General features: G+C 44.6%; 7 protein-coding genes across 13 annotated transcripts; 3 read left to right on the top strand and 4 right to left on the bottom strand.

The window, feature by feature from the left end:
* Nucleotides 1–9,960: 9,960 nt before the first annotated feature.
* On the bottom strand, nucleotides 9,961–20,896 carry LOC117735343 (probable G-protein coupled receptor 139). The gene is given in 7 exon segments (XM_034539896.1): nucleotides 9,961–10,472; nucleotides 10,475–10,521; nucleotides 10,565–10,674; nucleotides 10,676–10,800; nucleotides 10,803–10,830; nucleotides 10,833–10,945; nucleotides 20,749–20,896. Coding segments are annotated over 7 exon segments (1,083 nt in total).
* A 7,031-nt stretch (nucleotides 20,897–27,927) lies between these two features.
* On the top strand, nucleotides 27,928–32,998 carry proza (protein Z, vitamin K-dependent plasma glycoprotein a). Of its 2 annotated transcripts, none has more exons than XM_034539379.1 (9): nucleotides 27,928–28,058; nucleotides 29,177–29,310; nucleotides 29,969–30,129; nucleotides 30,271–30,295; nucleotides 30,386–30,499; nucleotides 30,623–30,757; nucleotides 31,147–31,262; nucleotides 31,353–31,470; nucleotides 32,089–32,998. In XM_034539379.1, the coding sequence occupies exons 2-9, from the start codon at nucleotides 29,232–29,234 to the stop codon at nucleotides 32,619–32,621; spliced, it is 1,281 nt and encodes a 426-aa protein (XP_034395270.1). In that variant the 5' UTR covers nucleotides 27,928–28,058; nucleotides 29,177–29,231; the 3' UTR covers nucleotides 32,622–32,998. The 2 variants fall into 2 exon arrangements, with proteins under 2 accessions (XP_034395270.1, XP_034395271.1); XM_034539380.1 differs by having other exon boundaries at nucleotides 27,949–28,062.
* Nucleotides 32,999–39,697: 6,699 nt separating this feature from the next.
* Nucleotides 39,698–55,904, top strand: gprc5ba (G protein-coupled receptor, class C, group 5, member Ba). Its single transcript, XM_034539087.1, has 4 exons — nucleotides 39,698–40,562; nucleotides 51,311–52,342; nucleotides 52,563–52,684; nucleotides 53,921–55,904. Exons 2-4 carry the CDS (start codon nucleotides 51,313–51,315, stop codon nucleotides 53,963–53,965), a joined length of 1,197 nt encoding a protein of 398 aa, XP_034394978.1. The 5' UTR covers nucleotides 39,698–40,562; nucleotides 51,311–51,312; the 3' UTR covers nucleotides 53,966–55,904.
* A 1,280-nt stretch (nucleotides 55,905–57,184) lies between these two features.
* On the bottom strand, nucleotides 57,185–69,177 carry iqck (IQ motif containing K). The gene is made up of 9 exons (XM_034539086.1): nucleotides 68,887–69,177; nucleotides 68,683–68,804; nucleotides 68,064–68,604; nucleotides 67,873–67,970; nucleotides 67,414–67,466; nucleotides 67,212–67,289; nucleotides 66,963–67,047; nucleotides 61,794–61,905; nucleotides 57,185–58,948 (listed from the first exon to the last, which is right to left on the bottom strand). The coding sequence occupies exons 1-9, from the start codon at nucleotides 68,927–68,929 to the stop codon at nucleotides 58,779–58,781; spliced, it is 1,302 nt and encodes a 433-aa protein (XP_034394977.1). The 5' UTR covers nucleotides 68,930–69,177; the 3' UTR covers nucleotides 57,185–58,778.
* Nucleotides 69,178–70,431: 1,254 nt separating this feature from the next.
* Nucleotides 70,432–95,406, bottom strand: sun1 (Sad1 and UNC84 domain containing 1). 5 transcript variants are annotated; one of them, XM_034538500.1, is made up of 24 exons: nucleotides 95,219–95,406; nucleotides 90,404–93,000; nucleotides 89,729–89,826; nucleotides 80,468–80,662; nucleotides 79,447–79,706; nucleotides 78,442–78,702; nucleotides 78,216–78,350; nucleotides 77,870–77,998; nucleotides 77,197–77,280; nucleotides 76,299–76,409; nucleotides 76,079–76,198; nucleotides 75,872–75,965; nucleotides 75,485–75,543; nucleotides 75,055–75,257; nucleotides 74,481–74,744; nucleotides 74,298–74,390; nucleotides 73,880–73,959; nucleotides 73,648–73,789; nucleotides 73,226–73,540; nucleotides 73,010–73,094; nucleotides 72,264–72,379; nucleotides 71,905–72,072; nucleotides 71,732–71,824; nucleotides 70,432–71,639 (listed from the first exon to the last, which is right to left on the bottom strand). In XM_034538500.1, exons 2-24 carry the CDS (start codon nucleotides 90,413–90,415, stop codon nucleotides 71,523–71,525), a joined length of 3,234 nt encoding a protein of 1,077 aa, XP_034394391.1. In that variant the 5' UTR covers nucleotides 90,416–93,000; nucleotides 95,219–95,406; the 3' UTR covers nucleotides 70,432–71,522. The 5 variants fall into 5 exon arrangements, with proteins under 5 accessions (XP_034394391.1, XP_034394392.1, XP_034394393.1 ...); XM_034538501.1 differs by having other exon boundaries at nucleotides 92,252–93,000; XM_034538502.1 differs by lacking the exon at nucleotides 90,404–93,000.
* Nucleotides 95,407–98,541: 3,135 nt separating this feature from the next.
* Nucleotides 98,542–104,527, top strand: LOC117735376 (centriolar coiled-coil protein of 110 kDa-like). Its single transcript, XM_034539944.1, has 13 exons — nucleotides 98,542–98,706; nucleotides 99,082–99,210; nucleotides 100,008–101,202; nucleotides 101,327–101,448; nucleotides 101,633–101,810; nucleotides 102,085–102,188; nucleotides 102,663–102,779; nucleotides 102,929–103,030; nucleotides 103,111–103,227; nucleotides 103,563–103,636; nucleotides 103,741–103,806; nucleotides 103,913–103,972; nucleotides 104,424–104,527. The coding sequence occupies exons 1-13, from the start codon at nucleotides 98,542–98,544 to the stop codon at nucleotides 104,497–104,499; spliced, it is 2,505 nt and encodes an 834-aa protein (XP_034395835.1). The 3' UTR covers nucleotides 104,500–104,527.
* Nucleotides 104,528–107,389: 2,862 nt separating this feature from the next.
* On the bottom strand, nucleotides 107,390–116,543 carry LOC117735328 (nuclear GTPase SLIP-GC-like). 2 transcript variants are annotated; one of them, XM_034539872.1, is made up of 22 exons: nucleotides 116,256–116,543; nucleotides 115,838–115,916; nucleotides 114,718–114,830; nucleotides 113,997–114,044; nucleotides 113,822–113,855; nucleotides 113,582–113,674; nucleotides 113,097–113,187; nucleotides 112,647–112,863; nucleotides 112,294–112,521; nucleotides 111,146–111,334; nucleotides 110,847–111,025; nucleotides 110,551–110,644; nucleotides 110,379–110,466; nucleotides 110,122–110,243; nucleotides 109,717–109,890; nucleotides 109,469–109,623; nucleotides 109,184–109,307; nucleotides 108,988–109,096; nucleotides 108,734–108,867; nucleotides 108,400–108,481; nucleotides 108,197–108,275; nucleotides 107,390–108,105 (listed from the first exon to the last, which is right to left on the bottom strand). In XM_034539872.1, coding segments are annotated over exons 2-22 (2,421 nt in total). In that variant the 5' UTR covers nucleotides 115,905–115,916; nucleotides 116,256–116,543; the 3' UTR covers nucleotides 107,390–108,104. The 2 variants fall into 2 exon arrangements, with proteins under 2 accessions (XP_034395763.1, XP_034395762.1); XM_034539871.1 differs by having other exon boundaries at nucleotides 107,390–108,275.
* Nucleotides 116,544–128,058: the final 11,515 nt, after the last annotated feature.

The raw sequence follows: 128,058 nt of genomic DNA, 5'->3' as shown, positions 1-128,058 counted from the left end.
GATCGATAAAGGAAAGTCTATAACTTTAAACAGCAATTCATAAGTGAACCCATTGATAGCTTTAACAGCAGCATAACTGTGCGTGACTCCGACTCCATTGCGTTCGTATCTAAGTGAAAATTAATAATACGAGAACATTTGTGAATGTGGCAAAATCACTTGTACAAGCCACTGACGTCCAAAGAATGTAAATACAAGTTGTGCTTGTTTACCAGAAAGCTCCACAAGGCTCCTTTAATTATTATGAAGTGTTATTTTAACTTAAATCTAATCTTGCTAACTACTTCCGGTGGATGTGGTGTGAATGAGGTTAAAACTGCTGGTTGCCTTCATCACATTCACATCAACTTAAAATACGTCCAGTTTGGTGCACCAGGGTAAATAACCAAAAATATCTGCTCTAAACCTGTATGTTCATTTTGGGTATCTGATGCTTGCATTGATTTAAATATCAAATGATCAGACTAATTCATAAAATATATATATTTGGGATATTTTGAGAGCCCCATCAGAAATGAATAGTGTTAAACTGCACAGCACGAGTGGTTTAATGAGGATTTGACCACCTAGCACAATGCTGCGCTCTCTGTCCCTGAACATAAAGCTGCAGTTAAAGAACCACTTTGAAGCTCCATCATGCCAGAGTACAATTTTGTCCGGGAGTAATTTTCCACCAGCTGCAGTCAGTTAGAAAAAGGCTCATGTGTGACACACTTGTAATCCTGCAGAAATAAATCGTTACTGACGTCTCTTAGCGTGTCAGTCGATTATCTGTGCACGGTGAGACTTGTTTGGAAATCAATTGTTGGTAATTCTTCTGTGTGAAGAACATGAACCTCGTCTGCCGTCTCCTCGCTTCTGTTGTTTTATTTTGACTAGACAAAAGATGATAGCGATTATTGGTCAGTGAAGAAGATGAGTTGAGTATTTTAGAGAGAGCCCGAGGCTGTCAGAGACACGGAGGGGAAGCAATAACAATATAATGCAATCCAATAAAACATCTGGGCCATGAATTCAACACTTGTGAAGAAAATATCAGGAACTACTAATCGGACATTTTGGTCTCAGTCGACTAAGATTTTCTTAGTCCGTTCATCTTTATTTATGCTTTTGTTTTCATGCTGAATTACTTATTTCCAAGAAACTCGTGAGCACATCTCTAATAAATACAAATATAAAGACTTAAAGTTGTGTTTTTTATGTGATTTCCTTGTGTAGAAACTCAGTAGTACAGATCTGTAGCTCTTGTCTGTGTGCTTAGAAATACATTGCAGTACAGTACTATTTGTTTGCAGGGTAATTTTATTGGATTGCTGTTTCTTGTCCACCCTCCTTAATACATTTTATATGAGCAGTTTATGATTTAAACACGTAAAAGCTCCGTATGGTGCCTCTCCAAGGTTAAGTGGATGTGCATGCTCCATTAAAAGCCCCAGCTGAAGTCATAAAGCACAAATGGTGTCATCTTGAAGGATATTGTGAGGACTGCAAGAAAAAAAGATTTTGTCTGGCATAATAATGATAATCATAATACTCCGAGAACTTTATTTGAATCCATAAATCATCTGAGAAACCTGATGCCTTCTGCTCAGACTCTGAGCTTTTAAAATGTCTGCGTTACAGCGCCATTAAGCAAATTAATGGAACTGCAGAAGCATCAAATCCAATGACTCACTATGGGAGGGTTGCTTGTGATCACACGAAGAACCAAGACCCAGCTCTTCAGGTCTTTATGGGCCAGGTGAGCAGCTCCAAGAGGGTAGATGTCCAGCCACAGAGGAACCAAACCAACAAGAGCATCACAAGTCAAATGTTACCAGCTGTCTGCCACCGGGCAGCGCTCCAATCGGGTCCCCCTGGATCTCATTCAAAGTCTAAATACGTCACACACACACACACACACACACACACAGACACACACACACACACACACACACACACACACACGCACACACACACACACATTTGCTGTCAACATTCGAAGCTCTTAATCTAATTACCACAAAAGTAATCCAGAACCAGATCATTTAACAACATAGTGGAAGAAAACTATTGTTCCTCCTGTTAAAATGTAGCTATTTCAAAAATACATCATAATTTCCTTTAAAAAAAACAATCTCTTATTCATTGCAGGACATGTTGGGGTGATGATGGGTGTCGGACAGTTTACATGATAAACACCAAGACCCCGAAACTGAAGCCAGCTTGATGGAAAACAGCCGTTGTCAGTTTTATTCTTAAAGTTTCACAACCCCAAAGTAAGACTCTAGCAGCTTGTATTTCAAAGACATTAACAACATTGTATCCCTTTGCATTATTTCACATGATCATATTATGAATATAATAATATAAGGGAGAGATTGACGAGGATATGTTTAAAAATATGATACAATGCGCTGCTATATTTCACTTAATTTCTTGTCCCTTCCTGATTGAATGTCGCTGGATACATTTAAAAGCATCCTTATACCGTATAAAGCAGGATCTGTGTAACAGTTTATGTGAATACAAATATATAAACCACCAAAAGAGAGTCTTGGTTGGAGTAAAAGTCTGCAGACTCTTGTCAATATGAATTCATAGTTGATGATTCATAGTTTCCGCTTTGGCAGATGTAACAAACGGCTTTGACAGAGTTAGAAATGTCCTTCTCTCTCTTTAATGTCTTCTTTCAGCCTGAGGTCCAAATAAATAAATAAATATTTGCATGTGCACATTCACTATCAGCAGCAGCCCAATCAAAGCAGCAGCAGACAGACTCATCCATCTTTATCACTGCAGCAACACACTCGTGAGACTTGGCAGTGAGCACACACACACACACACACACACACACACACACACACACACACTCACGCACACACACACACACACACACACACACGAACACACACACTCACGCACACACACACACACACACACACACACTCACGCACACACACACACACACACACACGCACACACGTACACACGCACACACGTACACACACACACACACGTACACACACACACACTCACGCACACACACACACGCACACACTTACACACACACACGTACAGACACACACACACGTACACACACGCACACACACGCACACACTCACGCACACACTAACGCACACACACACACGCACACACACACAAACGTACACACACACACGTACACACACACGTACACACACGTACAGACACACACACACACAAACACACACGTACAGACACACACACACGTACACACACACACGTACACACGCACACACACGTACACACACACGCACACACACAGGTACACACACACACACAGGTACACACACACGTACAGACACACACCTTCCATCTTTCTATCTTCATCCTCTCATTCTCTCTCTCTCACCTCGTCTATTGCATAACGGGTCACATGAAAGACAGTTCAGGGCTAACCAGCTCACCTTTTTCTATTTTATTTTAGGGTATGGATGAAAAGTGCAGTGACCTCACGATGTGCTGCTTTATTGAACGAGGCCAGCTGCAGGTTGTGTAACTGGTTCTTTTTGTTGCAGCTGCTGGTTTGATTGCATCCGTCAGTCAGCAGCGAGCCGCACGAGGACTGTTCGGGTGTCCATTGTCCCGTCGGGAGCTCTGTGTTTTGACGACGGCGGCCTGTGAATATGAGCGGTGATTGGCGGAATGGGTTTGAAAGTTGACACACTCGTGTTGCTTTAACTTCAACCAGAGGTGATTATAGGCTGATGCAATCTTTGTGTGTGTTTGATCTCATGTACACTATGCTCTGTTATCTTGACACGGACAAAGTGTCGACTGAGTCAGCGCCGCTGTCAAGACTTTAATTGGTCTCTCACATGTACACACACACACACACACACACACACACTGAATCCCTCCTTTCTCTGTGAGCTTCTGATTAACACCTGGATTGTTAAAGTTGAGCCGGTGCTGTGGATCAACACAGCTCTGTTTGTCACTGCATTGCACATGAATCATATCAAAACTGATATCACACTAACAAAATACACAAAGTGGTGGATGTAGAACTGCTGTACGTGCTCTGCGGCGTGTTTAGCGTGTTTAAAAGTCGTGTTGATTCTCAGCGTCACCGTCTTCAAACACCCTTTCGTAAAGTTGGATTTGGATCAGATTTTAAAATGTCAATGAGTATGACTGCAATGATGTCCAAGGCATTAGGTCACATGAATATTTAGTTCAGCTGTGGTTGGAATGGGTTACTATAATCAATATAAAAGGGCCCTTTTCCCTATGATGGTACTTAATTATACCATTCTTTCCTGTAAACGTGTCAGAAATCCAAATAGACTACTGGGTAATTGTTCAGAAATTATATTGTGATTTGACATTAGTGTTTAATATAACATGTAAACTATCCAGAAAGCAAAAGTATTTCAAAATGTAACATTAATAGATTGTTTAGTTTCATCCAATAAACAGTGGCACTATATCTCAATCTTTAGAGATACTCTTTATTTCTTCAATCAAAACTGTAATACATACTCTTTATACAGTCAATACATTCATTAGGAGGAACAAAACGGAATTATGCAAGCCTATAGTTACTCCAGTACGATCAAAAAACACAGTTCTGAAACACTGCCATGGAGAAAGGTAAAATACTTAAAAATGGTCATTGTGTAGAAAATCACTATCAGAAAAATACCAACAAAAATGACAGAAGCGTCAGTTTTACATTCATGGTTATATATCGTTATAATACTGTGCTGTATGTAATTATATTCATCATGATTGAGTAAAAATACATATTTGATGTCATACATTACAGGTCTATGGCACACACATTTTTTTTAAAGCTTCTTTCTGTCTAAGACGGACATTTTGTACACACACTCGCACGCACACACACATTGTAGAGCTAAGCAGGTAGAGAGAGAGAGACGGAGAGGAGGTGTGAGAGAGAAAATACAATTTCACCCTCTGATTGATTTATGTTTTGTTATCTTTTTAATATCTGGCTGAAGAAAATATAGATCTTATCATAATGGGGGAGAATTTCTTTGCATCAACCCCCAGCCCTTCCCCCTCCCCATCTTCCACTCTCACACACATACACACACACACACACCCTCCCACCTGCTCCCTCCTGCCTCACGTGGGAGACAAAGAGACACCTGCATGTGACACTCTTTCAACACCCCCCACTCATCCATTCGCTTTGGTTTCCTAAAGCTGCTTTGCCTGCCTCGCTCCCAGGAGGCCGCGGGACTGAAGGCGCCGGCCCTCCCACAAATGTCACATTAACATCGCCTGGAACACTGGAGAGGGTTAACACGTGAGATGAATGTCATGGCAACATTGATCCGGCGTGAGCTATTCGGGTTGAGGCCTTAATCATTTATTTGTGTTCTTACTTTCTTAATGATCATCGTAGGACCATTAGGCATTATTGATTGAGGATTAAAGCACATATTTTGGTGCCTTTACACTAAACGTCCTGCTGAGGATGTGTGATGGACTCGCTGAGTGGTTACCGGGTATCGACCCTTTTGGGTGTTCATTTACATCAAATAACTCTTGACATCCACCGGTTTCTCCTCGAGGTCCCGAACCGCATGGATCCATTTTCTAAAGAGAAATGACGGAGCCGTATGCTCAGTTTGCACATGCAGCCGCACGACTTCAAGGCAATCAGTTAACGAGTAGAAAAAGGACACGAGAAATTAACTTTGAGCGAGTGCATTTGACATAAAGTGGGAGGAAAGAGGAGTGGGAGGAAAGAGGGAGCAGAAAGAGGGAGCAGTGGGAGGAAAGAGGAGTGGGAGGAAAGAGGGAGCAGAAAGAGGGAGCAGTGGGAGGAAAGAGGAGTGGGAGGAAAGAGGAGTGGGAGAAAAGAGGGAGCAGAAAGAGGGAGCAGTGGGAGGAAAGAGGGGAGTGAGGAAAAGAGGGAGCAGTGGGAGGAAAGAGGGAGAGTGGGAGGAAAGAGGGAGCAGTGGGAGGAAAGAGAGTGGGAGGAGAGGGAGGAAAGAGGGAGCAGTGGGAGGAAAGAGGAGTGGGAGGAAAGAGGGAGCAGAGGAAAGAGCAGTGGGAGGAAAGAGGAGTGGGAGGAAAGAGGGAGCAGAAAGAGGGAGCGAGGAAAGAGGAGTGGGAGGAAAGAGAGGGAGGAGAGTGGGAGGAAAGAGAGGAGTGGGAGGAAAGAGGGAGCAGTGGAGGAAAGAGAGGGAGCAGTGGGAGGAAGAGAGAGAGGAGTGGGAGGAAAGAGGGAGCAGTGGGAGGAAAGAGAGGGAGGAGTGGGAGGAAAGAGAGGGAGCAGTGGGAGGAAAGAGAGGGAGCAGTGGGAGGAAAGAGAGGGAGCAGTGGGAGGAAAGAGGGAGCAGTGGGAGAAAGAGAGGGAGCAGGGGGAGGAAAGAGAGGGAGCCAGTGGGAGGAGAGAGAGCAGAGGGGAAGAGAGTGAGGAGGAGAAGCAGGAGAGGAGCAGTGGGAGAGAAGAGGGAGCAGTGGGAGAAAGAGGGGAGGAGTGGGAGGAAAGAGAGGGAGCAGTGGGAGGAAAGAGGGAGCAGTGGGAGGAAAGAGAGGGAGCAGTGGGAGGAAAGAGGGAGCAGTGGGAGGAAAGAGAGGGAGCAGTGGGAGGAAAGAGAGGGAGCAGTGGGAGAAAAGAGGGGAGGAGTGGGAGGAAAGAGAGGGAGCAGTGGGAGGAAAGAGAGGGAGCAGTGGGAGGAAAGAGAGGGAGCAGTGGGAGGAAAGAGGGAGCAGTGGGAGAAAAGAGGGGGAGGAGTGGGAGGAAAGAGAGGGAGCAGTGGGAGGAAAGAGGGAGCAGTGGGAGGAAAGAGAGGGAGCAGTGGGAGGAAAGAGGAGTGGGAGGAAAGAGAGGGAGCAGTGGGAGGAAAGAGGAGTGGGAGGAAAGAGGAGTGGGAGGAAAGAGAGGGAGCAGTGGGAGGACTGCAGTGGAGTGAGGTGAGTAGAAAGTGGCGATCGGTGCTCTTTCATTAACATTTCATTTTGAAGAAAATCTATTTGTGAGGAACAAAGAAATGTTGGTCTGAGGTCACAACTGAAGTGGGAATGTAATGTAATGTTAATGTAATTCTGACTGATTAGAAATAATTACACTTTTTTCACAGTAACAATTTGGGTCTTTGTTGTTTTGGTCATAATTCCTATTCGATCAAAGTCATTCACCAACTATATTCTTTATATCTAAATTACACGACATTGCAACACAGCGTAAAAGCTTAAGGGCAGACACCCTGGGTTAACAATAAAGAACTCATAAATATTGCTTTTAAACTTACACAGTTAATCATTTGCATTAAGATTGTTTATTGGATTACACGTATTTCTCCAGAACAGAAATCTGAACATTAGATTCTTGTTTTACAGATGTTTTTACAGAAGGAATTTGGAGGACACTACAGGTAAATAGGGTAAATAGGGTTTTTTGTATTACACATTTTCTGAAATTGTATGTTTGGATTAGCATTATAACTGCTTCTAAATGCAATCTTTTCATTAGACTTAAAGAAGACATACTATGGAAATAAAACCCCCAAAATGTTTTAATTGACCAGTGCATGACAGCCCAGTGGTATAGTGTTGTTTTAAAAGCTCTTAAATATATAAATATTTGAAAATCTATCGTTTGTGTGCTTTTTAAAAAACTTTTATTGCTTGTTGTCTTTTTATCGCTTACTTTATTTTTCTTGATTGTTTTTGTAAAGCATTTTCAGTACGGTACAATTACAGCATATTTACCTTCTTGCGACAAATTACTTTTCCCTTTTATGGAAAAATATTGTATCAGCTATACATGCATCACAAGACAGTCCTTGTCTCTCGAACAGTTATGTAATTAGATTGGTCGAAGACCGTATCGTGTACAATTGTCATATTCAAATGATTGGTAGGTAGCGATTTGAGAAATGTGAAACATAGTACGTAAATCTGTGTTTAATTACCTTGAATTGCAGACTTTGGCTGACGTGAAGCTAAGTAGAATATGGCTTTATTCAGGCCCTGACCAGCTGTGCACAACACAAACAGGTTAAACCAGGCTCAAGTTATACCGCATTGCAACGTGACATCATCTGGCAAGCCGACGTGTCAGCCAATCACATACGAGCACTCAGTCCTTGTGAGGATAAGGATAAAAATAGTTCCCGTCACGATGAATCCCAATTTAACCCAGAAAACAGGGACAAACAAGCCAAACGCCTATAATAATCATCTCATATATTTACTGGTTTAGAAAACACACTGTTAAGTTGTTTAAAAAGTCTGATGAAGCTGTTGAGTCACATGTTATATAACTGACTTAGACATAAGGAAACATTTGCCCTGATTTTCATCTGCAGACAGTTTGTTGTTCAACGTGTTGCGATGGTGGACGATGGCCACAGCTGCCCCCAAAGTGTCGAAGCAGAGTTTGGAGGGCATGAGACCAGTTATGACAGAAGAACCGAACATCCATCACATTTAAAGCCTCATCCAATAAAACGAGACCTGCCGCGTCTGATACCTCAAGGCAGGTATTAGCAGAAATATATACCCTTTGGCACGGCTCCATTCTTGCTAGATAGATGAAGACTGCTAATGCCGCAAGGTGTCTGGATGTGCATTGATCTCAATGTGCTGTTTCGGTGGGCAATACAGAGTACATGTGTGTGTGTGTGTGTGTGTGTGTGTGTGTGTGTGCGCGTTAACATTTGTTACCGGGCAGGACTCAGGCAGCACTGAGGCACTGTTGATGTATGCGAGTGTGTTTTGCGTTGTATTTTTTTACTGTATTTCCATCAGCCAGCAGCAGAATGAGCGCAGCTAAAATGTGTCACTGTGGCCCTGAGACCAAATTCACTGCTGCATCATGGGACATAAAACCTTGGACGAGGGAAAACAAACCGTCCTCTCTGTCTCTCTCTTTTTCTCTCAGTCGCTCAGAAAGCTAAAGGGGTTAAGAGACGTTACATTCATTATATTCATCCAGATAATGGCTAACAGTAAGTCATCAAGTACCATTAATAGTTAATAGAGGACTATCTACTAATAGCAGAAATTTCCTCTACCTAATATTGGAAATGTGATCACTAGATTAACGACAGCTTGGAGCCGTCATATTTTTTGTCTTGTATTTTTGTGAAGCTATACAATAACAGTCAAGTCTACCGTTAATAAATATTTAACCAACAATAAGCAGAGATAGACTACTCATCCTACGACAATCTGTGGGTTGACTTTCATGGCGTGCGCCGACTTTCATGGCGTGACAGCGAGGATGAACTCGGCACACACACGAGGAAAGTCAGACCGGGCTGTTCATTTTTAGGAAAGCCCAAGTCGAAATGCCTTTGAGATGTTTCTGCATATTGAACTGGAAATGACGGCGCTGTTTTAGCATTGCTTGAGAGACAGCCAGAACCGTCGGTGGCTCTGCCTGAGTGAATCACCCCTCGAGGTGAGCTGTTCAGTGCCCAGACTGACTGGATGTCTCTGCTTTCTGGAAATGACTCCCAACGGACAAAGAAAATCCTCACCGTTCGTGGCAGTGAGCAACAGAGAGCCTCAATAAAGAAATCAATGTCAGGCGTTTGAAGCTTCACCGAGGATTCATGTAGTTGCCAGTTTAGTCTGTAGCGCTGTGGCTCGTAAAAGTCATTGATAGATGGTGGCGATGTCCTGCGAGCCAGCAGTCAGTCTCTTACGGTAGCTGTATTTTTTTGCATGAGGGAAACAATCAACATCTGTTTGATGCTGGTCGCTGCATTGTGAATACTTTATTGAACATATGAAGCCATTTTTTGTCAAGCACGCATCTGCTGTTTGCTTTTTCCACCTTGCTAGCCAACCACTTTGTTAGCGCTCACAGCTAGCTAAACTGTCCCCTGTGTGCTCTCCAGGCGTGTTGACATTTTCAAGCCTCAAAGAGTTCCAAAGCTGGTCACCAAGGAGACAATGTGTTCCCCAACAACTGAAGGGTGGGGGCGGCTGCTGGTGGCTGAGTACTCAAGAGGAAATACAGATGGGTTTCCCATTTTTGTCATACTGGTACACCAACATCTTGATGCAGTGGGAGTTGGCTGGTGAGATCCAAGGGCTGCTTGTGATGGAAAAGTTGTGGCTGGCATAGAACGGCGGGGGCTGCTTCCGGCAGTGGAGCAGGGCTCGCAGGACGTTGGCCGCCATGCCTCGGAAGCGCTTGCTGATGAAGCAGTAGAGGAAGAAGTTGACCCCCGTGTTGAGCAACGCTAGCATGTTCGCCAGATCAGTGAGCACGTGGAGCAGTCGGCCGGCGGCTTGTGAGACTGGAGGAGGGGAGTAGAAGTGGTAGAGGATCATGAGGGTGCGTGGCGCCCACAAAACGGCGAAAATGGAGGTGATGGCGAGGAGAATGGCGGTGGTCTTGCCAGTCGAGTAGCCGCGCAGACGGAAGCAGCTGCGGCGTCTGCGCAGCTTACGGACGATGACGGCGTTGAGGGAGAAGAAGACAGTGCAGGGGAGGATGTAGACGGTGGCGCGTGGGCCCACACCAGGACATGCTGGGCCACGTTCTCCTGTTGCCCTCCCCTCCTCCTCCGACACTGCCCAACCCCAGCAGGCTGTGGCCAACAGCTCGGGCCACCAGTAATAAGGAGCTGCAGAGATCAGGCACCCAATATACACAGCAAATATCACCCTTCGTGTGCGGGCCGGGAAGGAGACTGTATGGTAGCGAAGCGGGGTGGCACACAAGCGATGTAACGGTCAATGGTGAGAGCACGGTGATCCAGATGGAGGTGTGGATGGAGGAGAACTCCAGAACCTGTACTGCGTTGTTTAGTGACGGAGGCAGAGCCGTGCCCAAATAAAGTCCTCTAATATGAAGTCGACAAAAAACGAATGAGGAGCAGAACCAGGATGTCGGCGGCTGCCAGAGCTAGGAGATAGTTGTAGGAGGACTTCTGACGACGCAGCACCAGCTGGGACAGGATGACCACTGTTAGGATGTTAGCTGGGAGGAGGAAGGAGGGGACGAAGGAGGTGATTAGAAGCAGAAATTGGGAAATGAACAGGAAAAAGGAAAAAAGATTGACGAGGTTGGAAAATGAATGGGCACAGGTTGGGGCAGGGAAGGAAACAGAAAGATTGAGTGTTAATGGGCAGGCAGTCAAGAAGACACAACAACATACACATGCTTTGTACAACAGGTGCAGCCAACACAAAAGAGTGACTGCTCTTACACAAGCACACAACACACAAAGAGTAAAACGGAACAATATTTGCAATATGTGGAAGATTTTCAGCACCACCGCCAGCAACGAGCACACATTATGGAATCTGTTATCGCCTCCAGTCAGTGTGCACCACGTTCAACCAGCCCTCCCCCTGTGTAATCCTCCCTCTGTTTATTGCTCCCTCCGCTTTCCCTCTTCATCTACACCTGCTGTGTGATTCCAGCAGCATGTGCCTCTCTTCCTTTGGCCAAACTGTTATCTTTAATAAAGAGTAAAGCCGCAACAGAAACCGGAGGGCAACGTGCAGCAGCCGAGGCAGTCTGCCGACTTCACTCCTGCAGCCACTCTGCCGGCTGCCCCATCTCTCCCTGTTCTCTTTTCACTCTTTACTCCAAATTCCCGACATATATCGGCATACCTTCCCTCCCGTGTTGCCTAAATAATGTTTCCCTCGCCACCTTCTTGTTCATTTATTCCAACTCTATCAATTTCTTTCACAAGCAGCAAAGCTGACTCGCCGAGGATTGGGGGGGACCAATTTTTCACTGAAAAGAACGTGGACACAAAGGCCTGGATGTGATTTATTCCACGGCCACGTCTACCTAAGCATGACCTCTGTGCGCCTGCTCCAGACGGGAGGAACACGGCTCTCTGCCTCTCAGGGGGAACTGCAGTTTGGTGATTGCATTGAACAGGCTCATTAACATGTCTTTTGTCCTTCAATAGGAATATTCTGGTATATTACTGCATATTATTCTCAGGTGATTCCCATCACTACACGGTGGCTGTGCTCACACTGTAGTGTTGTTAGAATGTGAAACGAATAAAATCAGTGAAGTTAATTATTGTCATCATTGGTACAGAGGAATTTCCAACATGCCGTGTCATCTTTGCCTCGGCATGTCACTGTTTCCAACTTTGCACCAGTGGAATAGCACGAAACTATTCGCAAGACTATCGTCAGACTATTTTCATATAGCAGCAGCATGCAAGAGATAATGTGAACCTTCTATTGGAAACATTACTGCATCGTGCTATTAGGGGTCGGAAACTGCACCTTTAATGGATCTTATGTACGATTATTTTGAATGAACTTCCATGTGCAAAATCCTTTAAACCTCTTATATAGCATTTGGACATAAACATTTCTTCAAAGCGACATTAGTGTGTTAGCTCATTGCACATTGAGAACATTCATTACATGTGTGACTATAGGCAAAAATCAATACTTTTCCAATGTCTCCAAAGATTCCTATTTCATTAGTTCAATTACCTGAAATAGCAATCAGATACACACCTTTACCGTTGCCAACCAACCCCATTTAGTGTAACTTGCTGGTGAGCCATGAAGAGTTGTCCGATCTGTTTCCTCAGACGAAGATGCCTCTAACATTGATTTACATCGCAGCATCACTGCGACATCAATGCACTTAGCGGCTGTCCCTGCCCATACAGTGTGTGTGTGTGTGTGTGTGTGTGTGTGTGTGTGTGTGTGTGCGCGTGCATGTTTTTTCTGTGGTCCTGTCCCACTCTGCAGTAATAGATCTTGGATTGGATTAAGTATGGCAGCTAGGAGTCTGGTACATCACACTTCACAGCCTCAAACACTGTCAGCTGGTTACAAATTTCAAAGCCGGCTCCAGATAATGACTAAAGATGTCCTTCCCAGACTGGAGGATGTGCAGCAGAACAGACACACACACTCACACACACACACGCACATTAACACATGCACACAAACAGCATTAGGGATGCACCAATACATTAACGTACAATCTATCAATAACATAAACGAGATGTCAAAGCCGTTTACAAGACTCGACAAGCCGATATCTGTGTTCCTGCCGGGCTGCTGGATTGCACCACACGCCCCTCCATTACGGAGCCCCTCCCTCGTGCACCACACCGGCCTCTGCACAGGCAAGTTAAATTGCTTTCATGTCGAATCTTGGTCGTCTGCGTTATTGATCTTTTTTTTTTTCAGCTACACTTTCTGTCTGTTTCTTCGTCTGCTCGGCAAATTAAATCCACAATATATTTAAATTTAGGTTGACCTTGGACTGATTTGGTGCATGAAATATTCGTTCAGCTTGGCCTTGTGCACAGACTCTATGGTAAGAATCTTAACTTAAGCGTTAAGTTAGAAAGAAGTGAGTTAGCCAGCTCCTCATCTCATTATGAGATACATTAGCCGCTACTAGCATAACACACCCGACCCTCCGACACACTTGGTGGTGGTCTAGTTGCATTATAGGACATATGGTGAAAGGAAAGGAGCACAAATCCATCATGATTCTGACCATGCTATAGCGGTGCAATACTAAATCGTAACTGAGCTAGTTTTGATGTCGCTTGTTTCAGTTGTTTTAATCAGACTCTTTGTACGTGCTTCATACACACACCTCTCACAGCTGTCAGCGTGTACCGTATACACACCTGCAGACTCTAATCTGGTTCTTATCAGTGTTTGTGTTCTTTCTACCACGACAAGTTTGTTGCTAAGATCTGAGCTGCTCATAAACTTGGTGGTGGAGGCGCGTTACAAACGATGCACAATGTACACCGCCTTTAAATCCACAGCCTCACTCTCTTTTGTACCTTTTTGTACCATCAATTCTCTCACTTTCTCTATCCTCTGACCGCTAAACAGGGAGCGGTGACACGAAATGGAAACAGGAAAGCTTCGACTGTCACTGGGTATTATTGTGTGTGGGCTCCCCGGTGAGATGGGGCCTTCTACAGACAAACAAAAGGGATCCGTAGCGAGCTTGACATTTCCATTTAGCTTGAGCCAGCTTGTTGTTCATTCATTTCATCCGACTCCTGCTCTTTACGTTGTCTCTGGACGCAGGGAGGGGGGAAAGCTGCACATCCGTGCACACACAGAACAGAGACTTGAGGACAACACATACAAAGAGGCTTCCGTACTCACATAGAGAAATGTGCGTCTCATGCCTGGACACTTCAGCCAGAAGCACATACAATGTGTCACCATCTTCTTCTTTTTTTTTGCGGTGTCTCCAGCTGAGAGGGGATTAGAATCACCTGTAGGACGGATAATGGGCTGCGGTTTGTTTGTGTGTGTGTGTCTGTGTGTGTGTGTGTGTTTGCATGGGCGACCCTCTCTGTGTGTTTGTGTGGGAGTGCTTTGTGTCTGCACTCCCCCTGCTGCACCCATAATATGGCGAGGGACAGGGCCATTGACGTTGTTTAGTGGGAAAAGAGAAGGCACACCGTGCTCCTCGAGGTGTAACGAGGCTGACTCATCCCACCACTAAAGGGACGCGCTCAGACGGGCTGTCGACAGATGACACTGTGCACCCCTCAAAACCGGTGGCAAGGCATGAGATGCTGCACCCGAAGTCGTTAGGCTTTCTCGTGGGCCTCGTATTACATAAACCATTATAAAAATGAATTTATTCTACAAAAAAGACAATGAAAGTAAGCATTGCAATTATCTTTTTGCTTTTTTCGTGCTTTTCTTTTGTCATTTGGAGAAAATTGAGGTTTGGCTTTGGTGGCTTATCCGGAGGCTAATAAGACAAGACGAGTGGAGAAGAGAGGGATGAGGAAATAGATGGAAGGTGAAGTAAAGTGTGGTCTGAGGAAGGTCACAGATAGTTAAAAAAAAACGAGAGCGCGAACGGAGGGGAGGATTAGATGGAAACACAGAATGAGACTGAGAGAGGTAGAGAGGGGGAGGAATGGAAGAGGCTGGAGACAGAGAGGGGGTGAATATCAAAGCTTGCTTCAAAGGTCACAAGCACTTTGTTCCTGATGACAACCATTTCCCTTTTGTCGGTCTCAGTGTCAGACCGGACATAAAGCAGGGCGATTCCTTAATTCTACCAAACCAAAGCCAGGACCACATCCCTGCTGCAAAGCCACTAAATAAAATTATGATTTTGGGGACGCGTTTTAAAAACTGTTTCAAACCCACAGATATTCTTCATGAATTGAAATCCTTGGCTTGTAATGTTATGAAAATGTCATCAATCCAACACATTTTATTGCGAGCATCATCTTGATGTGTGTGATCTGAGAGTTAATAAGGAAGGGTAGAGGGAGCTCATGAGAAAAAGAGAGATGCAATAAAGAATATAGGCCTATTAAGAGAGCGAGGCCCTGGTTGCTACTAATGATATTGATGCTGCTGCAGTGCTCTGCCTCTGCTCACCTCTTACAGACATTCATTTTAAAGACAGGCCAGCGAGTCCAAGTTTGGTGGAGATGACTGTCCTTACATAACGGATAACCGTGCTGCCAGTAATGAGACGCTGCAGACTGACAAACTCAGGGTGTTGTGTTTAAAGTGTTCATAAATAATGTTAACAGTTCTAGTGTGTTTTTGGAACTTCTCCAAAGGTTTTTTATTGCCTTGAATGGTGAAAGTGTGTTTAAAATTGAGGGTAGAGGAGAGAATTAAATGCAGAGAAGAGACGGGAAGAAGGGTTAAATGGATGGAAGATGAAACACAGAGATGACGCCCAGATCACAGCGCAATGATTATCCTCAGAATGACATATTACTGTTGTCCAAAACATGCCAATCAACACAGGGATTTGTTTTCTTCAGCCGTGGTGACAGCATTTGGTTGTCAGCTGGTCAAACAAAGTCAACTCACTGCACCAACACCGTCTCTGATTTACTGCCTCTGTCCTCCTCTGGCCTCCTCTGTCCTCCTCTGGCCTCCTCTGTCCTCCTCTGTCCTTCTCTGTCCTCCTCTGGCCTCCTCTGTCCTCCTCTGGCCTCCTCTGGCCTCCTCTGGCCTCCTCTGTCCTCCTCTGGCCTCCTCTGTCCTCCTCTGTCCTCCTCTGGCCTCCTCTGTCCTCCTCTGGCCTCCTCTGTCCTCCTCTGGCCTCCTCTGTCCTTCTCTGTCCTCCTCTGTCCTCCTCTGTCCTCCTCTGGCCTCCTCTGGCCTCCTCTGGACTCCTCTGTCCTCCTCTGGCCTCCTCTGTCCTCCTCTGGCCTCCTCTGTCCTCCTCTGGCCTCCTCTGTCCTCCTATGTCCTCCTCTGGCCTCCTCTGTCCTCCTCTGTCCTCCTCTGTCCTCCTATGTCCTCCTCTGGCCTCCTCTGTCCTCCTATGTCCTCCTCTGGCCTCCTATGTCCTCCTCTGTCCTCCTCTGGCCTCCTCTGTCCTCCTCTGTCCTCCTCTGTCCTCCTCTGTCCTCCTCTGGCCTCCTCTGTCCTCCTCTGGCCTCCTCTGTCCTCCTCTGGCCTCCTCTGTCCTCCTATGTCCTCCTCTGGCCTCCTCTGTCCTCCTCTGTCCTCCTATGTCCTCCTCTGGCCTCCTCTGTCCTCCTATGTCCTCCTCTGTCCTCCTCTGGCCTCCTCTGTCCTCCTCTGGCCTCCTCTGGCCTCCTCTGGCCTCCTCTGTCCTCCTCTGGCCTCCTCTGTCCTCCTCTGTCCTCCTCTGGCCTCCTCTGTCCTCCTCTGGCCTCCTCTGTCCTCCTCTGGCCTCCTCTGTCCTTCTCTGTCCTCCTCTGTCCTCCTCTGTCCTCCTCTGGCCTCCTCTGGCCTCCTCTGGACTCCTCTGTCCTCCTCTGGCCTCCTCTGTCCTCCTCTGGCCTCCTCTGTCCTCCTCTGGCCTCCTCTGTCCTCCTATGTCCTCCTCTGGCCTCCTCTGTCCTCCTCTGTCCTCCTCTGTCCTCCTATGTCCTCCTCTGGCCTCCTCTGTCCTCCTATGTCCTCCTCTGGCCTCCTATGTCCTCCTCTGTCCTCCTCTGGCCTCCTCTGTCCTCCTCTGTCCTCCTCTGTCCTCCTCTGTCCTCCTCTGGCCTCCTCTGTCCTCCTCTGTCCTCCTCTGTCCTCCTCTGGCCTCCTCTGTCCTCCTCTGGCCTCCTCTGTCCTCCTATGTCCTCCTCTGGCCTCCTCTGTCCTCCTCTGTCCTCCTATGTCCTCCTCTGGCCTCCTCTGTCCTCCTATGTCCTCCTATGTCCTCCTCTGGCCTCCTCTGTCCTCCTATGTCCTCCTCTGGCCTCCTCTGTCCTCCTCTGTCCTCCTATGTCCTCCTCTGGCCTCCTCTGTCCTCCTCTGTCCTCCTATGTCCTCCTCTGGCCTCCTCTGTCCTCCTATGTCCTCCTCTGGCCTCCTCTGTCCTCCTCTGTCCTCCTCTGGCCTCCTCTGTCCTCCTCTGTCCTCCTATGTCCTCCTCTGGCCTCCTCTGTCCTCCTATGTCCTCCTCTGGCCTCCTCTGTCCTCCTCTGGCCTCCTCTGTCCTCCTATGTCCTCCTCTGGCCTCCTCTGTCCTCCTCTGTCCTCCTCTGTCCTCCTATGTCCTCCTCTGGCCTCCTCTGTCCTCCTATGTCCTCCTCTGGCCTCCTCTGTCCTCCTCTGTCCTCCTATGTCCTCCTCTGGCCTCCTCTGTCCTCCTCTGTCCTCCTCTGGCCTCCTCTGTCCTCCCGCGGCCTCGCTGGCTCGTCTCCCCTCGACGAGCTGACACACTCTTTTTGTTCTGGAGACAAACCAGAGCTTGGAAATCTCTTACATTTGATGTACCTAATGTTTGCTCTGTTCTCCCCCACTGTCCATGCTTCAACTCCTCTTCGTTCAGTTAGCAGTTAACAGCTCACCTTAAACTCCCCTTTTGGAGTGATAGCATCCGTTAACAAGCCCCCATTCCACCACAGGTGCCCTATCGCTGTTGCAGATTGACAGATCAATAGTGCAAACTGCAAATCACTCGGGCCCGACTCTTCATTAAGTCGCGTCTCACACCTGGTCCACGCTGGAACAGAAGGTTGTTAGTGCGTAACCTCCCCAACCTTTTCACCGTCGTGAGGGTGGATACGTGGGAGTGGGAGATGTTTTTCAAGTCTCACGTGTGCCACTCACGCAGCTGACGGTTGAGTTTTCAAGGAAGAGGCAACGCACCAACACACTGTGGAGAATGTTCAAGGTGAAGGAGGGACACACACACACACACACACACACACACACACAGTGTTCACACATCTCTACTCCACACAACCACTTGTCACATATTCAACCTTGAGGGGATCATGAGACGATGGGCCCCTGAGCACAGACATGCAGAGCAACACTCAGACTTTATATTGTTTATGTGTGTGTCCTTGTGTAGCTATTTAGATTATTGTTGTCGCCTTTTTATGTCTCTTTGTATTCATCATTGCTCTTGTTCTTCTTGTTACGACAGTCTCGCTGTCTCCAAGGTTAAAGATGTCCTTGCTCGAATACTTGAACTTTAGTGTTTACGTTTACTTTCTACCGCTGCAGAGGCAAATGTTGTTATATCGACCCCCATACTTAATAATGTCAAGCATAGGTTACTGGTTACTTTGCGGTTTATGACTTTGCACAAAAAACATTTATATAAAGTAAATAATCATACCACGGTACCTTGAATGGCCATCTTAAATAAATCCCTCAAATCTACATTAATAAATGATTTAAATGCAGTCCAGGTAGGATTTAAAATGTATGTGTGCAGGTGAAAAGTCTCTAAACGCCATCGAAAAGAACTGATTGTGCAGAGAAATATTCAACTCAAACAAATATGCATGCAAGCAGCTGTCTCGGCCCGGATAATCAGAGCAGCTTCACTTCAACATCCGGTTATTTCACACAGACTCATTGATCATCTTCAACATGCTGTACGGTGTCTTAGCTTTGACTGTTTGGAGATTTGCACTGTTTAAAGAGCAGGCCTCACTTCTGTACTCCAGGCATGTCACAGCCCCAAACCTGCATTGTGCTGTTTGCTATGCCAGCACACATCTGTTCTGTCTCAGCGTGGCGTGGTGAGCAGAGAGAGAAAGAGAGAGTTAGCGATTAATTAAAAACGTGGCAATTCGTTTCAGCTCCGTCATCTGTAGCTGCCCCCACTCCGGGCTCAGAGGTGCTGCTTCACTGGCTCTGTGTTATTAATCTCTTTCTCTTAATTCTGCTCTTCTTCTTCTTCTTCTTCTGGGTGTCATGGTCTGCCTTATCCTCCATACTGTTCATCTGGAGATTGGAGTTCATCATTTCCCTAGGGCCATGCAGAAGTCATTCCCTACGGCTTGATGTGTGTAATCCCTTTTCTTATCACCTTCCATCATCTCGCTTCTCATCCTCAAATCTGGGTTTTTGATGTGACCCCTCTCTGGCTGCTGCTTAAAGGTCAAGAAATGTCCGGACGACGTCTCCCTGAAGCCCTGCTGCTGTTATAACGGAAGCAATGGCTGACAATCAAGGTAGAAACCTCACATCCATTCAGAGTGTTCTGTAGGTCATGCCGCTACTACTCACAGATGCCGCGTTCATGAAAGATTCAGGATATAGACCGAGTGGAACGTCGTAAAGATTGAATAAGTTCATCTCGGCTGCTGCAAAGCATCAGTTCATTCCGACAGCCATTGAAAAGATCGCATTACAATCCCGGGTTATTGTTACGCGGCGATTAAACGAACAGCCTCGATCACAGCTGTTCATTTGTGAAGATCACACTTCGGACGCAGGAGAAACTTTGAAATGACAGAAGAGAGAATGGCTTCTGCAAGACTTCATCTGCCAATGCAGGAGAAATAATCAGGCGAGATTTCACCGGAAAGAAAGACGTCTACTTTCACAAGGCTGTAAATCTTGTGGAGCAAAAGCTTTTCACTGTGCATTGAAGATTTGTTTTGAAAAGTCCCTGATTGTACTCATCGGATTTTAAATAGTGAAACACTTGCATTAAGCTTTGTGTTACTTGACCACAGAATGAGTCCAGCATGTTGGTGGCAGGCTGAAGCAGAGGGGATGTGTATCCGACCATCCAGAGGGCTTTCAACATCTAAAACCCAACCTCTGATTAGGCTTCAACACTTTTTCTCTTTCATTCGACCTCCACGTTTCCTGTCTCTCTCTCGCAGACACACATTCATAATCGCACATGCACGCAGCACTTTGCTTCCCCGTATGAGACTAGGTCAGCGCTCGTAGATCGTGCAGTGGGTGAGAGGCAGTAAATGGGTCCGACAGTGAGTGTGAACGGACTAATCAGTCAATGGAAAAGACGCAACGAGGAAGTGTCATTAATTCAGGTCATCAAGACGAGCCATGTAACACACTTGTCCCGAGGTCAAGCCGGAATCATTACTCACATAATCTGTCATGCACCCATAAGCTAGAACTGCTCCAGAGTAACAAAATAGGTGCAGTTTCGAGGCTTAATAGTCATATTTAATGACGCTTTGCACATTAAACTACTGGTTTCCCTCTATTGTTTGAATGGTGCTTGAATATGTGCAACTCAAGAGATGGATGTACAAACTCCAAGTGAACAGGCACAAGCACAGACAAAAGCATATGACGTACATGCGCATGCACAATTGATTTGCCACAAGGTCAGTATGACAAATCAACAGTGTGTGTGTGTGTGTGTGTGTGTGTGTGTGTGTGTGTGTGTGTGTGTGTGTGTGTGTGCAACGAGTGAAGAGTGGAGCAGACGACACACTCACTCAAACCTCCAGACAAGTGCACAACAAATCAAGATGCAAAGCATGACTCCTGCAACCCACAGATTAACACAGAATGAGACCTGCCTGTGATTAGGCACACGCACAAAACACACAATTGTGTGTCTGCATTTCTTACCCGGAAGGCCGAGGCAGAGCAGGATGCTGTAGTAGATGACGGGCAGTGGTCCGAGAGGGCATCCATGGGCAAACTCAGTGGGATGCTGCCCCGTGCTCCAAGTGCTCCCATTTGGGGAGAAAACAGGGAAGATGTGGCTGTGTTCCATGGCCTCTTCCTCCTCCTCTTCCTCAGCTGAGCTCAGTGTCCAGAAGCCGGGCCACGCAAGCAGACCGCCTGGTCGCCGGTACAGGAGAGAGGGTGCTCTGTCCTTGGGTGCCAATCAGCATGAGTGTGTGCACGAGTTTGCGGGAGGAAACAAGGTTGAGTGTGCTAGAAGGAGGGAGAAATGGAGGAGAGAGTGGAGGGAGACAACAAACAGGATGATATGTGTTAGTAGGTGATGGCGAGGAAGGAGGCGAGAGGAGCGGAGAGGGAGGTGTGAAGAGGTGAGTATGAAGGTAGAAATGGAGAGGGGAGGATGCTGCCTGAGTGTGTGAACGAGGGGGAATGAGAACGAGTCGAGAGCGCAGCGGGAGGAGAAGGAGGAGGAGGAGGAGGAAGAGGAGGAGAGAAGGGAGAGGGAGGGAAAGAGGGAGGAAGGTAGATGGAGAGCAAAGGCATGCTAGAGAGCAGAAAGTGAGGGAGAGAGACGGAGGCTGAGGGTGGAGGCAGGAGGCAGGAGGCAGGAGGCAGGAGGCAGGAGGCAGGAGGCAGGAGGCAGAGGGATGCTCAGAGAGAAAAAGAGGGGTTCCAGTTTGAGGGCAGTGAACACAAAGAGACAATAAAACTGATGAGGATGTGACAGATAACAACAAGATAAATGGAGGGTTAAGTTGAAAAGGATATAGTGTGTTTGACCTTGTCAGATTGTCAATGTGTCTCTATTGCACATCTCTTTAGTCGATATTAAGTAACTTTGGCCATTTATCCACAAATGAATGCACAAGCAGAATCCAAACATGTGCCCACAATCCTTTTTGCATATCATAAACGTTACATACAGTATGAATGCATGTGATATGGACGTGTGTGTGTGTGTGTGTGTGAGTGTGTGAGTGGGGGTTGGGACTGGCTGCTCAATCCAATTTGCCATGCAGTGTGAACTGCTAATGAGATGAAGGCTGTCATTAAAAACGGAAGTATTCCTTCTTAAGAAACACTCCAGTCTGGTTCATAAGGGTTGCAACAGATTAATTTGTCCATTTTCACAATACATCCATTAGTTGTTTAGTCTGAAAAATTGATTTCCTATATTGCACGGACATGTGCAGACCATTGTGAACATAAGCATAACTGATGCAAGTCCATAAGAATCTAATTACTTAAGATTAATTAACAGCATGTTCACAACCAGAACCCGGCTATGCAGCAGAAAACATTTGGGAGAGGAGCTGTTCATTAACCCAACCCCCCAAAACAAGAAGAGCATGCAACAGGAAATCACACCATATGCCAAATTAAGCAAAATGAGTGATTTTTTCATTTAATTTATTTTTCATTTTATGCTGGCAAATCCAGCTGCTGAGTGATGTGTCATTACTGCGGAGCCTGAGTGAGACTTAATTGAATATCAATATTATTATATTACTATCGTTAACATGTGGGTAGCCGTCCACTCGGACAGATGAAGGTATTCCTGCAAGTTACGACCCAAAGCACTCAAAAGATGAATGTTTTGTTTTAGTCCATGCTTTTCTAGATTATAGAACATTTATTTAAATGCAATTCTTGACTATATTTTCAACATTTAGCAAGTTCTCCTGAATCTGATGGACAGTTTTAAAATGTGCTTCGCCACCACTGACTATAACATTAAAATGCTGCGCACACATTAATGAAACGGTAGTAGCCTAATAATAATAATTGGTAAATCTGCAGAGAGCACTTATAATTTATTTTAATTCTGCTGATAATACTTGAATCATTAACTTAACTTTTACTTGTAATTTACTATTTTTAATTAAGTAAAAACATTTTCACCATTGATTTATTGTATAGTAGTCATTATTCTTATCAATGATTTGCAGACTGCTCTGGGCTTAATGTGCAGAAGGTGCAGCTTTGGATGAGTAAAACCAGTGAAACACACTTTTCTTTTAGAGAGCTGTGAGCTGTGTTTCGGTTCTCTCGGTGCATCTTCAGCACAATAAAGGCCGACGCCACCTCTCCTCAGGTCTGAGGAAACACAACCACGCTCTGCCGGCTGAGAGATACAGTATATCATTTAAAAGGTAGCGCATGTGGCTGCGACAAGTACCCAAGGGCAGACGAGATTAAAGAGTTTTACACAAAGAAATAGGTTTTTACGGGAGGAAACTCGCGAGTTTCAAAGCGGAGGATCACAAAAGAGGATCCAGACCATCTTAAAAGCTGCTTGGTGCTTCAATTATGGCACCTCGAGTACCCTCCACCCATCAGATGGAGGGCATCATGTGAACGGATGAATTCATTACAGAAACGGTCCAATAACGGACGAGCTGTTTCTGCTGAACGCCACTTGGATCCGAAGCAGCGAAGTCAAAGGAAGGGTAGGTGTGAAGGGTGTAAAGCAGCAATCATGTGCTCTTCGTTTTGTTCTCCTACACGTGCACAAAATGAGCCGCGGGGGGACGAGCGCCGCCATTAAGCATTAAATAAAATATGGCCAGCTGACGTGAATCGATCACGGAGAAATGTGGGACAGGGGAGGGTGATTCTTCAAGAGTAGCTAACATAGCTGTGAGAAACCCCCACAGCGGTAGCGTGTGCTTGCTCTCCAGTACTTAATACAACATCATCATTGGTCCTTGTCACACAAACTCGATTACGCACAATCTCCTGGCGCTTTGATATAGGCGTGATTGTGTTGTGCGTGGGTTGTTGTTGGATTCAATACAGGACATCAGACACTGTACATGTGTGCCACTGTCATGTGGTGAGACTCGGCACACCACGCCAGGGCAGGTGATGGTTGTTGTGCATTGTCGGTCGTGTCGTGTGGTCGCACCTCCACCTGACCCCATTACTCCCTGCAGCAACACTGTGTGCATGTGTGTGTGTTTGTTATTAACCCATTACATGGACCAAACAACACAGAACCAAACAACACAGAACCAAACACACAGGACCAAACAACACAGAACCAAACAACACAGAACCAAACAACACAGAACCAAACAACACAGAACCAAACACACAGGACCAAACACACAGAACCAAACACACAGGACCAAACACACAGGACCAAACACACAGAACCAAACACACAGGACCAAACACACAGGACCAAACACACAGGACCAAACACACAGAACCAAACAACACAGAACCAAACAACACAGAACCAAACACACAGGACCAAACAACACAGAACCAAACAACACAGGACCAAACACACAGAACCAAACACACAGGACCAAACAACACAGAACCAAACAACACAGGACCAAACACACAGAACCAAACACACAGGACCAAACACACAGGACCAAACAACACAGAACCAAACAACACAGAACCAAACAACACAGAACCAAACAACACAGGACCAAACACACAGGACCAAACAACACAGAACCAAACACACAGGACCAAACAACACAGGACCAAACAACACAGAACCAAACACACAGGACCAAACAACACAGAACCAAACACACAGAACCAAACACACAGGACCAAACACACAGGACCAAACACACAGGACCAAACACACAGGACCAAACAACACAGAACCAAACACACAGAACCAAACACACAGAACTAAACACACAGGACCAAACAACACAGGACCAAACACACAGGACCAAACAACACAGAACCAAACACACAGGACCAAACACACAGAACCAAACACACAGAACCAAACACACAGGACCAAACAACACAGGACCAAACACACAGGACCAAACAACACAGAACCAAACAACACAGAACCAAACACACAGGACCAAACACACAGGACCAAACACACAGGACCAAACAACACAGAACCAAACAACACAGAACCAAACACACAGGACCAAACACACAGGACCAAACACACAGGACCAAACAACACAGAACCAAACACACAGGACCAAACACACAGGACCAAACAACACAGGACCAAACAACACAGAACCAAACAACACAGAACCAAACACACAGGACCAAACACACAGGACCAAACACACAGGACCAAACACACAGAACCAAACACACAGGACCAAACACACAGGACCAAACACACAGAACCAAACACACAGAACCAAACACACAGGACCAAACAATGATCTGTAAACAGTCAAAATGGAACAAGAGTCTACTTGCTGGTGTCCTCGTGAGGCCGTACATAGTAGCAAGCGGACAATGCTAATGCCAACGTGCTTAAGTTTAGCAGGTAATGTTCACCATCTTAGTAAGACATTTCATTCCCTGAATCAAGAATGTGGAGAAGGCATCAATCCTGAACATGAGACGACTAGTGTGCAGCAATGGCGGCTTTGTGAGGCCGTGCTTTGAGCTACATGCTTACGTAGCTTAAGCACGCTACGTAAGGGCATTAACCATCATGAATGCAACCTAAACTAAATGGATTTACAAGTGTTTGACGTGACACCAACAGAGTTTTGAGTTTATTCAGTTTTAAAACATGCGTTACAAAAATGAGCATTTTATATCAATCCAGTGGTTTTATTTTATCAATCCAGTGGTTTTATCAATCCAGTGGTTTTATCAATCCAGCGGTTTTATTAATCCAGTGGTTTTATTTTATCAATCCAGTGGTTTTATTTTATCAATCCAGTGGTTTTATTAATCCAGTGGTTTTATTTTATCAATCCAGTGGTTTTATTAATCCAGTGGTTTTATCAATCCAGTGGTTTTATCAATCCAGTGGTTTTATCAATCCAGTGGTTTTATTTTATCAATCCAGTGGTTTTATTAATCCAGTGGTTTTATTTTATCAATCCAGTGGTTTTATCAATCCAGTGGTTTTATCAATCCAGTGGTTTTATCAATCCAGTGGTTTTATCAATCCAGCGGTTTAATCAATCCAGCAGTTTTATTAATCCAGTGGTTTTATTTTATCAATCCAGTGGTTTTATTTTATCAATCCAGTGGTTTTATTAATCCAGTGGTTTTATTTTATCAATCCAGTGGTTTTATTAAACCAGTGGTTTTATTAATCGAGTGGTTTTATTAATCCAGTGGTTTTATTTAATCAATCCAGTGGTTTTATCAATCCAGTGGTTTTATTAATCCAGTGGTCTTCGACAAGTTAAGAAGCTTGCACCCAAAGCCGGTGTTTCGGTTTAGCAGAGTATCAGTGTTACCTGGTAACTCGAATCTCTCTTGAAAACACAAACAGAACATGTAGGTGTCCTCTTAAAAGCCTTCAATTAATTAGAAGCAAGGTCACCCGTTGCACTGACTCACCTGTTGCTCTGAAAGAATTATAGACAACGTTGAGTCTGCCGTTGTATTGATTCTGACCACCGAACGTGCAACACCAGACATGTTGATGCTGTTAACAGTTTTAATTCAATGTATAAAGCTCGCTAACACGTCTGGATGCCTCGGGCGAAAAGCCTATTTCATTGCCAAAAAAAATTGTGATGAAAAAAGGTAGTAATGAGTAAAATAATGGAGATTCCAACATGCAGGGAGTCACGGGGATTTCATCTCATGCCTGTTATTCATCAGAAAGCTGTCAAGTCGCAGGCGACATTAATAATAAATTTCTCCCGTGATGGCTGTTTGTTTAGCGTGCCTGAAAAATTGAACCCAGGATTTGAAGAGGACGGGGTCAGCGAGGTCACACGTGAGGGCTCAAAGATTAATGATTGGAGGGGAGGGGGGAGCGAGAGGGAGAGACAATACACTCCAATGCATGCTCTCACAATACAGTCAACAAACTATTAGTGTACGTATGAACGTGCATGTAATCAACAACAACTCTGGATTTCACCTCAGACCACAACCCCGAGGGAAATTACTACAATGTTAGTCATTTACACGTAGCTGCAGCTCTGCATGTCGGGGCCGGCTCTCTATCCGGCCTCCCCACCCCAGGGTGAGTCTCCCTGGACTGGGCAGTCCAGCTCCTGCCCCGGTCCAGCACTGGGGACCAGCTGGTCCGAGCGGGCTCTTCTAATACCTCCGTTATTAGACTTGGGAAATGGAGACGTTTAACACAGCTGGAGCTGAGGCCCTCGGCCCTGTCTGCAAATTACATGGCTCTCACAAACAATCCCATTGAAATAAGGCCACTGAAGAGGGACTCTTATCATCTGTGTGTTTCATCATGGCCGACAAAGAATCGCTAATTACAACATTTGACATTAAGTATGCATTAACTCTAAATACTCAGAACTCCTCTTGAGTGAAGTGAATGTTTTTGTAAAGCTATTATTTTGTGAGATATAAAGCTGTTCTTCAATGTGCAGAAAACCTAATAGTCCACTTTGATTTTCATCTGTCTGGTCTGTTGTCTAAACGCGTCTGTGTTTGTCTGTAGTTCATCTTAAGCTATTGATCACAGCAGATAGCATCCCATTGTGTTGAGTTCCTGATTCTGATCACACTGCTGAGAAAAAGAGTGGTTAGGTCTTAAATCTGATTTTCAATGCACATAAGCATGGGTGTAGTATGTAGCACAAATATGCATATGTCATACATGTTAAACCCAGGTTTAAGATTAAGAAGTTTTCAGACTAAAACTTCTTTCTTTACCTTGTTTTTCCTTCTCATATTATTTCATTATAAGGATTTTTAGATGCCTGAAGAGAGGTGACAATATCCATATTTCACAAGAATTGTGAGAATTTGGTACATACTACCATTTAGTTTCTAATTTGACTTATATTTCATTCTATCCTGTTTTAGTGTAGCATGTTATGTTATTTAGGAGGTATTTGTTTTACGTGTTGTATTATTTAAACATTTATTTTATTAAGATAGCTGTACTGGGCATATTGGGCGCAGACATTTTCTTTTAGCATCATCTTTTATTCATCTTATCTTTTCATATCTTATAGTGAAAATGCTTTAAACTCAACTTTCATCCGTTTTGCACGCTCAAGTGAAGGCGTGTGTGCGTGCGTGTGTGTGCGTGTGCGTGTGCGTGTGTCCGTCCTGCCTACTGTCAGCTCCGTGTTACAGCAGCGCCCTCTGACGGCCGCTCTCTGTCATTACACTGACCACAGAAAACAGTGAGCAGAATCGGATGTGGTCATCATCTTGGATCGAGAGGCCCGATCCGTGCAGGACGTCGTGTTGTGTTTCAGGACCAGAGAGAGGGACCAGACCAGACCAGACCAGACCAGACCAGACCAGACCGGGCCGGTACCTTGATTCAGTCCGTATCTGTAGGTACTGAGCATCACTGCGGCTGCTGCTGCTGCTGCTGTTGTTGTTGTTGTTATTGTTGTTGTTGTTGTTGTTGTTGTTTCGTACCGTTACTCAGAAACATGTTGGACCCGCCCTTAGAACACAGACCGATGCGTAGGTATCTAACTGTGTTTGAGCTGCAACGTTGAAGCAGATTGTAGAACCGCAGCATCCGGATCATGTGCGCAGCCAGAGGATGATCCGGTGGTTCGGACTCCTCCGGTGGTTCGGACTCCTCCGGTGCTTCTGACTCCTGATGAGCTCGATGCTATCAGGCTGGTGAACACCTACGCAGGTAGACAGCCGGGTCCACGCGCATCGTCACGCGTGGACCCGGCTGTGATGTGAGATTCGAGATGACAACCAAACGTCCACGAGGCCCATCGACGAGGCGTCGAGACCTGCTGCAGAGAAACTGCACAATCACTGGTGCTGAAACAGCATGAGGTCATCTGCTGCTCGTGAATTATTAAACCAATCAAACGGTGATAACAAGGATTTAGTCACATGACATGTCCTCGGGTCTGGGAGGTTAGAATGGATTTAGATTTGTATTCATTGTTATTTTATGGCGTTTTTCTCTCTTTGCCCTATTTCATTCTGAAGTTCTGCACTTGCTATGCAAATAAAGTCTTTATTTATCGATTATTATCACACATTTAACGACTATTAATGATAAAAACAGATTTTAAAGCATCAAACATACCAGGCAAAAGCCATATGAATAAAACAATAAATCTGTAAGACATCAACTAAATAAATCATAGCAGCATTGTGAGGCAACGTTTTTTTAATTTAGTGAACATTTTATTTCGTACATTTTGACACTGACGCATGACTTCGCAGAACTTCTTAATTGACACTTAGATTTCTTTCGTTTAATACATTATTATTAAAATATTTTTTTCTCCAGTATTGCTGTCCACTGATGAATGCAGTCGTGAAAGAGCGTCTCTTCGATTCTTTGAGTTTGTTAAAGACCAGAGCATATATGTGAATATTACCATCAGAGGTCATTTCCCAGGCGACCTTTAATGAACCTCGCGCTGTGAGGTGACGTTGTCGTCGTGTTTAAATCGTCTCTTCTTGTTCGTAGGACACGTTGATCTCTGCTGCGCCGACAGCTCGACTCCACCACCTTCAGTGTCACCATGAGCTCCTGCACCACATCGGCCGCTCTGCTGTGTCTGCTGGCGGCGGCCGTGGCGGCTGTCCAGACCCCCCACTCAGGTGAGAGAGTCCACGTGGAGCCCGACAATGGAAAACCCCATAAAGGGGGACGGGAGGAATTAAAAGGAGGTGGAGATGGCAGCATGACGTGTCAGAGTGGTTTTAGAGCTCCGGGCTGGCGGCTCAGTGGATGAGACGCTGCATGTTTGGGTCGGATAAAGATCTGTTGGTTGCAGATGAATTTGTTTATTTCTGCCCTGTTGTGTTATGTTATCGGGTGTCATCTTTGTAATAATGACGATCTTGTTTATTTATTCATCAACCAATGTAGGACAACAACTAATGATTATTTACATTATAAACTAATTTGCTGATTATTAAAAGGAATTATTGACATTCTCACTTGAAATATTGCTACAATTAAAAATCCACATTATCCAAACAGTGGCTGATTATTTTTTCTGTCCACTAACAGTTTCAGGTGTAAAATCTTTGTCTTTGGAAGATAAAAGAAAAACTCCATATAACCAACAAAGCCAGTACAGATGAAAGAAAAACAATTATAACGTTATGAAATAGATATAAGCAAACAAATCATAGCATCCGCAAAACAGTAAGATAGACACATTTATCAATAGAAAGATTTCCATGCTGCTATTTCAACACCAGATGTGCACAGCTTGGAGCCTCTTAAAGAAGTGAGTCTCTGTTCCACTAGTGTTCCTGGACAAGCAGCAGGCGAGCTCGCTGATCTCCCGTCAGAAGAGGAACATTGACGGCAGTAACCCGGCTCCGTCTGCCAGCCTGGAGCAGGTTTGCATGGAGAAAGTGTGCAACTACGACGAGGCCCAAAAGGTCTTCCAGGACTCGTACCGCACGGTGAGCTCCAGGGCTGTTAACTTTCACCTCAAACCTCCTCAGTGCCTTCTCTTTGTCTCTATTCCAGTCTGCCTCTATTCCATGAATGCACTGTGAATCACCTTTGAACTGAGCACTTATCACACGTGTTTTCTCCAACAGGATATCTTCTGGGCGGTCTACATTGGTAAGCACTGCATCTTAAAATGGTTTCCAATCACCGCCCAGTCGTTAGCCGTACATTACACCGCCTCATAGTCCAGCTGTCTGTGTTTAGACGGAGACCAGTGTGCAGAGAAGCCCTGCAAGAATGGAGCCATGTGTTCGGACAGCGTGGGAGGCTACGACTGTGTCTGCAAGTCGGGTTTCACAGGGGTCCACTGTGAAAAAGGTGAGGAGGAGGAGGAGGAGGAGGAGGAGGTGTCGGCGAGTTGTGCGTGATCGCCGTTGTTGATTTACTTTTCATGTGGCGTGTGAGTGCCGCAAACCTCTCTCCTCTGTTTCCGCAACGCAGACCAGACCCTGTGCACCCTGGAGAAGAACAAAGGGTGCTCCCAGTTCTGCAAACCGGGCTACACGTCCTACGAGTGCTCCTGCGCACGCGGCTGGAAGCTCAGCCCCACGGTCAGGGACAAGTGTGAGCCTGCAGGTACGCCTACTACCGGCCTTTGAGTCCAACGGAAATTAAAATGCATCTGCTCCGTTAATCGCACACGAAGAGGGAGAGCTTGTTTCACTTTCTGCCTCCAGCGGTAACATCTGCTGCACAACACAAGAGCCACAGACTGTGGACAACAACCCACGTTAGCTTTCCTGCACGAGGCTCCTTCTTTGTTAACTAACAGGAAGTGTCGTCCTGCACCAGAGCGTGATGGATGAGCCACGCCCAGTTTATGACTCTCATGTTCTCGATCCAGGTCGTCAGTGGGACGCCAATCTTTGTTTTGACTCCTCGTTTGACGACTACATTTGTTTTCCTTTTGGAGAAACGATGTAAATAGAGAAAGTTATTATAACCGTCTCACTTTCTTCTTCCAGTCAGTTTCCCTTGTGGTAAGGTGAACAGTCTGAGGCAGTGGGAGGACAGAGTTTCCAGCAATGTTCGCAGCAACTTTGAAGGATTTAGCTGTTCGTCTTCGGAGTGTCCCTGGCAGGTAGGAACACACACACACACACACTCACTCGCACTGTGACGCACGACAATGAAGGTGTTCAACTTATCGCTCCGGGCCTTGTTGTTGCAGGCTCTTCTGGTGAGTTCAGAGTCTGCAGGTTTCTGTAGCGGCGTCATTCTGAAGGAGAACCTGGTCTTGACTTCAGCTCAGTGTGCCAACAAATACAGCTCCTTCCAGGTGTCGGTCGGTGAGGAGACAAAACACATTTTACACGTTTACAGCTACAAAAAAAGAACAGCTCAAGCCACAATAAGGACACAATGAAATGAAATGAATAACGCTCATCATCCCCAAATTATTATAGTATTTAAAAAACACATTTCACCTATTAAAATACTATAGAATGAATTGGCCATAATAATAAATACAAAATAAATCAGTGTACAGACTAAGAGGAGGATTATGTGACTTTGTGATTTTTGAGTGTAAGATGCTATTTAAGTAAAACATGATCACAGTTTACATGCGACCCACGTCAGCAGGGCTGCAGCCAACAATTATGTACATCACCAACGCGCTGATTATTTTCTGAATTAATGGATTTATTGACATAAAGTGTCAGAAAATAGTGAAAAATGCACGTTATCATTTCTTAGAGGTTACTTTAAATGTCTTGTTTGTCCAAATATTCAGTTACGTATCACATAGTCACAGATACGCTGTACATGTTCACATTTGACGATTCTTTGATTATCAGAACTGTTGCTGTCAATCAATGAATTGATAAACTAACCATTGCATATGTCCGTATGCGTGAATGAGCTTGAGAAACGCCATCATCCTGTCTCATGTTGTGTCTCCTCAGGCAAGCGCAACACCAATGAAGATGGAGAGCAGACACTGTATGTCAAATTAGTTCACATCCACCCCAAGTTTGTGGAAGGTCGGCCCAAAAATGACCTGGCTGTGATTGAGCTCCGTGACCGCATCAGGTTTAAGAAGGAAGTGACTGCTGCGTGTCTGCCAGAAAAGGACTTTGCAGATAGCATCCTGATGATGGGAGAGTTCCCCGCCGTGGTCACCGGCTGGAAGGAACCCAACCAGGGGTCTGCGTTCCAGGGCCCTCTCACCCTTAACCATCTCGCATACGACCGCCTGCCTCAGTGTGTGGAGACTCACCCCGACCTGGTGACCAACACAATGGGCTGCACCACCGCTCGGACCAATGCTGACTGCACCATGGGCTCCGGCAGCCCCGTGCTCACCCTGTACAGGGAGGTGTTTTTCCTCACTGGGGTGCTCAGCCAGCCGCCGGGGGCCGACTGCAGCAAAGGCTACATCTTCCAGAAGGTGTCGCGCCACCTCGGCTGGCTGCAGCCTTTCATGGGTTCACGTTAGGTGGGTTAATCAGGGTGAACCTTATACGCTATGAAAAATAAGTATAACGCGGGGGAATGAATACTAAAACATGGAATCAGATTAACCTTTTCATTTAATAGTGGTAAAATGTTGTCCTTCAATAATACCCATCTCCTAACGACCATATAGTTTTAAGACCTTCTGTCTCTGTGGACTTCCTCATTTATCCACAAGGTGGTGCTTTTGTATCAAACAGGGTCAAAGTGGCAAGAGGTATATTTCATTATTTTGCATGTGTTTTGTGAGGCCTACTTTCATGTTATGTTATTTTTAGCAACTAGTGTACTGTTTGACGAGCACCTTGTAACCCTCCAGTTAATCACTGTTCTGTGAATGTAATAAACCCTAATAACACACCTGATGGCAGTTCTGTCCTTGTTTTCTGGCTCAAGTATACAGCAGTATTTCAGGAGGATGTTGAGAAAAACATTTCATATCTCAAGATTTGGAAATACCATTAGATGTTATGTCACAGATCCCCATTTATATTTTTTTAACTAATCAACTAAAGTAATACAAAATAAAAAAAGGGCTCTTCTTTAAACCCAAACAATACCGACTACAAAAAAGGAACGTCAATAGATGAAAAATGTAACTTTAAACTTTAAAACGTAGAGTCTTAAACATCAGCATGCTAACATTCTGATGTTAAGTGGGTATAATGTTCAGCATATTTCCCCTCGTAGCTGAGTAAGCTAACAATCGCTAATTTGTAAACACAGTGCAGCTGTTAATTAGCTTAGCAGTTAATGTGTCATAAACCAAAGAATTGGACAAAAGAAAGCTTTGAGTGCATGTTGCTATATAAAAAGCTAAGTGATTGTGAAAAGTGATTACTGTTGATCCTCAGATTGACATTCATGTTGTATATCCAATAGTTTTTTCAGTAGGATTCATCCGCTGGGGACCATGAATGTCAGTGCATCAACTGACTGACTAGCTTCCACATCTCCAGGGCCGCTAGCATGCAGATGAGAACAACCATACTCGTGAAACAGCGGTCGAGAACAAGAACGAGCACATTTGAAACAACCCAGTGACGATGACTGATGGAGATTTAAATTTAAAAGCTCTACTATTTCCGTTTGTACCTGTCAGGAAAGAATCTGCAGTTCGATACAACAGTAGTTAATCTAGCTCTAAAAATGCATCTTTACTCGTTTTATTTATTTTTTTGTCCCAGCTGGTATTGGCTGGCTCTTACTGACACACACCCCCATGTAGTCTGGCAACATTTTCCCACAGACACTCGCCCTCTGCAGTCTTCTCACAGCCTCCCTGGTGAACAAGGCCAGGACCGTGTCATACAGGAAGAGAAAAGAGAGGCAGAAGAATGGGCGAGAGAGCGAGTATAAGGCCACATAGCAAATAAACCTGGCATGCCACTTCTGATCGGGCGCTTGAAAAGGACAGCTCTGAAAGCTGGGGCCCACGTTGGCTGTTGCCATGGTGCTCACCTAGGAGATGGCTCCTTTCTCCCAAAAATGGCTCTGCTCCTTTACTGGGCCGTCCAGTGGAGATTAATTTGAGTGGCGCTCCTTCCTTCCTGAATCTGGTCCTGCTTTCTGTTCCTGCCAGCTCCATTTATATGCTCGAGCCACCATATAAAACAAAGACACACGTAAACACACAGAACAAGGTTGAACTTAAACTCGCTCTGAACTGCTGAAATCAGGATGTTTGAAAGTCCCGTTTAAAGTATCACTTAAATATCAAAGAGCAACTGGATCGGTAAAGTCGGAGCCAATGGGGAGACGAGGACGCAAAGCGAACGCTGAGAGGGAAATAAATAGCAGGAGTGGGAGGAAGAGTGAGAGATGTTTGACAGGCAAAGAGATGAGGAGATGGAAAGGGCTTTTAGAGGGGGAGCGATAAAGCAAGTAACCTGGAATTTGTGACGTTGAGATGGAAAAAAAAGTCAGTCATTGCGTGGACGGATTGATGGTCCAACATTATATTAGACAACATGAATGAAAAGAGAGAAACATTAGCGAGGCCATGACGGATGGGCTGATGTGAAAGCACTCAATGCAAAACCTTTTACTCTACACACAAATGCAATTATGCTTTTTGCTGGAGATGATCGCTGCAGATAGTTCAGTCATACAAATGTTACTACAATGTGTCAGGAATGTGTGTACATCTGGCCAGTGTCCTACTAAATCAATAATCCTTCACTCTCCCCAAACCCCCGAAATCGTTGCATGCTGTGATCGCAAATCCCCCACTCCACCCCTGTGTGTGTGTGTGTGTGTGTGTGTGTGTGTGTGTGTGTGTGTGTGTGTGTGTGTGTGTGCTTGTACGTATGCATAGCCCAAACATGCATATTTGTGTCCTGTGCATGTGTGTGTGTGGAGGGGGGGGGGGCATTAAATGACAGACTCAGGGAAGGATAATCTGTCTGTGTGGTGTCTGACTCCATGGAGGGGGTTAACAGTATGTCTGGGTAGATTGACCGAGTTGAAGTCTCGTGCTATGTGTGTAGCCAGCGCTCCAGTATCTGAAGGCACGCTTATGATCTTGCCCAATAATCCCCCCCCCCAACCCCCGAAATCTCATGTCCCCAATCTTTTCTCCGTTTAGGACTCCACAGACAGTCACCCCACCCCATCTCTAACTCTGCCCAGAGCAACTTCCACTTGGTTGGGCAATTGTGCAGAAGGGTGGAAGTAACACAGGACCTCGAGAGGTTAATGCCTGGACTGGAAAGAGACCGGCTGTGACTTTATATAACTGGGCTCCCCCTCATATTAGCTGTTTGACGAGAGCAAGAGTCTTCAGTCACGTTAGCGCTTCTTTGAGGTGTTACTTAGCTCGAGCTAAATGCTAACATCGACATGCTAGTATGCCAACAAGGACAATACTAACATGCTGATGTTTGCAAGGCAATATGGGTAACCATCTAGGAATTAACATATCCATGTTGGTGTAGGGACAAAGGGAAAGTCTTTAGTTTTGCAGGTTCTTGGTCATAAACTAAAGTACTGGACACATTTAAATTCGACCTGGTGATGGCAAAGGTGAAGGGGTCCTGTATGTTAGTGGATATTTCTGCTCTGCTGATCCTCCTCTGTCCTTGAGAAAGGCTTTAAAAACAATATGTCACTTTCAGCATGTGGACACAATGAGTGGATGATATAGGAGGAAGGTAAATCCTTGAGCTGCCTTCATTCCACTGACCTCACCCTGACCTTCCAAAGGTTAAATCCTGTTCAGAGCCATTGAGAAACCTGAGAAGCTGACAGAAAGGTCTCTAAGGCTCACTGAATGAATACAAGTGTGCTGCTGCCTATGTGGTGGTCGCTGAAGCGTTCAGATAAGACTGCTTTGTGTGTTTGTGTGAGGTATTCTATGTGTCCTGTCCTCCAGATACAGAACATGCACATCTGCACATAGGTTGTCTCAAATGAACAAGGTCACATTCAGTTGACCTTTAATATCTACCCTCCTTCAGCAGTGCTTTGCAGGTTTTTAGTATGCTGGGCGGAGGGTTTAAATCATCGTGACGAACACATGAGATCAGGATTATCACATCACCTTCACCTTCAGTTCCTCTGTGACCAAGTCAGCACATTTCACTGGTATTTGTCAATAATTGTAGTGTTTGTACACAAAATACTTTCTCCATAATGTATCCTCCACCTCTGTTAAATATATTGCACTCAGGTTAAAAAACGTGATGCGTGTCTGGAAATAAAATGCCGTTTCAAACAATAATTTTGGACACCTGCATCCTCTCATAGTTAATACATCCTGTGATGTCATAGCCTCTCATCCTGATGCTTGTGACTGGAAACAGCTGCAGCACTGACAGCCATCCTGCCGTCATTTGGGTTCATTGTGTTTGAGCCGAGAAGGGTCTTAACGAGGCGAGGCAACCTCCGGGTAGCACGGGGGGGGGAGGGGGGAGGAGGAGAGAGAAGGAAGAAAGAATATAAACAGAGACAAAACTAAAGACCCCTTCACAGCCAGCGTCATGGTTACGTCACAGTGTTAGTTGGAGGCAAGTTACACATCGAACATGTGTTGATGGCTATCAGAATCCATATCACATACATTTGAGATAAACTGTGACTCGAGCGTAGCGTTTGAGAGATGGAGAACCTTCATGGCTGCTGCACTGCAGCACACAGAAGGCTAAACTAATAGAGATGATGAAGGGCCCCCTGTTGGCCGTATGGTCTGTCATAGCATGGTGGCATTAGCAAGCTAACTAGTGGACAGCTGGCTACTTAGCTAGAGATAGAACAAGTTACACGTACACACAACAAGATAATGAATTCATTCGTCACACACACAGCCACATGAATTACAATAACCACACATGTTATTGGAGCTGGTAGGTTAAAGCTTTAACGTCACTCAGAGGAGCATTAGGGAGCAAAGTAATGAGAAACCAGCTCAGAACTGAAAGAAAAACATACTGATATCTGGTTTCATGGTTATTAATTAGCTTTGAACTCAACTGAGGTCAAAATAATATGCACACAAATGGTTGTGAGTGTGAATCTGAATGTATACGTATGTATATATGTGTAATACGTCTGTATAATGTACATTAAAATGATAGTTCGTCATTTTGGATGATAATATCGATACTACTCTCACATGTACAGTAAATAGCTAATAATAAAAAAACTAAAAATGTCATAGAATATGCTATGAAAATAAAAATAAAATATATTGTGACTTTTTTCGACATTCTATGCTATGAACTTTTGTATGACTTTTTTTACAAACTATAATATTACTTTGTTTACACAGATGGGAAGAATATATCAAATTCAGTGGATAAATTACAAGTTTAAGTTCGAACCGGACGTCTCCATGAGAAGTTTTATCTTAATGGTGGTAAACCAATTTCTAACAGATTTTAAAAGAGCCTTCATTCACGTCTGAATGTCCACGTGACCAGAATGTAATTATCAAAGGTCACAAAAGGTCATTTTATACGGCGATGTCGAGTTAAAATGGATGGGGACTAACATCATCACCCATGAATACAACCAGGCTCATTGGGGCTATTTCAAGAGATATAATGGAATGGGTGGCCTATAATCCCTCAAATATAACCCACATGAATGAAATGAAGTCATTTTGAGACATAAATAAACTTTCAGTGACACGGTAGGAGCTTTATTTCTTTTCACTTACCGGGTTGAGAGATACCCCCCTCAACACCATCTCAAGTGGGGTTTTATTCTGCATTTTTTTTGCTTATGGGATGAGTGATTATGTAGATCAATGTCAGCACTTTTTGCTGTATTCTCGCTGTATAAACTATTTGGGTCCGGACAATAAATAGTCAGCCACATAAACCCCCTTTAACACTGCAGATTACATGTTGGCTTTTGTTTATCTGTTTCCTCCTGTCACTTTTATTTGTGCTAAGCTAACTGGCTTCAGGCTCCAGCTACATATTTACTATACAGACAGGAAAGCTGAGCCTATAAATCTAACTATCGGACAAAAATGATTATTTCTTCCAATCACAAAATGTCAAATTTATCTTCAAAGCTCAATATTCAGTAATTTGGCCAATATATTGATACAACTCTTAAACATAAACACCCTACACTGGCGAATAAAGGTTCCTCCAAAAACCATTATGTATATAATAGAGCAACGGTTGCTTCTTATGTACACAATCTCTCCCTGCTGATAACAAAGACGATGGCACTGCCTGAGCTCGCCTGCTGAGAAAGTGAGAGCCATTAATCTCCTTAGTCGTCCTGTTTCGAGTAGAGACCCCTCCCCTCCTCCTCTTCCTCCACCCCCTCTTCCCATGCTGTCACTCTCAGACTGCACCTGTCAGATTAGTCTCACATCCTCAGCTGCCACTCCATATGATACGCCTCCTTACTGCCCAGAGCCTGTATGTCATTTCACTTTGCATGTATTTATGTATGTGAAAAGGGGGGGGGGGGGGGGGGGGGGGGGACAATGAGAGGGCAATCCCATGCAGAATGTTTGACTGGTCGTTGGTTCTCAGCTCATATTGCAGGAGGATTTAGCTTTTTGCCATTAACGTTTAAGAGTAGTTTAATACCGACAAATCACTGGATTATTTCCAATTCCGTGAAATGAGAGCGTGGATGTTTGCACATCCATTGTCTGATACTATTTCATACCCATAGGAGCATTAGCAACACCTGGTCAGAGGTGTCATGGCTGCTTTGCTCCTGATTGGCCAAGACTACAGTTTCAAGCACTTGGGACCCGGCGGGTGCAAATTGTTCCAACATTGCCAAAGGTGACTTCCACCGGGTCACATGCACCATTATAAAAGGCAGGTTAGGAGCCCCGGTGGGGGTGGACGTAGTGGGGGTGGTGGGGGCTCCACCATTGGAAGCCTTCCCAGTAGATGGACTGAAGCAGCTGAGGCGACAAGCATGTGACGAGAGGCAGAAATAATAAGCACCACAGCAGTTTGTGGCTGTGTCAAGTAGCCAGAGATAACCGGAGTAAACCGGAACAAGAGGCTGGATTACTTTCAAAATAAGAGCGTCACCTTGTAAAGTTGCAGAAGAAGGGGGCGGGGATTTGTGAGTTGACCTTTTTTTAAACTGCAGTAAGATGGCAGCGGGTCCTGACTCAATGATGCCACTGCTCAGCATGCAGGGCCTCCATCAGGCGCAGGGTCGCGGCCCCTGGATCCTTCCAACTTCGGTCCCCAGGCTGGAGTGAGCTAAACCCTAAATGTGGTCTAATGGTTTAACGGCTTGGACAGCGTGCTGCCTTCAGTGTGAGTCGGCAGCCTAAATGCATGAATGAAGCAGACAGTCATATGTTTTGGATGAAGGCACTAGATGCAGTCCATTTATTATTGAGTTGATTTGTATCATAGAAATATATTCACTAGAATACACAACACATAACTTACTAAAGTAAGCTGATTTGATGTGTACTTTAAAAAGGAATGGCATACTTATATTAGAAAACATTATTTTGAAAGGTATGCCCGGAAATAGAGTTGTAAGAGTTATAACTTGACACTGATGGTCATATTTTCTGTGATTTAGCGCAGTCAACCGGGCAAAAACGCGTGTGCACACGAGACCAAGCTGTGCGCGCAGCCCGATACACACTGACATTAACATCACGACACGATTTAGGAGGTGTGTGTGTGTGTCCGTGTGTCCGTGTGTGTGTGGGGGCGCGCGCGTCTGTGTGTGTTTAAGAGAGAAACATTTATCAAGGTGATCCGTCTGCCAGCCACCAAGTCATTGATCGTAGAGTAAACCGGTTCAAGGGAAGGAGAACAGAGAAGTGGCGGCTCTGGTGAGCTGTCACTCTCTGTGTGCGCGCGTGCGTGCGTGTGTGTGTGCGCGCGCGTGTGTGCGTGCGCGCGGAGGGGGATTATCAGTCCTCGCGGTATGCAGAGCGCAGTGTCGGTGATGCGCTCAGTCTGGAGATGCGCAGCGCGGAGCTGTGAGCGTCAACGCGGACACACAGCGGCATATTGACGGCAGCAGGAGGGGGTCCGCTGGGTTCGGGGGCTCCAACTCTGCGCGTCACAGGATTTCGACTCATTGAGTGTTTTATTTATTTTGGGACGAATGCTCCTTTATTGGTGCCGACTGAAAGTCAACGATGCGCCCCGGTGAACAAAGGATTTAGGTGAAAACGATCAAGAATCCCGAACCCCGTGTTAATCCCGAGACCCCGGTTGTGTGTCGTCCATGCCCGTTCCGCCTCCGAGGACAACGACCACGGGCTGAAGAACCGGGTTCCCCTGTTTCCAACGCTGGAGCAAGGGGGATCGTCTGGGCTCACCGCGCACGCGTCCATGTGGATGGAGAGAGAATCCACTGCGAGCGGGGCTCATTCCGAAATGTGACATTTCCACTCCCCCAGTCTCAAAGCTGACAACTGTGCATCTGCCTTCACTCTCGACCGGATCTATTTACGTCGATTAAGGTACGTGTTGCTCCCCGTGTAGCCGATGGGGTATTGATTAGTGAGAATGGGGGTCGGGGAGTGTGATCTGTGGAGATGGTGCGCGTGATATAAATTCAGTGGGTAGGACTATGTTAGATGAACCCACAGGGGATCTCGGTGCATTTGAATGCATCGCGTTTTGTTGCAACTCGGGGCTGATTGCCACTGAGGTGGAAGTTGCATCAATGACAGCTCGGGCAGAAAGGCGATGTCGATGCACCAAATGCATCGGTGTGTGAATCAGAAAGGGGCACGCAGTATATCAGACATGCATGTACATGTACACACAGGGCACAGGGCATGCTACAGAAATGTACATGTACACACAGGGCACAGGGCATGCTACAGAAATGTACATGTACACACAGGGCACAGGGCATGCTGCAGAAATGTACATGTACACACAGGGCATGCTACAGAAATGTACATGTACACACAGGGCATGCTACAGAAATGTACATGTACACACAGGGCATGCTATATAAATGTACATTTACACACAGGGCACAGGGCATGCTGCATAAATGTACATGTACACACAGGGCATGCTACAGAAATGTACATGTACACACAGGGCATGCTATATAAATGTACATGTACACACAGGGCATGCTACAGAAATGTACATGTACACACAGGGCATGCTATATAAATGTACATGTACACACAGGGCACAGGGCATGCTGCAGAAATGTACATGTACACACAGGGCATGCTATATAAATGTACATGTACACACAGGGCATGCTATATAAATGTACATTTACACACAGGGCACAGGGCATGCTGCATAAATGTACATGTACACACAGGGCATGCTACAGAAATGTACATGTACACACAGGGCATGCTATATAAATGTACATGTACACACAGGGCATGCTACAGAAATGTACATGTACACACAGGGCATGCTATATAAATGTACATGTACACACAGGGCACAGGGCATGCTGCAGAAATGTACATGTACACACAGGGCATGCTATATAAATGTACATGTACACACAGGGCACAGGGCATGCTGCAGAAATGTACATGTACACACAGGGCATGCTATATAAATGTACATGTACACACAGGGCATGCTATATAAATGTACATGTACACACAGGGCACAGGGCATGCTATATAAATGTACATGTACACACAGGGCATGCTATATAAATGTACATGTACACACAGGGCATGCTACAGAAATGTACATGTACACACAGGGCATGCTATATAAATGTACATGTACACACAGGGCATGCTATATAAATGTACATTTACACACAGGGCATGCTGTATAAATGTACATGTACACACAGGGCATGCTATATAAATGTACATGTACACACAGGGCATGCTGCATAAATGTACATGTACACATGTGACTTCAAAGGGCATTTGCAAAATAAGCTTAACTAAAGACGTGGAGGACTTTGACCTGTGTGATATTCATTCGCACAATGATGAACATGTTGGTCTCCTTTAGTAGCTGTGCCTCCATTTTCAATTTACAATACACTGGTATATTTTTGGAGTGTCAATCCTGTTCCAAATATAAAGAATGACCCCTCTCAACGAAAGAATGGAGATTCTTTCGTTGAGAGGGGTCATTCTTTATATTTGGAACACACACCTCAGTAACAATGGTGTTACTGCTGCTCCCTTAAACAAACACACTCTTCTGGAAGCCCCCAGGGACTTCATGTGGCCAGTATTGTTAAGGGGGGGGGGGGGGGGGGGGGGGGGGGGTGCGCTCCAACCAAAGGTGTCCCTCCCACTGGCCTCATAAACAAAAGGCTTGTTGTCAAACTCTGGAAAGAAAGTACGCTTAAATGGCCACTTGTGTCCAATTAGACTAAGAGAGCTTGTATGGGAATGGGAGTCAATGCATTGATCGACTTTCTGTTGATCAATAGATAGATGATACATGAGCCTCGAGCCTCCATCATTGCATATTTGTGTACTCAGAAAGCTCCCGGGCCTATTTTGTTTTCCATCATTAATCAATATTCAGCCGAGTGGAGCTGTTTATTCTCAGGCTGTGCTTTCACGAGTTAGTTTGCTTCCTCGTGGGGAAAGAGGACGCTACAGTATCTCCTTGGGGCTGATGCCATATGTAGCTTTGTTTAGATGGTTGCGTGGTTGTGTGCGTGCATGTGTGTGTGTGTGTGTGTGTGTGTCCTCTTTATGTACGCATGACACAGAACCTATGAGCTATACTTCCACATGCATTGGAACTTCTCTGGTTTTCTTTTCATGAGCATTTGTGTTCATGCACCCACCCACCTTATACACACACACACACACACACACACACACACACACACACACACACACACACACACACACACACACACACACACACACACACGCTCTAGGCAAAAGGTTCACTCCTATTCTTTCTTTGCACATCCTCCTCCTTGTTTCTCCTGCTCCTCTGATCACATTCTCAAACCAAATCTGATCTCCCTGGGCTCCTGTGACACCCCCCCCCCCCCCCCCCCCCCCACCCCCCCCCGCCCCCCCACCCCCCACAATCAGTGTATCTGTAACATAGTGACGTCCCAAAGAAGCCGAACACACAACACCGGAGGTCGGAGGCTCGGTTACAGGGTGCTCTTTTAGGTTCGGGATGCCTTCACATCTGACAGATCAAACCCCCAACCGTGGTGGATGTAGGAAGAGGAGGGGAAAGAAGAAAAGGGAGCAGAGGGAGGGGTGTAAGGCGCTGTTAATTGTTAAGTCAATTAGCATATGGTCTTTCTGTGAGCCCAGTCACACGGTAATGAGGCCTAATTAGGATGACCGGGATGTCTGAAGAGGCTGGGGAAAATGCTTCCACTGTCAGTTTGTCTGTCCAGAAGGACGGCGGTGAGCGGACCACCCTTTCTTCAGGCCTCTCGATGTGTCTTTCCACTTAGCTCTGCTACTCCTGTCGTCTGCCGGTTTATTTCTTTCCCGAAACCTGTCCTCAATACCTCCTTTTCAATATTTTAGCACACGAATACGTCATGTCTTGACGTTTACCGCATTGCTCTCCTCTTCCTTTCTCTGCATCCCCTTTTTTACTCCTATTTTTATCTGCCACACAAGGGATTGGTGACGTCACTGGAGTTCAGTGATCACAACGACCATGTGTCCTGCCACAGTATCCGTGGGTGCATCCAGGGTAAGAGTATGTCCACAATAAGCTCTTTTTCAAATGAAGCTTCTCCAAAACTCCAGGGAGGTGCAATGTTAAATGCCAGCTCGGTGACGTCAGAAACACACATGTAAAGGAAGCAGTAAGGAGATTTGCCAATGTGACGCATGAATCACAGAGAAGAAGAGATATATCTGAGACCAGGTAAGAAAGGCAGGTCCTCATTGGTACTCATTACCATTGCTTCCCCTTTCTGGACAACTTTTCAGGCCCGACTCAAATGTAAAGCCATTCATTCTCAATCAAGGCTCTAGAGAAGGTCAAGAGATCTTAAGACAGAAGAAACAACTGATAAAAGACGAGTCTTCGATGCCTGCAATGCCAAACGCAGCGAGCAGAGCATGCAGATGTGTTTTTAATCCAAAGTAAATCTCATATAATGAGACAGAACATCCAGACAGTCCGGGTTAATTTAAGGCCTTATGTAATCCCAGCCACTGATGTAAGATGTAAATGTATGCGCTGTCAGAAAAGGAAAGGTCTGTTAGTGTTAGGCAAGACGGCGGATAAGGCTGTAGATTCTCACAGAGACCACAGGTCCTGCAAATGACCTGCTCACCTCACCAGCTGGACCGTGTGTTCCCAGCCACACACCTACACACTCACACACACACACTCACACACACACAAACGTTCTCCGTCAGTAGTCTGAATAAAACAAAAGTGGGGCGAAGGTAGAAAAACAAAACAAGAATTGAAGCGAGTGGTCAAACTGCAATAATCCTCTCAATTATCACCACGGTAATTAGATAGCATCTGCTCGAGCGCTATGTCTGATAATTACAGGAGAAGGTAATTGTACAGGACGGCTTGCTAGATTCTCCCATCACGGCCTATTCAGCCCGGAGCCCATTTGAAGGACTGCAGTGCTGCACGTTTGCAGCCTGTGTTCCTGTTGTGTGTGTAAGGAATGCATGCTGCATACTAGTCACATGCAGCTTTTTGAGGGAATGTGTTGCCTTCACACACAGATGCATAATACATGCCATCAAGCTGAATGTTGTAGTTACATGCACATAGAGCCAGCACAAATGGGCATTGCGCCAGCCTGTGCGTGTGTGTGTGTGTGTGTGTGAGTGACATGTGCTGCATGAATGCATGTAACCCCGCTATGTGCAGAATACAAAACTAAGACGGACCTCCGAGTGCCAGCAGGCTGCTTGGCACTGAGGAAGATGATGCCTGAGAAACAGCAGCCATGCAGCAGAACTGGCAGGAGCTGGATCCTTACCCAGTTACATAAGATACACAGCAAGAATAAAGGCAAGGGGGAGGGAGGGTGGGAAGGAGGAAGGGGCACAAGGAGGGAAGAAGGAGAAGCCAAAATGGAAGGAAGAGGGGTGGGTTTGAGATTAGATGGTGGTGGTGGTGAACAGAGGGAGACAATGTGGGGAGAGGAGTTGTGTGAGGTGCATCTTTCACAGCAATTATTCAAATGTCGCAGAGAGATGAGACCGCTCTGGAGGAGAGGTGGCATCGAAAACCGACAGAATAGAGGATTTTAAATGGAGGGGAGGACACAGAAATGGCTGCATGGAGCGGGAGTGACAGAGAGAGAAACGTGTCTAGGAAGATGGGAGGGAGGGTACACGGAGGATGAGACGGCGGCAGCATCCTCTGTGCTGCACACAGCGGAAGGCCAGGGGCTCTTTCTCTTTGCACATGACTCATATTCGTGAGAAGCAGGGAAGAGGACTCAAGTGTGTGTGCTGGAGGTGTGTGTCACTGTGTGTCCTGCATGTGTGTGTGTGTGTGTGTGTGTGTGTGGCCCTCTGTGTGCATCCTTCAGCTCACCAGTCTGCCATGCGTCTGGGTGAGAGGGTGAGTGAATGAACAAGTGGTCACGAGCGCCCGTCTCTTGTCTCTCGGTGTGGCTTCACGGACGTCGTCTTTAGGAAGTGTGACAGAAGAAAGGCGTGTTTAAGGAAAGGCGGAGGAGCAGCAGGCTTGTTGAGGATCCCGAGTGTTTCAGAGAACAATGAGCTCACAGTGAACCTTTCGCTCTATTTCTGTCGTTTAGACATGGGGCGTTACTATGGCGATCGCTAGAAAAACAACCCGATGACAAAAAAAAGAAAGCATGTGCTTATCAGGAGTTTGTCTGTTTTTGTGCAACTTGTTCAGTGTCAGTGTGTAAAAAGCTCCAGCGCTGTGTTTTCTTTTGTGTGTTTTGGTGACTCATCCTTTTTTTTTTTTTGGAGCACGGATTTGATTGATGCCAGCGGAGACCAAAAATAACCTGCGGCAGTGAGCTGCTGCAACAAGGAAAACAGAGGGATGAAGTAACGGCAGGAAACAGAGGGATGAAGTAACGGCAGGAAACAGAGGGATGAAGTAACGGCAGGAAACAGAGGGATGAAGTAACGGCAGGAAACAGAGGGATGAAGTAACGGCAGGAAACAGAGGGATGAAGTAACGGCAGGAAACAGAGGGATGAAGTAACGGCAGGAAACAGAGGGATGAAGTAACGGCAGGAAACAGAGGGATGAAGTAACGGCAGGAAACAGAGGGATGAAGTAACGGCAGGAAACAGAGGGATGAAGTAACGGCAGGAAACAGAGAGATGAAGTAACGGCAGGAAACAGAGGGATGAAGTAACGGCAGGAAACAGAGGGATGAAGTAACTGCAGGAAACAGAGGGATGAAGTAACGGCAGGAAACAAAGGGATGAAGTAACGGCAGGAAACAGAGGGATGAAGTAACGGCAGGAAACAGAGGGATGGAGTAACGGCAGGAAACAGAGGGATGAAGTAACGGCAGGAAACAGAGGGATGAAGTAACGGCAGGAAACAGAGGGATGAAGTAACGGCAGGAAACAGAGGGATGAAGTAACGGCAGGAAACAAAGGGATGAAGTAACGGCCGGAAACAGAGGGATGAAGTAACGGCAGGAAACAGAGGGATGAAGTAACGGTAGGAAACAGAGGGATGAAGTAACGGCAGGAAACAGAGGGATGAAGTAACGGCAGGAAACAGAGGGATGAAGTAATGGCAGGAAACAGAGGGATGAAGTAACTGCAGGAAACAGAGGGATGGAGTAACGGCAGGAAACAAGGGATGGAGTAACGGCAGGAAACAGAGGGATGAAGTAACGGCAGGAAACAGAGGGATGAAGTAACGGCAGGAAACAAAGGGATGAAGTAACGGCCGGAAACAGAGGGATGAAGTAACGGCAGGAAACAGAGGGATGAAGTAACGGTAGGAAACAGAGGGATGAAGTAACGGCAGGAAACAGAGGGATGAAGTAACGGCAGGAAACAGAGGGATGAAGTAACGGCAGGAAACAGAGGGATGAAGTAACGGCAGGAAACAAAGGGATGAAGTAACGGCAGGAAACAGAGGGATGAAGTAACGGCAGGAAACAAAGGGATGAAGTAACGGCAGGAAACAAAGGGATGAAGTAACTGCAGGAAACAGATGGATGACGTAACGGTAGGAAACAGAGGGATGAAGTAACGGCAGGAAACAGAGGGATGAAGTAACGGCAGGAAACAGAGGGATGGAGTAACGGCAGGAAACAAGGGATGAAGTAACGGCAGGAAACAGAGGGATGAAGTAACGGCAGGAAACAGAGGGATGGAGTAACGGCAGGAAACAGAGGGATGAAGTAACGGCAGGAAACAGAGGGATGAAGTAACGGCAGGAAACAGAGGGATGGAGTAACGGTAGGAAACAGAGGGATGAAGTAACGGCAGGAAACAGAGGGATGAAGTAACGGCAGGAAACAGAGGGATGGAGTAACGGCAGGAAACAGAGGGATGGAGTAACGGTAGGAAACAGAGGGATGAAGTAACGGCAGGAAACAGAGGGATGAAGTAACGGCAGGAAACAGAGGGATGAAGTAACGGCAGGAAACAGAGGGATGGAGTAACGGCAGGAAACAGAGGGATGGAGTAACGGCAGGAAACAGAGGGATGAAGTAACGGCAGGAAACAGAGGGATGAAGTAACGGCAGGAAACAGAGGGATGAAGTAACGGCAGGAAACAGAGGGATGAAGTAACGGCAGGAAACAGAGGGATGAAGTAACGGCAGGAAACAGAGGGATGGAGTAACGGCAGGAAACAGAGGGATGGAGTAACGGCAGGAAACAGAGGGATGAAGTAACGGCAGGAAACAGAGGGATGAAGTAACGGCAGGAAACAGAGGGATGACGTAACGGCAGGAAACAGAGGGATGAAGTAAAGGCCGGAAACAGAGGGATGAAGTAACGGCAGGAAACAGAGGGATGAAGTAATGGCCGGAAACAGAGGGATGAAGTAACGGCAGGAAACAGAGGGATGAAGTAATGGCCGGAAACAGAGGGATGAAGTAACGGCAGGAAACAGAGGGATGAAGTAACGGCAGGAAACAGAGGGATGAAGTAACGGCAGGAAACAGAGGGATGACGTAACGGCAGGAAACAGAGGGATGAAGTAAAGGCCGGAAACAGAGGGATGAAGTAACGGCAGGAAACAGAGGGATGGAGTAACGGTAGGAAACAGAGGGATGAAGTAACGGCAGGAAACAGAGGGATGAAGTAACGGCAGGAAACAGAGGGATGAAGTAACGGCAGGAAACAGAGGGATGAAGTAACGGCAGGAAACAGAGGGATGAAGTAACGGCAGGAAACAGAGGGATGGAGTAACGGTAGGAAACAGAGGGATGAAGTAACGGCAGGAAACAGAGGGATGGAGTAACGGTAGGAAACAGAGGGATGAAGTAACGGCAGGAAACAGAGGGATGAAGTAACGGCAGGAAACAGAGGGATGAAGTAACGGCAGGAAACAGAGGGATGAAGTAACGGCAGGAAACAGAGGGATGAAGTAACGGCAGGAAACAGAGGGATGAAGTAACGGCAGGAAACAGAGGGATGACGTAACGGTAGGAAACAGAGGGATGAAGTAACGGCAGGAAACAGAGGGATGAAGTAACGGCAGGAAACAGAGGGATGAAGTAACGGCAGGAAACAGAGGGATGGAGTAACGGCAGGAAACAGAGGGATGAAGTAACGGCAGGAAACAAAGTGATGAAGTAACTGCAGGAAACAGAGGGATGACGTAACGGCAGGAAACAAGGGAGAGAATCATTGTTCTAATGAGGAAGAATTTGGAGGGTGTAAATCTCTGAAGGAAACATGAAAGAGCTCTAAACAAATGAATATGCACAAACACACACTTTCACTGTTGTGCCCTCTCGAGTCTCAGAAGGAAATAATGATATTTCACAAGTTGTAAACAATCGCTACCTTAAAAACATACTTTTTTTCTAGGGATATTGGGATGGACAGATCAAAAGCCGGTAAACACATAGATGGACATATATGGGATGTATCTGTATGTGGACATGTTTGTGTTTTTGTACGACTTGTTTTGATATATTGAGAGTTCACTCAAAAATAATGTTAATTAAGTTATTAATAACAGACACAACACTCTATGTGCAAATGTACTTTGCACATAGTACTTTGAAAATCAGTGGTGGTGGAAGTACAGATCCTTTAAAAGTACTAATACCACACTGTACAAATATTCCGTTCTGCATTCTAAATGTTACTTTAGTATGTTATAATAATAAAATATACTAATTACAGACACATAGCTGTGATGGTTGCACCATTAGATCACAATGTGTTTTGTTTGACCAACAGTCCAAAACCGCGTCATTTGACTCTTAAGATGATCCTCACCTTTCAGAAGATGGGACCATCAAATATTTGGCTTTTTAAAACGATTTAGCTGTAAAGAAACAGTTTACATTTTCAATTATTTATATACAGTTAGGGTAATTCAATTCATAACAGCGTATCATGTTTTATAGGCTCTTATTTGTAGAGTAACTGGTAACTGTCGCTGTACAAATTTTAGTTGCGTGAAAGGAAGATACTTAAAAGTTCTCGATACAGAAGTCAAAGCATATTAATTGCCTCTCAACGGCCATCGTCACGGCGACAGGCTGCAAACAGTGCCAGCAGCACGAACACTGCAATCGATGGCAACAATGCTGACAGAGCTAACCGTGTTAGCCTGAGGGGGAACCGGAGGGTGGGCACGTGGTCCACGTGCAGAAAGGGGTCCGTCGGCCGCTCACGGGGCACTAAAACCATCCGGCAATGTCAACAAAGCACAGAGACGGCTTTCAACATTGAATTTAACACCTTTGAGTAGAAGTACCTCAGACGTGTGCTCACCTACAGTACTGTATAGTAAACTTCACAACATTCCAAGTCAGATGTAGTCAAGTGACAGATCGACCAATCAAAAGCAGGTCTGTTCAGTGTGTATTTGCTGCAAATCAACCAGTCGTCCTCCCTCTTCGGTCCTTATTTTCCTTTCTCGCTGTCTGCCCCATTTAATACGTTATATGCTGGAAGGGATGTGTGTGACCTGCAGCCCTGGCTAGTGTGTATTTAAATCAGCCACTCCCCCGTGACGGCTACAGCATGTACTGTAACTCTCTCTGACTTACTGGCATGGAGAAAGAACACGAAGCCAGGGATATCCAGTGTCCTTTATGCGGTATGTAAATATTGTGGTACGTTTCTATTTGTGAACCCCGGGAGATTTTTTGACGTCAAAAACTACAGCTGAAGTAAACAATCCAAAGAGTAGCAGCGTGTGTGTGTGTTCTTTGGGCGAACAGATTGTTTGACACACTAATGCATGAGCCAGCTTGGAAAGAATTTTCCGAAAGCTTAGCGATGAAGTGGAGAGACTGTTGACAGTAAAAAGCAGAATGATGCCTTGTGTGTGTGTGTGTGTGTGTGTGTGTGTGTGTGTTGCTTTGTGGTGGCTTTAAATACAGATCAACCTCTCAAAAACACACCGCTTGTCAGGTGGAGTGACAGCGCCGATCATTCCAGCAAAGACCAACGAAACGAAAGGAGACGTATTTGTGTGTATGTGCATGCGCGGCTGTCTGACAGCTGTGTTGGAATAAAGGAATAAGTAGACTGAGACTGCATTGATTTCCCTCACCGAGTGCTGCTGTACTTGTGTGTTTGTGCTTGTGCTGTGTATTTGTGTGCAGTGCATTATTGCTAGATGCCCTGAGATGCCTGATAGTGGGTTGAACTGCTCGTACATAAAGAACGATGCTGCAGCTTTCCTGCCAACTCACTGGACAAGACTGGACAAATTATACACTGATTCTGACCTCACTCCTCTGGGGATGAACTAAAGACATCTTATCTGGGCCTTTTCTCGTTGTCGAGGTATTTTTATTGGCATAGTGTTGTTTATTTCAACAAACAATGAACCTTGAAGCCTTTAGAAGAGGGCAGGGCTATAGGCTACAATTGGTGAAACAGGATATGTGCGTTTTGTGTGTTTGGAAAGGTCGCAGTCATTCACCCTGCATGAACTACTGCCCTTTATTCCTCCCTAAAACACAGCAGTGGCTAATTGTCTGAATTGTCACTCGCAGGCGGATGAATACTAATGACTTCTCGGCTGTGTTGCATTTATGACCGGAATGACTCATTCTCTTTCTCTCTCTCCATTCTCTGTCTTTGCTTCTTCATCTATCTCTGTCTTCTGATCGGTTGACCTCTCAGAGATGGCGTCCCTCCCGGTCCTGCTCCTGCTGCTGCTGACGGTTGCTCGTGGTGCCACCGGTCAAGACTCGGAGAACTCTGAGGCTCTCCCAAGAGGCTGCGGGTGGGGCCTTGTGCGTCCCTACACACTCCTCTGCGACCTGGACTCCATCTGGGGTGTGGCTGTGGAGTCAGTGGCTGCCGGCGGGGTGCTGACTGCCCTCTTGCTGGCCCTAATCCTGCTGTGCCGCTTACACCACATCAGCGAGGCTGAGAAGCGCAGCGGCGTGGGACCCATCCTCTTGCTGCTCCTCGGCGTCCTCGGCTTGTTCGGCCTGAGCTTTGCTTACCTGATCGAGCAGGATGAGTCTCTATGTTTGCTCCGCAGGGCCCTGTGGGGTCTCCTGTTTGCCGTCTGCTTCTCCTGCTTGTTGGTGCAGGGTGTCCGCCTGCGAAGGATTGGCCTTGAGCGGCGGAGCCCTGGTGGCTGCGCCCTAACGGGCCTCGCACTGGGTTTGAGTGCCGTACAGGGCATCATCGCTGCCGAGTGGCTTCTTCTCACGGTGCTGAGGGAGGGACGAGGCGCCTGTCAGTACCTGCCACTTGACTTTTCACTAGCCTGCAGTTACGTGCTAGTCCTCCTACTAGCCGCGCTGGCGGCCGCCTCCCTGGCCCTGTGTGGGAAGACACATCAGTGGCGCTGCAATGCAATCTGGCTGCTGGTGACCTGCCTGCTGTCGCTGCTCCTGTGGGTGGCCTGGGTGGGCTTCTATCTGTACGGCAACGCCTGGCTCGGGAGGTCCCCAGAATGGAACGACCCGGCGCTGGCCATTGCTTTAGTAGCTCAGGGTTGGCTGCTGCTGATCTTCCACGCCATCCCTGAATCCCACATCTGCCTGAGACCCCCTCCACAGCCAACTGCCCCAGATTACTTTGACACCTCACAGAACTCGACACGGATGAGGGAGACCAGCTTTGATGAAGACATCCCTCTCTCTCACAGGCAGTTTGTGGAGAACCAGGGCTACGGATACAACGATGAGAACACTGCAGGTACCGTACAATCCAATGATTTAGAGCAGGCAGGCTGTAGGTTAGATGTAGGCCAAAGTGAGTAATGGAACGCCAGGAAATATTTGTATGCGTGGGGTAGAAATAAGTACAGGAGGAAATGCAGGGTTACACAGCAAGTGTGTCTTTCTTCAAGTTGGACAGGGATGTGCTGAGTCACAGGAAGTAATCTCTGGTCGCCTCTCTGTGTATTCAATGCAAGGCTTGAGGAGCGCCGCCGGTGCCGGGCAACATAACAGCAACACCGCCCCCAGGCCCAGCGCTCCTTTTCGCAGCAACGTCTACCAACCCACCGAGATGACCATGATCCTGAATGGGGGAGCGGTGAGTACATCCTCCCAGTCACAGGTACACGCCGCTTACACGCCGCTCTCTCATTCGACCACGCCGACAAGACTGCATGCACATTTGTGCGTTCCGGACCGCACGTCATTGCACACGAATGAGGGAGAGGTGTGAGTATGTGTGTGTGTGTGTGTGTGTGTGTGCGTGTGTGTGTGTGTGCATTATCAGTTTGCTGGACGCATGGTCATGTGCCTGTGTGTGTCGTATTTTGTAGGCACACGCATGGATGGTTGTGGACACTCATCTGACATTGAGTTTGTGTTTGGGTGAGTGTGCGAGAGCTTCCCTGTGCGATGCTCTCGGTCCACTGAATGATGCGGCCTGTCACGCCCTTTGTTGTGCAGGATGAATGCGCACTCGGGCTGGCACAGGTGAACTTATAGCTCAACACACCACTGGAGCAACTCTCTCCGCTGAGGAGAAGATGATTTGTAGTCACTATTCCGAGAGATAGCCGGCTGCTGATTTAACGGACAAAGGGAACGCTGAGACCCCGGCCTGAAATACCATCAGTGTTTTTGTAAATGAATTCATTTAAAGGCGTAAAGATTTACATAGCATGCTTTATAGACAAAGTAGTGCTTTGCATAAGGCAGACGATGCGTTGAATGAGAAATGAATCTTCACATAGCGATGTAAGAGGATAAGTTATTTTAAAGATGAAAGCACATAATTAAATAGAAGGAAGTGTAGGATGCAAAATGGATAAAGGTCTTCGTGTGTAAGATGTAGTCAACTGAATAGTTACTTTCCCTTATGCACATCATTGCAGAGGGTTAAATGAGCAGATTGATACCACTGTCTTGTCTGTACAATAAATATTAAGCAGCAGTTAGCTTACCTTAGCTTAGCACTGTCCAAAAGTAACAACAAAAGCCTATCGTCCACAATTTCACACCTTGGTTTGTGCAAACAAGTGAGGTAATAAATCAGCGAGCTTTAGAGGATGCTGCTCAGTAGATTTAGACACGGTCAGCTTCACTGTTTCCAGTCTTTGTGCTCCTCTGAGAGTGGGATCAATCTTCTCAAACTCAAAAGCTAATAAGCTTAGTTCAGTAAATATCCAACACTAGCTTTGAAAGGAATAAAGGATGAATTAAAGATGGTCAGATTTGATGCAGCTACCGCATGCATGTCTGTGCAAAGATGCATGTGTGAGTATTGCTGGTATCCAAATGGTTCAATCACTTACAAACTGAATTTCTCCTTCCACAGGTGCCCTCTGCTCCTCCAACCTACACAGGGAGGCAGCTGTGGTGAGCGAGAGGATTGTAAAGAAGACGTGTGGTAGAAAATGAAGAAGAGGAAGGAGAGAGTGAGGAACGAGGGGTCCGGAACGAGAGGCCCGCCTGGTTGAATTGGACTTAAAACATGGATGCCAACTGTGCTGTTTCACTCTGTGTGCAGACTAAAACACTGACTGTGTGCCAATCAACTATTGTATGAGTGTGGGAGAGTCTGAGAGAGAGAGAGTAGGGCATGGAGGACAGAGCTAAAGCTCTTCTAGCACACACATCTCCACAGAAGGGTTCAAAAACACAAAATGTGAGCAGCAAGTAGCGAAACAAAACACATGCCGACTCTAAAAAACATCAACACGCAGTATACTTTTTTCATTTAGTTTGATTTGCTCCCCTGAGACTATACAGCACTGTAAGCATCCTTGAAAAACTGTGAAATCTTTCGCCTTTTCCTGCTCCTCGCTGTAGGAAGTCTTGTCTGCTGACTCTCTCGTGGAAACATTTGGCTCTGTCCTCCATCCATCCACAGTGTCGGTAAAGACAGAGCACATGGGCTCAAGAACCGCCCGCATATAATCAAGCCTCCGTGGGTGTGTATGTACAGAATATGAGAGGGAGAGTGTGTGTATTCCCAACATCTCATCCCCTGTGACCCCCCCCTGTGAACACCTCTTCTTCCTCCTTCCCCATCTCTGTTCACCGTCTGTGAATATGAAACGTCACCCCATCCTCACACCTGCATGGACACTTTGCAAAACATTGAAACAAACTCAATCCCCAAGTGCGGGTCAGAAAAGTTCACAATGACCGGGCACGGGGCCGTACAAGCGGCCCGAAGCACCTGAACAGAAGGACTGCAAGCTGCTAATGAACTGCTGTTGGATACGATGGATTCTGATTGGACGGGGAGGGCATCAGTCGTCGGTGGGAAGGCACCTCTTCATGAATCTAGGTCAACTGCTCTCCCACATCTCCGGTGGCTACTGGCGTTTTGAACCAGCCAGTAGAAACTGTCACTTTATATCAGCAGGAAGCGGAGCGAGGAAACGACACGTTCTCCTGCGCTTAGCTCTTCTCTCTGTGTGCGGTCGTGTGATTTCATGAGTGACGGGGAAAAATACAAAAGTCAAGGTTGCTTTATGGTGCTAAACATCCCTCCACACAACTTCCTAGTGTGGCACAGAACTACAAGAACAACGCTGACGCAGTCAAAACTGTGAGTGACAGGCTATAGATAGAGAGCTGTGGCTGGTGTGTGGAGATATCCTAGAGCCTTAGAAAGATCAGATTCACAGTGCAAGGTAGAAAGGGGGAGATCAAATGCTCGAGGAGGAAGGAGGGGATGGGAGCGAGGAGGAAGGAGGGGATGGGAGCGAGGAGGAAGGAGGGGATGGGAGCGAGGAGGAAGGAGGGGATAGGAGCGAGGAGGAAGGAGGGGATGGGAGCGAGGAGGAAGGAGATAGCGAGTGACGGGCCGAGGGGAGTCTGAGTGATGTGCGGGCGGCCGTGCTGCTCTGATCTACGTGGTTGTGTTCTTCATCTGGTGAAGCGTGTGTGTGTGTGTGTGTGTCTCTTTCCTCCTCCTCCTCCTCCTCCTCCTCCTCCTCCTCTTCCTCCTCTTCCTTGTGGTCGGCTATAACTCAAGTGTGGCACCGTGCCAAGAAGGACTCTCGTTTCACCGGAGTCTCCGTTTCTCGCCCTTTTCCTTCACAACAGCTCTCTCTCTCTCTCTTCACCCGAGAAGCTGTGTACATAGTAGTGCTGTAAAGCTTTGCTTGCTTGTTTATTTTTTAATTTTTTTAAAAACTGTAGCCTGAGTTTAGACACCAGTGTCATGTGACCCACATGGAGAACTGACGACTGCAAACTGTTTTTGTCTGGGTATCTTTTTTTTTTTTAAACGGGTTTGCTCTGTTGTTCGTGTGCTTATTGTTACAATATACTTTGATTTCTCTCTCGCTGGTGTCTTTTTAGTTTTCAAACTAGCATTCTTGGAAATGTTTTGCCAACACTAGATATGCTTTTGTTTCTTGATTCATGTTCAAATTATGAGTTGTCATTCACAGGGATCTACTTCAGTTGTACCTCCGGTTCTCTCTGCTGTGACAGTTACGGGGACACAAACCACCCATCAGAAAAACAAATGATGGGTTTTGGCACATAATGCAGTAAACAATGACTTGTTCTTCAATACTTAAGGGATAATTATTGAAAATGTCATGTTGATGTCTTACATCAACCCTCAACCATAAGCCAAAGGGTCTCCCCTTGACTGCTGCTGCACATTCACGTCTTACCCATATTCTAAAATAGGACCGTCCCGGTGCCCAAAGAGGCTCCGTTTGGGCTCAGAACCAGGAGCCATGAAGAGGTCCTCCGGGGTTTGGATCAGCAGTAACGAGACAACACGCTCGACACTTGGAGCGGAGGAGGTTTCAGTTCTTGTTTTCACTCGATGTGGAGTTAAAAAAAACCAACAACAACATGTGACTTTGTAGATTTTGCACTTGTCGACTACCTATCTGTGCATGCTTATCACCATTTCTACATGTAAGACCTTTCTCAGACGTACTTTTGAATACTATCTATTTGTGTAAAAGGTCATGTGACTGCAATCATAATTCCCATGTATATCAGATGACACACTTAATGTCTGTGCTTTCTCAAACACAAAAAGAGAGCTGGCTCTTGAGAAGCGAAGAGATTAAAGTCGGGGGAAAAAGGTCCAAAATAGAACGATTCCCCAAAAAGGAACAACATGCCGTCGTCACTGGACCTAATAATAATAATAATAATAATAATAATAATAATAACTCCCTCTGTTAGTTTAAAGACTCGTGGGAGAAAAGAAAAAAGAAGACCATTTTCAAACTGATATCGTCCGTGTTGAAAATCAAATACTGTGTTGGAATTTGCACAAAACTTCTTCTCTATGTTAAGTTTGTCATCCGTGGGCAGCTCACTGAACCCCCCCCCCCCCCCCCCCCCCCTCCAGAGGAACAGCTGACGGGGCTGATATTGGTTTTCACAGCTGTGACTGTGCAGTGACGCAGCATGCCTATGTATAGAACTTGATTCCCTTGATTAGAAAAAAAACTAAAACAAACGGTGAACTCATATTTCTGTAACTGAATCAGGAAAAAAAAAAAGAAAAAGTACAATAAAGTGTCATGTTTGTAGTTAACTCCTAATTGGACGTGTTGTTTTTTCCCCAGGTAGAGATGCAGAGACATACCTGTGTAATGCACAATTTATGATTTCTTTTAAATGATACTGTTAATTTAAGATCAATATATTTATTACATATGAACAAAAAGGCAAACATGTTACATTTGAACAATAAACTTGAACATATCAACTGCCTATAATTAAGGCCTTTAAGTTCCTCCATGTTTTAGGGGTTTGAACAATGTTTGTGTATATATAAGAACACGGTATTAATATAACTTATATAATCAGTGGATTCCTAGACCTACACTTCCATCGCAGCACCAGTTGTTTACTGGTTTTGCGCCGACGGCCTGGTGCCCGCTCCCCTCTGCTGCGGTGTGATTTGGTTTCAGTCGGGCCCAGTGCTCCCAGTGCTCCCAGTGCTCCCAGACTCCGTGGAGCTGGCTGCAGTATCAGATGTCCCCAGAATGAAATGGGATGTGTTATCACCTCCCCCCTGCAGTGGCAGCTGTCTCCCAGGCTTCCACATACACATCCACATGGCCCTCCTCATGCCTCACTGTGAGGCGGGTGCATCGGTCCATCACTAGACTGCCGCTCTGCAGAGACACTGGAGGGGAAACCAGACGTATCCTCTCAGGTACGTGACCGAGTGCACTCCATCCACTCAGTTTAATCGACACGCAGTCAGGAGAAGACGTTACAACCCGCACGTTCTCTTGAGTTGGCATGAAGCACGCAGTCCTTTTATCCTTTTAATCACATGTTGTGAACTTTCCACGAGCGTCTTCGTGACATTTAAGATGACGCGTGATCACGACAAGGAACAAAATGCTAAATGTGTAACCGTTGGTTACGTCTAGCAAACAACCAAAATATTCTATCTCTGAATAAAACACAGCGTGTGCAAAATATACAAATCAACAGGAAACCATCATACGATGTCAAATGTATACGCTAGTGAAAATGTTTCTGTTCATTGTGATGTTGGTATTTTATGCTGTGTGCGACGGGGTTATTATCACTTGGTAAACAGCACGATCTAAGGAGGTAGCTGTCAATCACCCACCAGTGATCCCAGTGATGTTTTTATTCCCCTTTTCGCTGACAGGATCATTTCTTTTCCTAATAAACAGGATGCTGCTCTGCACGCTGACTCACTTTGCCCTCAATTCCTGGGTTGAATGGAAATGCTATAACCTCTTCTGTCGAGTGATATGTATTGCTAAGGAGAAAGGTAATGACAAGGCAAGGACATCTCTTCCAGTGAGCTATCGGCTGGAGGTGCAACGAGTAATAATATGTGAACCGCACTATATGCTGTTCATTTGTCGGGTGAGACTCGTGAAGGGAAGCGATCCATCAAAAAAGCAATGAAAGCAATCAACTAATTAGACCCGAATCTCAGATCCTAAATCCCTGGCTGGCCATTTCAAATTGGTTAGAGGCCTTTTTAATGGCTTGTTTGACTGATCATTTTGGTCGGTTGCACATCAACCTCACAGAGTTCAATAGCCTCCAACAAACTGAAATAAAACTTGATCACGGTAACGAGCTAATGATTTCCGGTAACAGCACCACCAGTCAGGCTCAGGTTTGGAGCTCCTGGTGAAGAAGGAGACGCTGCTGTCGGGGGTTTGTCACTGTGCACGGTCTGGGCATCAGTTGGTGCTGTGGAGGCTGGGGGTCAGCCACTCCACACCCCCAGGGGTCATCTGAGGGGTGGGGGTGTGGACCACAGTGCTCTGGGGGGTGGGGGAAACCACCTGGATGGACACATCTGAGTCGCCGGGCTGGGGGCTTCCTGGAAGAGCTGTCATGGCAGAGCCCACTGGAGACAAACAAGAACTGCAGATGTTCATACTTAATGTCATCACCTCAACAGTTTCCTTTTAAAAGTGCATTCATAATCCAGAAAAAAAATCAGTTATTACAAAAGTTTGGGTGCTATTTAAATAATATGGACGTTTCAAAAAGCTCAAAGACGCAGCCGATCTCATTATACTCTAAGCCTCCTGCTTTTTGTACATCATGTTGGTGTTCGAAGGCATTAAACTATTAGTTTCTGAAAGAAAAGTTGTGCTACTCTCAATCACAATTCATAGAAAACTATATTTAATAAGACCTGGGATGATACCAGTTTAACAAACTATGATGCAGCCAGTTACTGACACTTTTCGGTAAAAGCGGCTATTGCGTTTGTCTTTTTGTCATCCGCCAGTAAAAGGCAACGGCTTTGACGTTATGCAAATGAAGCTTCGATGAATAGACTGCTATATTTGTCCATTTATACCAGATTGTAAATGACGCTAGTGAAAGTTGTTTTGCTGTCACTGTGGTTTGAAGTGTGGTTTGAAAACTCTTGGGGTGCATCAATACAATCGTTGGCATCAACATCTGCATCGATGCATCCATTTAGAACCCTTTTTACCTTCTAAAGATACGTTTCTCTTTATCAGATACCATGAATCATACTGTTAATAATGTGCTATTGATACACATTGGTGTTGGCAGGTCTTCTGAATGAATGCAGAATGTGCTGCAATTGATATATCGAGATATCGACCCTTGAACAGTGCTTGGACCGATGTCACAGTCAAGGACAGATGTGGTGATTCATGACCCGTCGAGAGCTGCACCTGCCCAATGAACCGCGACCTCCTGACCTTGAAGGATCACCGCGTGTCGGCTCTCTGGGTTACTTTGCTCTTCCCCCTTTTGTTTTCCTCTCCGACTCGTTCCGATTCCAGGCTGTGAAACGTGAAATGGCAGAAGAGGTTTCACATGCTGGTCTCCTCGGGTCAAATGTGACGAGTGCAGCTGTTGCTGGATCGACTTAAAGGGTACACGGCGGGGAGGGGGCTTCCTTAAATAATTTCTCTTCGTCACTCGCCCTCTCTCTCTACCACAGCCTCCGCTATCTGTCAGTGCAAGGGGGGGGGGGGGGGGGGGGGGGGGGGGGGGGGGCAGTGCTTGCTTCATTACATCCAAAACAACAACAGGCGAAACCAGCCTGCCTCTATCTCACACATTTCTGGTTCCATCAATGTCTCGTCCATTTCAGATTCTGTGGAAGAGGTCATAAAATGGCTTCCATTCGGGACAGCCCGGGCAGACTCACACACACACACACACACACACACACGCGCACACACACCAGGCCCCCTGCTTAAATGTCAGGTCAGCAGTCGTGGTGCAGCGGCACGGCGGCAGCAGCACACCAGCCCGTGGCTCCCCAGTTGAAGAATGTCCGTTGACCCGCCGCAGCGAGCGCCTTTGTTGTGTGGAATGTGTCGGCGTGGAAGAAACCTGTGTTTGCGGAGCGGCCATTGTTTGTGGGCGACAAAAAAACAGAGATGCTACGACGCCCGGCTTTAGTGTGCAAGTTGGAGTGCGTGTGCGTCCCCGTGTCGCCTATTTGCACATTCATTTAAAGCGTCTATGGGTCAATATTCTTGGATGGATGACCACGTGGCCATTACACTTTTCACGGGGTCGCTCGCAGTGGTCGAACTCCTCGAGAATCGCTACCCGACTGCTGTTCTTCTTGTTTTCCGGCCCGCAGCTTTCCCGTTTCGGTTCACTCATCGCGTCGTTCTCCACTTCCCATCTTGTTCCCATGCACTCTCAACACGTGGTGGTACAGTGTGACAATAGACTGGAGGGTTACTAGCTACTGTGACAATAAATAAACTAATCAGGCTCTGTGAGACTGAGCTTTGTGCTACATGCTCAGGCTAACGCTAACATGAGCACGATAATGATGCAAATATGCTCATCATTTAGGTTACTTCGGACGACTTACAGCTGAAGCTGTTTTGCAGGTATTTTGTCATAAATCAAGTCATCAGAATACATCCAATAGTTATTAAAATATTGAATCTGGAACAAAGTGGTGGACTGACGAACCGACTTTCACAACCTTTGTCCAATTTGCTTTTCGCCACACTCTTTTCATGTCCTCTACAGTGAACCCTGTGTGTGTGTGTGTGTGTGTGTGTGTGTGTGTGTGTGTGTGTGTGTGTGTTCCCAGTCAGCCCCACTGGGCATGTGCCTGCATTCTCAGCTGCTCTGCTCTGTCCTTCATGCGTCCACACAAACACATTCAGGTATCGACACACTTCATCGCTCTATGCGTCTCTCTGTCATCACGTCCCTCCCTCCATCTCTTTCTCCACATGTAGTCTCCATCCTCTCTCTCTCTCTCTCTGTCACTCAAACAAACCCTGAGCCCTGAGGACATTTTCTTTCTCTCCTTCACTTTCAATCTTCTCTTTCTTTTTCTCCGACTCGCTCTCCCCGTCTCTTTCTCTTTCTCCGTCTCTGGCCTCATTCTCTCTCCGTGTCACTGCTCTACTCATCTCTCTGCTTTAACTTCAAAGCCTTGTTGGGATGAATACTGTATCTCCTGTGTGTGTGTGTGTGTGTGTGTGTGAGACTCTGCTGTGTGTACATTGGAGTGCATCGCGCCGTACGGGTGGATATGTATGCGCTGTAGCTCGTTTGTGTGAATGCTAACGTGTGTTGGTATCCTGCAGCTGATGTCGGCCACATGAGAAAATTCAATATCAATGGTATTGTGTTGCCAGCCGGCCTGAGGCCTGGCATTCACTGATTGGAGAGTGTGTGTGTGTGTGTGTGTGTGTGTGTGTGTGTGTGTGTGTGTGTGTGCTCACCTCGGCTCTCTTGTCGGGCCCAGAACTTCTCCACAGTTCTACCAATGTCGCCGTTCTCTCTCAGTTTCTTCTGCCACTGGCGCAGCTCCTGCACATCTGGCCGTGCTCTGATCTATCGCGCACAAAGCAAACATCATCAATAGCATAATTAAGTTGCTATAAGCTGCCGGTGATGCCCATTCAATATGTTTTTTAGTTAATATATCGTTCTGTTTACTTGTATGGTGGTTAAACAGTGGAAGGAGACACAACAACCTCCATACGATACTCTGCTTTTGTCCATAATATATTACACACCGAGTGAAACATCTTCATAAATATGCCATTACATGCTACATATTCTCAGTCAGGGCCCTCAGCTTTGGACCTTATAGGAATCTGAGGCTTAAAGAACCAGTAACATCTATATTTCACTTTTTTTATTGCATTATATTTAGTCTATTTTATTTGCCTTACTTTAACTTCCTTGATTTTATGTAACTGTAACTGAAATGTTTTACCATGCAACACATCCTGTAACATTGTTTTCAAAGGTGCTCTATTTATATAAATAAGCTTTATTACTATGATTATTTTCTATAATTTGTGGTAAGTTGTGAATTGCAGCTTTAACACTGACGCTACACCTCTGAACAACAAAGTTAAGAACATATATTAGCGTCTCAGTACGTGTTATGTAAACGCTTAAGTTAGCGATAAAGCACCATACAGTAGTAGCACCCACACCGGTCTTGTGTTCCTGGAGCGAAGCCCTGCACTGGCTGTGTGTGCGCTGCTGGCTTCCCCCAGAGATCACTAATCAGATTTGCTCTTTTAGATGAATAGAAAATGTCCCTGGAGAGCTCACTCTCCTTTATTATCGTCCCTTCCTCTTCCTCCTACTACTCTACCACTCGGCCTCCTTCTCCTTCCTCTTCCCCGTCTTCTCCTTCAGTACCTTTCCTCACTTCTGAAGATATCCCTCGTACCGACCCCTTTATTCCCGTTTCATCTCTGTATTCTCTCCTCACACTCCAATCTTGTTCCCCTCTAACTCCTCCCCCTCTGCTTGAAAGGCTACAATAGTGTTGCTATTAGCAGTGGGATGAAAGTGGGTCTGTTATATAAGCCTGGCGATGGTTTGAGGAATGGGTGAGACTGGCGGGCTCCAATGGTTAATTCACCGGGTGTCACAGTTCTGCAGCAGCCTCTCTGCTGATGGGAGCAAACCATAGAAATGGAAATGAGGGGTGAGGGTCAGGAGGGGTGGGGGGTTGGAGTCTGTCGTGTCTGCTCACCATCGCTTGTGTGTTTATTTGTGTCTTCTGTGGCCATTTCAACTTTGTCACTTCCCATCGGTGTGCTGCAGAAACGCTGCAACTCCCGTTCTCCTTCTGTACTGCTGAACAACGGAAATACCTTTTGGACCCCCCCCCCCGAGACAAAGCTTTGCAATGTGCCACACAAAGACAAAAATCTGTGGACTTTTTGAATAGACATGTTTTCTACTGGCCGCTGCTGGTTTGTGATAGCAGGAGACAAAGAGCTGCGTTGAGTGGGTGAGCGGTTTGAAGCCTGTCTGTGTGCATCAGTACAGCTGATCAGCAGGGCTGAGGTATCGTTTTGACTGTGTGTGTGTGTGTGTGTGTGTGTCTCTATACGCGTTACATGCATATATACATATGATTAAACACCAAAATATATTCTTCCAGTTTTCAATAATTAAGGATAACACAGCGACGTGTTGCTCAACGTGTCTCATGCTGTATGGATGTTGGTCGGGATTAGAGCGATTGCAAAGAATAACATTTGAACATTGCAACGCTACATGGAATAACGTGCATTATTTGACATGCACAAGCACAATAAAACACATGTTGAAAATAACACAAAAGCAGAACCCCTCCCCCCCTCACGCTCCCACATAGATGCACACAGTGGCACAAACGGTGCCCTCTATGCCTCTCTCTCTCTCACACACACTTCAATCTCGCTGCGCAGCCTTTCAAGCCGCCTTCCCTTCTTGTGCAAAGCTGCCTGTGAGACCGAGCTCCTGTCGGGCTCTCACACTCTGCACAATGGCTTCTGTCATTCAGAACTGGCTGCAGTCACATCCTCAAGCAGCCTGCTCCATCTTCTCCTCGAGCCATCTTGTGGTTTATTGGCCGATGCTTCCATCGAGGTTTGACCTGCTGAGCAACCTGTGATTTAAATCATGCCCTTGGAGACTCAGGCACAGAGGTCGGTTGAACTTTGACCCCACTGTCCTTTCGTGAGAAACCTTAAGACGTCAAATGCTCTCTATATTAAATATGACACTCTGGGACGGGCCCCCTGCTGCAGGGAGGGGGGCCGTGAGGCCGAAGCAGAGCCACTGGACTGGACACCCTGTGGCCTCGTCACCGACTTGAAGCCCAATTCAAACCGTTCATCTTTCACAACCCTCGATTCATTCATCTGGAATCACAGACCTAGTTCTACTGTGGACTCTGCAGCGCTCTGTGTGTGTGTGTGTGTGTGTGTGTGAGTCTTTCAAACGGCTCTATTAGTTTAGGATTTTGATTCAAATTGACTTACCAAATAATAATAGATTATTTTGTGCAAACAAAGCATCCACTTCAGGTGAGGAAATCTACACTTCTTCACTCTTCTGTTGAGCGTTAGATGAGAACATTGACACCGCTGTCTTAGTCTGCTACAGTCTTTATGTCTTTATGTTAAGTTATGATGCCGACTGTTAGTTGTAGCTTTGTACTTACTGGACAAACAGAGCGTGTTGATTTTTCTCATCTAACTCTCTGTCAGGAGGTGAATAGCCATATTCCTCAAAACGTTGAGATATTCCTTTCAGTGGACTGAAACGAGGAATCACAAACATCTCGTCTGACCTGCATCGGGCTGCACGGGGCAGCGCTGTGGAAGGAAAGCAGCTCGGGGTGTGCACGCTTAATAGATCAATAGAAATGGTCATTATGATAAAAGCCAGCTTCTCTACCGCACCACGAACCATTAATACTGAATACTAAATGCCTATTTATTACACAGCAGCCACATTACTCCAACTCAGCTGACCAGACCTGCGAGAGCCTGAGAAGTCTTAGTGACCAGTGTGTGTGTGTGTGTGTGTGTGCACGTACATATGTGTGCATTACAGCAGCAAGCATGGATGAGTGGATTAGTGTGTGTGGGCGCAGTATAAAGGAGATTATGTAATATGTTTAAACCCAGCAGCTCTTTATAGTTGTACATTAGAGAAACGGGAGACAATCGCATTGTCTGGGTCATAAATGGGAGTTAGTGTCTCTACCGCTGCTCTTCTTCACTCCTCAATACGTTTTGATGAAAGAGATTAATAATGCAGGCATCAAATTCCGAGCTACAAAAATACCCTGCTCCTTCTCCCCCCCCCCCCCCCCCCACACACACACACACACACACACACACTGCAGTCAGCGCTGCGTCAAGCAGGTTATATAACAGTAGAGAGTGAGGGTCTGTGGAGGGTGAAGAGCACAGAGTATATTGATGTAAGCAGAGGTTTGTAATTTGGATAAAGTTGTTAATATCACAGCATTAGATCTCTATACGTTACTATATTTAGCGAAGTGTTTAAAAACTAAAGCAAAAATCCCATAATCCTATTATACTCCAATTACTAAACTAAGCCCGATATTGTTCACTTTGATATTTATTCTCTGAGCCATGATATCTTGATATGAGAGTTTAGTCAGACATACATTTAGAATGGGAGACATTAAATGAAAATGTATGTAATAATATTTAATGATAACATGCTATTGAAAGAAAAGAAACACCTTCGCGCCAGAAAACAGACAAATGACGTCTCACACACAGAAACTGAGGACCTTCTACGGGTTGTTGGTGCTTCGGAGGAGTCCTCGTCTCTGCTGCCCACCGAGCCGTTAACAGGAACAGCAGCCGTGACGAACTACGCCCGTCAGGCCTCAGTGCCTACCCAAAATATCTCCACCCTGTGTACTTTGAATAAGTCATGATCTTAGGACGCGACCCCTCAGCTTCAGAGCCTGATGGTGCTGCGTCTACAGACTCCCATGTGCTGCTCAGAGGTTTCATCTCTCTCCATATTCATAGTCCTTCCTCCACCAACGCCCCATTCCTAATCCAAAGCCACACTGCAACATCATCTTGCCTCTCTCCTCCCTGTCATCGTCCATCCATCTGAAACATGTTCCTAACATAGTCTGAGCTTCATCCTTCCAGATGCATCAACCCGTTCCCTCACTACTCTCCCTTGGGGTGTCGGGGTGTGCTGTGCCATCAGCAGCCCCACCGAACCTCTCTTAGTTCAGGGTAAACTAAGTGAGGCGTGACAGGCCGTTGTTGTTACAGAAATGGAGGAAGAGAGGAAGTGTTGCCCCCTGCTGGTGCACAAGCAGCCCAAACAGGGACGCTCAGCTCCACCTTCAGATTGTTCAAACAGAATGTAACTGCCCTCGACTGCACAGCTGGCATCTTCTCCTCTCAGTGGTCTGTGCAGCGACACTGAAGCCGAATCCTCCCACGAGCACACGCAACATTTAATAGAAGTGCTTCTGTTGAGAGGGACGAAAACAAGACCCCCTCTTACATCCCCACAGCACACAAGACTCGGCTTATTTGTGTGGAGTAATTGCTGCCGCTTGCCTCTGGTAGTGTCTGTTTCTGTCTATTTATATCAGAGTACCTCAGACCACGACGCCCACACAGGAAGGACTTAAATCCCGGCATCGTGACATAATAATCAAGCTGCTGAATGAACTTTCAGTCCCTGTGCAAGAGAGACGGGATTATACAACCGTATCGCACTGTGGGCCAACGCACATGCAGGAGGCCGGCTATTGTTTGTTAGGAGAACAGACCCCAGCGTGCTCACACACACACACACACACACACACACACTGTGGTGTGTGGGGTAATTACAGTGTTCCTTCAAGCTCTTATTTGTTCGACTGTGACTTCTTAAATCAATCTGAAAGGTTTGGTACGGGGTAACTCGAGTTGGTCAGCCAGTGCAAGAGTTTTTTCCCAAAGCCATTAATGTCATTTGAAAAGTCCCTGATATTAGTTTATTTCTATATTTATGAAGGCGTTAAGGGCCCCGTGTTGAGCCAATCAAACTACTTTTCCTTTCACCTGTGCCCGTGTTGCTTCGAGCTATATGCAGTGTACCTTGTATCCCCTCCAGAAGGCCTGGATGAGCAGCGCCGCCTGATGCTCACTCAGCAGAAGGTACAGCGGGAGGGGAGACCTGGGGCTGCAGGTGGAGAGAGAGAGAGAGAGAAACACAGCTCATCTGCATAAACAAAATGCATCATTTTTCAGTTTAAAAAAACAAACATGTTTGTGTGTTGTCGTAATTTAAAACGCAGTGAGCTGGTGACCACGGAACTCTGATGACGCAATGACACACTGACTCACTGCATGCGGAGGAAGTCTTTGACAAAAGGGACGTCGTGGAGGTTCACCGGGACCTGGTCTCGCCTGCGGGGGTTGTGGCTGACGGAAAGGCACACAGCATTAAGAATGTACCATTATAGGGAATAAATGTGGTGAGGTGCACATTAATTATACAGTGACGAGACGGAGACGTGGGGGGGGGGGGGGGGGGGGGGGCTCTTACTTGTAGAGCCACTCAGTCAGGAAGTCACACGGGTTGAAGGATGTTTTTAGCCTCTGCAACACAACATAAAGTATTCAGCATTCCTGTCACAATACAACGCATTAATGTGTTAAAAGCAAAATGTAGAACAATTTACAAATGTTGGCCCTCGTCGACGATATATACGTTACTGGATTGTGTACGTATTTTACTGCTTCTAATTTAATACACATCAATGTATCACGTATTCTAATATTTGTATGTAAAGTTATGAAGGGGTAGAACATTTAAATGTTATTAGTGTAGCACACGTAGCTAAAAACTGAACTTAAATCACAGCACTTGAGTTAATAATGTAATTATTTTTTACCATATTTATCCTAACAGACAACCAAACGCACGCATTGCTTTGATTCCATTGAGGTCCTTTAAACAACACGGTTCACATGTATTTATTTGTTGGAGGATCAGCAGAAGGACCTTGAAGCAGCCTCGCTTCCGGGCTTCTTTCAGCAACGCCTCGAGTCCAGGCAACAGCGCCGGAAACACGTCGCTCTCCAAAAAACGTGTCACCGGACCTCACAAACGGAAAAGGAGGAAACGGTTACACAATATTCGTGGCCCAGGATGGCAGCTGCACCCTGGAGGGCAAAGTTCAATCACTATCTCACGTTCACGTAGTGGTGGAGGCGCCGTTGATGGGCACCTCTGACTTGAGGAGCCACAGGGAGCAGGGCGGCGAAGAAGATGGGCATCGTCCCCCAGGGGACCATCATCTCTCAGAGGACCATCGTCCCCCAGAGGACCATCATCTCTCAGAGGACCATCATCTCTCAGAGGACCAGCGTCCCCCAGAGGACCATCGTCCCCCAGAGGACCATAATCTCTCAGAGGACCATCGTCCCCCAGAGGACCATCATCTCTCAGAGGACCATCGTCCCTCAGAGGACCATCATCTCTCAGAGGACCAGCGTCCCCCAGAGGACCATCATCTCTCAGAGGACCATCGTCCCCCAGAGGACCATCATCTCTCAGAGGACCATCGTCCCTCAGAGGACCATCATCTCTCAGAGGACCAGCGTCCCCCAGAGGACCATCATCTCTCAGAGGACCATCGTCCCTCAGAGGACCATCGTCCCCCAGAGGACCATCATCTCTCAGAGGACCATCATCTCTCAGAGGACCAGCGTCCCTCAGAGGACCCCCGACCACCTAAAGAACCAATGGTGATAAGTTCAGGACATGCCGGGCGACAGGAGGCCGGTCGGACACGGGGACGGATGAGCTGACCGTGGCGAGTCCAGAGGACCCCGGAGTGTGCGTACTGGCGCTGTACTGGGAGAGCCGGGCGCTCCTCGAGCTGCCGTCAGGCCACGCAGCGCTGGGAGGACCCGGATGTTCAGCTTCATACTCTCCAAAAGACACGTGGTACACAACACGATATTAGTCTTTGAGTCACAACAGCCGAAGAGAGTATAAATGACGTCACCGTACCTTCACACACGCGCTGCCAAAGGGATTTGCTTTCGGCAGCCATTACTCGGGCTGGTCGCTCCGGTGGTTGCTAGGGACTCGCTCGGTTGTCAAGGAAGTACCCATGCCGTTGACTTCCGCCGCTCGGACTACAAGAGCGGAAGTAGCGTTGAGAGGCATTCAGGGACAAATAAACAAAACAAGCACTGGAGGGTGTTTACAAACTAAAAACGGCACGTCAACAACAACACGAGGGCTCACAGAAAATATATACAACTACGAAGAGAGCCCGACTCCGTCGCGTTAACTGCAGCTTCAACATTTCCGTGACATTGAACGTGTCATCATGGTGTAACACGTTGTCATGACTCGCTCACTAGTTGCATAATAACGTAGTTTACCTGAACGGGGCAATTCATGTCCAACAAACGTATCCTTTGATTGCGTTGTTCCGCTATTCTCCGCTAGAGGGCGCCAGGTCACTTTAAAAAATAATTTTAATTAATTAATGAGCCATAAAGTGAATCCACATTTGCAAACAGTAATTACATCTCGATAAACTCTTGGAAGGCATTTACTTTTAAATAGAGGAATGTCAGCATTTCTATTTGGTAAATTATTTATAAAGACAGCTGTAATTATTAACTAATAATTAACCCCACTGTAGGCATTTATACACTTTAATAACACCACACATGGATAGTTTACACATTAAATTTAAATACCTTTTAGGACGTCATGTAATTAATATGCTCCAGGGGGGGGGGGGGAGATCTGGCTATCATTGCACCTAGACGGTCTTTGTTGTGTTTTCAGAAGAACAATTAAGTCATGTTACTTTAAGTTTGATTTTGTTTTTGTTTAATTCCGCTCGTCATCTTGGACTGAGGTATCTTTTAGGATAACATATTATTACATTCCCAATGTGCTAATTTTGCTCTCCTGCAAGGAAGTTTCTGTCCTATAAAGTCCGATCTAAATAAAGCATTCATCAAAATCGAAAAATTCATCAAAAATATTGTTGCGTAGTAATAAGTATTTTCTCTATGATAATAAATGAGCAAAACAAAGCTTTTGCTGAAGACCGCATTACACAATCTTAGCCATGATTATATTAATCTTGAGAAGTTCTTCAAAATTAAAGTCTTTATTGGAATATATCCCAAAGCAGTTGTCATCTCATGACTGAACAAAAATAGCAATTTATGTTAAAAAAAAGAAAGAAAAAAAAAAAAAAAGTCCCAAGATGGTTCCAAAATGCAGTGAACAGCTTTTGACAAAATATACAATGCAGTAACTCATTTCTTGCATTCACTATTTGAATATTAATAAATAAGATAGTGAACAAAACATTTTCTATACATAACATTTGACATCCCCCATATATGCAACCGAAAACCGTCACTACACTCACCCTCTGTTTTAAACTGTGAAGACCTCAAACATGTCTACCAAGCTGCTGCAGTGCATCCTCCGACACCATCAAGCCCCCAAAACATACTAAAATAAAAAAGCTAAACACCACAATAAGTAAAAGTAGAAATTATGGTAGGAATACAATGATTATGATATTGATGGGATGATTTTTTTTTTTTATAAAGCAACACTGATAAAAGCAGATATTATAAAGCACAAACTATCAACAACAAAATATACAATTTACAATTCCTTCATGGTCTCAGAATCGACGTGGCCGCGTGAGGAGGACGTTTATAACCGAGCTCGGAGACAGAGTCCCCTCTTTAGAGAAACTGAAAAGAAAAGTCACTCTCTTGTCTACAGGAGTAGTTCTATTATTGAGCCTTCAACATCAGTCATTAGTCATTTGAGAACCAGGCGCTGGAGCCAAAACTTCAAAGCGGACACACTCATGATGCATGTTTAAGGACTGCGGCTTGGGAAGAATCACATGCTAGAATTAACTGTGGAGTCCATCCATAACCATACACATATTTTATCTAACGTACATAGTGAAGAGCCTCCTAATACTTGGAACACAGTTCTATAGTGCTGCTGTGAAGTCAGAGGATCATTTGCATCAAGCCTCCACTTGAGTGTGTCTCTGTTCCAGGAGGTGTGGCTGTCTATGTGGGTGCATGAGCCTTGGATGCAGTACACTCTCCACCCACTGCGAGTGTGGTCCAGTCCTGCAAGCTGCCCAAACAGCTCAACTCAATCCATTGCAGAGACTCGACAGCAGAGAGAGAGAGACGTGCCCGGACAGCGGCAACAAGGGGCTTTGAGCCGGAAAACAGTCGACTGACAGGAAAGTTAAATACAGATGATTGAAAACAGAACTCAAAAATATGCAGCGTGTGAAGAAATAGTGGAGATGAGTCTGTAATCCCCCATTTCAAGCGTCCGCCTGTCGGAGTGGAAGGTGCCAAGATGGGGAAGGATTCAGTGCAAGAGGCCTTTTTATGAAGACGGGGGGGGGGGGGGGGAACTGGGAGCGTGAGCTTCTTCTGTGGTTCTATTCCTCTTCACTTACATTCTCTACACAGACTTTGCTGCGATTCTTCCAATATTACAAAAACGCATGTTCGTGATTCAGTCTCGGCACATTTCCTTCAACAATCCACAACGTCGCTCGTACGACGGCCGAGTCTTTAAAGAGCCACGTACAGATGGGGCGAGTGAGGACGGCAGCGGGGCGTTCACTGAGGCCGAGGGTCCCCGTGAACTCGAAAGCGGTACATGCAGGTGTATTCTGGATGACCCCAGTTGGATAGCACCCGCACCTCGATGATCTGGAAGGCCGCGTCGTTCTGCTCCTGAAAGAGAAGACGGGGAATGCTCACAACACGCTGGCAAACGATGACCCCAGTTTGACTTCTAATAGGTTGGGAGGTGCGTCTTAAGTTACCATGACAGGAAAGCTTTGCAGTGACTCCCCATCTTCCTCATACATGTAGTTCCCCAGCAGCTTTCCTTCTTCCTGGTACTCGTCGTCTAGACCCTGTGTGAAAACAACTGGTGAAAACAGACACTCGTCCACTGCGTCCAGTTGCAACGCTTTTATTTTAGTGCGTTTCTTACAAAAACAGTGAAGTTGCGTGGGGCGCTGGTGATGTTTCCCGTGGGGGACAGGGCCTTGGGGATGTGCTCCACGCAGAAGGATGTCGGCAGGATCTTCAGAGACAACCGGATCACCAGGTAACCCTGAGATCCTTTGAACGCCCAGCAGTTACCGGGGTACACATCGGGCTGAGGGGGAGTGAGAGAGAAATGCCAATAACTCATATAGTTCATCAACCAAAGAAGAACCACCCTCAGATCGAGTGATTACAGCAACACAAAGTCGTTTCACCCGACTATTGTTCCAAGACGGGGGTGAACCATTGGGAACCGATCCTTTAACCATCAGTAAAACAGACGTTTGTCCTGCTGAGGCTCACCTGGACGACGACGCGTGGCGACTGGGAGAAGTACCAGAGCGGCAGGCCGAACAGACTCATGAGGGCCGTCTTGGTCTCGTAGGTCTCAGAGCAGCGAGTGCTGAGAATGCTGCCACCTGAGCGCACGCAGAGGTGAAGAGGAACTTGATTTAAAATCAAATAACTTCACAATGAGTTCTCTAGTAACACTGATAATGAGATGCGTTAGAACGCGTCCGAGTCAGCTCGTCGCGAGTGTTTGATCACATGTCACCATGTTGGTTAAAGACCAAACCTGAAGAGTACAAACAAGACACAAACAGCTGCATTCAGGTCAGACCCCAGAAGTTAGTTTGATAATCACTCTGCTCTCTATAAATGTCCTGGGGGAAACCATGCACCACTAAACATGGAAGGAGTTGGTCAGATGCTCTTGGTGGCCATCATTTGAATGATGTGGCAGTAAAATCATTAAACCTAAGCCAACAATCATGGTAAACACGCATCAGTTAAAATGGCCACGCCTGCTATCTTTAAAAAGAGGTTTGGCATCTCCGGCTGCATCGATAGGATGAGGAGAGACTCTCATGTAGGTCAACAGACGGCTCATTAACACGCCTGAGAATGGAGCCGTTAATACCCTGTTGTCCTCCAGCCCGACTAATGCCTGCACATTACATAAGAGCAACACATTAGAGCACAGTGCAGCTAGCTGACACATTCACCCCTTCTAGGGTAAAGACCCGGATGTGAGGCTTCTTTCTTACCTCCCGACTCCAGGGCGTAGTCCACCAGGCCCGTTCGATCCTGGGAGTAGAGCCTCAACGCGTTTTGGACAATCAGCTTCACTTGCTGGAGTAGAGACCACATCGCAAGAGTTAAAGATGAAATAAGGGCCTCAAACACATTGCAAACACTCGTTTTAATAGAGCTGGGCCTCCACAGTGATGATGACGTTGACAGTAGACGTGCGTGCTCATTACCTCTTCGGTCAGTCCCTGAGCAGCAGCGCTGTGTTGGACCGTTCCTGCTACAGTCTTAACGATGGTCTTGGCTTGGGACTCGGCCTCACCCAGGGTTTGGGCCCGGTTAAGCTCCAGCTGCAGGGACACGTTTTTCAGGATGCTCAGCTCCAGTGAGGACAGGGAAGCCTGCAGGTCGGGTGTGGTCATGTAGCGCTGGGACAGCCAGAGGATCAGAGACTCCGGCACCACTCCCTGCTCACCACTGCCGAAGAACAGGGCCTGCAGCTCCTTACGCACCTGGGAGGACACCTGGGAGGACACCTGGGCTGATATCTGTGAAAAGGACACACAGTAATCTAATGAATAGACATGTATAGAAAACTCAATCACAGCCAGGGCAGATTAAAGCCCAAACAGGAGTCAATGTGTGTGTTGCTTACGGTGTCCTGCAGTGTGTCCAGCTGCTCACACTTTCCCTTACATCCCACAACACCCTGCAGGTCTTCTCTGATTTTGGTCAGCTCCACCTCAAGTCTCTGCACCTCGACTAGCAGAGCATGTTCCTCTTGCTTCACGCCCACACTGAGTGAAACACAGAATCCACATGTGAGCGGTCAGGAAAAAAAAAAGCGTAGCAGGAAATAAAAAAAAAAAGATTCCTGTTCTTTGTACCTGACGGGAAATGCTGAAGGGACAAACTCCTTCTCTCTTTCCTGCTTCTCATGTTCATGCTGCTGCTTCTCTTGCACCTCCTGAAACAAATGTCAAGTATATGGATTACTGCAAAAAGAACAGAAAATACACACAATGACATTCTCCCAAGCGCACACTTCCGTTAGATAAAGCACCACTGCTCGTTGGCATGAATGGTAAATGGACCTGTACTTTTCTAGTCTTCCGACCACTCAAAACTTGTCATGATTCACACCCATTCATACACTGATGGATGGATACCATGCAAGGTGAGAACTCGGCTGGTTGTACTTAGTATGCAAAATAACAAATATCCAAACATGTGAGATAAATAATAATTGCAGGTACGTTTTCAAGATGTATTTGAGTTAAAAAGCAGCGACTCTGCCAAACGTACCTCAGTCTTGGCAGCCAGAGCAGTGAGCAGCAGCTCTAAATCTGCCAGCCGCGTGGCCTGACCCTCTTGCTGCTGTTTCTGCTGCTGTGCACTCTGCAAGGAGCCGGGATGAAGAGACGAAGAGTGAGACTCTTGAATAAAAACGTCCCCACTGCGAGACGACACTCATCTTCATCTCTTTACCTGTGCTCTGTGCGTGTTCTCCTGCTCCACTTCTCCCCGGAACACGGCGAGTCGCTGCTCCAGCAGGGAGGACACCCACAGGCCCAGGCTGTCCCTGTCGGTCCGAGTGTGGAGCTGCTCCCTCAGGCTCAGACCCAGAGCGTCCCCTCGGCGCTGCCTCCGGTCGCCCTGCTGGACTCGCTCCCACAGCAGGGTGAGTTGGCGCTCCACGCGCTCCAGTCGTTCCAAGTCCATACTTGAGACCACCGCAGGAGGAAGGAACGGCTGAGGAAGAAAAGGTTGGCATGAATGGATATTTAATTATTTATTAAATATTTATTTATTACAATAATTTGATTCAACTTTAAAATACACAGCACCTGTGGGCAATTAAGTGTTGGGCAAAAGAATATCTTAAATAAAAAAAGCTTGAACTATAATCATATATATATATATATATATATATATATATATATATATATATATATATATATATATATATATATATATAAATAATAGTATTACTATAATAATGTATACACACACACAGTGCTTTCGAATAGTTAACTATAATTGCTTCATCTTTGGCTCTTACTGGTGCCTGTGAGACCGGGGTGGCTGGTGTGAGCTCCACTGGACTCTCTGCTGCGGGGACGGGGACCGAGGCCGGAACCGGAGCAGAAGCTGGGACCACGTTGGACAGGAGGGTGAAGGGGGACGCGGCACGCCACTCGGTTAGGTTTACGGCTGGGAGGTAGGCGAGCAGGGCGGCGGTGGACGGACCCCACAACCAGAAAGCTGCATATAGAAAATACACGGTGATATTGACCATAACTTAAAACACATTTCTGATGGCTTTGAATAAGGTTAATCCATACAGACAAGTAACATTATCAGTTATCAGACCTGAATCTGATACTGGATTTGCAGCATACTCGAGGCTGACTCTACTCTGTACGTGCCCACTGAATGCGTTACACCTGCTATAAAAAGGAAGAGAAAGCTTTTTTTTTTTTTAAACTCACCGAGTAGAAGCAAAAAGGGCAAAAGGAGCAGCAAGAGCCTCCAAAGTTTGGGAAGGCATCTGAAACAGAGTCACACACACACACACACAGGTTAGATATACGCAGTTATGTTGAATTATTCATCATAATGCAGTATTTCAATACACCGGGTAAATACCTCCATCATGATTGCTGCCATAGCTCTAAAAAAAATATATATATATATATATATATATATATCTGAATGATTGTGAGGAGAAATCATCTATTTAAATTATTTTTTTTTAGCCCCTGTTGGTCATGTAGGGGCATAACAACAATAATGACACAATATCACCTTATAAAGACCATACGGTGAACCTGTTAAACAGTTGTTTATTTACATAGGAAGAGGGAACGTGCTCTTACCGCGTCAGAAAGAAGACGTTGAGGAGAGACATGAGAGACACCAGCTGGTACCATCCAGCTGCAAGAAACCACAGAAGTCCTCTGCCTGCCTTAACTGGGCAGATTTAATAAATATTAAAAACACATAGAATGAGAACCCATTCAGACCACGTTGCCAAAGAAAGAAGCAGATGAGACCTAAGAGGATGAGACCTAAGCGCCACCAACCTGGAGCTGCCAAGAGGCTCCAGAAAACCGAAAGGAGCCTCTGCGCCACCGTCCCCATCCCTGATCCCAGCGCTCGGCCTCCTCTCAGCACGCAGTAACCTGGCTGGACGAGAAGGTGACCTGGAAGGTGAAGACAATAAGTAATAGTAGTTATAGACCCGTCGTTAATGCAACGGTACATTTACAGGCCGTCATCAACATTAGTGAGGAGCTGGTTAACCTGCGTAAGCTAGGACGCTGCACAGCGCCCCCAACAGGCGCCGAGGCCTGGAGGACTGAGTGAGGAGGACGGTGTGCGTCTCCGAGTGCTGCTTTCCTTTACAGTCGTCGCCTGTGTGCGCCCCGAATGATGGATGGCAGGCAAAAAGCAAAAAGAATACACAAAAACAAAAGGATGCGTGAATGAGTGACATTACGATGGATTACAAGAAAGAAAAAGAAGAAAAAAAACGTTAAAAGAAAAACTTAGCCAAAAGCAACAGAAATTGAAATGCAAAAAATTAATAAGCAACACTAAATCATATGTAAATACAAGTGGGCCACCTGCATGCATGTTGCACAATATGCGAAATGTATGCGATGACAACATGAAAAGCTAAACATGTATATATGAATGAAACTTTCACTATATTGTAATTATCAGCCTAATAAGTGGACTTAAATCCCAATATTAGGATTATGTCTTTTCTATGAGCCAACATTTTGATTGCATTATCTTTCTTCATATTTGATCCATGTTTTATAATTTTTTTATAATTGAAAAGTCCACTACTTGACCTTCTGTTTTTATACCTTTTTTGTTGTATAAGTGTGAAATACAAGGGGCTGTTAAAGTTTATTAATATGTCTAAAATAATCATAATTTATGTTGAAACAGATTTGGAGGATGAACTTGATCTGCTTGATCTGCTTACTGGTTAAAGCAGTTCACACAACCTCTGCTCACTGGTCCCAACACAGGTCACGCATATAATTAACGCTGTCAATCACTGATGAAGAAAACACCAAGTAGAGGGAGAAAGGAAAACGTGTGTGTGTGTGTGTGCGTGTGTGTGTGTGTGTGTGTGTGTGTGTGTGTGTGTGTGTGTGTGTGTGTGCGTGTGCGTGCGTCTGCTTACACAGGGAACCATTGAGTTTGAGATGGGATGCATCTTCAGTCACCAGATCCTTCACATTCATGCTTCCACAGAAACTTGAGTGAGCTGCAACAAATGCACAACACACGTATTTACATAACAAAAAAACCACGTCGCGTGAAGAAGAGTAAATGCACACGTCACCAATGTGACAGCAGAGGAGCTTGATGCCATCATGGAGAAGAACAGATGAAGAGGAGGAAACAAGAATAAAAGAAGTGTGCGCTAAGGAAACGCTTCCGCAGCTGTGAAAGAAACAAATTAAATCAACAGTATACTAGAAATAAACATCTAGTGGGTCTTTTTAGCGTTTGAGTTTTCATGAAAGTGTACATCTTCTCACCATCTCATGTGAACTAAAGATGCAACTTGTCATGTGATCGTTTTGTTCCGAATTTGGGGGACGTTTTTATTTTGTTTCTAGTATACTTTCGCCTTCAACAGTAGAAAGCAACAGTGAAGACCGGATGAACTGAGAAAGATTATAAAGAGATCCATCAAAGTCAACTATTATGAGGCTTCTTACTCCTTAAACAAAAGAGGAAAGATCTTAGGAAGGAGAGAAATAGTGAAGAAAGTTTATTAATAGAAGAGCAGCAAAATAGGTCAGGGGCTGTGACCCTTAACCTCTGCCCTTTGTAGTTAAGGCCGGTACCTTTTCCTTCATAGCCACTAGCCCTGTAGCCCATCATCCTGTGGAGAGTGGTCTGCTTAAACAGCCACAGTTGGGACAAACTGGAGGACACGGCTCGTCTCATCGAGTCCGAAAATGAAGTGAGGACACCTGGTGACACACCAATCAATGTTGGTCAAAACACAGTCGAGGCGTCGCTAGAGATACAAAGCAATAAAGAAGAGAAGACGGTGGTAAGAGAGTGTGGGAGAAAAGCCGGGTGGACCATGAAACTCAGGAGAAATTGCCACTTCAAAAAAAAAAAAAAGAGAGAAGAAAACAGGATGAGGGGTGAAGAAAAGAGCAAAGAACATCTCTTGTTTTCTACCTTTTCCTGGATGGCTCTTGGCCCGTGAACCCAGCCAGAGCACGTTGTTGCAGAGCAGGGCGACTAAGGACACTATGGGGGCCAGGGCTCGTTTGCTGTAGCGCACACACGTGTGAGACATGGACACCAGGACACCTGGAGAGAGACGCCACGACCAATTACAGTCACCACAGCCTACGGGCAATGTCACCTTCAAATACGAGGAAAAAAGACAACAGTTTCTCACCCGTCTTGCTCCTTCGACTCCTGTCTCTGGAGTAAATGCTTGTGAAAGGTGACGAGGAGGAGGAGAAGAGGCCCTCTGAGGAAGCTTCTGCAGCCTGAGATGACGATGACGATGAACACTGTGTGATAGGAGAGTCCGTCTTCTGAGAGTGAAAAGAGCAGTCTTTGCAGATGTATCCGTTGGTGAGCGAGGTGTGGAGCTTTGACGCGCTGGCGTCGCCGTTGACCTTTGACGACCTCAGGTCGTTGCTGGAGCTCCTCCCTGAGAGGACAGCGTGAGCACGGAGAGATAAGTGGCAACGCAACACACAGGGAAACTGTAAAGACAGTACTAAGCAAGTATTATATTCCTTTGTTACATAGTAGAATTGTAAATACATAGTGGTGGAGGAAGTATTAGGATCTTTTACTTCATAGTATCATTCATAATCTGAACGATGGAACATTTTCTTCTAGTACTCACTTTGGGCTATGTCAGTGTTACATTAACACATATAGTGCTGCATTTAATGTTGGCGTTGCCTGCTTTCGAGCACATTTTACTAATTTGATGTACCGTTGAGTAGTTTAATTTACTATATAACAATGCATGTATTGTATATTTTTCATATGAAATAGTTTTACAAATGTGCCAAATAAAGCAACAACAAAAAAAAGCTAATTATATGTTTTTAAGTTCACTCTGAAAGTAGTATAAGTATAAAGTAGTATGAAGAACTAGTTGATAACCAGGTTTTCAGACCGGATTTCCAGGAATGCAAATGTTAGGTCAACAAAGCTAAAAAACCCAAAGAGAACCTGAATGAGTGGACGTTGCTGTGTGAGATATGCTCAAGGAACACCGTTTAGATCATGTTAACATTAACCAACTAAATAAATAAAAACTTTAAAAGAAGGTAATTTACTGGCGTAAAGTTAGGTTGTATATTCTGCATGATGGAATTCAAATAAATACTATAAAATAATATAATGTGATTTAAATAACAGTTCATTTTCATCAACTGACCCCAGTTTCCATCCACAGAAGTGGTGGTTGTGGTTGTGGTGCGTTGTCTCAGGTGTGACTGGTCCAGGATGGAGGTGAGCAAAGAGCCACCAGACGCTGCGTTGCCTTCATTGATGATGATGCTGCTGCTGCTGCTGTTAATCGGGGTATTTGCGGCTGAGAAGGAGAGGGTCTTCCTCGGTGTGGCGGCTTGGCTCAAGGATAAAGACAGCGAGCTGGAGCTGGACTGCTGCTGCTGCTGCTTTTTACTCCGCAGCGTCCTGGAAGAGCAGAACATAAAGAGCTGTGAGTTATGTCGCATGTAAACAAGTATGGCATGTTGAAACCACTAGAAACATAGATACTGGAGAGTGTGTCCCAATAATATCTACCTGCCTTGTGCACTTTGAGGCGACGACCACAATTATACGTTGATGTTTTGAAATGAAAACGATCTCTGTCCACAGAGTCGTTTCAGCATAGTTTTAGAAATGTTTACATCCACTGAATATTAATAATAATGACTTGCATGACTCTCGGTTCTTACACGTGTAGCTCTGCTGGTGGTTGATGTCCCCGTTGTGCTAGAGAGCATTTATACTGTTGTGCTCATTTAAGTGGTTAAAAATGAAATTCTTTGAGATTATGTCAGGTAGCCAGGTCAGTAAATAAACGCAGTTCATTTAGGATGCACACTTCTCCCAACACACTTCACTGTGGTCTACTTTACATCAGTCCAGCTGTTGGCAGCAATGCACCTAAAGGCTGGTAATTGTTATCCATGAAAATAAAAAAAGTATGTTCTTCTTAATGGACACACTGATATGAAACAGCATATCTGCAATCTTCTACAATAATATAAAAAAATACTTCATTTTCAAGAAAAAATAAAATAAAACATTGCTTCCTTGAAAGAAGGGTAAATATGGGACAAAACATCCAAAATAAAGCATGTTGCATCTCTTTTCTATACAGCACAGCTACATGCTCCACACGCCATTTAATTGCTTTCTCAGTTGCCGGTATCCATTCCTGGTCTCACCGCGTCTCTCTCCTGGTGCTGGTGTAGCTGCTGCTATTGCTGTGGTTCTGGGAGTGATCAGCCAGGGTCTCGTTGCCATAGTGACCGGCACCGGTCTGCAGGCGCAGGCTCCGCCGTGACATCCTGGGCGACTCGTACACGGCAGCAATCTGGTGCTCCTTCTCAAAATCTAGTGCTGCTGTGGAGTAGCTGGAGCTGAGAGAGACAAGGGGGGGAGGAAAGTTACAAACGGGCCGCGAGCAACTCAAATCAATACAGCGATATCCTGCACTCTTCCTAATGTGTGCACCATCTTCAGGAGAGGCTTTCTTCTCTAAAAACAAAAAATGATTTAAAAAAATGCAGGAACAGTCTGTGTAGAGAGGTGCTGCCGTTCCCTGCAGCTGGCAGTGGGCCTAGAAGGAAGTGACTCACTCACGAGAGGGAGAAAACCACACAAGAGAATAGGCCCAGTGTATTTCTAAAAGTAAAACTAAAATTTTTTTTTTTAAAAACACTCCAAAGTATGCAAGTGGGCCGAAAGAAATTCTTCTCCACTCACTGCATTCGAAAGCCAAGTAGAAACAGATCATGAATGTTGGACACTTTGTTTGCCACACCGTTATGACTCACGGGGCCACACCCACCTGGGTTAAGGCCACACCCACCTGGGTCAAGGCCACACCCACCTGGGTCAAGGCCAGCACTCAACGGGGCAGCAAACAAGCTAAACACCACCACGTCGTTGCCCTCTCTCCACTGTGGGAAAAGAAGCTACAATTTCAGAGGCAAAATAAAATCAATCTCTGATTTAATCTCAGATCTCAGATCCAATAACACAAAGTGCAATGGCCAACCACTGCTGCAGACTGAACACGCCTCAGCATGTGGCTCAACTAGGTCAGACATAATTACTCTACAGGCGTGGATGAAAAGGAGGAGCAACGGACTTTATCCGTCGCTGGAGGCCAGAGAACAAACTTCCTGTTGGGCGCTCGAAGAGGAGGGACCTCCGCTGTGCAAACAAGAGCCGTTTGGTTAAAGGCACAGAGTTCCTGACGGTGGTCCTTGCACAGCAGTGAGGATATCGAAACAGAGGCGTTCACACTGGACCAACTACACTGAGCAATATCAACAGCGCAGAGCACGTTGCCCGTTGCTTTAAACCCTGAGGCTTACACACCTACAGCCAATTATGTGCTTTCCCCCCCCTCACCTCCTCCACCTGAAGGACTCTGAACACATTAACGTTGTTGATCAGTTAGCTACCAGAGCTGTACATGTTTAAGACCAAAGTCCTGGTTTACAAGTGCATCTATGGAATACGCCGGCAGCCTATAATCGTCTTTTAACACAACCCTCTCAATAATGTCTCACTGTCCACCAAGAAAGATTTGAGAAAATATGGCTAGGATTATTTAAAACCCGTCCAAATGGTGCAATTATTTCTGAGTGTACCTCGAGGGGCATGTTTCTGTGTGACACACCCATAGCTAGTCACATACCTACGGAAAATAGATGTCTCACCCAGAAGGACCTCCAAGCAGACCATAGATATCTAGACAGTTACACACTGACAATAAGAGTCCAGCTTCCTGCCGTAGAAAACATGGCGACCCTGGGAGGAGGCGATCTCAGAGTCGCTGAACACAGCTGGGCCGGATATCTACAATAGAGTCGACTTTACATCACATTTTCGTCACTGCTTGTCCGATTCAAATTTGACTTTCAAATCATGGAAAGTAGCAGCGGGGCAGTGCAGTTTGTTTTTAGATAAGATAATCCTTTATTAGTCCCTCAGTGGGGAAATTACAGGATTACAGCAGCATTGCTCACAGTAATAAGTAAAAAAACAAGTAGTATAATAACAGAAATAAGATAAAAGAGTAAAAACAAGAAGAATATTATATATACAGACGGAGTAGAAATAGAATAAAGTGGATAAAGTGTATAAAATAAATAAAAAAATTAAAAAGTACTTAAACGTACTTTTTGTGTTTGAGTGCAGAGTTTCCAACTGAAAAGACAATTCCAGTGGGCCGTATGACTTCATAACAATATGCTATTACATTTATCCTATTTTTAGGGGGCGCTGGAGCCGATCCCAGCTGCCATTGGGTGACGGCAGGGCACATATAGACAGACACCCAGTCACGCTCACACATACGGTCCAATTAACTGAACTGCATGTCTTTGGACTGTGGGAGGAAGCCGGAGAACCCGTAGAACCCGTAGGGAACCCACGCCGACACGGGGGGGGCATGCAGACTCCACGCGGAAGGATCCGAACCCGGGGCCCTCTTGCTTTGAGGTGACAGAGCTCGCTGCTACACCACCGTGGAGCCCCTTAATAACTATATTTTATTAACAAACTAATCAGTTGCGAAATACAGCTCCTAAACTTGCTTCCAGGTTTATGTCTTCATGTGTATACAAACAACAACATAGTGTTTCATACCAGGACATATTAGTTCAGGATTCATTGTAATATTACTAAAAGGAGCACCTGGGGCATTGAAGACCTGAGTGAGAAAGAAATCAGACTAGTGTGTGTGTGTGTGTGTGTGTGTGTGTGTGTGTGTGTGTGTGTGTGTGTGTGTGTGTGTGTGTGTGTGTGTGTGTGTGTGTGTGTGTGTGTGTGTTGCCTACAGCCAGGAGCAATTGTTAATGAAACGCTTCAACTGGCAAATCAGGAACAGTCACATGGATCTACATTTCAACAACACGAGCGCCACACACCTGGTTTAACATGACGTGCGTTGTGTGCCTCTCCATGTGGCGAGCACGCCGTCCTTAAAGTAAAACAATGTTTAACACTTAGCGACTGTAAAGAGCCCGGCCTGCCTCATCGGAAGCTGTAAACAATATTCAATTAGTTAGCAAACTCGCTTTTTTTTTTGGTGGATGTTCTGGGCCTCCAAATTGATCGGTGTGCTTCTCTCTCGGCCCACACTGATAAAAATAGAGATGGGCACTGTGCTTTCAGGGGCGAGTGAAAAAGAGAAAGAGAGGGACAGTGTGGAGCAAGAGGATACTTCCATCCTGGCATTCAGCTCTTCCGGAATCTCTCCTTACATAACACCAAAGCTTTGATATTCTTCCCACGCTCGGTGGGCACAGCCGGCTTTCTTACAAGACACAACTACACGCAGCATCAGAGCAGATAGCAGCCGACATTCGGTTAGCTTATGTTGTGCCATTTACCAGAAGATATGATGCAGTGACGGGAGCATGAAGGATGGGGCTCAACATTGGTGGGAAATGTCAACTTGTGTGCATGTCGTAAAACTCAAAGCTAACAGAAGGTTGCGTTGGGCTCACAGCAGCAGCCACGATGGAAGACCAGAACACTTCCTCCATGACAAAGAAACATAACTTCTGGTGAGTCTCCACCTCCAGTAGCGTGTGTGTTCGCTGCCACCCCCCCCCCCCACACCTGCTGCCTGCTTTGCATGGTCTATATGCTGATAATGTGAGCGCCCGTCACAAAGCATCCAGTTCACATGGAGGACACTGCATGTGAACTTTACCTTCTACAAAGCAGATGTGGTTCAAAATGTAACAGGTGACATTTCTGATTGGTTAATTGGAGCAATAATGCATTACCTGAACGATGATGTAATCATAACCTTTTGGAGCTGCAACTAAATGCGCATACGGACGGACAAATCTGCATATTATTCTCTTTATAATGGGGATTAATCAATGAATTGTATGGTAAATAAAGTGGGTTCTTAAAACACCTCTTACAAAAACAACAGAATAAACGTTAACCAAATAAAAACAATTAAATGGTTGATTTATTTCTTTGCTAGAATTCCACATGGACCAAAACAGTGTCAAAATAAAATCACCGTTGGATTAAAGTAGACTGTAGAGAGTTCAAATAGAAACACTGGCCACGGTCTGCGTCTCAAACATACACATTTTTCCAGAGATTATAGAAACCACGTGGATTGTAAAGCTCCACGACAGAGCTGTCAAACGCTTGCCAGAAAGAGAACTGAACAAAAAAAAAAGGTTTTCACAAGCCGAGGGGCGTGTTGCGCTGTTCCCAATTACATTTAGGGAGCAAAGACTTCCAGTCGAGGCGGATGAAAAACATTCGTTAGTTATCCATGAGTGTGTACGGCGTGTCTCTGGTGAGACCACTCAGAGATTCTTGTCCTACCGTGAGATTAAAGATTAATACAACACTTGGGATGCTGTAGTTTGGAGTATTTTGTCCCCCATTTCCCAACAATACATGTTCATCTCCTCCCTACTAGTGAGACCACAATACATGTTCATCTCCTCCCTACTAGTGGGACAATACATGTTCATCTCCTCCCTACTAGTGAGACCACAATACATGTTCATCTCCTCCCTACTAGTGAGACCACAATACATGTTCATCTCCTCCCTACTAGTGGGACAATACATGTTCATCTCCTCCCTACTAGTGAGACCACAATACATGTTCATCTCCTCCCTACTAGTGGGACAATACATGTTCATCTCCTCCCTACTAGTGAGACCACAATACATGTTCATCTCCTCCCTACTAGTGAGACAATACATGTTCATCTCCTCCCTACTAGTGGGACCACAATACATGTTCATCTCCTCCCTACTAGTGAGACAATACATGTTCATCTCCTCCCTACTAGTGGGACAATACATGTTCATCTCCTCCCTACTAGTGAGACAATACATGTTCATCTCCTCCCTACTAGTGAGACCACAATACATGTTCATCTCCTCCCTACTAGTGAGACAATACATGTTCATCTCCTCCCTACTAGTGGGACAATACATGTTCATCTCCTCCCTACTAGTGAGACAATACATGTTCATCTCCTCCCTACTAGTGGGACCACAATACATGTTCATCTCCTCCCTACTAGTGAGACCACAATACATGTTCATCTCCTCCCTACTAGTGAGACCACAATACATGTTCATCTCCTCCCTACTAGTGAGACAATACATGTTCATCTCCTCCCTACTAGTGGGACAATACATGTTCATCTCCTCCCTACTAGTGAGACAATACATGTTCATCTCCTCCCTACTAGTGAGACCACAATACATGTTCATCTCCTCCCTACTAGTGAGACAATACATGTTCATCTCCTCCCTACTAGTGAGACCACAATACATGTTCATCTCCTCCCTACTAGTGAGACCACAATACATGTTCATCTCCTCCCTACTAGTGGGACCACAATACATTTTCATCTCCTCCCTACTAGTGAGACCACAATACATGTTCATCTCCTCCCTACTAGTGAGACCACAATACATGTTCATCTCCTCCCTACTAGTGGGACCACAATACATTTTCATCTCCTCCCTACTAGTGAGACCACAATACATGTTCATCTCCTCCCTACTAGTGAGACCACAATACATGTTCATCTCCTCCCTACTAGTGAGACCACAATACATGTTCATCTCCTCCCTACTAGTGGGACCACAATACATTTTCATCTCCTCCCTACTAGTGAGACCACAATACATGTTCATCTCCTCCCTACTAGTGAGACCACAATACATGTTCATCTCCTCCCTACTAGTGAGACCACAATACATGTTCATCTCCTCCCTACTAGTGGGACCACAATACATTTTCATCTCCTCCCTACTAGTGAGACCACAATACATGTTCATCTCCTCCCTACTAGTGAGACCACAATACATGTTCATCTCCTCCCTACTAGTGAGACCACAATACATGTTCATCTCCTCCCTACTAGTGAGACAATACATGTTCATCTCCTCCCTACTAGTGGGACAATACATGTTCATCTCCTCCCTACTAGTGAGACAATACATGTTCATCTCCTCCCTACTAGTGGGACCACAATACATGTTCATCTCCTCCCTACTAGTGAGACCACAATACATGTTCATCTCCTCCCTACTAGTGAGACCACAATACATGTTCATCTCCTCCCTACTAGTGAGACCACAATACATTTGCATCTCCTCCCTACTAGTGGGACCACAATACATTTTCATCTCCTCCCTACTAGTGAGACCACAATACATGTTCATCTCCTCCCTACTAGTGAGACCACAATACATGTTCATCTCCTCCCTACTAGTGAGACCACAATACATGTTCATCTCCTCCCTACTAGTGAGACAATACATGTTCATCTCCTCCCTACTAGTGGGACAATACATGTTCATCTCCTCCCTACTAGTGAGACAATACATGTTCATCTCCTCCCTACTAGTGGGACCACAATACATGTTCATCTCCTCCCTACTAGTGAGACCACAATACATGTTCATCTCCTCCCTACTAGTGAGACCACAATACATGTTCATCTCCTCCCTACTAGTGAGACCACAATACATGTTCATCTCCTCCCTACTAGTGAGACAATACATGTTCATCTCCTCCCTACTAGTGAGACCACAATACATGTTCATCTCCTCCCTACTAGTGAGACCACAATACATGTTCATCTCCTCCCTACTAGTGGGACCACGCTGTGTTTACAAAACCTACACTGAACTCATTTCTCCCACTGAAACTCAGCTAAAAAAGGAGAAATCTGAGGAAAATCCCAAATCAGGCACACAGTATTAGCGTTTCCTCAAACGGTTACAGAACGACTTTCCCCTGAGATGCCGAGGCCTATATTTACCAGAGGCCAGGAACTGGGAGTCTGGAACAGAGCCTTCGACTTTCCATCCAACCATCTCTCTGTGGGTAGAAGTTGGCAGTGTGATGAGGATCGTTCCAGCCCGCCCTCATGTTCCCTCCCACGGAAACACTCTCCTTCTGCCTGCCCACTCTCTCTCTCTCATAGTGTCCTTTGCGCACCACGTTATATAGCACTATAATGTGCCTTTCATGTTGCTGCTTACAAACACAAGCTTCTAAAACACCATCTGAGTAGTGACGGTTTGAAGAGCGGTTAAAGAAATGTCTGCGTCGTCGTGGGTTTGGCGCCCGAAAGCGAGCGGCCATGTGTGGCTCCAGCTGCCGCCGTGTGCTCGGCCCCCAGACCAGCGTCCGCATGAACTGAAACCCACTCGGACCAGATGTCAGAACAACTGTGACGGCAGCGTGAACAACACCTGTCCGACAAGTGATTCACTAAAGAGAAACGGTATTTCATATGCCCTCTCACTCAGAGTTATGTGAACCGCTTTAAAAAGTAACGCTATAAATGAACAGTGTTAATAATGAATCATAAAAAAAAAAGCTTTTTCCACCAGCTTTCAAAGCTTGAATAAAAAACACCTGCATGTTTAGAGGATGGGAGGTCGAGTGTGTCCAAGACGACCACGACCCCCCCCACCCCACACACACACACACACACACACACACACACTTTTGCTAAAAGAATATTACCAGTTTTTTTTAAAAAGGAAGGATTCACATCCAAGGGATAAAACTGCTGCAGAGCAACAAACAACTAGATTCTTTTTTTAATCAAACTAAAATCTTTCAAAATGTATGCGAATTCTCAAAATATGTGAATAAAAACTTGCACAAACCATCTTCATATATATCTTCTATATGACACAGATAATAATGATTATAATCTCTTTCAATGACATGACTGAATCCCTCCAGTGAAGAGGAGAGTGAGAGAGGAAAGAAGCCTTTCCAAGTCACTAATAAAAAAACCTCACTTTATACAATATCAATTAAATTCAACCAAGCTTGGTGGTCCATGTTGTAATGGTCTCTCTGGCATGTGGACAGGAACAGATTGTGATTGCGTGGCCTCCTCTCACTCTCTCACTCTCTCACTCTCTCTCTTCGGCCATTCAATGGCACAACACTTGTCACTGTCTTTTGAGTCTCGGCAACAGATGGGCCAACGGTTTCTGTCACCTGACTCCATCCCTCTTTGCTCTCTTGTTCTCACTGTGGACCACAGACACATGCAGACTGAAGGGTTCATTAACTAGCTGGTCAAGAAGCACACACCATTAGTCTAATCCTGGGATCAGGGCCACGGTTGTGACCGAGGTTCATTAATAGCTGCTCAGCTGACGGCCTTCAAAGGAACACGATTAGCTCGTTTCAGCTCCAGTGGGGAGTCAAACTAGCTTTTGCACATTCATCTTGCTTCACCTCCACCGTGTGACTCAGACTAGTTTTCACATTGCTGGGATGCACTTAGTGTGTGACAAAGCCGACCTGAAATCATGAGGATGTTATCAAGGGTTTATTTAGCCACCATGCCAGCTATTCTACATATCAGCACTGTGCACCAATGCCATTCACACAACCTATACAAACACACAAGCAGAGGAATGCAACTGAAGTAACCGTCACCTTAAAGAGACTTCGGCCTGAACTTGTTCAGCCGGACAGGAAATATGCCGACTGCAGAAGGAACACCTGGAAACACCTGGAAATCTGATGGGGTCTTGGCTCAAATTTAATTTGTTCACAAGACACCGTCGCACCCTCATTTAAGGGACGGGGAGGCCTCTCCTCCCAAAAGCCAAGCGGTAACTCTCGACTTCTACAAAGTCACAAGGTGAGCCGAGCACGGGGCAAGGTGTCCCGTCTTTGTTTGCCCTACACACCCTTTCTGTTCCGACAGCAGCAAAGACAACAGCATTCCTCCACAAGCACAGACCTTCCTCGTGAAGTGCCGACCACACCTACGTATGAGCTGTGATGAGGAGCCCAACAAACAATACGTGGACGACGCCCGAGCGCGAGTCGAGGTCGGCGTCTCCAAAACGGACTGGGCAGCCTTCAACTTCTCAAAAACGGAAGTTGGCACCTTGAATCCACATTCTAGTAAAAGTAAGTCCAGATAAATGAGTCCAGGCTCTGGTTTTACCCCCGAGAAAGGCCCTCAAATTCCCAACTAAGCACACAAGCACATTCACGCCAACTGAATCATGAGGCTGAGTCATCAAAACCACAGGATTCTTTGGGTTTGAACAGAGTAAATAAAAATTTTTTTTAAAAAAGGAGCCGACTTACAAAACCTCTGTTAGCAAAGAAACAATAATGTAATAAAAAGTAAATGCATTTAAAGGCGTCATACTGGGATTATTTTTGTTATCAGTTTCCAAACAGGGCTGGCCTATGAAAGCAAGCTGCTTCCTAAAAACAACATATTGCTCTTATTGGTTTGACAGCCTCGAACCCTTTCATAATGTTGCATATGACATGCGACATGTGTAAACTGAACATATTCTCATTAAGTTTGACAACATAAAGACCAGCGAGCAAATGGAAATTCTGAGTTTGTTCTACCTGGAGACACAAAGGACGGTCTGACGCTGCACACAGCACTGAGGTCTCACCTGAGGGAGTAGGTGTAGCCGGTGTTCTCGGGAGCACACTGTGGCGGCGTGTATGTGTGCAGTTGGGAAAAATCCATGTTCATTCTTCTTTGTTTAGGCTGCAAGAATCAGGATGCAAGGGACAGGACTCTTTAAGCCAAATCGGACATGGTTTGTGGGGATAACAACAAGCACAAACGGACCAACCTTACACACACACACACACACACAGAGAGAGACACACACACACACACACACAGAGAGAGACACACACACACACACACACACAGAGAGAGACACACACACACACACACACACACAGAGAGAGACACACACACACACACACACACAGAGAGACACACACACACACACACTCGCATGCCATTGCCTTGTTCAGCCTGTCTCTCGCAGACAACTTAATTGTGCTAATGAGCTCCAGAGCTGCCTTTGTGTTAACCACTAATTTAAAAATGGATTCAGAAGCGCATCTACACATCAAATAAAATACTGGTAAATCTCCTTCCTCTTCTCAAATCAATGACAGCGCGGTTCACTGAGCTGCTCTCCCAACAATCACAACCACTGGTTAGCGCTACGCTGTGCAGCCATGTCAGAAAGTCCAGCCGGCCTAATGAGAGCTGCTGGACAGGAACACAACAAGGCTACTGTGGTTCTGGCAGTGGAGCATCGGCCGACCTCTTCCTGCATGTTGGCTCCGGCTGCTGGTCGACGACGCTGTAATGAATGACTCGTCTCTTCTCCTGGCTGGTAGAGACAGGACCGAGGCGATCCTCATTAAGTAGACTCCTCACCGGGACAGCTACTTCTACAGTGGCTGCTCGGGTAAGCTCCACACGGAGAACGAGCGGTGTTATGAAACCAGTGACACAGCGAGGGGTGGGGCTGGGTTTGAGGCACTGGGCGGGAAGCAAGTGCTCTAAGGGTGTGTGACGCTGGGAAACAAGCTGTGTACATACTGGTACCACAATACCATCAAGTGCTCTAAGGGTGTGTGACTCTGGGAAACAAGCTGTGTACATACTGGTACCACAATACCATCAAGTGCTCTAAGGGTGTGTGACGCTGGGAAACAAGCTGTGAACATACTGGTACCACAATACCATCAAGTGCTCTAAGGGTGTGTGACTCTGGGAAACAAGCTGTGCACATACTGGTACCACAATACCATCAAGTGCTCTAAGGGTGTGTGACTCTGGGAAACAAGCTCTGCACATACTGGTACCACAATACCATCAAGTGCTCTAAGGGTGTGTGACTCTGGGAAACAAGCTCTGCACATACTGGTACCACAATACCATCAAGTGCTCTAAGGGTGTGTGACGCTGGGAAACAAGCTGTGCACATACTGGTACCACAATACCATCAAGTGCATGTTCATTGGTGCACCTTTCTGAAACTAATGGAGCCCAATACAACAGTGCTGTGATACATGAATGAAGCATTGTAACCTTCATGAAGGGAGGATATATTGAAGGACTGTATTAGACTGCATTAGTTTAAGAAAGGTGTACCTACTAAACTGGCAACTGGGTGTATAGTTTCAGCCCAAACTGCAGAGCATATCCAGGTAAAATGTGGATTACTTTATATTAAAAGGTTTTAACCCTTGCTCCATCTAACATACTCCAACTTCTGACAATGCAGAAACAAAGCAACACATAAAAACAGATGGCTTTTCCTAAAATCCTCAACCCTTAATCTTAAATCTGCGTCCAAGCCGAAAAGACGGATAAACAGAATCAAATATCCAAAAGCCAAGGGGACTACTTTAGGGGGACTACTTTAATTCAGCTCGGATTAGTTTGATTTTGACTCGACAACTGGTGGATCACGACGCCGGTGCTTTAATGTGGGCATCCAAAGTGCGCACCAGGCGGCTCCTGCGGCGCTTCAACCAATATCTGCAGTTTTTATTCTTGGCATTTGGCTAGATTTCTTTAAAAATATGATGTAATTCTTGAGCTCATAACTCAAGAGACAGGTTCAACAACAACAACAGAGCATGCGTCCCCGTCCCCGTCCCCCCCACACACACACACCGGTCCCACTGTGCTGCACGTCTCCTCGCACGTTCGTCTCGCTCGCTCCTTTACGCACACTAAGAGAGTAGTGATAAATCATCTACTTTCAAGACCAGCGACGTTTAAAAACACACGTTCAGTTTATTAATAACTGCACATAGTGTCCGGTCCAATGACATATAAGCCCCGTTACTGGCTCACACTGCCCGGTGCTAAATTTAGACGCCATGTATTTAGACAACGCGCTATGTCTTCACAAACTGGCTCCATGTACTTATGTATCCGTGAAAACGACGTACTCTTAATGACACACGCGAGTATATAGTTAGACATAGTTATTGTCTGCTAATGTCGCAGATGTGAAATAAATGACCCAAGAAAAACGAGGCCTGAAATAGCGTCAAGGAGCTCCGCGAGGACCGAGTCAATGTGATGAGAAATGACGCATTCACAACACACATCGGGATGAACGCGTCGGACGGAATCTAACGTGTCAACTTGCCCGCGTGGTTAGAGTCCGTGGATGTTGTTGTTCTTTTAAAGAGCGTAATCCAAAAAGGGGAACGATCCAAACATTACTATCACACACTGGTTCCAGCTTCCCGACGAGCGGAACCCCGAAGAGGATCTACCGCTGCGGACCCACAGACCCGAGACCTCATTGGTCTGGTAAGACGACTAAAGTTTGCCAGTAGCTTCAGAGTGTTACGAGAGAGCACAACAAGCAGATTTCCAAAATGGCTTCCCGGTCGTAACAAAGCCAGAAGGATCTCTGCCGAGCTGATCCTCCCACTCCCCGGCCCTCTATTGTCGGCCGGGGCGCACACTTCAAATCTATTGGAGGAAAGAAAGCTCCGACGGGAAGCACCGGGATGCTGCTGCTGCTGCAGCCCCGAGCACCGGGAGGGACCACACTGTTGTTCTGCAGCCCCGTGCACCGGGAGGGACCACACTGTTGTTCTGCAGCCCCGTGCACCGGGAGGGACCACACTGTTGTTCTGCAGCCCCGTGCACCGGGAGGGACCACACTGTTGTTCTGCAGCACCGGGAGGGACCACACTGTTGTTCTGCAGCCCCGAGCACCGGGAGGGACCACACTGTTGTTCTGCAGCACCGGGAGGGACCACACTGTTGTTCTGCAGCACCGGGAGGGACCACACTGTTGTTCTGCAGCACCGGGAGGGACCACACTGTTGTTGAAGTTGACCCCCTAACAGATGCCAACTGGACGTAAAGGCCGTTGTATCGCATCTGCCACCAAAACAACCGTAAACACATGTCTGAAACCATGAATGGTCGTAGATATACCACTCATAATGTATTGTTGTTGTGCACTATTATACTATGCATTATCATTATGACTATTATTGTCATTATTTGACAGCTCACAGTTGCTCCAGTGAAACTTGAAGCACAATTAGTCTTTAAGACCCCAGAAAAACAATCATTCTGAAATACATTTTAAGCGACCATCATCATGTAAACAAGTGCACGCTCAAAGATGGTAGTCAGTGTCATATCCTGCCACGCTTAATTGCGATGAGGTTAAATCCCACCAGAAGCAACATATTCTAGTAATTTGACACTTTTAAATTATGTGTTATGTAAAACAAAAAAAGCCCTACATAAAAGTCCAAACCCCAAATCCTGTGTTCCTCTCTGATTTATTTCAGCTTATTTGAAACCTATTCAATGCTGAAACAAGCCAATTGTTAGAAAGCAGAAAGAGGAAATGTGTTCAGTGTTGTTGCAGCAATGTTAAACATTTTCAAATGGGATTTGATCAATGAACCAGTGCAATACAAATTAAGTTATTACAATGTTCTCTCTATTCTTGAAGTCAAGATGAAACAACACACTGAAATCACTACACTACTCCCATACATGTTGATAGGAGACACTATAGTGTGCTATATATTATTTATAGAAGTCTGCAAGTGTAATCCAAGATGTTCAAGTTGCTCCTCCGTCCCTAAAGGATGTGTACATTAAAAGAAGGCATTCAATAAGTGTGAAACTGAATTAGTATTGCTTGTGAAAGCCATAACAAGTTGTAAATTATCCTGCAACAAACAGCAGAGTTCCTAAAGTCCCCCAAATTATCATCTATTTCATCTCGCTGCACGCAACTTCACATTCATCATGATAAAAATATCTTTCGGGGCCTTGAGGGCTCTGAAATTCACTCAAGTACAATTTCCATTGCAAAGTTTTTACTGGCATATCCGCAGTCGAAGCAGGACATTTTCCACAGAGATATATCAATATTATTTATACCTAAATCTGAAACCTAAGAACTAATGAGTGTAAAAAAGGTCTGCGACAGGGCGCCCTCTGCTGGACAGCAGTTTGTACACTTCATTTTAGATCTATGCTGTCCACACCCTGTTTCAGCATAGATAAGACAGTTATGAAAAGAACATCTGTGTTTTAGATTAGCAAGCCAGTGTTCAAAGATATTCAAATCCTTTACGCAAGTAAAAGTACCAAGACAACAATAATTAAAAAAAAGTAGCATGCTTTTCTGGCTATTCTAAGCCCACAATCCTCTATGCAGGAGGTAGAGGGCCAGAGGGCCAAAGTTCAAGGTGCATGGGCAGCTGCATATGTGAGCAAAAAAAAGTAATTTGTTTAATTTTTAATGAGAAAGCGTGCACAATACCGGACTGCGATCATTAATGTTATTATTTACACCTGTGCCTTTCCTACTGGGACATGAAAAACTCTGAAATGTCTCGAGATAAATATGAGGGGCTTGATAAAGAACAGAGGAAAGAAGAAAAAACTTAAAAGCATGAAACAAAATGTCGTAATTATTATGTTGGTTACCATGTACCTGCTTTTTTTGTACATTGTCACAACCCAACAAGGTTAACATTACTTTATTGTTATCATATTAATCTAAAAAAATGATCTAAGTTGTAAGAGGTATGTAACGGAGACCAAAGAAGTATGAAGTTACAATAAAAAATAAAAAATACACAAGGGAAGTCCCTCAAAATACAAAATGAATGAGTACATGGATGACAATGCGCCAGCCATGACTCCAGTCCTCCGTGTCTGGATCAGCCTGCAGGACCAAGGGGACAGTTTGCTTACCAACACACGAGTGTTGGTAAATAACAACAAGCCGGAAGCTAACATTACTGCCGCAAGACTCAACGTGTGAGTGCAGCCCGTCGCTCCGGAAGTTAAGTTCAAGGAGACAGTCGCCGCGTGCAGGAGTTAAAATGTGATTTATTGAAAGCCAATTCACTAACACGTTAATAAGCCCGTCCATTATGACAGCGTGAGATAGTTTAACGAGTCCGTAAACAAGCTGCCACTAGCTTAGCTTAGCTTAGCTTAGCCTCCTGCTACTGCACGGCTTGGTGGTCAGAGTAATCATCAACTCGGAGTTTGAGGCTACTCACTGAAGAGTGTGTGTGTGTGTGCGTGTGTGTGCGTGTGTGTCCTGAAGACTACTCACGTGTAGCGCCGGTGAAGTGTGTGTGTGTGTGTGTGTGTGTGTGTGTGTCCTGAAGTTATTAAACTAACGTCCAGGTCGTCAGATCTTCACAAGCGGCCGCACACACACACTCGCTCCCCCCGGAAAGAGGACCGTAATCCAACGGTCGCCTTTCCCGCACACACGGTCATATTTTCCGTAGCGATTGTAACGTCACGTGCGTCAAGCCTTATATGGTAGGAATGACCATATATGGGATCTGTCAAACCGCCTCTTGAAACCTGCTCCAAAGCCCACGCTGGACGCTGACTGTCGATGTAAAACAGCACCACCTAGTGGCCACTGACAAAAATACAAATAAAAGTGAATATATATATTTTTTTTTAAATACTACTACAAATACTTATAGTAAACTAGCCATACGACCACTACTAATTGTAAAGAAGAAGAAAAATATATATTAAACTGTTTTCTAACTTGTCGCTCATGTGAAGCCTGTTTTTCGACTAAGATATGAATAATATTGATTCTCAAGTTGTCACAGTCTGCTATAAGTTCATACCTAAATATCTCAATGCTAGAAAACATGCTCCAACCAACTTCCAGGGAGTTGATTTGCTCACTAATACTTTTACATAACCCTTGAATATGTCTTCTTTAACCCTGTTCTTCCCCGCTGGTCCCTTTGCAAAAAGCCTATCTCCTAAGTCCTTTTATATTGTGAATCCTAAAGTGGCACAATATGTGTTGTGGGTTCACAGTACTTTGAGAACCCTGTTTAAAGACCAGGAATAACTGAGTCTGTAAGCAGCCAGAGAAAACCTGAAAAACTAGACACCCGTCATTTGTGCAGTGATGGTGATATGAGCCCATTGTCCTTGAGATCACATGACTCCATTATGTGAAGGGGAAGATACTCTTGTTGTCGCAGTCGTCTGTCTTTCCTATGCAGAGCTGTTAGTTGTGCATGTTTGTCCTTCAGTCTCTGACAATGAAAATCTTAATTTTTCTAATGTGTATGTACCTTCTTCCTGTGAAGCCTGAAGACGTGGACCGCTGTAAGTAAATTAAACACTTACAACTCTGGAGGTCATGATAGTTTTGGGTTCTGTTGACTGTTTTTCTTTTTTTACAGACGCCTATTGTGAAAGTTGTCTCACAACAGCACAAGGTATGTTGAACTATTCAACTATATTTTCACAACCGCTTTGGTTTAAATTATACACACTGAATTATCTCTGCCAGTTGTTTTGACTATTTCTATTGACAGAGATTGAGAACGCCATGAAGGAAGCCCCAGCTGCGAGCAGGCAGACAGTAGTGGAGAACCTCACCAGTGGGGGTGTGTGTGAGAAACTGTTGTCCTACCAACACAACCAAGTCTCTATGGACCAAATGACATCCTCCTGCATGCACTTGTTAGGTAAGATCAGGAGGAAATAATAGTGGATTTGCATGTTTTTTTTTACATTCATACCGATTAATAATCTATTTTTAATCCCCAATCCAGAGTCTCATTACGACCAGTTCCACAAAGCTTTGGTGAATAAAGAACCAACACATCTGGATATAGTCCTGTGTTATGAGCAGTCCATGGCATGTGTAGGGGTGAAACGCCAGTCGTTTGGGGTAGGTTATAAATCTAATTGTGAAACATTAATATCCATGTAATTAGCCTAAATTGTTCATCTGAAAACTTATGCTGTGTAACTTTTGTGACAGAGTTCCAAAACCACCTTCACAGAAATGGACATTGAAGCTCTACTTCGGGACAACAGGGAACACGTGCGCATTGCTCAACCCGTGCACTCACAAGATGAGTTGTGAAAACAGAAACCTCATTTTAATTCCTTCTGAATGTATCGTGGCTTTTTTTTTTTTTTTTAAATGATATTTTTGAGTGTCTGTCAAATAAAGACATTATTTACAATTATTGTCCTGGGATGTATATTGTAGCCAACATGGCCTCACCTTTCAGCATTTTAAAATATTACAAAGAACTTTAGACCCATTTATATTAGGAGGAGTACAGTGAATACCAAAAATATCATAACAATTATCAGTATTTCATCTTAAACTGCACAGTCCAAATTTAATTTATTATAAGATTGCCACACAGCAAAACAAGGGCCATATGGATCACTGTACAGAATGCACATAGTGGAACATTGGGAGTTAATAGGACGACCCTGAGATGAACTATATAGGATATTATCCTTGCTTTAACCTATAACAAATGAGGTGATTTAAATGCTGACAAAGATCTCCTCTTCCCCCTCTTCTCCTTTACTTTCCTGCTACCTCTTCATCGCCATGCTAAAACATTCCAAAACCATGACATGCTCAGTGTGTGAGTACAATAGTTTACAATGGAATTACGTTATTGATCATTGCAACATGAGCAGGTCGCGTGGACCGTATTGGGACGTGGCCCACGCGCTGTTGCTAGGAGGCGCTGTTGGAGCCCGGAAGAGTTGAACATGATGATGATGATGATGGTGATGGTGATGGGCAACCCGAGATTGAAGGAGAAGCACGAGCTGCATGTTGTAGCCGCACTTTGTTGTTTCCCTGCGACATCTGTGCGCGTCTGACACTGACGCCATCGGGAGAAAGGAAAGGAGACTTGTATTGGTTGTTTTCCTCCTTCTCTTTTTTGAAGGTAAGAAAGAAAAGGGGGGTATCGAGCAATACGCACGGGCGTAACGTCCCCCGCTGGCACTGTGCCGGCGCACATCTGGACTTCATGGTTTCAAACCATCGAGCATCATTTAGATTGAGCCGTAAACACCTCCGATACCAAGCTTGCTGGGTAACGAAAGGGACCCCCCTGTCACTATATGGTAATGAATCCATGCCACTGGAGACCACGAGCTTACTGGCAGCATCATTGAATTAAAACCTCATTTTACTGGATAAACCATAGAGAGTAAACGACACTAATTGCAAATCAGTTTTCATTGCCATCGTGTTTTCATCTCTCCAGCTGCGCGTTGACGCCCCGTGTGTGCGCCACCTGTCAGTGAAGGGCTGTCACACCCATTAGAAATGCAACCTATTGATAAGACACGCGATCTCATTTGCATCTCCACGGCACACGGAAAGGGAGCTCGGCCACCATGGAGGTCTGACAGAAAGGAACGACCGGAATGTGATGACGACACCATTACGGGGCAGACGGAGCCTCTTTTGTTGGAGGTTATTCGCCCATGCTCTTCCACGTGTGATCCCCGATGCGTTCCTCGTGGTGATCCACACCCAGTGCAGTCGAAGTCCACACTCTATTTAATTTAACAGCTGGTTGACGAGGGCTGCGTGCTGTGTGTTTCCTATTCAGAGTGTGGATGTGTGGGTGTCCGGAGATGGAAGGCTATGAGGAGTTCTGTCTGCGGAGCCTGGCCGGACTGCAGGAGGAGGGGACATCCAAGAAGACCACATGTGAGCCGCCGTGGTCCCCGAAGGCCCTCTCCGTCATCCGCTTCCATGGAAGAGCTGTGCTTTCGCCTCTGGTGAGGAAGAAATAAACACGAGAACTTACAGAGGAACCACAACTAGATGTAGCTAAACTAATTAGTTTATAAAGTTGCCTCATGAAAAGTAGACAGAACTCGTAGCTAGTGTATGCTTTTAAAATATGTGCTTATTACCTGGCTCCAGACTTTTGAATGAGTCGACTGATGGAAACAAAGTGTAGTTGACAATTCTGTGTGATGTGTTTTTGTTGTTTCTATGCAGCATAGTAACAGAAAGCATTGTCACAGGACCAGGATTGTGTTATGAGCAATAATGGAAAACATCGATCACAAACAAACCTCATGAAATACATTTTGTGTGTTGGAAATCTTGTCATAAATAGTTCATCTGTGTGTATTTTCTTTTTCCAGCTGAGTGCAGAGCAGCGTAGTGAGATGTGGGACTACAGACAGAAGGCGGTCCAGCTGGAGGTGGACATGCAGAACATGCAAAAGAACAACCTTATGGCCCGGGTTCAGGGCTCACTGGCCCTGGCTCAGGTCAGTAGCACCGTGGTCTTACTGCTGTATCAGGATTCTATGGAAAAAGGAATACGGAAGTTTTTTTTTTTAAATGAATGTGATATTGCGTAAACAGCGTGCACTGAATAAGTTAAATTAAATAACAAAATCCATATGCCACATCCAAATACTTACAACATCACTGTAGAACAGCTACAGGGAACAATTCAGGGTTACGTGTCTTGCTCAAGAACACATCGATTAGGGCGGAGATTGAACCACGAACCCCCTGATTGAAAGACTGACCTGCTAACCACTGACCCACAGTCGCCCAGTAATCTAAACTTCTTAAATGTGCCCACATGAGATTTCGCGCGTCAGTCCCACGATGTAGCGCAACAATTAAATTACAGTCTGTCCCAGAATCTCTTGTGACCTTTGCAGACTACAGGTTGTCTGACTCAACGCCGTCTTTGGTCGGCTGGGCTACTTTTACCTGATGTGTTTGTACCACAACTAAAGGCTGTATGTGTACTTTCACTGAAAAAACGTGGCTATTTATTAACAGATCTGGATTATTATCAAGCGTGTCACTAAAAGAGTTTCAGGTGATTCGAAAGTCTAAAATTAATTTGGATAACATACTTGACAAGTGACATTTTTAGTTTTGGCACTATCTGATATGTTTACATTTAACTGTTTGTTTGTCAGTGATGAATTAACTGTTTAAAGCAAAGTGCGTTAGATCATACAATCAGCTGGCCATCCTTTATGGTTGCTTTTGAGTTGAACAATTATTTGGTGATTGGTCCTCATGACTTATTGTCTCTGCACAGGCACATAAAGTACCAAGTGAAGATGCTGAAAAGCTGCCAGCTTATCAATCTGCAACAGTCATTGGCTACACCCTGGTCACCGACTCTCCTGGACTCCCCAGAGACCCCGGATTTGGGCTTCAGACAAATGAACAGCCATGCTCTGAGACCCCCATCCTCAACGGCTTCAAGGCAGTGGAGGAAGTGATGGTTGAGAGGGAAGAGAAAAGTGAGGAGGAAGAGGAAGAGGAGGATATTAGTTTGGACAGCCTTCTTAAGAGATCAAGGGAGTATGTGAAGAGAGAGCAGGCTCAGCAGGAGTCAAACGTTGTCCCCACAGTCACCAGGACTCCCCTGCCGGAGACTCTCTGTGACAAGGAGAAGGGCTGCAGTCCCATGGGGGACACAGGTTTTGAGTTTGGATTCAGTCTGCACCATAGCCCTATTTGCCAACCTCAAACCCAAATCCGGTATCAGACTCGATGCGACCCCAGTCCCCAACAGTCTGGCTGCCTCTCACCTAGTCTACCCGACCGGTATGCTCGTCTCCCCAGTCCCCAGTCCAGCATTACCCCCCGTGCTCAAAAACGCAAACCACGTCCATTTTCTACAGGGAACATCCATATTTCTTTTCCCATCGGCCCAGCAGACCTTATACCCCGAAGTCCGGTGAGGTCAGGGGAAGGAGCTGGTATGGCAGATTGGGGAGAGTCTCTCTCAGGGGCCATGATGTCCCCCAGTCACAGGGGCTCAGTGGGGAGTGGTGGTGCTGTTAGCAGTGGCAATCGTCGATCCAGCCACTGTGGCACCAGTCCATTGCAGGAGCCCTGTAGTCCCATTAGTTCCTCTGGGTTTAGCCCAAAGGGACACCTTGACCATCTAGCGGCAGGATTTCGCCGGCGCTGCCACACGTTGGACAGCCAACTGCATGACTGCCAGTCTGGAGTTGAGCACATAGACCGCACCCAGGAAAGGGTTCCTCGCTTCATGGCAGGAGTTACATGGATGGCTCCAAGTTGGCGCACGCCAGCCGCCCCCTTAACCCAGTCGTGTGAGGTGGATACCCCCTCATCATCTCTGCTGAGGCCCTGCATGACTTCTGACTTGGCTCAGGTCACACTCAGAATGGAGCCCGATGACCCTCAGGGGACAACCAATGGAAGGATCACACCAGCTGTCCTCAGAAACGCAGCCGAGGCACAAGTCTACAGGACAGGCGAGTCTCTCTTGTACTGCATTTACTAAACTCTACAGAGGGAACATGTTTCATTTCTGCAGAGATCACAGCTTTACAGTAAACAAAATGTATGATAGGTGCATTTATTTGTGCAAATCAACAGAGGAGACCCAGAGGCGAGCACTGGCTCTGGAGGACATGCAAAGGCGTCTGGAGGAGGAGCATGCTTTGCAGATGTCTCTCCTCCTGGATGAGCAGGAGAGAGAGCAACAGCACCTCTGTCTGGTCAGCACCTCACATCACAGATTCTCCATTCTATATAGAAGTAGATACATTATTTTTTTGTGCAGTACTTTTTTATTTTACAGATTGGCAAGAATTATTTAGTTTTTTAGTTGTGTGTAAATGTTTAGTTTTTCGCGTTGGGTTAAAGTTCTGAAGCGTTTGTCTCCGGTACGCTTGTGTTCAGGAGCTCGAGGAGGCAGATAGAAGACTGAAGGAGCAGGGGTGTGTGCGGCCTCTGAGCGGCGATGCTTGTGGGTGGAATTGTCGGTCTGTGAATGACAGCCGTCCTGTAGTGAGCCCTTCCTGCCCAGGACTAAGCCCTGTGCACACACCATCAGAGCCATCACCTAGACACAGTACAGGTACCGCTTCCCCATGCTCACTCGTTACGTGTTGGGGTTTGTAAAGCAGTGTGGACAAAAGACAAAAACAGTCTTTTGGTCTAATAATTCTTCTTATTAATACTTACATTTTGGACAACTCTTCATTCACCATTTAAAACGAAATAAATTAGAGAAAGAGCTGCATGAAAAGTCTGCATGTGAGGAAGCTGCAAGTGACGGCAATTGCGGCTTCCAGACAGCTCAAAATAGAGAAGGTCAAACACTTGAATTGAAAGTATGTTTCTCTCTCCAGGTTTTCCCAGTCCTGTAAGTTCCAATGTGTCCTCTGGCCAGCCTCCCGTGTATCTGTGGGGACCCACGTGGGCAGTTAGCAGACCTGGAGCGAGGCTAAGTCTGGTAGGTATGCACACGGAGACAAGAGGGTGTGTGTTGATTGCTTATGTTACACCTGTTGGCATCTGGCTGCTGCCGGTTTGGTTATTGGAAAGTACACAAATTAATTATTGACATTAATACAATTATATAAATCAGTAGGATTATTAACATTTTACTCGTGGTGGCGGATTTAAACACATCAAAGCTTAGCAGTGTGGGCCAACACTATTACAGGAGCAGGCAAAACAATTATATTTGACAGCACTGAGACTCTACATTACATAATACGGTAACAGGGACGTTAAACTTACACAAACCAGATTACAAAAACACAAATCTCATTGTTTACCTGTGAGTGATTTTCATCGTTTTTTACACGTCGGCCTCTCTCTTTGTCTCATGGTGAAGTCCCAAAACATATCAGGTGGTCGTTTATTTCTCAAACCCTCTCTGTGTATCTTCACGTTGCCATCTTCTTATCATCTTGTTGTCCAGGTTACGACAGCCGAGCAGCAGAAAGCCTTCTGTCGAATCGGCGCCATCGTTCGCGGCTTCCTCACTCGCAGACTCCTCAAAACAGAGAAGGTCAAACACCTGCGGCAGACCGTCATGGTGATTTTACACATTTCACACAGACAACACGATATAAAATGTGCACAACCAATTACAAACGGCAATGTTCGTTAATAAATGAATCACCATGTTGGTGACTGGGAAACACTGTCTGCTTAGCACTGTGTTCTGTGTCTTTGTGTGCTTAGGATACACAGGAGTTCATCCGCTCGTTCCAGACTGAAGCTCCACAGAAGAGGGGCTCCTGCTCAGCACAAGATCGCTCCCTGCAGGAGAGAGTTAGAGCCCAGGTATGAATGTGTAGTTACTGTCTAGAGACAGCAGAGGTCCATCCCACTTGGTGCTCATGTGTGCATCTTTTGTCCCTCAGTTACGGGCAGCCCTTTATGACATCCATGAGATCTTCTTTGAAATGCCTCTGTGGGATCGATTACCATTGCTGCAGCAGGACAGGGAGCTCCGAGCAGAGAGGAAGCTGCGAGACATGGTAACCTGTCAACCAATCGATCCATATTTGATCCGAAGAACGTGACATTCGTTGCTCCTGATTTGAGTTTGTACTCGTGCCTGGTGAGCAGTGATGCATTTGCCTGGACAATGTGTGTAATGTTTACCAAAAGACAGCCGTGGCTTGTTATTGCAGCTACATCTGTTAAGATGAATCATAATTGGTCTACCAGTTGATAGCTGGTGGTACTTTAATAGCTTATCATGATGAACTGTATTCATATTACACCTCGATTACCACTCGTACAAAGTGACACTGTTCAAAGTGCCAGTGCTCCGGTCATAAACCATGATTCTTACGGTCCGTATCAAAAGGAGAAAGCCAAGGGCCCCAAGGAGAGGGTGGTTCTGTCTGCTGCCACACAGAGGTCTATGTACAGGAAAAAGAGGTACGATGGGAAAGAGGAACACAGCCGTACATTTAGATGCTACTGTTTTGATGAGATCCAGAGATTGGCAGTGTTTTTATTGTGTGTGTTTGGTACTCCTCCAGGGTCGGGGAATCACCGTCAATAGCTAGAAAGAAGCAGCAGAAGCCAAAGAGCCCCACTAATAACAGGTGCTCTGTACTGTCTGGTTTTAACTGTTTTACTGTACTGCAACTTCCTGTGTTTAATGTTTTACAGAAAATGAGTTCTCTAAATACATCCTTTCTTCATTCTCAGAGTCCTGAACCCAAGCCAAGGCCACAATTCTCCTGTGCCAGGTCAGCTGAGCGGGCAGGGGTGAGACTTGGTTCACCTTATTGCAAAGTGCCTTCTCTTGCCATCATACATCACATAAAAGATCCGTCACTCCACCTCAACCCACTACTGAGAAAATGTCGATTGGCTTTTTTGGTTTGTTAGTGTCTCAATTAACAAGCATTACACTTTTCACTTGTTCTGACTCTGATGAAGACACACTTGGCTTCAGAACATTCGTCTTCTAATAATTAAATCCGTGCGCTCCAGTTTCCTTTGGACCAAAGCGCTGAAGTCTCTCCTGATTGAACTTTTCATATTTCATATGCTGACCTATAATGTATTTCGCGTATCAGCAATAATCTAGAAGTGGATGTCATGCTTTACTAACCAATGAAATGTAATTCCAATACTTTACATGCCTCTTGCTAAAGGAAACAGTATCAGCTTTCACAGATAACTTGAAAGTATGACAGTGGCTTATTGTTCTCAGGAGCTGGTACAGAAAGACCCCAGAGGAGAGAGTGAGGCACTCGGACAGCCTGAAGAAGCAGCACTCTGTGGGTTAACAGCTGACTCAACTTCCCCGACCTGAACTTGAACTTTTAGTCTTTGAACACAAACTTTGCCGCACTGAAAGTCCAGTCTGTGCTGCTAATATGATTGTACCTCCTGAAACTCAAACGATTGTATTCACGACCACACTTGAGCTCATTGGTATCATCACAATTGTGTTTTACATGGAGGTTGATACTTTCTGGTATACTTTACATGTTACACTTTAGAGAAAAAAGTAGTTAGTCTATTTAAATGCAAGAAGAAGAAGGTCAGAGTTAAAGGGAAATCATTTGTATCCGTGCCTAAGAGCATTGTCTTCGCTATCTGTAACATGTTAGCATGCATATATTTACAGGTTGTGTTCATAAACATCTAGTGCTTATAGCCGTAAGAGAATTCACTAAATTGCTTTCATGCTGACAGTCACATGCAAGTTTTTAAGTGAGTATAATACATTAATTAGAAGTGTTTTGTTCAAGGGCTTTAATAACCTGTCTGTGCCTCGTTTCTTTATGAAAAGGTGTTTACATTTCTCATTACTACAACATGGTGAGATATTTGTTCACATTAATGTAGCTTCACACAGCAGACACCGAGTAAAGATAAATTATTGAGACGATTGAGTCAAATGCATGCCGAACTCTCTGTACATTTGCCCTCAGTCTTCTGCCCATGTCAACACTGAGGGTCAGACTCTAAATAAAAGAATAGTCATGTGAATATATTATTGCTAAGGAATTGGTACACCCACTAGTTCACTGTGATCCCACAGTCTTAATGTCGGCGTCAATAGTCTTCAATATCTTGGTGTTGTTTTCTGACATTGCTGTACTCTCTTTAAAAAAAAAGTTTTGCTTTTTTATTTAAAATGGCCAATAGTCATGTTTTCTATGACCAGAATAAATTCAGAAATTATTTGAATTCTTTGGACTCTATTTGCATCTGTGATCCCTTTTTACAAGTTTATAAAGTGCATATATAATTACATAAAGTTATTATTTTTCTTGCACAGCAATGAAAAGGGAACTGATAATTAATCGATATTAACAGCACCTGGATTGTGTAGATAATTTCTAGATGTATACAATTAGGTAAGAAAAGACGACAATGTTAATGTCATATCAGTACTCAACCCTCGATGCTGAGTAAATTAGCCACGAACATGCATCATTACACTTTGACACGTTCTGTTTCAACAACATAAACTAGTCTGGACCCACCCAGTAGAACACAGTGCATGTATGTACGAATGCAAAAACAATGTCAAAAGGTATGCAAAACAAGGACAACCCTTTTACTACATATTTGACTCGTCGGGTCGCGGTGGCAGCAGGTTCAGCAGGCAGACCCAGGCTTCCCTCTCACCCGCAACACTTTCCAGCTCATTCTGGGGGATCCTGAGGCGTTTCAAGGCCAGCCGGGAGATAGAATCCCTCCAGCGTGTCCTCGGTCTTCCCCGGGGCCTCCTACCAGTTGGACGTGCCCGGAAAACCTCTAATGGGAGGCGTCCAGGAGGCATCCTCACTAGATGCCCGAACCACCTCAGCTGACTCCTTTCGACACGAAGGAGCAGCGACGATCGACTCCGAGCTCCCCCCTGATGTCCGAGCTCCTTACCCTATCTCTAAGGCTGAGCCCGGCCACCCTACGGAGGAAGCTCATTTCGGCCGCTTGTATCCGAGATCTCGTTCTTTCGGTCACGACCCAGAGTTCGTGACCATAGGTGAGGGTTGGAACGTAGACCGACCAGTAAATGGAGAGCTTTGCCTTCCGGTTCAGCTCCCTCTTCACCAAGACGGACCGGTACAGCGCCTGTTTTACTGCTGCAGCCGCACCGATCCGCCTGTCGATCTCCCGCTCCACCTTACCCTCACTCGTGAACAAGACCCCGAGATACTTGAACTCCTTCGCTTGGGGTAGGCAGTTTGCCCCCATCTGGAGGGAGCAATCCGCCGGTTTCCGGCAGAGCACCATGGCCTCAGATTTGGAGGTGCTAACTCTCATCCCTGCCGCTTCGCACTCGGCTGCAAAACGCCCCAGTGAATGCTGGAGGTCACGGTCCGAGGAGGCAAACAGGACCACATCATCCGCAAACAGCAGAGAGGCGATCCCGAGACTCCCGAACCGGATCCTCTCCGCCCCCTGGCTGCGCCTAGATATCCTGTCCATGAAGGTCACGAACAGGACCGGTGATAAAGGGCAGCCCTGGCGGAGGCCAACACCCACCGGGAACGTGTCTCACTTACTACCGAGGAGACGAACACAGCTCCTACTGCAGGCATACAGAGACCGGATGGCCCGTGCCAACGGGTCCGGCACCCCATACTCCCGCAGCACCCCCCACAAAAACCCTCGAGGGACCCGGTCGAAAGCCTTCTCCAGGTCTACAAAGCACATGTAAACTGGTTGGGCAAACTCCCAGGACCCATCCTAGATAGATAGATATACTTTATTAATCCTGCAAGGGGAACGTCTTTATAAATGCTGCTGTACCCAAAACAAATAAACTCATGCAAACAGTTTTTCCTGAAAATAATCTAACCTTCAGGCACACAAGGTCAGCCACTTCAAAAAGGAAGGTTCACTGGTGGCCTGATATATTGCCATTATTATGTGATTAGTTCATATAGTGACTCAACCTGCATTATCTTTCTAGGATAGTAATGAAAGAGGAACTGGTAGAATGATGCCTGTTTATTTATGGCCCATAAACAGGTATAACACATTCCATGAATCCCGAATGAATAACAACAGACCTTTACTAAACCTGTTTGTAAATGAAGCGCAATCATTATCAGGACAAACCGACAAATTATTTGTTTATCTCACAATAAAAACTGATGTGAGAACCAGAAGAAGCTTTTAGATCATTTTACAAATTAAAGGACAAAGAAGCCAAAGTACATGTGGAACTCTGAAAGTGAATTTATTGCACAGTATACCTGATCAGATACTTTAAATGCATTTAGAATTAGAGTAGATTAAAACATAACAATATTTCAGTAAATAATGAGAAACCAGATAGGCTGGTGTATTACTATCATCTAGTTCTATCCAACTATGATAAATGGATTAACACACTAAGAAAACATTATTTAGCAGTAAGCAAGTGTTTTCTTTGAACATGAAAAAGAAAGGTCAGATCATTCTTTTAATAAAAGGCTATAAATATAAAGTCTTTGTAAAATCCACATACTGTGATCAAGGTTCAGGATTTATGTTAAACACCCATAAAATCATTGGAATTTCAATCTCAGTCAACCAATACTAAACTACGATTAAAAATTTGACAAAAAACTTTTTTTTAAATCATGAAAACCATAATGGTGGACTGGTAACAAAGACCTGTACCGTGTAAACCACGATGTACCTGGTTTGAACCCGACTGGGGACCTTTGCTGCAGGACATCCCGCTCTCACCCCCCACACAGTTTATGTCTGCATCCGAACTTTAATCAATTAAAAGCTAAAATACCCTCCCAGATATTGAACATATAAAATATCTCTGCATTTAATTCACACCAAGCTAATAAAAAATACACAAAAAAAGAAAATAAGATGACTTGACAAAAATGGTTGAGACCAAATCCGGAGGCCTCACGTCTCTAATCAGGGCTCTTCAGTAATAAAAAACATCGTTAGCATTATTCAGAACAGCTCAATCCGGAGGCATAATTATAATTATTATTATTACTTCAGCAGTTTTACCATATGAGTGGTTCTTCATCTGGACTTCCCATCAGTTCTTTGTAGTGGTTCTTCACCATCTCAAGCTCAATCTCAACATCTAAAAAGAACCCAGAAAACATCAAGTTCACTATTAATTACAGTATTTGAAATTTGTTGACTTGTTAATTTCAATCAAATATTATTAGTGATTATCATGTTTTACGTTGTTTCGTTGCCTTTACCTGGGATTGAGACGCCATCCGTCTTGAGCGACAGATCGATTGATTCCTGCATTGTTTTTTCCAGGACCTCAAGGATTTCTCTCTAAATCAGCATAAACATCTGCATTACTCACAGCCAAAAATATGTATTAGACTAATAACAATAGCTGAGTTTGTAAAAGGGCCTGCTGTGTTTTAGTAGCAAAAGCAGCATTCAAAAAGATGCATATTCCACTTGATTATATATACTGTATATATCTATATATATGATGCCCTAGAATTGTAGATACAAATAAATAGCACAGCATGTTTTAATAAATCCTCATGATATGACGTATTATAAAATGTTACAAACCATCAAGGCCCTCAGCTGGTTCAACATATCATCTTTAGCTGTCTGAAACATGACGTCCTTTGACCCAAGTACGTAATCATTAATAGTGTCCCTCATGTCTTTCAGACTGCCCGGTCCTTTCTTTTGTTTTGCAACTACAATAAAACAGAAAACTTTAGTCAATTACATTTGATTATAATTACAGTCTGCAAAATTACAACGAATAATGTGCATTTTTACAGTGTCAGGTTTTATGTCATGATCTTTTATCGTACCGTCGTAGCATTCCTGCATGGTTGTCTCAATTGTTGTTGTCAGACTGCTGTAGATCATTTTCTTACGATTGCGGATGATTTTGTTGAGTTTTGTCTTTATCTTGTCTTCCTAAGAGGGAGAATATGAATCATATGTCAACATATTTTAAATAAAATCAAGATAATATAGATTGTTTTTTTTATTGTCTTCTTTTACCTCAGTGCTCAAAAATATCAGTTGCAGTTTGACATCTTTGTACTTTTTCTCCTTTGTCATCATCTCCGTGTCAAGGGAAAACAAATTGAGGACTCCGTTGAATTGTCCACATTCTCCTTCATTTCTGAAACATGTGAACACATTTCAATAATGTAATTTGTATGTATGTATTATATCACATAATTTGCATAACTGTATAATGTATCATTTGTTTATTCTAAACATTTTCCAGTTTGTCAAATTTGCCAGCACAGCGTTTTCTGTCTTTATTGAGTCATTTCTTACGGGAAGGTCTTCTTGAATTTCTCATCAATGCTCTCAGTCAAGCATGAAGATAACTTCATATTGAGGTTTATTTGTTTCCCCTTTCTTGTTTTGTAGGTGCCATCGTGCTGTACTATGGACTTCAGTGTCCTGTGGAACTCATTACCTGGTATGTTCTGAAACAAAACAGACAAAAGAGAAACATTTTTAAGACATTCATATGAAGTGCAAAATCTGTGTAATGATGTTGTTATAATTCAAATACGTACAGGATGTATGACCGACTTCAAGTTTTTTCCACATGAACTTTTAGATTTCTCAACCCCCTCACTGAGGCACTCTTCAAAAGCCTGATGAGTCTCTTCCATTGATTTCCGGACTTTATCAAGTGCATCCTTCATCTTTTGTCCAAAGTCTGTGCACACAGCTGTCTTTATGTCAGCCTGAAATCAACAACACATTCAGTATTTAAAGCAATTAATTCATCAAAAGCTCTAATATATTTCATACATGTTTTTAATTACTGTCGTTATGCAGCCTCTCTGAAGCAACACAAATTCAGGAAAACAACTAATTAAACATTACATGTAAGAAATCTATCTTTGACTTCATCCTGTTTTCTGTCAATTTTAATGATTAAAGACAAAGAAAGATATTTTATGACTTGATCTTACCCCATCTCTAAGTCTGGCCCCTTGAATCTGAGAGAGAATCCCAAGAGCTCCTTTCACATAGTTTAATGTCACTGAGTGACAATCATTGAGACCCTTCAGAAATTCCTGAAGTTCAGGTATTTCTGTAAAAGAAAATGCAGTTTGCGTCTTACAGTTACACAACATACTTACATTTAAATGCCATAATCCAATAAGTCATTCTGGTTTGTTTTGTCAAAGTAAATCAAAATGTGCTCATATTTGGAGACTTCACCTACCAGTTTCTTTTGGTTCGAGGACTGTCTTTGAAAGAAACTCGAAGGAGCTTACTGTGAACACTTTTAAACTTCCATCACTGAAATGTTTCTGAAAAGAAAACATTTAGATTTTAAAGGCATGCTTGTAGTTGTAGAAACTGTGTTTTACTTTCTGTCAGTCTATTAAACTCACCTTAACCTTGTTTAGTTTGCTGAATTCTTCGATCACTTCTTTCTTGGCGTCAACGTTTCTTTCCAAAATGAAATCACGGATATCTGTTGGTGAACTAAATAAAAACACATTTGCATTTGAAAATGACGACATACAAATAAACAATCTATTTGCTGATGGTCTCGTTTTCTTATGTATACTGTAGTCATATAGAGGCTTCAGTATTATTATTGAGACTGTTTAATAACCACTTAAAAAATCCTCACAGTAACTTTAATAGACATGCACATGTACTTTTGACATCTTAAATCACTTACGGACGGTCTGGACTTTTACTTGATTCATCAGACTTGGTGCAGATGAAGTGGATCTGCCGACACTGGCCAGCATTTCCCATGAAGCGACAGGCACTTTTCAGTATCTCCCAGGCTTCAGGCTCTGTTGCAGCTCGATTTATGTCAGTCACGATCCACACAGTGGAACAACTTCCAACGACCTGAAAGGACGTGACAGCAAGTTAATGATGATGGTTATCAGTACTTTGTAATAACATGATGTCACAGTTTGCAGACAACACAGTAAAACCCAATAAACAGCATTGCATGTGATAAATTACCGCTTTCCACATCTTGTCTCTGCTCTTGTTCCGGTCCCCATTTCCAGGAAGATCCACAAGTGTGACATGCTTCAGGAGATCATTATTTGGCACCCTGATAGTCACACACTTCACGAGTGGCCAATACCACCTCTTTACTTTTGATCCGTTTTTTGTGTATAGCACTAATTTTGCAGATAGCGCTTCAGTCTGAAATAAATAATAGAATGAGATTAAAGCAACGTACGGCGATTTCATTTATATGTACAGACTCCAACTTCTAACTGCTTTAAACATTTCACAAAAGAATTAGAACAGAAACCCTATCATTGAAATAACAAAAGCAAAATGCTACATTTGGATTTACAAATATGAAATACTAAACCTGAAGTGGATACAAATTTTTAAATTTTTGTTGACAACTTAAATTGATGACCTTTGGTCCTAATCTCCATAAAGTTTAGTGTTTTAAAATCAATCAGATAAAGAATCAAGGTTTGCAATAATCTTATATCTTTCTTGAAGGCCACCAAAGATAACCACCTCCGTCCTGTCTTTATTTAATAGTGACAAAGTGAGTCGATGGTAGCACAGCCTACCAGTGAAAGAGAAGTGTAGATTTGAGCATCGTCAGCACTAAGTGTCCCTTTATGAAAATGGATTATGAATAAACTGAAAAGAAGAGGGTCAAGTACTGATCCTTGTGGTGCTCCATAAGTCATGTTTACCTGCTGGGAAGTAAGGTTACCAATTGACATCAAATAATTACTATTATTGTTACAAGTTGAACGCAGCTTTCCAGTAAGATGTGAACAAAAGCAAATTTGAGATTTAATAATACATTTAATCTTAATGTAAACTGTTTGGGCACAAATCCTCATTGGATTTGGTCAAAACAATTGTTTAAATGTATTTAGTTGCTGGTAGACACACTTTTCTTTCTATAAAGGGTCAATTTGATACGAGTTTGTAGTGATCGAGGACGGTGGATCAAGGCCACTTGACTGGAACATTTCACAGACTGATTTTACTTTTAAACGTGTTGAACTACCAATGAACTAAACCAAACATGGAATGGCGAGGCAGTATGCATATTACATAAACCTAAATAATATGTCACTGTGATGCAGACAAGATGGATTCTTATGAAGATGTTTACTCTTACTTACTGTTTTGCCTGTCAACATCTTCCTATCGGAATTGAGAAATTCTGGGATCTCTTTGAAATATTTGTCATCCATGAGGTCTTCAGGAGATTTCTTGTCCCAGTCTTCTCCATACAGCACTGACAGCTTTTCCACAATGTCCTTACGATCCTTCTCTTCATCCTCATTCATTTTATGATCCGCACTATCCCGAAGGAAATTTTTAGAGAACCATAACTCATCTTTCCACTCCTAAATACAAAATAAAAAAGAATACTTTTTAACTTTGTTAAATGAAATGGCATAATGTGTAATCAACAAATGTATATTTTCAACCACCTCTCTTTTTATATACACATATATTCATCTTATTTTACCTCTTTTGTAATGAACTCAATGTCTGCCTCATACTTTAAGTTCTGCATGTTAGCCTCTACTTTAATCATGACTGAGGTACATGCACTGATGCTTCCAGAGGGCAAGAGGTTGCTCTCTCCAATGACGGTATTTATCAAATAGCTCTTTCCAGCCCCGGTTTTACCAAAGACACCGACCACCTCCCTCTTGTCCGTCTCCAAATCATCAATCTTTCTCCTGTTGTACAAGAGTTTAAGTGTGGGTTAATTAATTCATGTACAAAACATAAAAACAATGTGTCAAAATCAGAAAGAGATCCGTCTATGAACAGCCCTCTTCAGCATATTGTACTAAAAGTAATTTGCTGTATATTTTTGGTAAATTAAGACTTTTTTAAACCCATGATGCCTGGCTCAAAACCCCGGCCCGTAGAACATTAATATGGATAATTGAATAAACTTAAAACTTACCTCAGGAAGTTGTTGAGCTTGTTGTCTTGTTGAGGTATTTTCTGATGAACAACACTCATGATGTTTTTCACATCAGACAGTAGTATTTCCTCTGTCAGAATGAAAGTAAAGAAATGTTCAGCAGGACCGTAAATCAGAGTATCAGGTAAGCGGTTATGCACAATGAGGAGGAGAAGGTGAAGCGCGAGGTCCATTTAGGATGCTGCAGAGTGGATCATCATGCTGATACTGTGGCAGATTAGCAAATGATAAACCACGGTCTGGGTTCAAAGCATCATAACGTTAAAGGCCACGGTTAAGCTATTTACATTGAAGCATACGCAGCGTTACTATGGATACCTGCATATATGCTGCTGACTGATTGGGGTCTGATAGGATTACAAACGCTACAGAAACAGACATTTGCTTTGTAAGTAAGCTAAGTACAAATATTTAACCCTCTAGTAAGTTGTAGGTTACCAAAGTTTGGAAAGTATTATAAATACCTTGAAATGATGCTGGTTTTGTGTCAAGTCGTGGTTTTCTGGTTGGGGATCGCCATTGGCTGGACTCACCCTGAAGATCCGACCTTCTCTTTCCTTATTGGGTATTTTTTGTTGAAAAAAAGAAGAAGAACAATGTGTTGTTTACAGTATTAGTATAGTTGCTTAGTCAAAGCAAGATATTATGACCGTAACAACTTAAATGAACAATGCATGTGATCAATAAGATAACGTGTATCTCACCTTTATTACTTTTGCCACTGGTGGACGGACACACCTGAGGGTGAACATGAACATGTGTGTCTTCAATCAATACTGGTGGCCATGTGAAGGTTTGAGCAGATTTTGACAATATGATCTGGATTATTATAATAAATGCCTTATGATACCTTAGTGATTTAAACTTTATTCAACTTACTTGAGCAGACGAATCAACTACTTCTGGATTTCCTGGTTTTTGTTCCTTCTGTTGACGAAAGAAAATAGATGCAAATTCATAAAAGTGAATAAATGTTACAATCCCAGGACACGCTGTTATTGTTAATGAAATATTATTATCAATTGGCTGTCATATAACATGTGACTCGATAAGCTGTCATTCACATTGACACATGCTTAATGTTTCTGCATCTGCTGAAGGCTGTATTTGAACTAGGCTTATTCCCTTAGTTCTTCATAATTAGTAGAGAAGATCAATACAATTCTTGTTAGAGAGTTGCATCAATCTTTTCATCCACTTCTTTGTAAGAAAGTGGATGGGTGATATTTTCCATGAAGTGGATTTATTTGTCTCCATTCAGTTTTCATGTGCAATCACAGAACTGACCAGCCCTGCAGTGTGAACACATGTTATGCACATGTCATATTTACTTCACAAGCGCATGCTGAAACAAGTGTGAACTACTAACTTAATACATGTTTTGCCTTTGACTCCAATTAGGAGTTGGTTATCAAATTGTTCCCACTTTAAATAAGCATGATTTCAAATAATACCTGCAAGTAATCTCTGAGTCTCTTCCTGAATTTTGCTTTATGAAATATTATTATCAATTATGTGCCATGAAAACATTCAATAGAAGTCTGTGCTCCTGTAAATTATAAATACAGTATTAGTGTAACTTGTGTGCACAGAACATTACTTTTAACGACTTGAGTCTCTTCTTGAATTTTGACCTTGGTCCCACGGTTGGGATCAAGACGGCGATATCTTGATGATCCAGAAAGTAAAAACTTTCTCTGTCGATGCCTTGAGCTGCAGTTTAAAAACACAGATGAATCTCAGTCATGCAAGAATGAATCTCAAACTGCTGCAGATGTAACATAGTTAATTATTATTATTATTATGATGAATGGCCATTATTTGCAATTGTTACTGTTATTACTAATCCATATCATTTATATATTGTTTCTTCTTATTTTGTCGGCATTATTACCTATTATTTTTGTCAATATCATTTACAATGTATTATTAGTTTCCCACTGGGAGTAACTAGCGTGACGTTAGCGCCCTCTGCTGAGCCCCTAGCGGACTTGCGCGGTGCGCCCCGAAAACCCTTCCCAGTCTGCAGTGCCTTATCTCCGTGTCTGCAGTACGTTATCTCGGTGTAAACTATCTCCGTGTAAGCAGTGCGTTATCTCCGTGTAAACTATCTCCGTGTCTAATATCTGCAACGCTTTTGGTGTGAACGCAGCATTGCGCTAACAGCACTGTAATCGTTTAACTAACTCAACTCACTCCCGTGTCCAGAACAGGTCAAACCCGCCTCCCCTCTGCTCCACCAATCACAGGCACGCACATCGAACAGCACCCACACTGCCTCCCCGTGATTGGCTAGAGAGAGGGGGTTAACGACCGAGCCCTCCAAATACAAAGCCCCCAATTGTACCGGGTCGCGAATTCTTTCCGCGTCTGGATCCCATGTAAAGTCAACGCACAGACGCGTTTGGTTGCGAATTTCGTCGGGCGTTGCGAAATTTCGCCGGGCGTTGCGAAATTTCGCCGGGCGTTGCGAAATTTCGCCGGGCGTTGCGAAATTTCGCCAGAGTTGAAAAAAAACGCACCATTACAGGGCGTGAATGTCCGGTCTTTAGCTTTAGGGCTTCTTTACTCTCTGAACAGACAATAACTACCAGGATTAGTCAACACTGATTTATCACATTGCCTTAAAACTTTTAGTCAAGCATTTTTCATAGTTCTATTAGTTCTGTAGATGGTTAGATGTTTCAGTATTGGTATGAACACTGTCTGTAATACTTTACCTTTAAATGTTTCTATCAACTCGCTGAGATCCCATTCAGTTAATTTATCACGAACAAAATCGTCCATGACCACGAGCAGCTGGAAGGAAAACAAATGTTCATGTTTTACATCAGCCACTGACACTTTGGAGAGTTTTAAGTTTACACTCTAACGTGGGGAGCGTCGCCATCAACCTACGTTACTCTTACTAATGTAACGTAAGATGTAGAGATCTGGCAATAGTGTGTCTGTCCCCAAGAGGACCAACTTGTCTTCAAGTCGGGAGAGGGCACTTCTTTACTCAAATTCTATGTGTAACATCACGTGTAGCCTTTCGTTTGTCCTTCACAGGGACGATCTTCCAGCTTTCAACCGGCCAATAAGAGCCCCCCGCGGTGCTTTCTGTCCTTAATATCTCATATAAAGTCCAGCGCTTACCTGCGACGTGGAGGCTGCAGATGTAGATCAATGCTGTTTTCCAGGTTTCAAACGTCTTCTCTTCTCTCAGTAGTTATGAGACTCTGCAGACAATGAACACAACCTGGAGTGTTGTTGCTTCCTGGTTCTGAAACTCCTCCCTTGATTCATTTCCCTTCTGAATGATGTTTGTACTTTATTCATTATACAAATTGTCGACATAATATACCGAATTCCGAATTCAGTAAAATTCATTTAAAAATGTTAAAATGGAAGTTAGGAACATCTCTCTCTCTCTCTCTCTCTCTCTCTCTCTCTCTCTCTCTCTCTCTCTCTCTCTCTCTCTCTCTCTCTCTCTCTCTCTCTCTCTCTCTCTCTCTCTCTCTCTCTCTCTCTCTCTCTCTCTCTCTCTCTCTCTCTCTCTCTCTCTCTCTCTCTCTCTCTCTCTCTCTCTCTCGTCATAATTCTGAGATACGGATCCTATTTTTTTTTCTAACAAGCTTCCAAGCTATCTTTACAGCTTGTTTGACATTGTATTTCTTCTAATTGTATTTCTTATTTATTTATTTTTAATGATTGGCTTCAGCACGTTTTTGAAAACAGGACTCAGTTTGTCAAAACACGACACACAAATCACACGACCACACACACAAGAAGCCGAACACCTCAGATGTTTTGCTAAATAGTTCATTCAAGACAATACATCATTTATAAAAAACAAAACAATGTGGTCACTCTGTTACACAGACACGGTTCATGTGATCGGATTCTCTCTGAACCAAAACTACTAGGATCGAAAACACTTAACTTTTCCAAGGATATAGTCTGGGTTTAAAAGTCATATTTCATATCATCATAGTCATATTTAAATGCACCATTTGAGGTGAAAGGGTCTGTAATTGGGGACCGATCATAAAACACTTAACTTTTCCAAGGATATAGTCTGGGTTTTGTAAGATTTGTGTTCAAAGCTCCGGGTCCCGTGGCTGCAGGAAATTCAGGATTCAATGAGTTAAGTTTAACAATATTTAATGGCAAAAATAATACTCATGTAGCGTTCACGATCGTGGGGCCAGAAAGGAGGAACTCTCCACAGACGGACTGGAGCTCCCAGGGAGCGCCAGACCGGGGCTGTCTCAAGTCTCCAGACCAGTAGAACCATGTCTCCAGACCAGTAGAACCATGTCTCCAGACCAGTAGAACCATGTCTCCCCAGAACAAATGCTCGGTCGTTAGTCTGGTCATGCAAATGAATTCACACCTAAAGGTTAGTTCCATTGGTCAGTTCAAAGGAATGCCGCAGTTCTGTTTGCTAAGCCAATTGATAAGCTGGCGAGGTCAACGCTCACACTTCCGGTCAAGGACAGGAAGTTCCCCTTCAGAAAAAAAAACACTATCCTGCAACACATTAGGTTTCAATCGGCATCCATTTTAACTATTGTCTAAACAATAAAACATTCATTCATTCCCATGCATCATACAGTTAATCATTACATTTGTCATTAAAACAGAATAATAAAACAGTGATCCTCTCTTATGTTTCACAATAAATTCCTCCAGAATATTCCTCATAATATCCCAAATTAATTATCATATCTTTCTTTATGTATTAATTTAAAACATAAACTTCTCTTATCTACATGTGCAAATATATATAAAATCCACTACAACCCAACAGTTTAAAAGTCATATTTCATATCATCAGTCATATTTAAATGCACCATTTGAGGTGAAACGGTCTGTAATTGGGGACCGATCATAAACGATGATTAAATCAGCATGAAATAACTACAATGTCTGTTTCTTTACCTTTTTTTCCTACAAGACTGGTAATCGTCAAAGTAATATATATATATATATATATATATATATATATATATATATATATATATATATATATATATATATATATATATATATATATATATATATATTGAAAGAAAGTACATCTTAACATAAACAGATAACCACATACCACACAAGTAAAAGACCCATACGTAGTAGAATAAAGTAAAATAACGTTTTCTAAAACGTGTCCAGAAATATGTAAAGCTGTCATTATTTCATGAATGAACTTAGAGCATCAGATTGAATGAATATCGTGTGTATTATTAAAAAGGTATATTTCCTTGTAAGACACTATAGAAAGCTGACGTCAACAAAGGAAACCTCTGTCATGAACTTCCTAAATGCTCAACCAGAGAGGAAAACACTCTGGACTACTGTTACACCACAATACATGGGGGCCTATCACGCCGCCCCCCGGGCTGCACGGGACATTCTGACCCCGTGGTGGTCCATCTGATTCCTGCCTACAGGCAGAAATTAAAGCTCTGCAAATCTGTGGTGAGGAAATTCAAGATGTGGACCAGTGAAGCTCTGGCGGATCTTCATGGTTGGACTGTACAGACTGGATTACACAGAGGCTGTAAGCTCACACATCAGCTTCTAGGGTGATTTACAACAACGACAAACCAAGGTTCACAGCAGAACTCAGACAGCTCAGGCTGCACAAGGATCAGGCCTTTAGAAGTGGGGACAAGGACTTGTACAAAGAGACAACATTTGAAGATTTGAAAGTGACAATGGGATAGTCCTGACTCCATCCCCCACAGCTCCACCAAACAGCCATAAACCACTAGACCCCCCTCCCCCAGCCCATCAGGGACTCATAACTCTGTATCACCCATCCAACACCTCCCCCAACCCCCTCTCCATTGACGACCCTCTCTATTCTGGAGAGAGACGTCAACACAGTGTTTAAAAAACAGAACGACTGCAGGCTACAAACTAAATAACTTGTTTGTAGCCTTTTTGAGCCGTCAATGAATCAGTTCCTTGTACAAACTTAAAGTTTATCAAATCTCTAAATTTGAAAGCATTTGAGTTTGTACATAAAATGTACAGTTAAGTTCATGATAATGTTTATAATTTTAGTGTCCTGTCCAAGAGGATGTTGGTTCTTCGCTCACAGACCACCATCAGAATCAGAACCAGAACCAGAACCAGAATCAGAATCAGAATCAGCTTTATTGGCCATGTGTGTGCGCACATACATGGAATTTGACTCCGGTTACACGTACGCTCTCGTCGTACATACATAATCATAAAACAAAACAGTGGACACATCCCCCCAGTGCGGGGGGGTGGTCTCCTCTTAGTTCGTGAGTACTTCCAGGCCTCTCCAAACTGACCAGTGTAGCTCTTCTTAGCTACCTTGGTCTCCCTCGTCCATCTTGTCTGTTCCATAAAGGGAGCGTTGCCCCCCTTCTCTTCCTGTCTCTCAGGCAGGGCACTGATTGTTGTAGACCCTACGTGCCATGAAAACAAGTCAACTGTGGTGTAATTGTTTAATTTATTCTAATTAAGCTGATCACATTTTATACTGTGATTCATATCAAACTCAACGGTACAGTTCTGCTTTTGAGATAGCACAACTTTCAAATAGGGAAGAATTTTAAAACAGGTTAAATAGTATTTATTCTGTAAAAGAAGGTTAAATCAACGAATTGCTTTTAAAACGGCACGCCTTTCTCAGAAGAAAGATCTCTTCTCGGGTTAGAGGCTGAACTTTAGTCTCTACAGCCCATTTCTTGAGCATTCATGTGGGCAGCATGCTGATACACATTGTATACCCACACTGAGTGTTTCTTGCTGGGAACACCAGAGGGTAGTAGAAGTCTTGATGCCAGGATCAGGAAGCTCAGTACTACCAGTCATTTCCTGTTGTGGTTGTCTGGCATGCATCATTGGTACTTATGCATGTATCATCATTTACAAAATGCTGCATCTGCATTTAGATAAAGAGAATTATGTTGCACTTAGAGCTTGGTAATAAGGTAATGTGGGGTAGTATGTAATGATGAGGTGTTAGTAGGTTAGTTCTGTTATTTGTTGTGTCATACAAATACAAGCAAACGCTCAGCCGACACAGACATCCTGCAGTCCTCTCACTAACTCTCCTTCTCCATCTGTTCCTACAGCTGACGGTCATTTACCTGAATGTAACTCTGCAGAGCTTTACACAGTCCTTCAGCTCTCTGCTTTGACTCATACCGTGTGCACTACCAAGCAACAGGGAGGCAAAGGATGTGTCTTTGTAGGCAATGCAGTGGAGGTGATATTGGAGACCAAGACGGAGCAAAAAGAGATGAATTCACCAGTCACCAGAAACACAAGTCCAAATGATTTGATCCAAATCTGCTGGATGTGCAGTTTAGCAGTCAACTTAAAAGGTGATAATATACCAGTGTTGTGTTGACAACTTGTTTCTGCTGTGTGGCCCAAAGAATATCCTTATTGCAGGTTTTTACGATTAAAATTACATTTTACAATCTCACTTTACCAAAATATACTGGCAGCCCAGCTGCCGAGACCTTTCCATGACCCTGCTCAGTGGTGACAGCTGCACCCAGACTCTATGGAACAACACACCATCCCAGAACTGGCAAAACAACAGCTCCTTCAAGACAGACAGGCCGGCAGTCAGACCAGGTCTTGAGCAGGTCCTGACTCAGCCTCTGCCACCCAGGTGTGCACTGCACGCCCCAGCACAACAACTCTTCTATTTACCCCTTGTTTACCTCAATTTCCTGACCCTGGTCTATATGTGTAGTCACTCTAAGCAGTATGGGGATTTTCCTCCAGGTGGATACATTCTAGATAAGAACAACAGATTTGTGGTGACCTCAAATGTGGATGTGAGATTTAAAATAAAATAAAAGTGAGATCTCACTATAGAGTAAAAGGAGGGTGAGAAACACAGATGAGAGGGGTAAATAAACATAGATAGGAAAATGGTTAACCTGCAGGACACCTGTGTGAGCTCTTTCCTGGGTACAGTGTGTGTGTATTTGTCAGAATGGGTGCTTTTCATGGTCTTTAAGAGCTACTGTAAGCGTTCTGGGAAGTCAGGGCTTTGCCCAATGTAAAGCGGCTGGATTAACTTTGTGTACGTATAAATCCAAACAAGCCAAGTGGACTGGCACCATCTCAGAAACCTCGGGATCCCTCCTAAAGAAACACTCGAGAGGATGCCGGTGTGAGTGAGGCATGGAATGATACTTCACAGTGAGGCTATCGGTCTGATGTAAGAGGCTCCGACCGAGACCTTGAGTATGGTGGAGGTTCAGAACATTTCGGTTATCTCTCTCTCTCTCTCCATAAAAGGCCATTTCTCCATTCAGCTTCATTCACAGATGACAGTGGAGGGGGAACCTCCTCTCCAACTGAGCAAAAACACCACAAAGTGAAGTTCTACAACATAAAATGCTTCACATGCTCTTATATGCGTTGAGACTATTTAGAAAGCTGTATTTGAAATGAACAGGGACAGAGTTTAAATGACATTGTGACCTGTCAAATTTTCATTTTCATCTTATTAGACAACAGACAATGTCGACATACCTTTTCTTCCACTTTAATCAGTATCTCGTATATAATAAGGTAAGAGTAGGTGTGATGTATGGACTGCACTTTATGCATAAAGGGAAACATGTTTATATATATATATATATATATATATATATATATATATATATATATATATATATATATATATATATATATATATATGACTGGGCACAATGTGAGCCGAGTGTTGCGCTGTTGGCAGCCTGTGTTTCTCTGAGTGTAAACGCTTGTTCTGAACACACACACACACACACACACACACATTTACAAATGTTGATGGAGCCGAGGCTGTCCCACTGTGGGATTCTGGGAAAGTTAACAACGTCCCTTTTCCCTCCAGCTTTCTTCCATCCCACATCAGTCCTTCTTTCCCTGTCTAACCAACATCCCACCACCACTGCGTGTTTTTCCATCATCATGAATACAGGCCGTCAAATGGATCAAATGATACGTTTTTTATGTTCTCTCACGGCCGCTGCTTTCAGATTTCTCCGATGTCACGTTTGTATTGTGAGCTCGTGTTGCGTTGTTAAAACAAAATTCTTCCACTGTTGAGTAAATAAATGGTTAAATAAATGGTGTGGATTAGCGCAAGAGGCTTTCAATAACAGGGTTGAGCCACTACATCCTGTGTTTGGCAGGACATAAGCTATTATCTCAGGTTGCATTACGTGGTTGTGACTGACAGCAGAGAGTGTGTCTCTGATGCTGTGAAGGTAGAGCGCATAGCCTCACAGCATTCATTTCCTGTCTCCTGGTGACACAACACTCACCCTGTCATCCGGGGTCTCCAGCAGCACTATAGCTTGGCCTACATGTGTGCCAGCCTGCTCTCCCCCTCGCCAACCATTGGGTTTTTGATTTCCCTAAATCTGTCGAGGAAGAATTTTAATTTGTAGCCGGGCTCAAAAGAGTGTGACTGAGAGGCAGGAAAGGAGAAACAGGTGCAGTGGGGTCCAGGTCCTTCTTCCCAGCTCTGGAACTAAGACTGTGCTGTGTTAACCAACACATAGGGTGAGGCTGACCCTGCACAACCATAACACATGCAGTTCTACTTCTCACTTCTCACTTCTGATAACCTTGCAGAGAGATACTACAGCCGGTTCCGTTCCAGAACGTCCGGGTTCCTGAATGTCCGGGTTCCGTAATTAACGGGTTCCGTTAATGTCAAAGTTCTGTTCCAGAATATCAGAGACAAGCAGATGGGTGTGTGAAAGTCAACAAAGATAACAACATTCAGCTTGAATTTGTTATTAATTTTTACGAAAACAGAATTAAGGGTCTCCAGCCATGCTGGTGGCACTTGGGCACACTGGTGCCGTCATGCTACATGCTCACAATGCTAGCATGCTGATGTTGAGCGGGGCGTTCTCATTTCCTCGAAATGAAATGCGTGATAACACATTTTGCCCATCACCGTTGATGTACTGTAGTTCTAATCGCATTCCTTAATGACATTACCCGTTGATATTAAGATACTTACTGTAACAAGCACCAAAGGATGACCACACTCGGGGTATATTCTGTAATGTCCTTTATTATGCAGCAGACTGTCCTCTGCTCTCCTCTCTCGCGCCTCCATCCCAATCGAACCTCGTAGGGAAGAGACACAATCACCTGATCCCCTGCAGCTGAGGTCAATTAGGCCTCTTCCCCTGTTCCCTGAGCCACTCCACCAAACCCCTCCAGCTGGGCCTAACCACGCCCCTAATCACACTTACGTTTTGATCCCCCCCCCCCTTATATATCCAGAATACCTGCTCGCGACTACAGCAAAATACAGATCACTATAAAATCTCACTGATTGGAAAGAGATATCTTTTTGGTGTTTTAACGGCTTTATATTATTAGTACATATTGTTGTTATCTACAACATTTGGAATGAAAAACAATTTCTGTTATCAAGAATATAGTAACATCTGTTATGTTCGGGGTCAATTTGACCCCAGGAAAAACAAACACAATTTCAAAAATGTAGAAGGATTTTATCGGTAATTTTAGTTTAATTGCTGAACCCACTTGTCCCATACATCCCATAATGCTGTGAGTTTGTCACGCTCTCCTCTCCTTTCCTTAGGAGTCATTTTCAGTTGAGAGAGCAGAAAGAGAGAGCACACGGAGAGAAATGTTTAAAAGGCTGCAAACGTGTACATGTTTCCTTCATCCATGTCAATATCTTCATGGGAACCATGTGTTCCCCTCCCCACGTCATGTGAACTATCGGTGGTTCTCGCTACCACTATGGTTATTAGGTTAGAGCCCTCAAGCTTTTTGAAGATGATCAAATGTTATTGTGACCTCAATATCATCCAAAACAACCAAAACAAATGTGTGTAAAATGTTGTCGTCTGAGCAGAAGAAGAAATAGGATACACTGAGCACCTATCTCATCTTCTCTCTCTCCTTATGGATGAATTTACATCTCTCCATTGCACCTTATTAACTCTGCTTCCTCCCCGGAGTCGTTGTGACTTCACGTCTCATAGGGTCCATTGGACCTGGAGGTGTCTGATGCTGGTGAGCCGGCCTCCCATTGGCCCTGCTGATGCCCCGCCCCCTCCTCTCTACCTCCTTCTGTTTCATGGATTGGAGTTCCATTCATACATTGTCATATTCATGTAATGTGTTTATGTAACTCTGTAACTCTGTTCATCTGGTCACATGACATCTATTCATCTGTCCATCCGGGGAGAGGGATCCTCCTCTGTTGCTCTCCTGAAGGTTTCTTCCCTTTTTTCCCTGTCAAAGGTTATTTTTTGGGAGTTTTTCCTGATCCGATGTGAGGTCAAAGGTCAGGGATGTCGTATGTGTACAGATTGTATAGCCCTCTGAGGCAAATTTGTAATTTGTGATATTGGGCTATACAAAATAAACTGAATTGAATTGAATTGAATTGAAATTAATGTCAGTGAAGGTCTCTCTCTACAAAGCTGTGTGTGTGTGTGTGTGTGTGTGCGTGTGTGCGTGTGTGCGTGTGTGCGTGTGTGCGTGTGTGTGAGTGTGTGCGTGTGTGTGTGTGTGTGTGTCATGGATAGGTAATCCAGACAACGGTTCATTAACAGATCAATGATCATAAGGAATGCACGGTCGTAAAACCCAATAGACAGGATGTAAACACTGAAAGCTAATTAAATAGTGGCAGCATTATAGAACATTTAAAGCTGCAGGACAATTCCGTTAAATTAATTTCCAAAAGTCACATTTTTCAAAAGCTTTCCGTTTTAAATACAGCCTTTATTTGACTTTCCATGTTGTAATATACATAGACTGGAGTGCGTTTGTGTGCAGTCTATATATAATATGTGTATCACTCAATCATGAAACTTTTCTTACATGCCACACTCTTGTGTGTGTTTAATAAAAATTAAAAATTAAATACAGATATATAACATTGGTATATTCTTATCACATTATGCCATAAAGGTCATGAAAACTTAATCTGAGCGAGATCATAAAACAACACAGTGGACATCTGGTGTAGCTTTTATATTCTTATGAATACAAAAGTTGTCTCATAACTTTAACAAATTATTATATATTAAATATTCACACAATGCGGGATTGTGCTAATTATTAATAGTATTATGATTCTTCTTCTTTGGGTTTAACTGACAAACCTCAAACTGGTGTATTACCGCCACCACCTGGTATGAAGTGGGGATCAGTCGGTCTTCTACTTACATTATTAAAAGACAAATAATAACAAATTGATATCCATATATTGTTGACAGTGTTCCATAACGTGGTATAACTGATGCTTCCACGCGGCCACAGTAGCTGCGTTTGCATGCGTCATGTTTTCCTACTTTAAGAAGTGTAGTAATGTTTCATCTCTTGTTGTTTCCCCCACATCTCATTCATTCACCTTTTCTTTGACTTCCGGTCAGCTGGTGTCATTAACCTACAATGCAACAAACAATAATGTTTCATATGTTTTAATATTCCTTGCAATGCATCAGTAAATAAATTGGGTATGTTTAGAGCTGTGAATTGTGAAATAATCTATACATTAATCTTATGTTTAGCTTTTTAAGCGCACAGATTGTTAGACTTTCAATTGACTTTATTAAAACCAGAGTAAATATTCATCATACTGTCCACGGTTTTAAGAAATCTTTTCTTTTTTCAATTCACTATGAACCGTTTAAATGTATTTAAATGAACTGGTTGTAATACAACATTTAGAAAACATTATAAAATAACAAATTAAAATGTATATAGCTCATTTAAATTCATCCCCTGGACGCCATAAATATCTGCATAAAATGTCATCGCAATCCCCGTAATACCGGAAGCCTTTCTTAGAGCCTGGGAGCATGGATCAAAATGACTGGAATGATTAATCGGCTATCAATATAATTGTAGATATTAATATTTGACCGATCAATACATCCACTAATAATTTAAGCTTGAATAGTAAGGGCACAATAACGTTTCCCTCAGGCCCCGGCTGAGCTCCGTGGTGTCCACCATGCAGCTTCTCAGTCCTCGTGAGCTTCATTGAGCTTCTTCTTCTGCGAGATGGCGAGCGAGAGCACTCGTGAACCACCTGAATGTGACACATTGTCGAGGGCTATTCAAAAGAGGTCACTCACTTCACGGGGAAGAGAACAAGCATTGTAGCTGAGCAAAGTATTTAAGGAGCCTATTCATACCCTGACCTTTTCTCCCACTTGCCTCTTGTCATTCCCTCCCTCCTCTCGTTAACACAGAAAACAAATCCAAAATTATTCAGAGTTGGAAAACATAAAACGAGGCATGTGGAACTTTACTGCCGAATGGAGCGCACAAAAGACAACGTGTCAGCTTCTCAGAGAAATCCTTGTTCCACGGGTAAAGGCCGTGTTTGTATTCATTTGGGTTTATTTAAAACTTTCCAATCGGCCCCGTAAATGTTTTAGGAAAAATTAAATCTCTCTGCGAAGCTGCAAACTGTGGGAGTGGTGCACAGGAAGAGCCAGTGTGAAGGCTGCCTCTCTCTTTCACACACAATGGTGACAGGAGGGGAAGACACCAACAGTCACCTTCAACATCTTCAATGCTCCTTCACATGCTGCACAGTTGTGTATATAATAGTGTAACATCTGGTATTGTGTGTACACAATAACACCAACATCCCTTGTCTTGTCTAATGTATCTGTTATCTCAAATGAGATAGAGTTCTAGGAAATAAAGGGAAATTATATCCTGAGAGACACACAAAGTGTCAGACTTTAGGGCGAAGACATGTCTGAGGATGCTCAGCGACGTACCCTCTGTGACCTACAGATGGCGCAAGATGACCACCAAGTGATGTCTGCTGGGATCCTTGGGATTCTTTGTCCATGCCTGACATGAACGGAATGAGTGAATCCTGAGTGTGTGTGAGTGTGTGTGTGTGTGTGTGTGTGTGTGTGTTTGTGAGGAAATGAGTTGCTTCCATTACAGCATCTGTGAAGGAAGTTGACACAGAGAGATTTCTCCTGCCTTTAAAACACTTGAATGCACATGTATTCATTACCAGAACACTTCCCTATTGTGTTGCTCAGGAGGAGGATTACCTTGGAAGTAGGGCTCAAATGATAGCAATAAAATGGTTAGGCAATTAATTAGATGATCAAAAGAACATTATTTGGCTACAGTTTTATTGATTAATGTTTTGTTTGAGTCCGTTCTAGCTTCCCAAATGTGCATGTTTGCTAGTTTTCTTAGTGTTTGCTTGGATTGGAATAAGAACATTTAAAGATATCACTTTCGGATCTCAGAAATTTAATTTTATAGACAAAACCATTAGTCAATTAATCAAGAAAATAATAAGCAGAATAATTAATAATGAAAATATTCCAGAGTTGCATATCCTGAGAAGGGGATGAACAGAACACCATGCTCTGTCTACTGTACATACAGCCTTCGGTGACTGCCAAGTGATTTGTATCTACCCTGTGTAAACATATGAAAGCTATATCTGACTGTGGGAGCCTCTCTCTGACCATCTGACTGTGCAGCAGCAGTGTTAGTGGAAGCCTGACTGGCTTCACTGGGATCCACCTCCCGGTTCCTCCACAAACAGAAGGAAACCTTGAGGAAGAGCAGTCGATTGAATTCAGTTTCCACTCTTCCCGTTGCTGAAAGAAGTCTGGGGAAGTCAGGAGGTGCACAGGGAGCTGCCTGGAAAACTAAACATGACAGAGGCGGAGGAAGGTATGGCACAATTAAAGGGCGGAGGGTCGAGGGTTGAGGTGTTGGCGAGCATTTCGGACTCTCGAACAGTTGCACCCATGTAGAAATCCCTCACCCTCCCTGTCCCAAATCTCACCACTCAATGTCCTGAAAACACACCAGAACGGCCACAGGTCAGTATCAATATTTGCTGAACCGGTGTCGGCCTTCCTGCCCGTTACTGCCTCCCTGTACCTTCTGGACTGCCTGCTCA

Source organism: Cyclopterus lumpus, chromosome 8, assembly GCF_009769545.1.
Source record: "Cyclopterus lumpus isolate fCycLum1 chromosome 8, fCycLum1.pri, whole genome shotgun sequence".
In the NCBI taxonomy this organism is placed as follows: Eukaryota; Metazoa; Chordata; class Actinopteri; order Perciformes; family Cyclopteridae; genus Cyclopterus; species Cyclopterus lumpus.
The sequence above is the reverse complement of the archived record's forward strand: the minus strand, read 5'-3'. Positions and strand labels throughout refer to the sequence as shown.

Coding starts and splice junctions, on each gene's coding strand:
- proza (XM_034539379.1), top strand. CDS start 29,232: ATGAGCTCCTGCACCACATCGGCCGCTCTGCTGTGTCTGCTGGCGGCG. Junction 30,130..30,270: donor TCCAGGACTCGTACCGCACG/GTGAGCTCCAGG, acceptor TTTCTCCAACAG/GATATCTTCTGGGCGGTCTA. Junction 31,471..32,088: donor CTCCTTCCAGGTGTCGGTCG/GTGAGGAGACAA, acceptor GTGTCTCCTCAG/GCAAGCGCAACACCAATGAA.
- gprc5ba (XM_034539087.1), top strand. CDS start 51,313: ATGGCGTCCCTCCCGGTCCTGCTCCTGCTGCTGCTGACGGTTGCTCGT. Junction 52,343..52,562: donor CAACGATGAGAACACTGCAG/GTACCGTACAAT, acceptor ATTCAATGCAAG/GCTTGAGGAGCGCCGCCGGT. Junction 52,685..53,920: donor TGATCCTGAATGGGGGAGCG/GTGAGTACATCC, acceptor CTCCTTCCACAG/GTGCCCTCTGCTCCTCCAAC.
- iqck (XM_034539086.1), bottom strand. CDS start 68,929: ATGGCTGCCGAAAGCAAATCCCTTTGGCAGCGCGTGTGTGAAG. Junction 67,467..67,872: donor GGAAGCGAGGCTGCTTCAAG/GTCCTTCTGCTG, acceptor GTTGTGTTGCAG/AGGCTAAAAACATCCTTCAA. Junction 61,906..66,962: donor CCTTCTGGAGGGGATACAAG/GTACACTGCATA, acceptor TGTGCGCGATAG/ATCAGAGCACGGCCAGATGT.
- sun1 (XM_034538500.1), bottom strand. Junction 76,410..77,196: donor CAAACTCAATGGTTCCCTGT/GTAAGCAGACGC, acceptor GGGCGCACACAG/GCGACGACTGTAAAGGAAAG. Junction 71,825..71,904: donor CACGCAACTTCACTGTTTTT/GTAAGAAACGCA, acceptor GTTTTCACACAG/GGTCTAGACGACGAGTACCA.
- LOC117735376 (XM_034539944.1), top strand. CDS start 98,542: ATGTGTGGGTGTCCGGAGATGGAAGGCTATGAGGAGTTCTGTCTGCGG. Junction 101,449..101,632: donor AGCAACAGCACCTCTGTCTG/GTCAGCACCTCA, acceptor GCTTGTGTTCAG/GAGCTCGAGGAGGCAGATAG. Junction 103,637..103,740: donor TCTATGTACAGGAAAAAGAG/GTACGATGGGAA, acceptor GTACTCCTCCAG/GGTCGGGGAATCACCGTCAA.
- LOC117735328 (XM_034539871.1), bottom strand. CDS start 115,904: ATGGACGATTTTGTTCGTGATAAATTAACTGAATGGGATCTCAGCGAG. Junction 109,891..110,121: donor GGGCCAGACTTAGAGATGGG/GTAAGATCAAGT, acceptor TGTTGATTTCAG/GCTGACATAAAGACAGCTGT. Junction 108,868..108,987: donor CATGCAGGAATGCTACGACG/GTACGATAAAAG, acceptor GTTTTATTGTAG/TTGCAAAACAAAAGAAAGGA.